Source organism: Mercenaria mercenaria, chromosome 3, assembly GCF_021730395.1.
Source record: "Mercenaria mercenaria strain notata chromosome 3, MADL_Memer_1, whole genome shotgun sequence".
NCBI lineage: Eukaryota > Metazoa > Mollusca > Bivalvia > Venerida > Veneridae > Mercenaria > Mercenaria mercenaria.
The window spans coordinates 19,896,592-20,000,000 of NC_069363.1; the positions used below are offsets into that span (position 1 = coordinate 19,896,592).

Sequence of the window (103,409 nt, forward strand, 5' to 3'; positions counted from 1 at the left end):
CCCTAGTAAATCAGACTTCAAACAATGCAAAGGCCTTGATTATTTAATAAGTCGTTTAATGGGGTAGCACTCTTTCTCAGTGCCTGTATGGCACCAAATAATATGTAGATGTGACTTTATTATTGCTATGTTTTAGTCAAAATGTACATGCATTTTTCATATTTTTATGAAACTTAGGTACGTAACACATTTTAAAATACAATACTTCAATCAATAAAAGCTCTACATAAAACCATCTAAAATCCTAAGTTAAACAACAAACACAAGGTATTGATATATTTGTTTATGGGCTTATCACTATTCAATACAGCAAGCATTCAGTTGCAAAAGACAACTCTTGCAGTTCTTGTTTAACTAACTGGGCATCTTCAGGCCGACATATCTTCATCAAATGAGTCCTAAACAAACTGAGATAATGCGGAATTTTTTTCAAAACTTTCAAGTCATTCTTTATGTCTGTCACTTCTTCGCTGTTAACAGTAGGCTCTGTTGTCACATCACGTGTTTCCCTGCTCATCCATCTGTCATAACTCGATGCTGACTTATTCTTCTCCAGCGTACGATGGAAAGAGTCCTCTGTATGAATAAGTGAACCAGTACCACTGTGGTTATTTTGACAAGTGGAACTCGCTCGAACACCGGGTCTCTCATTATTGTGATTTTGATCATCTCTGCAACTGTGAACATTTTGCTCATTATGCACAACATTAACATCATGTAACTGCAGTTTATCTGACATACACCGACATATGTCGTGTAAGTTTCTCAGTGAGATGTAATGCTTGATGAGTATTGTAACAAGCTGTATATAATGTGTAGTAGATTTTATGTTTGCATAAACACGCTCTCCATCTGCATATATTACTTCCTGGTATAGTACATCACTGGGAACACACGGTATATTGTTGTCTGCTGAACCAGTTGATTCTAAAAAATAAACAGACTTAAGTTCAAAAATATCACTAAAAACACAGAATGTTTCCTTTAGAAATAACTTTTACAGAACAGTATCAATTACATTAAGTCAAAGTTTCAGAAATTTCACAGAACCCCTAAACAGCACCTCTACTACCGGTAATCTAAAATTCTGAGTTATGCTAGTAGTGAAATACACATGCAAAATATGTAAACAACGTTATATACTTACTTTTATGTATTGGCATGCCATTCATTTCTAAAACTGGTTCAATTTTCACAGTTTCAAATCTTAACTGAGTACAACATACATACACTTTTTTACAGAGTATGTTGTAAGTAAATCAGAATATCAGTTCACCTTGTGAGCCAGTCAGTGTTTGGCTATCACTATGTTTTCTTCTGACACGAGTATATGAAGACAACAGGGTGACCATGTCAGGTGTTTCTGCTAAGTCAAGGGGTGTGTAGCTGAAGCAAGTTTGAGCCTCAAGGAGTTTCGGGCCGCCATGTTGGAGTAAGATATGACAAACATCTGGCTTGTTATTGAGGACAGCATCATGGAGTGGTGTAATACCCTCGTAATTGGCAGCCAACAGATCTACCTTCTTACACTGTGTACTACCTAAGAAGTAAACATAAGGTTAGTTTAACCTTTACCCTGCTAAATTTCTGAAATAGACTGGTCTGTCATTCAGTTTGGGCAGTACCATTTATTATTTGAAGGTGTATTCACTGAAAATTTACTGACCAAACAGCAAACAGTGCAAACCATGATCAGCCTGCATGGATGTGCAGACTGATCTTGGTCTGCACTGGTCGTAAAAGCAAAATCACTTGCAGCACGCTGGCTAAAGGTTAAAATGTTGAATATTTCATTATTATATTATGCTCTAAATGAAACGAATATAACTCAAAATAATTTAAATCTGTATGCAGTACAGTGTGAAAACCTATATGGAAGCGGACAAGACCAAAGAATGAAAGGATTATTACCAAGACTTACTTTACCTTTAAGAAAGACATTTTTAACTAACCTTAAAATTGTGTAGTTTAACATATTTAATATGATACACAAAAAGAGATATTTGTTAATTCAAATAATGATAGTGTACTATTACCATTAGTAAAGAAGATATCCATTGTTTTAGATGGTATAAACTTGAGCAGCTCCCTTACACATTCAGTGTTGCCATGGTTACTGGCCTCATGTAGTGGTGTCCAGCCAACATTGTCAGTAGCATTCACATTAATACCTTCATAAAACAAACAAATTCTGTAAATTGGTATCCACTGTCAAATGGGATAAAGGTTTTGCCCATAAAAAAACATTTTTTGCTTTCAAAAAACACTTGAATTTTCAGAATGGATGACAGATTGGAGCCAATGTCTTATTCCTTACTCAAGATACTTAGCTGAAAAGTTTTATGTCTCATTCCTATTCAAAGTTACTTACCAAAAATGATTTTTCTACTTTTAGTAATGTTGTCCTTATCCTTGACCAAATCAATCCAAAAATTCAATTGAATTTTGGTCTCAATGAAAGCTACCTATTATACCTAGATTGGTTGTAACTTTTCATTCCTAACTAAATTATTGATTGAGAACCATTTTTCTATATTTTATAACAATGACCTTGGCCCATACTACCTGGAATACAACAAAAACAAGAGGGCCAAGATGGCCCTAGGTCGCTCACCTGAGAAACACACCATAACACACCATAACAGTGTAAACATCTTTGACCTAATGATTTCATGGAAAAAAATATTCTGACCAATTATCATTAAAATTGGAGCAAAAAATCTTGAGTATAAATAAGTATTTTCTTTGATTTAGATTTCATCAAGGTAATCATTCTGACCAAATTTCATGAAGATCAGTTGAAAAATACAGCCTCTATCGTATACACAAGCTAAATGTTGACAGACAGACAACAGACGACAGACGCCGGACATCGAGCGATCAGAAAAACTGAGGTGAGCAAAAAAACAATCTGTATGAAAGCTACTTACCAGGTTTGGTATACTTATCTATTTCCTCAGTTGTTATTGTTAGAAAACTGTTTTGCAATTTTTAGTTAATATGACCTTGCCCTAAGCAACACAGAATAGAACTAAAATTATGACTTCCATAGAAGCATCTGAAATTCAAAGTTAGGTCTCGATACCTTATTTCTCACTTAAGTTGTTCAGCAAATTTTTCATTTCAAAGAAACAGTGACCTTGACCTCTCTGATTACAATGAAAGAAAATTATGTATGTGCTAAGGCTGGTTGCAATATTCCATAGCAAAAACGGATATATGCCAATTGCAAAGAAATACCCTATATAGTAAACATCAAGTACTAATGGTCATAACTGGTGTGTTTGTATGGCTCTGGAATGACAGAAAAAGAAATAAAACAAGAAATATCGGTAAATATCGGTAAAACCAATGGATGCTCCCTGAAATTTGCATACTAAAAGATCAAAAGCAGAATTTATGGACTGGACACATATAGTTTAAAGGGCAATATCTCACTGAGAACTCATTCCAATGGATAATGAAGAAAATATGTGCTCCTCCTTTTGACAGTGAACCATAAGTGCAGAAAAAACAGTCACAGCAAAATTCCTTCCTTTCTGGTCATCTGCACATCAAGCTTGTTTATCTGTGAAGGTTTGAAGCAAATTAGGCTATACTTGCGGGAGGAGTTGGACACAATATTATGGGTTGGATGGACGTATGTATGCATGGATGGACATATGGACAGCAGAAATGCTTTATTTTTATGAAAGTTTATAACTTTTCTTACCAGGAACCTTCAGAAGTTTTTTCACAGCTGCAACATCATTTCTGATACACGCCACATGAAGTGGTGTCTCTCCTTTATGGTTCTTTTTATTGGCTTTTAGTGTAATCCTGTCAATGTTCTCCTTGTTTATATCAGTATTCTCAGTCAAACAATTTGTCACTGTAGGTGTAGTATGTACTTTATTCATCTGTTTTGGTCTGAAAAAATATGGGGCATCCTTTATATTTGAAACAGGTGACGTATGCAATCAATTTATAAAATGATTTATTTATAAGCTAATACTGCAGAGAAATTTTAAATCATCATTCTTGAATGAGTTTAAAACATAAAAAATTATGAAATCAGCTATATAATATCCATTTAACAATAATTAATAAAGGCCAGGGGGCTGAATATTCAATGAAGAGTCACTTTATCAAATATTATTATTATATGTATTTTCCTATGGAAGATGTTTGAACAATGTGATATACTGCTAAAACTAACAGCGAATAAAAACAAGAGCTGTCGGAGGACAGCAACGCTCGACTATTCAACAGCCTTGTCAATTGAATGAATACAAAAGTCAAAAAAGGGGCATAATTTTGTAAAAATGGGAGAAAGTGTTATGAAACCTTCATAGTGCTTATCAGCTCATAAAGTGAACAAGTGAATAAGTGCGTGAAGTTTCAATCCTTTCCCAAAAGTGGATACTGAAATACCAGCTTACATACAAAAACTTAACCAAAAACTGCTAAGTCGAAAAAGGGGCATAATTTTGAAAAAAATGCAAAGTAGAGTTATGGGACCTACACAGTGCATGTCAGATCATGACAGTAAACAAATGTGTGAAGTTTCAATCCATTCCCATTAGTGGGTACTGAGATACCAGCTTACATACAAAACCTTAACCAAGAATTTCTAAGTCGAAAAAGGGGCATAATTTTGAAAAAAATGCAAAGTAGAGTTATGGGACCTACACAGTGCATGTCAGATCATGACAGTAAACAAGTGTGTGAAGTTTCAATCCATTCCCATTAGTGGGTACTGAGATACCAGCTTACATACAAAACCTTAACCAAGAATTTCTAAGTCGAGAAAGGGGCATAATTTTGTAAAAAAGCAAAACAGAGTTATGGAACCTGTGCAATGTAGGTCAGTTTATCACAGTGAACAAGTGTGTGAAGTTTCAATCCATTCCCACAAGTGGTTACTGTTACCAGCTTACATACAAAACCTTAACCAAGAATTTCTAAGACGAAAAGGGGGCATAATTTTGTCAAAAAGCAAAACAGAGTTATGAAACCTGTGCAATGTAGGTCAGTTTATCACAGTGAATAAGTGTGTGAAGTTTCAATCCATCCCACAAGTGGTTACTGAGATACCAGCTTACATACAAAACCTTAACCAAATCGGGACGCGGACGCGGACGCCGACACATGGGTGAGTCCAATAGCTCTACTATTCTTTGAATAGTCGAGCTAATGAAATAAATGGAGCCATCACAGCCTTAGTTGCTCACCTCACCTTAACCCTACATATAATACAAGACAAACTGTTTCATGAAAGCAACAATGCTGTTAGGTATGACACTAGAATCATAAATATCCAGTTAAAATGTGCTTTCTAGAGTGTTAGTGCTTTTCTCTACTTTGACCTAATGACCTAGATTTTAAGCCAAGGTGTCCGAGTTTCAAAAATGCAACTGACTTCATAAAGACGAACTTTCTTCCAAGATATCATGTAAATCAGGTTGAAAATGTGGCCCCCAGAGTGGTTATAAGGTTTTTGTATATTTTGACTTAATGTCCTAAATTTTGATCCAAGATGACCCAGTTTCAAACTTCACATAGATTGCATAAAGACAAACTTCCCCAGACTTCATTAAAATTGAGTAAAAAGAGTGGTTTCTACAGTGTTGGTTTAAACATATTTTATTAGCGAGATAGTTTACAAAATACATATACAATTAACAGAATTCACAAAAACGCTTAGGATAGGATCGAAAGCCTAAGGCTTATATAGATCTTTTCCTACAGTGTTTGTAAAGTAATCTACAGAAATGTCAATGGTCAATCTTTTAACTAGTTAACCATTCAAACAATGAATTATTGGTTAGCAGATTTAGTAACCTGTAAATTGCATTTTTAAAAATGATTAAAAATTCATTTTCCATAAAAATCAGTCTTTTCGAAAAAAAAACAACAATTTTTTATTGTAACCAATGTGATCCTTCAACTATCAGTCTATTTGACATGGGTTGATTAATTAAATGCCCCAAGGGTGTGAAAGCCGCTAATTTTTTACATAAAGTAATAATGAGTTTGTATTTCTCAATAAATCAGATGTGTGTTGCGCAGATTTCTCGATGAACTCTTGTTTTATAATGAGACAAGCAAGGCTGGAGTAGTCGCCACTATCAAAATTTTAACAGATGATGAGTACATGTCATCCAAATTTCAAGGCTGTATCTTAAACAGGAGGGTCATGATGACCCTGGATCGCTCACCTGAGTAATATGAGCTACATGTTTCAAATGTCAAACTGATCCTAAAATATTAAGAAAGTCAGTAGGTCACATTCATGGTCAATAAAATTTGAAGTTTTAACGATCCGTGTGCAAAAACTGTGTATGTCATCTAAATTTCAAGGCTGTATCTTAAAAAGCAAGAAAGTAGGTCAGCAGGTCAAGGTCACAGTCAAGTGACATCATATTACTTGAGGTCATCAGGTAATTATAATTAAACAGTCTTGGAAATAGAATCAGATAATTTTTTAAATATTTTTTCCTATATAACTCATAGCATAACTAAGTGACCCCAGGGCAGGGCCTCTTTTCACCCTAGGGGTACATTTTGAACAATTTTTGTTGAGGACCATAAGACAATGCTACAAACCAAATATCAAAGGCCTATGTCTTGTGGTTTCAGACAAGAAGATTTTTAAACTTGTTTTCCCTATATAAGTCTATATAAACCATGTGACCCCCGGGGCGGGGCCATATTTGAGCCTAGGGAGATAATTTGAACAATCTTGGTAGAGGACCACTAGATGATGCTACATACCAGACATCAAGGCCCTGGACCCTGTGGTTTTGGACAAGAAGATTTTTAAAGTTTTTCCTTTCAGTTGCCATGGCAACCAGAGTTCTGCACGGAATTCAATTCTTTGAACAATTTTGAAAGGGGTCACCCAAGGATCATTCCTGTGAAGTTTGGTGCAATTCTGCCCAGTGGTTTTCAAGATTTTCTTAGAAAATGTTGACGGACACACGACACACGTCGCATGACGGACATCGAGCAGTCACAAAAGCTCACCATGAGCCTTTGGCTCAGGTGAGCTAAAAACAGAAAGTAGATCAGTGTCAAGGTCACAGTCAAGTGATCCCTAATCGCTTGGGTCATCAGGTAATTATAATTAAACAGTCTGGGAAATATGATCTGATCATTTTTGAAGTATTTTTTCCTATATAACTCATAATTATAACAAGTGACCCAAAGGGCGGGGCCTCTTTTCAAGGGGCATAATTTGAACAAACTTGTTAGAGATCCACCAGGCAATGTTACATACCAAATATCAAATGCCTAGGCCTTGAACTTTCCAACAAGAAGATCTTTAATTTTTTCCCTATATAAGTCTATAGTAAATTTGGTACCCCAGGGCTGAGAAACCCTAGGAAAGGCAACATACTTAATATCAGAAGCCTAGGCCTTGCAGTTTCAGGCAAGAAGATTTTGAAAGTTTTTTTTTCCTATATAAGTCTATGTAAAACATGAGACCCCCCCCCCCCCCGGGGCAGGGCCTCTTTTCACCCCTGGGGCATAATTTGAACAATTTTAGTAGAGGACCACAAGGCAATGCTACATACAAAATATCAAAGGCCTAGGTAATGTGATTTTAGACAAGAAGATTTTTTACTACATAAGTCTATGTAAAACTTGTGACCCCTGGGGCAGGCCTCTTTTCACCCCAGGGGCACAAATTGAACAATCTTGATAGAAGACTATAAGATGATGTCACATACCAAATATCAAGGCTCTATGCCTTGCGGTTTTGGACAAGAAGATTTTTAAAGTTATTCCTTTCGGTTGCCATGGCAACCAGAGTTCTGCATGGAATTAAACTCTTTGTATAATTTTGAAAGGGGACAACCCAAGGATCATTCCTGTGAAGTTTGGTGTAATTCTGCCCAGTGGTTTTCAGGAAGAAGATTTTTTTAGAAAATGTTGACGGACATACGACTGACATTGAGCGGTCATAAAAGCTCACCATGAGCCTTTGGCTCAGGTGAGCTAATAAATATGTATCAGTTTAAATCAAAATTAAGGAGCTAACTTATTAAGAAAAAATAATTTTAACTTTTAAGCATGCCTTCTTAATTGTCTATCATTTTGAATAAAAGGTAGTAACATTTAAGATTTTGTACCCAAATTGATGATACTGTCTGTGGTAAGAACATCCAAAAGTAACAATGAGGTCTGAATATACATACATTATTAGCAGTGATTTATCAATAGAGAAACTGATACAGTAGATTTTGCGGTTAACCAGTCAAAAAAAATAACCCATTACTGAAATCCTTATTTTTTATGATAAGACTTGTAACCTATTTTTTGACCAAAGACTGCCAGGTCATATGAAGAAAAACATTTTGACAGACTTTCATGATGTTCATGCAAAAAATGTGGCCTCTAGTCTATACAAGATTTCACTATGATTTGTCCCAGTGACCTTGTTGTGGGCCCAGATGGCACTGTTTCAAATTATGCCTACATTAGGGTATATGAAGACAAGCATTCTGACTAAGCTTCAAGTATATCATGCAAAAGATGTGGCCTCTGAAGATCTGACCTGGTCACCTAGTTTGTAACCAAAGATGACTCAGTTTTAAACATGACATTGACTCCGAAAAAGCTTACATGTACATTGGATACAAAATGTGGCATGTAGGTGTTAATGACGATATCTATCATTTGACCTTGTGACTCTTTTTTTCGATGGACTTATCGTTGCACCAACACACTTATAGGTGATACAGTGACTCTGCAGCTTTAATGGTGAGGGAAGGTGCCCATGGTGCATTATTTCATCATTGGCAGGAACGTGGGTAGAACCACTGACCTTCCATAAGCCAGCTGGATGGCTTCCTCACATGAGGAAATCAACACCCCGAGTGAGACTCGATCCCACATCGTTGAGGGGCAAAAGATTCGAAGTCAGTGAGCTTAACCACTCAGCCACGGATGCCCCTTAGTTTACTAGATGACCTAGTTACAAACTTGTATTATGGCAAACCAAGTTTTATTGAAGTTTAGACAAAATTGTCATCTCCAGAATTTACAGTTACTATTGATTATAGAAGACAAGCTACTGATGCTGGCCCATCCATGTACACATAATGCTCCCCTGAACCATTGGTAAGCTAAAAGTGTATTCAAATAACCAAATTTTCTGAAACATTTTTTAACAGTAAGATTCTTTTTCAGGTGTTAATCCATTAGAGATTGCTGCTCAAAAATTTACATCTTACAAACTGAAATAAATATCAATTCTGATAACATATGATGTTGTAGCAAACTACTCAATTTTAAGTAATATTAACAGTGACGTGAAAGTGTATCATCAAAATGGTTTCTACCTTTGATATTTAGTTTTCAACTACATTTACTCTAATAAACCCTTAGACATCCATTGTATCTTATCTCTTGATAAAATAAATTGACTGAATGCACAAAAATTTCAGAATCTAAATATTGAATAGGTCATCCATGTTCATAATGGAACAAAACTTTACAAAATAAAAGAATGTTTCAAAGTATGTAGAGTGTACCTGCAAACATTTAAACAATGTTTTAACTACCTAGTTTTAGCTGGTGAATGACAGCCAGGACCTGGTGTTCTTGGTAGCACATCAAACCTTGGCAACAGGTAGAAATATTTGGTCACCTGTAAGACAGTAATAGTTTTTTTTATATATTTCCTCCATGGCAGTTCAAGATTACTGAAGACAACATCTCGCACTGACATGGAAAAAAACAACAAAACAGTAACAACTTTCAAGACAATCACCTGTTTGCTTGTCCATATACTGATTATTGGGTTATTGTCTTTCTGCTACAATTTCAGGAATATAGTTATGGAACATAAACATGTTACACACAAACATTTTCAAGATCTTATGAATTACACATTAAATGCCTTCTCAACACATAACAAAGGTTGACAACAAATCTTGTAACTCATATTAACTTACTGACATTAAAGAAGTCCTCTAAAGAGCTAAAAACAAACAAAGAGCTTATTAACATAAATGATCAACAGCCATGTAGACACAACATCTGTTAATCTTTAGTTGGTGAAATGATGTTAGTGATTTTGTATAATGTACATACAATGAGCAGCAGTGTGAGTTGTCCGGCATCTTGAAGGTACTCCTCTGTGAGGAGAAAGTCGTCATACATGTGCAGAAGTTGTTGACACACTCTGACTCTCAACCAGGGCAGCCGTAATCCCTCAAATATATGCTCCAGTAGTACAGGCTCTCTAACATCTAAATCTGAAAATACATTAAAACATGTAAAAAACAAGAGGACCATGATGGTCCTGAATCGCTCACCTCTTCCCACATGATCCAGTTTTGAGTATGACGTCGTTTTTTCTATTATTTGACATAGTGACCTAGTTTTTGAGCTCATGTGACCCAGTTTTGAACTTGACCTAGATATTATAAAGATAAAAATTCTGACCAATTTTCATGAAGATCCATTGAAAAATATGGTCTCTAGAGAGGTCACAAGGTTTTTCTATTATTTGACCTATTGACCTAGTTTTTTAAGGCACGTGACCCAGTTTCAAACTTGACCTAGATATCATCAAGGTGAACATTCTGACCAATTTTCATGAAGATCCATTCAAGGGTATGGCCTCTAGAGAGGTCACAAGGTTTTTCTATTTCAAGACCTACTGACCTAGTTTTTCATCGCAGTTGACCCAGTTTCAAATTTGACCTAGATATCATCAAGATAAACATTCAGACCAACTTTCATACAGATCCCATGAAAAATATGGCCTCTAGAGAGGTCACAACATTTTTTCATTATTTGACCTACTGACCTACTTTTTGATGGCACGTGACCCACTTTCGAACTTGACTTAGATATCATCAAGGTGAACATTCTGACCAATTTTTATGGAGATCCATTCACAAGTATGGCCTCTAGAGAGGTCATAAGGTTTTTCTATTTTTAGACCTACTGACCTAGTTTTTGACCGCACATGACCCTGTTTGGAATTTGACCTAGATATCATCAAGATAAACATTCATACCAACTTTCATGAAGATCCATTGAAAAATATGGCCTTTACAGAGGTCACAAGGTTTTTCTATTTTTTGACCTACTGACCTAGTTTTTGATGGCACGTGACCCACTTTCAAACTTGACCTAGATATCATCAAGATGAACATTCAGACCAACTTTCATACAGATCCCATGGAAAATATGGCCTCTAATTAGGTCACAAGGTTTTTCTATTATTTGACCTACTGACCTAGTTTTTGATGGCACGTGACCCACTTTCAAACTTGACTTAGATATCATCAAGGTGAACATTCTGACCAATTTTCATGAAGATTTCATGAAATAAATGGCCTCTAGAGAGGTCACAAGGTTTTTCTATTTTCAGACCTACTGACCTAGTTTTTGACCGCACGTGACCCAGTTTCGAACTTGACCTAGATATCATCAAGATGAACATTCAGACCAACTTTCACACAGATCCCATGAAAAATATGGCCTTTAGAGAGGTCACAAGGTTTTTCTATTATTTGACCTACTGACCTAGTTTTTGAAGGCACGTGACCCAGTTTCGAAATTGACCTAGATATCATCAAGGTGAACGTTCTGACCAATTTTCATGAAGATCTTGTGAAATATATGGCCTCTAGAAAGGTCACAAGGTTTTTCTATTTTTAGACCTACTGACCTAGTTTTTGATGGCACATGACCCAGTTTCGAACTTGACCTAGATATCATCAAGATGAACATTCAGACCAACTTTCATACAGATCCCATGAAAAATATGGCCTTTAGAGAGGTCACAAGGTTTTTCTATTATTTGACCTACTGACCTAGTTTTTGAAGGCACGTGACCCAGTTTCGAAACTGACCTAGATATCATCAAGGTGAACGTTCTGACCAACTTTCATGAAGATCTTGTGAAATATATGGCCTCTAGAGAGGTCACAAGGTTTTTCTATTTTTAGACCTACTGACCTAGTTTTTGACCGCACGTGACCCAGTTTCGAACTTGATCTAGATATCATCAATATGAACATTCTGACTAATTTTCATGAAGATCCATTGAAAATTATGGCCTCTAGAGAGGTCACAAGGTTTTTCTATTTTTAGACCTACTGACCTAGTTTTTGACCGCACGTGACCCAGTTTCGAACTTGACCTAGATATCATCAAGATGAACATTCTGACTAATTTTCATGAAGATCCATTTAAAATTATGGCCTCTAGAGAGGTCACAAGGTTTTTCTATTTTTAGACCTACTGACCTAGTTTTTGACGGCACGTTATCCAGTTTCGAACTTGACCTAGATATCATCAAGGTGAACATTCTGACCAACTTTCATAAAGATCCCATGAAAAATGTGACCTCTAGAGTGGTCACAAGCAAAAGTTTACGGACGCATGCACGGACGGACGACGGACACCGCGCGATCACAAAAGCTCACCTTGTCACTTTGTGACAGGTGAGCTAAAAAACCCAAAAAAAATCCCAATCATATAATCTTCTAAAATAGCGCCACCAGCAAAAGAGTGGGGCCATTAAGTTGCTTCAAAAATTAAAATAAGTTGAATTCCCATAGTATTATAGTACACACATACTGAATGGTTTGTTGGTCAATTATCAAACCTAATGCCTTAGGTAAGGTTAGGCAAATAGTTTTAACTACTGACAAGCAAGCCCTCCAATAAGTAATTTTCATGACTATTTCAGGTCATACTGATGCAAGATTTTTATCAAATCTTGTAGGTTGGTTGTAGTTTAGTACTCCTGACAGTTGTTTGTTTGTTTGTTTTGGCCAAACAAAATTTAGGTCATACAGTAAAGCAATTTTCTAGATTTAAAGGAACAGGAAGACCTCAAGTACCCTTTCTGCAAGCCAGTCAACCTTCTGCAAAGTAGCTATGTATGTTGCAATATCAAACAAATTTACATTTTTGACTGGGTTTCAAACCAACAGTTGTAAGGTAACAGGTAAGCCAGAGACCCATCAAGAGGTAAAGGAGTACCAAAATGATTTTCAACTTCTTTTACACAGAGGTTCTGCTGTCAAAAACTGAATGTAATGACAAAAGAAACTAGAATGTCTCTGTACAACACAGGGTGTGCCCCCCAAGAGTATATTTGTCACAAATAAGGGGCAATAATTCAAATGTTTTCAGTCTTAAGGGCGTATAGCCTCAACAGATATTTTATGTAAAGGATTTATTATTCTAGGCCATAACTTTCTGAGCTATGAGCATCACAAACAAACAAGAGCTGTCACTATTAGTGAAGAATGCCCCCGAAGCATGCCGAAGAATGCTACAATATGCCAGAATAGTATAGGTATGAATCATTTTGTGACCTTGACCTTGATCTGAGAAACCTGGTTCATATTGCGACACACCTCAATATGGTTAACATTTCTGTCAAATTATTTTCAAATCACCCTATGAATCTTGAAGTTTTAGCCCAGACAAGAAATAGGCCATGTTAACCTTTAACCACTAACTGACCTTTACCTTACAGCTAGGAGTCTGGGTCTTGTGCATGATGCGTCGTCTCATTATGGAGAACACTAATGACAAGTAATTTCAAAATCCCTTCATTGATGGCAGAATTATGAACCAGACACGAAATAGACCCTATTAACCTTTGACCTCTAAGTGTGACCTTGACCTTAGAGTTAGGGGTCTGGGTCTTTTGCATGATGCGTCGTCTCATTATGGTGAACATTTATGCCAAGTTCTTTCAAAATCCCTTTATGAATGGCTATGCCAACCTTCGGGAGTGGGGGTGGGGTGAATGCCAGGTGTGCAAGGTATATATATGATAAAGACTCATGCCAGGTTTCATCAATTTATATGAAATACTCTTTGAGATAGGCATGTCACAAGGCAAAAATGTGTATTTTTGACTATTTCAGTGGCCATAACTATAGAAATAGGGCGCGGAGCCGGACGGAAAAATAGTAGGTGCACAATTCATATCATGATAAAGACTAATACAAGGTTTCATCAATTTATATGAATTAACTTTTTAGCTTGGCGTGTCACAATTATTTTTTGGCCAGATGGACGGACAGGACCAAGTCTATATGCCCCCTCAACTGAATGGTGGGGGCAAAAAAAGGGAAACAAGAGGGCCATGATGGCCCTATATCGCTCACCTGAGTACCATTGCTCTTAATGATAAGATCAAGTTTTGACATAGATCACATAGGCATACACATAAAATATCATCAGGATAAATATTTTCTTGTAACAGTCCCTTTTGACCTATGGGTCACGTACTAGTCAGGGCCAATCTCCATACCAAGTTTGAGGGTCCTAGGCTCAAATGCTGCATTTTTGTACTAGCATGACTATTCCTTACCCTGAAAGACTTAAACCAGTCAAAAGTTATCTACCCTGATTGTCCGAGTCCATCTGATGGCATAAATGACATTTCAAATCAGTATCTTCATTGGTTACCGAGATACACCCATTTTAATTTGAAACAAAGGGAGGTAATTCGACATAAAATCAGTCCATAGTTATCTACCCTGATTGTCTCAGTCCAACTATTGACAATAATGAAATTTCCAATGAGTCCAATAAATACTTACTGAGACAAGAGTTATCTAATATGACTATTTCTTACCATGGAAGACATAAATAACGTTTCAAACTAATCTCATTAGAAGCTGCTAAGGTGTATTCATTTAGATAAAAAAATTAAGGGCGGTAATTTGTCATAAATTCAGTCAATATGTATCTTCACTGATTGTTCCAGTCCATCTGCTGACATAAATGAAATTTCAGATCAGTATCTTCATTAGTTACGGAGATATACCCATTTTAATTTGAAATAAAGGGAGGTAATTTGACATAAAATCAGTCCATAGTTATCTACCCTGATTGTTTCAGCCCAACTAATGGCAATAATGAAATTTCAAATAAGTCCTACAACTACTTACTGATATAAATCCATTTTGATTACAATCAAGGGAGGTAAACAGATATAAAATAACTCTGGAACCTACGACTGGATCAGACAGATTCGTTATGGAATCCAAGATTTATTGTTGTTGAAGATATTTTGGAAGTTTGTATCAAATCAAACCATAAATGAAGTCTCTATATGGCTGCAAAAGCTGAAATAGCGAATTTTGGACCTTTAAGAGGCCATAACCCTGGAACCCATGATGGAATCTGGCCAGTTTAAGAAAGGAACCACTATCTTGAAGTGATACAAGCTGTGTGCAAGTTTGGTTAAAATAAAATCATAAATGAAGCTGCTATTGTGCAGACAAGGTCAAAATAGCTCATTCTGGTCCTTTCAGGGGCCATAACTCTGGAACCCAATGGAATCTTGCCAGTTCAAGAAAGGAACCGAGATCTTATGGTGACACAAGTTTTGTGCAAGTTTGATTAAATTCAAATCATAAATGAAGCTGCTATTGTGCAGACAAGGTCAAAATAGCTAAAAATAACTCTGGAACCCATGACGGAATCTGGCCAGTTCAAGAAAAGAACCAAGATCTTATGGTGAGACAAGTTGTGTGCAAGTTCGATAAAAATCAAATTATAAACAAGAGCTCGTCGAACACGAAATGCCCCCCTTGATGCATTCAGTAATTGCACAAAACAGAAATTATATGCTCACTGTAAACAAAAGTTCTACCATTCTGGTTTAATCTGACCTTGACCTTTAACATATTAACCTAACAAGAGATTACAGAGTGATCTTGGCGCCATCCACTGAGCCATTTTTGAATGTTCCAAATTTCAAGACTAGCTCAAGGTCAAAATCAAGGTCAAATTTCATTTTGGTACAAAACAATGTGTATGTGGTCCAAATTTGAAAGCTGTGGCTTGAGAAATGTGAAAGGAGGTCACTAGGTCAATTTCAAGGTCAAAGTTCATTTCGGTAGACAGAACTATGCATGTGCTTCAAATCTGGAGGATGTAGCTTGAGAAATGTGAAAGTAGTTAACAGGCAAAAATCAATGTCAAATTTCAATTCAGAACACAAAAATATGCATGCGGTCCAAATTTGAAATGTGAACGTAGGTCACTAGGTCAATCTCAAGATCAAAGTTCATTTCGGTACACAAAACTATGCATGTGGTTCAAATTTGAAGGCTGTAGCTTGAGAAACGTGAAAGTAGGTCACTAGGTCAAAATCAAGGTCAAAATTTATTTCGGAACTCAAAACTATGCAAGTGGTCCAAATCTGAAGCCTGTACCTTCGAAATGTGAAAGTAGGTCACTAGGTCAATCTCAAGATCAAAGTTCATTTCAGTACACAAAACTATGTTTGTGGTTCAAATTTGAAGGCTGCAGCTACAGAAATGTGAAAGTAGGTCACTAGGTCAAAATGAAGGTAAAATTTTATTTCTGAACAAAAAACTATGCATGTGGTCAAAATTTGAAGCCTGTACCTTCAAAAATGTGAAAGTAGGTCACTAGGTCAATAACAAGGTCAAAGTTTTTTTCGGTACACAAACCTTTGCATGTGGTCCAAATTTGAAGGCTGCAGCTACAGAAATGTGAAAGTAGGTCACTAGGTCAAGATCAAGGTCAACTCATGTCAAGGTTCATCTTGCCATTCAAAACTATACATGTGGTCCAAATTTGAATGATGTAAGTTATGGATATGAAGATTCTAAGTTTTTCCCTATATAAGTCTATATGAACCATATGACCCCTGAGGCGGGGCCATATTTGACCCTTGAGGGATACTTTAAACAAACTTGGTAGAGAACCACTAAATGATGCTACATTACAAAATATCAAAGCCATAGTCTTTGTGGTTTGGACAAGAAGATTTTCAAAGTTTTTCCCTATATAAGTCTATGTAAACCATGTGACCCACAGGGCCGAGTAATATTTGACCCTTGGGGAATAATTTGAACAATCTTAGTAGAGGACCACTAGATGATGTCATATACAAAATATCAAAGCCCTAGGCCCTGTGGTTTTGGACAAGAGGTTTTTCAAAGCTTTTTCCTATATAAGTCTATATTAACCATGTGATCCCTGGGGTGGGGCCATATTTGACCCCAGGGAAATAATCTGAACAATGTAAGTAGAGGACCACTAGATTTTGCTACATACCAAATATCAAAACCCTAGGCCCTATGGTTTTGGACAAGAAGATCAGAAATCGTTTAACTGTTCCTGGCCAATGTGACCTTGATCTTTGACCTAATGACCTCAAAATCAATAGGGGTCATCTGCTGGTCATGGCCAACCTAACTATCAATTTTCCTGACACTAGACCCAAGTGTTCTTGAGTTATTGCCTGGAAACCATTTTATTGTTCCTGGTCACTGTGACCTTGACCTTCCACATACTGACCTCAAAATCAATAGGGGTCATCTGCTGGTCATGACCAACATCACTATCAATATTCATGATCCTAGGCCCAGGCGTTCTTGAGTTATCATCCGGAAACCGTTTTACTGTTCAGGGTCACTGTGACCTTGACCTTTAACATACTGATCTCAAAATCAACAGTGGTCATCTGCTGGTCATTACCAACCTCCCTATTAACTTTCATGTTCCTAGGCCCAAGTGTTCTTGAGTTATCATCCGGAAACCTTTCTACTATTCAGGGTCACTGTGACCTTGACCTTTGACATACAGAACTCAAAATCAATGGAGGTCATCAGCTGGCGATGACCAACCTCCCTATCAACTTTCATGATCCTAGGCCCAAGCGTTCTTGAGTTATCATCCAGAAATGGATTGGTCTACATTCCGACCGACCGACCGACCTATCGACCGACATTTGCAAAACAATAAACCCCTCCTTCTTCGAAGGGGGGCATAATAAAGCTGCTATTGTGCAGACAAGGTCAAAATAGCTAATTTTGGCCCTTTCAGGGGCCATAACTCTGGAACCCATAATGGGATCTGGCCAGTTCAAGAAAGGAACCGAGATCTTATGGTGATACAAGTTGTGTGCAAGTTTGGTTAAAATAAAATCATAAATGAAACATCTATCGTGCAGACAAGAAATTGTTGACGGACGGACGGACGACGGATGAAGGGTGACCACAAAAGCTCACCTTGTCACTATGTGACAGGTGAGCTAAAAATGAAGACTTACAAAGTACTAAAAATGTACCAAAGTACCACTGACAATCTTTTTATGTTTACCTGTTAGTTTTCTGGATATTTCATGGATGAATGCAGATGTTTGGACTGCTTGTGATGATTTCATTGTATCAGTATTTGCACACTCAAGAACTCTACAACACTCGGATACCATGGCTATCATCCATAAAAGCCCCTCCAACACCTCCATCTGTAGTTAGAAACCAATCTGACTAAAGTACTTGATCTTCTAAACGAAGATCTGAGAACGACCCATTCACATTAGTCTTCTGTATATTTTGGATTTCCAATATATTGCTATTTTAATTTTCGCAAATTTATTTTTATTTGAACCAATCAGACGACTTGTTTGAATGTCAAAGAGTAAGAAAAATTAGTGGTCAGTCCAAGGTTCGAACCCGGGACCCCTTGCTAACAGAGCAAGTGCCCTACCGACTGAGCTAACCGGCTATCTGACCTCTTACGACATAAGAATTGTAGATATCAAAAACCAAGGCTTTTTTAAGCTTGCAGAATGTTGTAAGTTAGCTTTTGATTGGCTAGCGAAAGGGTCGTCAGAAAGAGGCTATCAATAGCTCGTGTTCAGATCCTAAACGTAGCGTAATAGGATATGTACGTCAGATTGAGTTAGAAACAATCATGTATTCACACACAAAAGTAAATTCTAAAACTAATTTATCCTTCTGTCAAATTATAAAATGACATCCACATAAAATTGAATGGCTAGTATGTTTGGTCATGAGTTCATGAATTTCACTTCTTAAGTTTCAGTGGGAAACTATGGATCCATGCAAGCACACTTAAAAATGATTTTATGGTATTTAGTTTCAGTTAAAATGTGAAGAAAATGAATACAGACTATGTCCAATGAAAGTCACAAGTCCAGCAAACTTTGTTTAAAAGCTGACATCAACTGCATCTACTTTCCTATAGTTTGGTATTTCATAAGGAATATCAACTAAAAAACTATCTTGTTTCAAAATCCGTAGAACTGTCAATGTTTCAAATTGTCTTCAAGTTCAAATATCAAAATGAAACCTGAATCTGAATCAAGGATATTCATAGCTTTCAGGGTTGTGTTGATCCATGATATTGAAACTCAATGAAACCATTAACAACTTTTCATGTACCTTATCTTTCTGAATCAAAACAGACATGGCCTCTTGAAATAGCTGTCAGTGACAAAACTGTGTGAAGTTATGCCACTAATATTCAATTATTTCAAACTCTGTGTCACATTATTTCAATTTGATTACCTGAATAACTGAAAATCTGACATATGGTTTAGTTTGAACATGACAGTTCCCTAACAACTTCTCTATGTTATTAATGTAACTATTAGGACTGGGACGATTGCTCGATTAATCTGATCCAATCCGATTACTTGGTGAAAATGTTTTCAATATTGCAAAACCGCTAATCGCTCTCAAACAATAAACATCTTACAATCCCAGTAAAATGTATATTATTTTATAACATCCTTGACAACATTTTCGCTGAACACACATCAACATAATCAATAATGATTTGCCTATTGTTGATTTATTAACAGAAAAAAACAACACCAAATATGACTTATTAATTATCACACTGCTTGCCAACGACAACTGTTCATAAGTTTCTAATGAAGTCAGCTTGATATGGTCGTCCAGAAAGAAAACAGCATTTTCAATATGGTGGTCGATTAACTGGTTCGATTTGATTTCAGACAAACGATTAACCGGTTTCAAAATTTTGAAACCGTCCCAGCCCTAGTAACTATCTTCAGATTAAGAAAGTTAACAGCACTAAAAAATATGCATGAGAAGGTGGTATGATATCTCAGGGTTTCAATATGTTAAAAGTTCTCTTTCTTTTTATCAGGTAAGGCATGAATCCAGGGAGAGGTATACATAACCCATTATGACTGACATTTAACCTTTCGCATACTAAATTTCTAAAATGGACTTGTCCATCTCTTAATTTGGACAGTACCATTGACTGTTAAAAGGGGTGCTTATAATAAGATCACTAACCGAATGGCGCACAGTGCAGATCTTGATCACAATGCACTATGATAAGCATGATAAAGGTTAAGATCATTCGTGTACCATCTCCATGTGGAAAAGTTGTCTTTGACTTACTGAGAACAGGTAAGTAATGGTACAGTGTACAGGTACACTGGTTAGGTTATCTAACAGGCATACATTTCAGAAGTACTGTTGAAAAACATTACAGTGAAATCATCTTATTTCAAGTGGTATAAATTTGTGGATTTCAACATTTGGAGCTTACATGGATTGGAAAATTGTTTGCAACCATGGAAATAAATAAAAACTTCCCCATAAATCTTGAATTATCACCATATCTAACAAAACAAACAAACAGTATAACCTTACCAAATGTTTTTTCTCTGTATCACAGTGTTTTGTTTGGTAAGACAGTATAATATCTGACATCACATCTACCAAAGCACCACATCTTTTGTTGAACACAATGTGGTAGGATGGACTCCATATTATACGTAGCAGTATGTGTCTGGTATCATAGTCTTCTTGAGAAGTAGCAGTACTTCTGAAAGATGAAAATCTATGACTGTAATGCGTAACTTTTAACACAACTGCATTCATAACAAGAGCTCATAGAACACAAAATGCCCTCCTTGATGCATTCAGTAATTGTACAAGGAACAATTTATGGTCACTGTATACAAAAGTTCTATTGTTCTGGGTCAATGTGACCTTGACCTTTGACCTACTAACCTCAAAATCAATAGGGGTCATCTGCTGGTCATGATCAACCTCCCTATTAAGTTTAATGATCCTAGGCCCAGCATTCTAAAGTAATTGTCTGGAAACAGTTTAACTGTTCCGGGTCACTGTGACCTTGACCACTGACCTCAAAATCAATAGGGGTCATCTGCTGGTCATGAACAACCTCCATATCAACTTTTATGATCCTAGGCCCAAACGTTCTTGAGTTAACATCCGGAAACTGTTTAACTGTTCTGGGTGACTGTGACCTTGACCTTTAACCTACTGACCTTAAAATCAATAGCGGTCATCTGCTGGTTATGACCAACCTGCTTATCAACTTTCATGATCCTAGGCCTAAGCGTTCTTGAGTTATCATCCTATACCGGATTGGTCTACATACTGACCGACCAACAGACGGACGGACAGACCAACCAACATCTGCAAAACAATATACCCCTCCTTCTTTGAAGGGGGCATAAATATGGCCACTGCTGTAGAAATATCAGAAAGTATTTACTAGAAATGCTGAATGTAGTGGTGTAATATCTGTAGAATACACGCTAGTACTTATTGGAAATGCTGAATGTAAAAATGTGCTGTATAATGGCAGAATACATAGAGGATATTTGTTTGTTCTGAGTGAATATGGAATATATCTCAATGAGGTGAGAAAATTTCAAATATTTTCACAAGCGTGTAGCATGAGTGAAAATGTGAAAATTTTCTCACTTTGAGGTGAGATATATTCCATACTCACGAAAAACAAACAAGTTTTCTTTTTATTTTACGCTTAATTACGTCGAGATGTGCATTTTGCAATGAATATTAATCTCAGCACGGGAAACAGACGCATGTAAACAAACATGACGTCAGACATGTTGCAACATTAGAAAGACGCACACAACATGAAGCTCCATTTTATTTTATCTTTTGCTGCATAATGTTATGAAATTCTCATTAAGTAAAATAATTTGAATCGAGAAATATACTATAAAAAAACAAAGTGCGACTACAATTTTCATCATGTTTTAAGCAAATAACTTAAAATTCATACAGATATCAGTGAGTGATATTGATTACATCTCAATGATAAAACACAGTATTTCATCAGTTAGCATAAAATAAAAGATGGTACTTATTGGAAATTCTGAATGTGGTGCTGTACAATGGTAGCATACAAGATAGTACTTACTGGAAATGCTGAATGTTGTGCTGTACAATGGCAGGGTACCAGACAGTTCTTAATGGAAATGCTGAATGTTGTGCTGTACAATGGCAGGGTACCAGACAGTACTTAATGGAAATGCTGAATGTTGTGCTGTACAATGGCAGGGTACCAGACAGTACTTAATGGAAATGCTGAATGTTGTGCTGTACAATGGCAGGGTACCAGACAGTACTTAATGGAAATGCTGAATGTTGTGCTGTACAATAGCAGGGTACCAGACAGTACTTACTTGAAATGCTGAATGTTGTGCTGTACAATGGCAGTGTACCAGACAGTACTTACTGGAAATGCTGAATGTGGTGCTGTACAATGGCAGGGTACAAGACAGTACTTACTGGAAATGCTGAATGTTGTGCTGTACAATGGCAGGGTACCAGATAATACTTACTAGAAATACTGGGGAGCGGTGGTCTAGTGGTTAAGGTGTCGGCCGCTCAATCCAGGGGTCATGGGTTCGAGCCCCACTGGGGTCACGACCATGACTTCTCATATGACACCAGGACTGGTTTTTCCAGGAAGCGGACTCGAGAGTGGTTACAATAAGCTTGAAGCTTCCATCACAGTCGAGCTAAAACAAATTAGTATAAACTAAACTAACTAACTAAACTAACAATGGCAGGGTACCAGACAGTACTTACCGGAAATGCTGAATGTTGTGCTGTACAATGGTAGCGTACAAGGCAGTACTTACTTGAAATGCTGAATGTTGTGCTGTACAATGGCAGTGTACCAGACACATACATGTGATCTCCCGCGCGGGAGGGCCAAAATCCCGATTTTTCACCCTTGCCTCCCGTCTCCCGATAAAAACCATAATTCTCCCGCTTTTCAAAAATTTCCAAGTTCTTTTTTTTTTTTTTCGGGAGGCTCAATGTTTACGTTTTTATCACAAGTGTCGATAATTACCGAGGAATGCCAAACGTGTTTACACAGCTGATCAAAGCGTCATCGGCTATTGTGTATTATACATGTGTGACACGCGTGTACTATCAAGGAAACCGTTGTTTTTCACAGGTGACCTTCGATAATTGTTTTTACAAGGGATTAGATGGTCGATTAGACCATGGATTAAAGACATTAAAGGTTAAAAAGTGAAAGTGATTATCGGATAATTGACTGTAATAAGTTAAAATCAATCCAGTAATGTCGCGTGTTTTTGCAGTTTTGCCGACGTGTGAGGAAGATGAAACAGTGAGTTGTAGCAATTATTTTCAACTTTTGGATAAGAATAGCGGAAAAATGTCTGGAAAATCATTGCTTTCAAAATGCCTAAACGTCCTTGCTCTCCGTCTGGTCCGAAACCAAAGGCACCAAAATACATGACAAAGTTTAATAAGGAATGGAAAACGGATTTTCAGTGGTTGGATGTAAGTCGAAAGGGAAGCGAGTATGGATATTGTGTTCAGTGTAAGACGGATTTTAAAGTGTGTTATGGGGGAAAAAACGATCTTAAGAAACATCAAGACACAGTTTGTCATCAGAAAGTCGTGAACTCTATTCGTGGGACACATAGTGTTAAGGGAATGTTTGAAGGGTGTAAGGTGGATAGTGTGGCACGTGCCGAGATTCTGTTTGCCAATTTTGTTGCTGAACACAATTTGCCATTCCTGGTTGCTGACCATATGTCAGATCTGGTGAAAGTAATGTTCCCGGACAGTGAGATAGCAAAAAAGTTTGCCTGCAAGAGAACAAAGACAACTCACATTATCAATCAAGCTCTTGGTCCACATTTTGACAATAAAGTAACTGATCTGTGCCGTTCCAATAAATTCTCAGTAATGATTGACGAATCAAATGACCAGGGTGATCAGAAGCTTCTGACCATCCTTGTTCGTGTCTATGACCAGGATGTCAAGAAAATATCAACAAAGTTCCTTGGAATACCACGTTGTAACATAGGCACCGCAGACAGTATCTTCAGCACCCTGAACCAGGTGTTCATGTGAGTATTATTTCTTCTAGACATAAAAGTGTTATATACTCTGTATGTGCTTTCAAAATATCTACCGGGGAACAAAATACTAATCTACGCTACATGCGATGCACATATTATGTCTGAAATACACACTTCTTGTACATCATGTAGTTCACCAATAAGTATTGTTGAAAAAGGGCGTTAAACCCAAAACAAACAAACAAACAAATTAATAATCAAAATGTTGTATTAAATCAAAAGGTGCTGCAGAAAATTTAATGTGGTATAAAATATTTGGTATTTTTGGTATAATTTCAGTGACCGGGATATCCCGTGGAAGAACTGTGTTGGGTTCTCGTCTGACAACTGTAATGTGATGGTCGGTAAGAATAACAGTGTTCTATCAAGGGTCAAGGAAGCCAATCCAAATGTCTTCGACATGGGCTGTGTGTGTCATCTGGCTAACATCTGTGTCCAGAAAGCAGTGAAGACCCTAGCTCTACCAGTGGATGATTTACTGACTGAGGTGTTCTACCACTTTCAGAGAAGGTAAATACACCAAAATTAATAACGTAAATTTAACTTACACCAGCTTATTTCTGACAGAAGTGACGGAAAGTTTAATATAAATATTTATAGGTGGGTACAGACATCATGGCTCATATGGTGCTTAAACCACAACCTCTGGTTTGAACAGCAGACACCATACCATATTCAAGTGAATGTTTAGTGGATAAAAAGCTATGGCAAGTTTGAAGAAAGTTCAAATTTTACATACATTGTTTGCAACTATTTCACTTTTCAGTACAAAACGCCAAGAGACCTACAAGGAGTTCCTTGAATTCACCAACACCGATGCATTGAAGATCATCCGTCACTGCCAAACACGATGGCTGTCTCTTGAGAAGTGTGTGTCTCGGCTTCTTCACCAGTGGTCAGCTCTAAAGTCATACTTCACCAGCCATGAAGATGTTGAGAAGTCCGGTAGAGTGAAACGTGTATCAGACTGGCTGAATGATCCCCTGATGTGGCTCTACTACGGGTTCCTGGAGTTTGTGCTCCCCTTCATGAATGAGTTCAACGTTATGTTTCAGGTAAAGCATTTAATAAAACGATGATTACATTAAATCATTAATGATATGATACATGTATATTGTATACATTATAAGTGAGCATTTCATGTGTGAAATTTTGCTAAATATCAATCTTTCTGTTGCAGTTGCCAATCTGTTTGACCGGTTTGTCAGTGGTTCCGTGCATGACAGAAGACGCCTGGTTGAGGAGCATGAGGATTACCTTCTTACTCCTGAGCATGAACTGCCAAAACAAGATCACTTAGAGACGTACTGGGTTTCTGTTGGGGAAATGAAACTTCACACTGGACAGGAGAGGTTTCGTGAACTCAGTAAGATAGCTTTAATTCTCCTGTCGTTACCACACAGCAATGCTGATTCAGAGCGATCCTTCAGCATACTGAGGAAGATCCAGGCTGACAGCAGGAGCAACCTAGCTCAAGAAACAATTCAGAACTTGATGTCCACTAAAATGAACAATCTTTCTATATGTTCCACATTCTGTCCATCTAATGAACTGATTAGGCAGGGAAAGGCAGCTTGTACAGAATACAATCATAAGTGAAGATTATGATACAGGAAAGTGATCTGTATTCAAAAAAGTGATAATGATAATGACAAAAGAAAGTGATATGTATTAAGAAATTTAAAGTGATTTAAAGTGATATTGATACAGGACAGTGACATTGATATGTCAGATATTGTGTTAGTTGTTGTTAAAATATAATAATTGTATTTTGTTGGTATTTTAAAGTAAATATATGTAAAAGTACAATAAAAAATAATGAAACATCTTGGATTTTGTGTCTAAAAATGTGCGCTCGCGCGCTTAAATTATGTCGATAAAAAACCTCCAGTTTTGAGACCCCAACTCCAGCTGAAAAATGACAAACCTCCAGTTTTGGGATTCTGAACTTATCACATGTATGACCAGACAATACTTACTGGAAATGCTGAATGTGGTGCTGTACAATGGCAGGGTACAAGACAGTACTTACTGGAAATGCTGAATGTTGTGCTGTACAATGGCAGGGTACCAGATAATACTTACTAGAAATACTGGGGAGCGGTGGTCTAGTGGTTAAGGTGCCGGCCGCTCAATCCAGGGGTCATGGGTTCGAGCCCCACTGGGGTCACGACCATGACTTCTCATATGACACCAGTACTGGTTTTTCCAGGAAGCGGACTCGAGAGTGGTTACAATAAGCTTGAAGCTTCCATCACAATCGAGCTAAAACAAATTAGTATAAACTAAACTAACTAACTAAACTAACAATGGCAGGGTACCAGACAGTACTTACCGGAAATGCTGAATGTTGTGCTGTACAATGGTAGCGTACAAGGCAGTACTTACTTGAAATGCTGAATGTTGTGCTGTACAATGGCAGGGTACCAGATAGTACTTACTGGAAATGCTGAATGTGGTGCTGTACAATGCTAGGGTACCAGACAGTACTTACTGGAAATACTGAATGTTGTGCTGTACAATGGCAGGATACCAGATAATACTTACTAGAAATACTGAATGTTGTGGCGCAACATCTGTGGAATACAAGATAGTACTTTAATACTGGAATGCTGTGCTGTACAATGGGAGAGTACCAATGAGTACTTACTGGAAATGCTGGATGTTGAACTGTAACAACTGTAGAATAAACTTGAAAAGCAGTCTATTATTTCTTCTAACAATAGCATCATCACTCATTAATATATTACTGCAATGGAAAATAACATCATGAAAAGTCAAACTAAAATCATCATTGTAAGTACATGCTGTAAGGGATTAAACTTTCAAACATGGAGGCTCCTAGAGACAGTGGTGGTGACATGTAGCAGAACAGTGTTAAACTGATGTAGAAAAAATGTCTCGGAGTAGAAAAAGTAACAACTGTTCTACAGGTCTATAAGTGTTTTATATGCTGAAAAATTTAAAGCAGTGAAGACCTAAAAAGGCATTCAATAATGACATGAAGGGAATGTTGAATTGTTCCAATTTATATTAAGATTAATATATCGTAGGCCATGTTCATATCAATGGTAAACTCCTTCAATACTGTAGACTTTTTGGTTACCTGAAGCACTGTTTAATAAAATTCCACTCTGCCCCCACCTGCCAGTCTTCCCCAACTTTACACCCTGCCAGAGCCCGCAGGTACACTTCCTGTAGAGATGCTGTGATTGGTGGATGTAACATCAACATACGTGACAGAATGTTGTATGACATGTTTGCAATAATTTCTTCCTCGGTGGTCTAAATGAAAATCAAATATTTCTTCAATAACCTATTTTATCAAGCATAATGAAATATTTTATGACCTTTGGAAAAAAATTCCAAAGCTGTTAATCAGAATTTTATTTCAAGTACAAGTAAATATAGTGCTGATGGAAAAAATACTTGACTTCATTCCTCAATAAAGCTCAAATACCAGCTAATCTCTGATAAAGCAGAACCTCTTTATCAGTTTGTAAGCTCCTCCTAACCCTTCAACAAGCTGAAGTGGTAGTCTGGAAATGCAGTGTGTTCAACTAGGAACTTATGTTTAAATCTGATGAAACTGTATATCATTTTAAGATACTTAGTCTAGTATTGGCTCCTTCAAGGAATGACTTCAAGCATGGCAAAGGCTTCAGCTTTCTTTAAACTGGTATAAAATAAATTAGTACAACAAGAGCTCCGCCAAGTGGGACAATATATGCTGAAGGGTTATATCAAAGGAGACGGGAGCAAAAATTTGATGCATCATCCATGTTGCAACTTATGGCCAAATGAAAAAAATTATCTCACAAAAAAATCCTTACCAAGTACAGATAATTATGTCAAAATACACCTAAAAATTTGCACTACAGAAAAGTGGTCTCAGAATTTCCCTAAACAAAAAGTTACAAAATAAGCTATTTATAGCAACAATGGGAAGTAATGCTATACAAGAGGGCCTAAGTCGCTCACCTGAGTAACATACAATAACATTGTAAACATGTTTTACCTATTGATTTCATGGAGAAAGATTTTCATTAAGATTGGATCAAAAACATGGCCTCTTGAGTGTAAACAAGCTTATTCTTTGATTTGACCTAGTGACCTAGATTTTGACCCTACATGACCAGGATAAAAACTCATCTGATATTTCATGCACACATTCTGACCATGTTTCATGCACATCAAATGAACAAGTGTTAACAAGCTTTTCATTTAATTTGAACGGGTGACCTAGTTTTTGACCCCATATGACCCAGTTTCGCACTTAGCCTAAAAATTATCAAGATAAACATTCTGACCAAGTTTCATGAAAATAGGGTCATAAATGTGGCCTCAAGAGTGTTAACAACCCTTTCCTTTGATTTGACTGGGTGACCTAGTTTTTGACCCCATATGACCCAGTTTAGAATTTGGCCTAGAAATAATCCAGATACACATTCTGACCAAGTTTCATGAAGACAGGGTTATAAATGTGGCCTCTAGGTTGTTAACAAGCTTTTCCTTTGATCTGATCGGATGACCTAGTCTTATCGTGATTACAAGCAAAAAATAGCAAATTTTGGCCCTTTAAGGGGCCATAACTTTGGAACCAATGATGGGATCTGGCCAGTTTTCGAAAGGAACTGAGATATTATGCCAATTCAAGTTGTGTGCAAGTTTGATTAAAGTTGATTGCAAAATGTGGTCTCTATTGTGTTCACAAGCCAAAAATTGCAAATTTTGGCCCTTTAAGGGCCCATAACTCTTGAACCCATGATGGGATCTGGCCAGTTTTCAAAAGGAACTGAGATATTATGCCAATACAAGTTGTGTGCAAGTTTGATTAAAACTGATTGCAAAATGTGGTCTCTATCGTGTTCACAAGAAATTGTGACTGGACGACAGACGGACGACGGACAAAATGCGATCACAAAAGCTCACCCTGTCACTACGTGACAGATGAGCTAAAAAATGTAAGTTCACAAAAAAGGGATCTGCCAAAAGATATATTTTAAGTTATGCTCTGGACACCAAATACGATGGCCAGATTTCACCTTGCTGTGACCTTGACCTTTGACCTACTACCCTGATTCATGCACTCATCAGCACCTACCTTCATACAAAGTTTGAAATTATTATCTTGAATGGTTAGTAAGTTATGCTCCAGACACAAAATTTAATAGACAAGTTTGACCTTTGAGCTCAATTTGTGACCTTGACCTTAAACCTTTAGACCAGGTTCATGTTCTCTGCACATCGTCTCATCACCTATCAACATCAATACCTTGAATGGTTAATAAGTTATGCTCCAGACACCATGGACAAGAAATATGTAACAGATCTGAACCTTTGAGCTCAATTTCTTGACCTCTGGCTTATAGACCCATTTCTTGGGCTCTGCACATCATTTCATCACCATCTACCTACATGCCAAGTTTGAAGTCAATACCTTGCATGGTTATTTAGTTATGCTCCGTAAACAAAATATGGAAGTTTTGACCTTTTACCTTTTGACCTACAGAGCTGTTTCAAGTGCCATGTACATCGTCTCACTCCATCTACCTATATGCCAAGTTTGAAGTCAATACATTAAATGGTTATAAAGTTATGATCCAGACACAAATTACGATGTGCCATCACATAATATGTCTGTTTTTTCAAAATGAGCGTATAAAAAGCAATATTATATACCCTTCTCAAATGCACTCATTTTATTGGTCGAAATAAGTGCATGTGCGGGTCCGCAAAAAGCGATATTGACCTGCAAAAGTGACAATAACTCTTGTGATATCACTTTTTCCTATATGTATGAAATATGGGCCAGTCAAATGAATGCATTTGAGAAGGGCAAATAATATAACAATTATAGACTTATGTTTCGGTCAGTATGTGTTTTTACGGACCTGTAAAAATGATACTGACCTCGGACTGCGTCCTCGGTCAATATCATTTTTTAAAGGTTCGTAAAAGCACATACTGACCTCAACATAAGTCAATAACTGTATAATAAACAAGCCCATAATCTTTTTTTTTTTAAGATCGGGAGGAAAAAATTTAGTGTAAACTTAACAGCTTAAAATAAGAACATACCAGTAGCACATTTCTCATCAGTTCACTGATAACCCTGGACTGAGGGTAGTACTTGAAGGTGACCTGTGACCCCAAATATTCCAAAGCTTCAAAGGTAAAGCCATCCTCTAGAGTAGCAAGGAATATTTCTGTTGCTGTAGTTGGCATAAACACAGACTCAGGAACATCCTTTATAAAAACAATGTTTCAAATGATAAATTAACAATCTTTAAGGAAATGGTCAGTTTGCTCGAACCTGAACCTTATATCATAACAAAGAAACGAGTCTTTCAAAACCTTACACTCAAAATTTATCATAATCTTTTCCCAATTTTAAGGAAAGTTTGCTGTAAGGATCTTTCATGCTTGCCTGTGTAAGACAGGGTATTCCCTATCCCAAGGACAGGATGGAATGAAGTGCTCAGTGCCTAATCCATGCTATCCCAAGGGTGAAGAAAACAGCTGTCATTCATAGATTGCTTAGGATATTTCCTGGCATAATGTATATAGTTCATGAACCATAATAGTGCTATGACCATGTATAGTCACTTATGTGCATGCTATTTAAGACAAGATTTTCCCCAGGGAAAGACAGGAATGTATACTTTCCCTGCTAGGTAAGCAAGAACATACAATGTACTATCTTAATAAGATAGTGTCATGTTCAATAGATAGTCACTATGGAAACATGCATAGTATTAAGCAGTTGTACCATTTTTAAACTAACAAGATGCTCGAATATAAACAAATTTGAATATTACCAATACTTCTGCAGAAAATAATATAATAAACAATGTATATGATTTATATAAAAAACTTCCACAAGAGTTTAACTGGGAGTTATTGAATTTTTTTATATGGTCTTAATTTTTAACAGAAAAAGATAGAATATTATATACATCTGAAAGCAAGCCTCAACAAGAGCTGTTTGTAAAGCACATATGCCCTGCTCCCTACCCAGCACTTTTCCATGAAGGCCTGTCAGGAGGCAGTTATGTTTTAAATCTTGTAAGATGAGACCCAAACCTTTGATCTAACAAATACAGGCAACCACTTGACCTTTTTAATCTCAAGGTCACTGACCTTGACCTTTGAGACAATAATCCTAAAATCTATTGGGGTTATCTCCTGACCAAAGGCAACCATCCAACAAAATCTGACTATCATAAGCCCGTAAGTGCACAAGATATTGATCAGAAACTATTTTAGTCACTGTGATTTTGACCTTTGACTAACCTAAAAAACATTAGATCTGGTGACCTTAAGCTCTAATTCTGAAGAATTAGTAAGAGCACTGCGGTGAAGAGGAATATATGTCCGAAGTAATGTGCCTATCAAGCTTGAGAATGATAGATCAAAACATTCTAAGTTATTGATGGGAAACTTAACTGCAAACTAACAGACACCATGACTATAACTTTTGACCCACTGACCTTAAGATCAATAGGGGTCATCCACTGCCCATGAACAATGCGCACATAGTATTCAAGAATGATAGCATGGTAAAGAAGGTGAGTGGGAATGAAATTGCTGACTAATGGATAGCTGGGTTACCTGTGTCATCACATATGTCTCAGGCATATTAAAAACAGTAGGCACAAGTTTTCTTTACTTATCAAGCAGATAACATTTTCAGCCCCAATGATCCTTTGACCCTCTAACCTCCAAAACTATAGGGGTTATCTGCTGACAATAGGTAACCATACCACAAAATTTGAAGGCGGTCGGCAAAACAATTCTTCAGTTATTGAGCAGGAAAAAATTTCTGTTTTAAGTTCATAACCTGTGACTTACAGACTGACAACTATAGGGTTCATCTACTGACCACAGGCAACCATCTTAGTAAGTTTGACGACTGCAGACCAAAACATTCTCCAGCTATAGACTGAGTGTCTACTGACTGACTATGAGCAAAACAATATACCCTTTCATCTCCAAAGACGGGGTGGGGAGAGAGGGGTATCATAAACTAGATGCCACCGGGCAACATATCGAGCCCGACAGCTGTCAAAAGGACTAGGAGTTGCACATGACACCCTGTCTCATTGAGGCAAACATTTATGCCAAATAAAAAATGATTGCAAAAAGTTACAATATAAGTTATTTATAGCAACAACAAAGGGAAGTAACTCTTTAAAAAAATCTAAGTCCACACAAAAATCCTTACCAGAAAAGATAGGTCAAAATACACCTTAAAATTGGATGTAACATGCATATTGTACTACAGAAAAGTGGTCTTGATTTTTCCCTACGACCAGTAATAAAAAAGTTACAATATAAGCTATTTATAGTAACAACAAAGGGAAGTAATTCTAGGTTCTTGCACATGACACTTCGTCTCATGATGGTGAACAATTGTGCCAAGTTACATCAAAATCCCTCCATGCATGAAAAAGAAATGCTCCAGAGTCATTCTTGTATCTGACCTTTGACCTCTAAGTGTGACCTTGGCCTTAGACCTAGGGTCCTGGTTCTTGCGCATGACACTCCATCACATGGTTGTGAACATTTGTGCCAAGTTACATCAAAATCCCTCCATGCATGAAGAAGAAATGCTCCGGACAGTCATTATTGAATTTAACCTTTGACCTCCAAGTGTGACCTTGACCTTTGAGATAGGAACCTGCGGTTTGCGCATGACACTCCGTCTCACTGAGGTTAACATTCATGCCAAATATAAACGAGATTGCTTCATGCATGTCAAAGTTATGGTCCAGACAAACAAATCCGGACGGACGCACGCACGCACATACACCAAACAGCCATTTGGACAACTATGTCTTCGCTTCTGCAAGCGGGCTCAACAAAAATGATCTCATATTTCAAGACTTTAGTCATGAACATGGTTTTAATATCAAATATCCTTGCTTGTCATTACAGTACCTCTCTTTCTCTCAGATTTACTATGAACACAGAAGCACACCACTCGCAAATGCCCATCTGTAAAACAAAATATACATAGACTGTAAATCAAACAGGAAGATAGTAGGAGCATTATCTTAAACTTTAGCCAGCTGTCGGCTAGTGGTTTTTGCCTTTGCTACCAGTGCAGACCAAGATCAGTCTGCACTGTTCGCTATTCAGTCAATAATTTTTCAGTGAAATCTCCTTTGAATAAGAAGTTGTACTGCTCAAATTGAATGATGGGCCAGTCCATTTTAGAAATGTAGCAAGGTAAAGGTTCACTAAGCATCTTCATCTACAGAAGGAAAATAAAAGCAAAATTATAAGACAAAAGGCAAAAGCTCCACAATAATTAAGTCAATGTATTCAAAGCTAAAACTTGATCTGCCCAGTCTCATTACACACCAGTGTATCTAAACATAAGCTAACATAAACATAAATGTGAGAATCCTTAATGATGGTGCAAAATTAGAAGTATTAAGGTGTTAAATGTGCTATTAAACTGAAAAGAAATCAGCTGAAACCAAACTAAAATGAGATCTGTAAATCCTCATTTTACACTTATATATACCCTAAAAATGGCACCCTAGACCACTGATGATTTGTTTATGACACTAGACCAGGGCCTACTCTGCCATTCGCCAATGTAGCCAAATGCTACAGATTCAAAGAACTGGCTACAGATTTTTGAAACTGGCTACAAGAATTTTATTAAAATGTGACCAAATTTCTGCAATTCAGCTTCAATTTGGCAATTTTTCTCAAAAGGTGGCTATGACTTTGAGGCCCAGGGGAGGCTCTGCTAGACTAATATGCTCAACAATTTGAAACTCAACTCATTTTTTACCCAACACACAAAGAAATTTCTCAGCCAAACAACCCAGGTAATAGAAAGCATTATAACAAACCTTTCTTCTTTTGATATCTGTTAACACTTGTGTAAGTAAAGAATCATTATCAGGTTTTCTCTTCCGACCACTGGCTGTACAACTGTTCTCTGTAAGCCATAAAATAATTATACAAATCTCAATACTTACTGAGCTCATTTCACTGAATTTTTTCAAGGTGGCAAACCAAAATGACATTTGGGCATCATACACAAAGTGAATTCGCCCGACTCTGGTTGCATTTTTGCTTATAATTTCCTTATTGCTTGACTGATTTAATAAGATGTAAAAACAAGTGCTATTCTCAGCACAAAACATCTGTCAAACATTCTCAATACTTTTCTCAAACACTTCTCCCAATTTTTTTCATGTAACAAATGAGCAACTAACATACTGTAACCTCAGTGCAAAAAGTGGGTAACTGCATTGACTTAAAGAAGGCCATAATTATATACTTTTGCGCTAAGGTGACGATACATACTAGGATCTGGCATAAGTGTTTAAAGAAAGTATTGAGAAAGTGTGGCAGGAAAGCACTCCACTTCCTGTCTTTAACACTTTTTCATCTTATCAAAACCTAATGAGTACTAATTTTTTTACCTTAATCAAGATATTTGTTCTTTGTGTACAATACTGAAAAGTCACTTGGGTTGGTAGCCCAGTTATCTAAATTAGACAAAAACATACTGCAAAATCATTTAATTTCGTGGGCATGAAATTTCATGGTTTTTGTCAAAATGGCAATTCCGTGGGGATATGAATTCGTGGATTTCAAATTTTGAACATAAAATGAATGGGAATTTTACTTGTTCGTGGGATTAAATTTCGTGGATTGACTCAACCACGAAATCTGTGAAAATTAGTCCCCCACGAATATTATTGATTTCACAGTACAAAAAAACATACTTTACTAGTTCTTTTGCACATACAAGAAACCTAATTCCTCAATGCAGAAGTTGTTTTAACCTTGACCTTTCAAAGCATTATGCTACAATAAAATTTCAGCTAATAAAAATAGTAGTGTGCTTGATTTTTTTTTATGGACCGATTTGAAAAAATAGACATCAAGCAAGCTGTAATAACGGAAGTCTACACTTAACAAAACTTCTACTGACCCCTTCATATCTTAGACAATATTTTACATGTTGCTATTAAATCATGAAATATTTTATGCTTGATATTGCCCACAGATACAGAATAGTATGTTGTAAACAACATATTACAATCACATGATGTTTATGTATCATTTTATTTATTTTACTAATCAAACCCAATTTTAAAAATTCACACAAATAGCTTAAAATGTCTAAAATTAAGAAACAACAAAACTTTTTCATTACTAGGCTTGAAAAAAAGACAGGAACAAAACTAGACCTATCAGGCTATCACTGAAGGTGATGAATGTACCCCCCGCACGCACTGACAAAGTACATTGCAATTTGACGCACACAAGACTGCATAATTATGTGGACTGTAAATATAAAGACTCTATTTATATAGTATAGTAACAAAAAACAAAGTCCCATAACACTGCAGAATATTTATGTAAAAGAACGTAACACGCACCATGCACAAGCAGGGTTAGTACTGATCACTTGTGTGAAGTTTCATTAAATTGTGTGCAAGGGTTCGGGACATTAGGCGCGCACAATATTGCATATACAGACTGTATGTATATAGTATATTAACAAAAAACAAAGTCCCATAACTGTGCAGAATTTTTTTCTGAAAGAACCTAACATGCACCATGCATAACTAGGGTTACTACTGATCACTTGTGTTAAGTTTCATTAAATTGTGTGCATGGGTTCAGGAGATTATGTGTGCACAAGATTGCATATGCAGACTGTATGTATATAGTATAGTAACAAAAATCAAAGTCCCGTCACTGCTATTTTTTTTTTCTGAAAGAACCTAACGTGCATCATGCAGAACTACTGTTGTTACTGATCACTTGTGTGAAGTTTCATTAAATTGTGTCAAGGGGATGAGGAGAGTTGGTGCGCACAAGATTGTGTCTATGTATATAGTATAGTAACAAAAAACAAAGTCCCATAACTCTGCAAAAAAAAATTCTGAAAGAACCTAACATGCATCATGCACAACTACTGTTGTTACTGATCACTTTTGTGAGTTTCATTAAATTGTGTCAAGGGGATGAGGAGAGTTGGTGCGCACAAGATTGCATATGCAGACAGTATGTATATAGTATAGTAACAAAAATCAAAGTCCCATAACTCTGCAAATTTTTTTCCCGAAAGAACCTAACATGCACAACTACAGTTGTTACTGAACACCTGTGTGAAGTTTCATTAAATTGTGTCAAGGGAATGACGAGAGTTGGTGCGCACAAGATTGTGTCTATGTATATAGTATAGTAACAAAAAACAAAGTCCCATAACTCTGCAAAAAAAATTCTGAAAGAACCTAACATGCATCATGCACAACTACTGTTGTTAGTGATCACTTTTGTGAAGTTTCATTAAATTGTGTCAAGGGGATGATGAGAGTTGGTGCGCACAATATTGCATATGCAGACTGTATGTATATGGTATAGTAACAAAAATCAATGTCCCGTAACTATGCAATTTTTTTTCCTGAAAGAACCTAACATGCACCATGCACAACTACAGTTGTTACTGAACACTTGTGTGAAGTTTCATTAAATTGTGTCAAGGGGATGAGGAGTGTTGGTGCGCACAAGATTGTGGCTACGGACGCACGGTCGGATGGACAGACAGACAACCTGAAACCAGTATACACCCCCTTACAACTTTGTTGTCGGGGGGTACAATAACTTCTTCATCCTGTCATATCTTGGGAAAAAAACTTAAAGGAAAAGGAATGCCTGACAATTAAGTTAATTTGTTATGAAAGCTATCGTCAAGCATTTCATAACGCTGAAAGAAATTTTTTAATCGGACCACAATTGAAAATGATATGGCAGTTTAAAATTTAAGAAAATGGCTGATCATGGAGGCAGCCATTTTAGTGTGTTTATGACGTCATTTATACACGGCTGAATTCTATATTTAGCAAATAACAGTTTATAAATAGATTAGTTTCCTATGTTTCTTGATTGTAAGATGTAAAACATGGTAACTTCTGTCATTATAGCTGGAAAAAGAAATTATTTTACAGAAATAAGTTAATGCAGTTAAAATATGTACCTGGAAATTTGATAAATCCGCCATTTCATTTTTTGTTGCCATGGAAACAAAATAGCCACCATTCTGATCAAATTTAAATGCTCATAGCTTACTCAATTTTTAGCAGGTTTTGAAAATTCTTTCACTTTTTAAATGATTTATAAATATCATCAGTGAAAAGTCAATATCTACACCTCTGTATAGTTATAAATGACATTTGCTTATTCTATAAAAAGATTACTTTTATGTGTACGTTTGTATATTTTTAATGACTTTTGAAAAATTGGTCGGGAATGATATGATGTCAATACACAACTTGGTCTTACTGAAATTCTTAAATGTTATTAACACAACATATTTCTAACTCTGTATGAAACTTCATAAATGAACTATTAGAACTAAGAAAGATATTGCCAGATAATACCCGGTAATCATGGCGGTGTTGAAAATTTCGATAATTATATATTCACACCTATTCCTTACAGCAAACAGCCTCACACTTACCTGTTTTATTCCAGAAAATGAAAAATATTTTCTTTAAATGAAATGCCTAAAAACTGCCATAATGAAAAGGACCATGATGAAAAAAGGCTATGTATATTTATTGGATTTCAGTTTTAGAAAAATGTTATAAACCAAAAAATAAGGACTGTTGGGTGTTATATATTCAGTCTCAAGAATGCTTTGACCTTGACCTTTGACCTTCTGACCAGCAACAGAAATTACATCAATCATAGACAATCATGCTACTGTTGAAATACGTAGGTTCGGGGGTGAGGGATTATACTCCATTGATGAAATAACACTTCAATTCCAGTTTTCAATGTTAGTTTATTATGAGATTTTGTCTAAGATGGAAATAAAGTCATCAAAATAATAATTCTCTCATTCCTCTGGTCTAAAGTCACTTATAATTATAACTGTAAAATATTTCATTTCTTGTTTCTATGATCTGTCATTTTCAAAGTCCGAGCATAAAGTAAAGAATCCCCTCCCAAGTTCTGAACTACTAAGTTTATATACAAAAGTATGTACCCTCCCATATTTGGAGTGTATCATAGTGATGAAAGACAAAGATTACCCCTAATATTTATGAGGATAACCGTTGACTGATGGTACCATCCCAAATATGGAGCCACCTCTAACTCTAACAAATCAGACATGTTTACGATGGTACATGATGACAACATACCCTGATAAAATGATACACACTCCAGTCCCAAGCAATTTATGAGGATAACTGATGAATGACAACTCAAGTAGCAGAAGCCAAAGTTTCTCATCAGTAGAATCAATTAATAAATCAGCTTTAATAAGACTGCTAAATTTACAACACTACTCAGTTTGTTGACATCAGGCCAACTTTCTCAGTCCTATGCTTTTTGCATTACCCATTTTATTTACAGAAAAAGCTGTCAGTATTCAAGTCACTGTGATTTTGACATTATGACCCATAAAAACGACAGAGGTCATCTAATGTTCAAAGGCAATCACCTCATGAAGTTTGGAAAGTGTAGTCACAAGCTTTCTCCAATAATTATTTTCAGTCAGAAGGTCAGTTTGACCTTGACCTGACAGTGATATGTCAAAGCATTGCCCAGTCATAGATCAAGAGTGATCTTCATTAACTAAAATGAACTTACAATCCCCAAAAACATGATTTGAGCTGCCCCATGAGAAAACCAACATAGTGGCTTTGCGACCAGCATGGATCCAGACCAGCCTGTGCATCTGCGCAGTCGGGTCAGGATCCATGCTGTTCGCTTTCAAAGCCTACTGCAATTAGAGAAACCATTAGCAAACAGCATAGATCCTGACCAGAGTGCGTGGATGCGCAGGCTGGTCTGGATCCATGCTGGTCGCAAACGCACTATGTTGGTTTTCTCATGGCACGGCTCATTTATCCAGAGACAACAGGTAATCATCCAACAAAGTTATACTAATGCAGGCTTTAACATTCTCCACTTATTGCTACGAGGCTTTTTTTTTCTGTCTCAAGGTCACTGTGACCTTCAAAATTGGCCACAAAAACAACAAGGGTCATCTTTTATGCTCAAGTGTTCTCTAGTTACTGACTTGAAAACAAAGTGTCAACTAAAGTATGGATGGACAGATGAAGGGGCAAAATAATATACCCCTCTTCTTTAAAGGGAGCATTGTAATAAATATATCCACCTTACTTACCCACTGTCATTCCACTGTAACTTGTACTCTCCATATCTGTTGTTGTAGCCATTTGTACAGATCCTGGTTGCTTTTCTGTTATAGTCTGCTTTCTCTTTGAAGGTGATACTAGTATGGTAGTAAAGTCATGTATGTTAGGAGATTTCTCTGGACTTCTTATCAACAGATTTTCTTCATTTTTAGTTGGAGTTGATCTCGTGACTCTTTTCCTGTCAGATGGTCCACTAATTAAAGCATCAACTAAAATAAAGAGATGCTGGTACTAAACACCTAAGAAATATGAACACATACAACCACATTTCAGAAAAATTCAATCTTTGAAGAAAATGTTATGACTTTAGAAACCCAGTTTATATATTTATAACAGCTCACTCTGTCTCTATCAGGAGATCTTCTCTCACTGATGATAATATACAACAATATTTTCCAGTAGGAAGTTTGAGGAAACTTTATGTAGAAGAATATATATCAACTAAAGTTCAGTGTGTAAATCTGAACTGCTTCTTAAATTTCTCAGGGTCGACTTAAACAACTTAGATTATTATAGTTTTCATGGTTTAGAAGGCAAGACAAGGCAAGGCAATTATTATACTACATTATTTAATTAAGAGTTAGGAGTTCAGTTTCTGAACCTATTAACTAAATGAAGCTATTGTTCCTTCTATCATTATGTAGCTAACTATTTTAATTAGCTACTGCCTCAATAGCTCAATGGTACAGTACCCATTTTCAGTGAGGGAGATTAGGTTCAATTCAATGCTGTGTCACACTAAAGATGTGAAAAATGCAAAACATTCATAACAAGGCAGTCTGAAAGACAGCTAAATCCCCCACCAATGCTATGGATAGTGAAAGGGTAAACCTTTGACCTTTAGCTGTGACCTTGACCTTGGACTGACATGGCTGACTCATGAATTCTGCACAACGTCTTGATGAGGCGATCATTTGACCAAAGTTTCATGAAAATCCTTTGTGGAGTTTAGGAGATACAGAGTTCAAACCTTTGACTTTGAGTTGTGACCTTGACCTTGACCTTGAGTTGACATGGCTGACTCATGAGTTCTTGATGCGGTGATCATTTGACCCAAGTTTTATAAAAATCCTTCAAGGGGTTTAGAAGATACAGTGTGTACACAAAATGAAAGGCTGAAACCTTTCACCCTAAGCTGTGACCTTGACCTTGAGCCGGCATGGCTGACTCATAAGTTCTGCACATCGTTTTGATGAGGTGATCATCTGACCAAAGTTTTATAAAATTCCTTCAAGGAGTTTAGGAGATATAGAGTGGACAAAAAATGAAAGGCTAAAACCTTTGACCTTGAGTTTTGACCTTAACCTTGAGCCGGCATGGCTGATTCATGAGTTCTGCACATCGCCTTGATGAGGTGATCATTTGACCCAAGTTTCATATGAATCCTTCAAGGGAATTAGGAGATGCAGAGCAGACACAAAATGGAAGACTCAAACCTTTGACCTTTAGTTGTGACCTTAACCTTGAGCCAGCATGGCTGATTCATGAGTTCTGCACATCACCTTGATGAGGTGATCATTTGACCCAAGTTTCATATGAATCCTTCAAGGGAATTAGGAGATGCAGAGCAGACACAAAATGGAAGACTCAAACCTTTGACCTTCAGTTGTGACCTTGACCTTGAGCCAGCATGGCTGACTCATAAGTTCTGCACATTGCCTTGATGAGGTGATGATTTGACCCAAGTTTGATGAAAATCCTTCAAGGGTTTGTGAGATATAGAGTGGACACAAAATGGAAGGCTCAAACCTTTATCCTAAGTTATGACCTTGACCTCGAGCATGAAAATACTTTTTGAGTGAGGCACATAATTAGGTGAAAATGTACATTTTTTTACTATTTCAGGGGCCATAACTCTAGAAATAGGGGGTGGACCCAGATGAAAAATAGGAGGTGCGCAAGTTCATATCATGATAAAGATTCATGCAAGGTTTCATCAATTTATATCAAATACTTTTTGAGCTAGGCGTGTCACAAGGTGAAAATGTGCATTTTTGACTATTTCAGGGGCCATAACTCTAGAAATAGGGGGCAGACCGAAAAATAGGAGGTGTGCAAGTTCATATATTTGAGACTCATGCAAGGTTTCATGAATCTATATCAAATACTTTTTGAGCTAGGCGTGTCACACGGTGAAAATGTGCATTTTTGACTATTTCAGGGGCCATAACTCTAAAATTAGGGGGCAGAGCCAGATGTAAACAAGAGCACCGCCTTGCGGGTGCTGACGCTCATCTGATTTTTTTTGTGTAATAGAAATATTGTCCTACCCATGATTTTCTAAGTCTAAAAAGGGCCATCATTCTTGCAAAAAGCAGGATAGAGTTATGTTTCTTGATGTACAGTGTCCACTTATGATGGTGAAAAACTGTTGCAAGTTTTAAAGCAATAGCTTTAATAGTTCATGAGAAAAGTTGACTTAAACATAATACTCAACCAAGAAAATGATTTTCTAAGTCCAAAAGGGGCAATAATTATTGCAAAAAGCAGGATGGAGTTATGTTGCTTGCTGTACAGGGTCAGCTTATGATGGTGAACAAGTGTTGCAAGTTTCAAAGCAATAGCTTTGATAGTGTTGCAAGTTTCAAAGCAATAGCTTTGATAGTTTAAGAGAAAAAGTTGACCTAAACATAAAACTTAACCAAGAAATCTGATATTTTCTAAGTCAAAAAGGGGCCATAAATCTTGCAAAAAGCAGGACGGAGTTATGTTTCTTGCTATACAGGGTCAACTTATGATGGTAAACAAGTGTTGCAAGTTTTAAAGCAATAGCTTTGATAGTTTAGGATAAAAGCTGACCTAAACATAAAACTTAACCAAGAAAACTGATTTTCTAAGTCCAAAAGGGGCAATAAATCTTGCAAAAAGCAAGATGGAGTTATGATTCTTGACGTACAGGGTCTGCTTATGATGGTGAACAAGTATTCCAAGTTTCAAAGCAATAGCTTTGATAGTTTAGGAGAAAAGTTGACCTAAACATAAAACTTAACCAAGAAATCTGATATTTTCTAAGTACAAAAGGGGCCATAAATCTTGCAAAAAGACAGATGGAGTTATGTTTCTTGCTATACAGGGTCAGCTTATGATGGTGAACAAGTATTCCAAGTTTCAAAGCAATAGCTTTGATAGTTTAGGAGAAAAGCTGACCTAAACATAAAACTTAACCAGGCAACGCCGACGCAGACGCCGACGCCGACAACCGCTCAAGTGATGACAATAACTCATCATTTTTTTTCAAAAAATCAGATGAGCTAAAAATAGAAGGTGCGCAAGTTCATATCATGATAAAGACTCATGCAAGGTTTCATTAATTTATATCGAATACTTTTTGAGCTAGGGGTGTCCCGAACTTCGGACGGCAAATCTATATGCCCCCACCACTCATGTGTGGGGGTGGGGGGGGGGTGCAAAAAGAAGCATAATTTGGACAAAATAGAAGGTAAGAGCTATGATGCTTAAGACATGTGTGAAGTTTGAAAATATCTGGCTAAGCAGTTGCTTACTAGCAAAACTTTAACCAAAATTTCTAAGTTAAAAAGGTGCTTTATTTTGCCAAAATAAAAGCTAGTTATGTAACTTGTTCTGTGAGGTCATCTCATGATGCAGAAGACAAGTCTTACTTAGGAAGCATCTGGCCTGATAGTTTTTGAGAAACATGCTTACATGCAAACCTTTTGTAATGTGAACGAGGACAAAAGGGTGAAAACAAAAGCTCTACTATTTGAACAAGGAGCTGCGTTTTCAAAATGCAAAATCACGCCCTGCATGTATGACAAAAGGTGTTGTTTCATGAGGTTTTAGGTTTAAAAGTGAAGATCATATGAAGGTCAAGGTCATTTATATATCAGGGATATAAATTAACACTCGCCCAGTGCGACCACATTTGAAGCTGGTCGAGTCAATTTTCCAAAATAGTCGCCCAGTCGGCAAATGGCTTTGGATTCTCCTATTAATGTCAATATTCTGGGTTTTTCCGAGACTGTCTTATTAATATGCACTACGTCACTTAAATCGGCCAATCAAAATTACCGATATATAGTACGACCAATCGGAATACGCGGATCATTTACTCCATCACTAACAATGGCTGTGCCCATAGAAATACAGCACTAGAAAGTAGAGGTTTACTGAAGGTTGTTAAAGAGCTTAGAACGGCCGGTCGCAGCGACGAAAGGAAATATTATCAGGATTATTTAAAGACCTAAAGGCTAATGAGGACTTTTAATGAAAAATGGGCTGTTAACAGACCGCGGCTGCATAGAACACCGACCGCAACATGGTTTGTACTTTTTGTACAATTATTAATTTCGTAATTGCGAGTGACCTGTAACTCGACAATGTAACAAAATACTAGAATTCAGATGTCCATAAGCGTGCAGCCTCTATCAAAATGCCCATAAACAACCCAAATCCTCTAGTGCTTCAAAAATCATTCAAACTTTAAGTGTGTCTGTGTCTGAGAGGCTGTGTCCTATATTTAGAACATGTCATGCACTGGTTGATTACAACTTTCCTTTTCAGTGTGAGTTTGAGGAGTGTTCTGTAATTATATTAAGAAATTGATGTATTTTGGCAGGAAGCAAATTACAAGACTTATTATTAAGTATGTCAATCTAAACTGCTGTTAGTACATTTTCCCGCTAATAATAGCTGGGCCTCTAAATTTTAGGCTGGGCCCCTAGAATTTGCCTGTAATGAGCCCAGTTGGCTAATAGGTTCTGAGTGTTAATTTATATCCCTGTCTATATATGTTAACTTGTAGGTCTTGCCACAAGGTTTGCTGAGTGTATGAACTAAATTGGGTCATTCATGTGGGCTGCAGGACAAAAAATGCTGTTTATTAAGGTTATAGTCATTCATATAGAGGTCATATGAGGGTCAATGTCGTTTATATATAGGTCAGTTTGTAGGTCTTACCGCAAGGATTGTTGAGTGGGAGTATGAACTAAATCCGGTCATTACTGTAGGTTGTAGGATATCTGGTTACAGGTGTATGGATGATCAAGGTTATCTATATATAGGTCAGTTTGTAGGTTTTGCCACAAAGTTTTTTAAGAGTGTGACTATGAAATAAATTGGGTCATTTATGTGTCCTGTAGGTTGTAAGGAAATCTGGAATGTATGGATGGATGAAGGCCAAAGTTATCTATATGTATGAACTAAACTGGGTCATTTATGTGGGCTGTAGGACCAAAAATGCTGTTTATTAAGGTTTAAGCTAAAGGTCATATGAGGGTCAAGGTCATTCATATGTCAGTTTGAAGGTTTTGCCGCAATGATTGTTGAGTGCAAGTATGAACAAGAAATACATTCTGCATGCCCACGGGCAGAATGTCGAGCCAGCCAGCACCTTTGGCCTCTAAGTGTGACCTTGACCTTAGACCTAGGGATGTGGTTCTTGCGCAAGACACTCCATCTCATAATGGTGAACATTCATGCCAAGTTACATCAAAATCCCACCATGTATGAAAAAAAAAATGCTCAGACAAACTTCAATTGACCTTTGACCTCCAACTGTGACCTTGACCTTTGAGATAGGAACATGGGGTTTGTGCATGACACTCCTTCTCATTGAGGTTAACATTCATGCCAAATATAAACAAGATTGGTCCATGTATGTCAAAGTTATGGTCCGGACAAACTTCAATTTGACCATTGACCTCCAACTGTGACCTTGAACTTTGAGATAGGAACATGGGGTTTGCGCATGACATGCCTTCTCATTAAGGTAAACATTCATGCCAAATTTAAACAAGATTAGACCATGCATGTCAAAGTTATAGTCTGGACAAAATCGGACAGATGCGCGCACGCACATACACTGACCCGCCAAAAGTGACGACTATATCGAGCTCACCGCAAGCAGGCTCAACAACAACATCGGGGGCATAAAAAAATTCAAACGGTTAAGCTTAAATGCTTTTAGAATAAATATACCTGGAAAATCAAATATCAAGTGCCAAGTAAAACCAAACTTACATTTCTCTTGACAACATTTAGATGCAGTATTCAATATATTACACAAATAAAGCAAGTTCCTAAGGGATAAATCTGTGTTCCATTTCACATGCTGCATATTACCTTCTCCAGTATCTGCTGATTTTCTTTTCCTGTCACCTTTACTGTCTACAGATAGGTTCTGTTTTAAGGTGGACGTTTTCATTCCCTTCTCATTTTTCTTATTTTTTGACTTCTCCATTTTGTTCAACTGTTGTTTATTCTTAAACTGATCCAATTTGTTCTCATTTTCTTTTTGTCCAGTCTGGTCCACTTTGTTCTCAATATGTTTATTTCCAGACTGGTCTACACTGTTTTCTCCTGAACTTTCTGAGCCCTTTTTATCTCCTTGAGCTGTCTTCCTTTTCATATTCCTTTCCTCCTCAGCAAAACTTGATTTTTTGTTCACTGTACTAGCTAACTGATTTAAAATTTCAGATTTATTCAGCGGAGTAGATTTAGTTACTTTTGATGATGTCGAGGCTGGACTGCATATGGTATCAGATTTGTTCATGCGGTCATCTTGTTCCTTTTTGACAGGTTCAATACGTTTGAAGAATTTGGTTATAGGAGACATATTCAGACTTGCTTGCAGAAAGCGTTTCTCTGTAACAAATGAAGAAAATCAGCTAATGTCAAACCTATACAAATTACAGTATTTTTATAAAAAATATAAAGAACAGAACAAATTAGAATTATATTGGTATAAGTTTTCTAATTGAGGGTTATTCAAAATATAGGTAATATTACACTAGTATGTTGAACTGGGCATTTTTATGAGTAGGTTCTGCTACATTTCCACAAGAGCCAAAATAATGTAATACAAAATCAACCCACTAGTTATATTTTCTTTATATTAGTATGTTTGTACAAAAAGTAGTTCTTCAAACCAACAGACTAGTAGGGTAAACAGATTAAAGTACCTTGGTACAAAAAGTAGCCCATCAAACCAACAGACTAGGGTAAACAGATTAAAGTACCATGGTACAAAAAGTAGTCCGTCAAACCAACAGACTAGGGTTAAAAGATTAAAGTACCTTGGTACAAAAAGTAGTCCATCAAACCAACAGACTAGGGTTAACAGATTCAGAAACAAGAGGGCCAAGATGGCCCCAGGTCACTCACCTGAGAAACACACCATAACAGTGTTAACATGTTTCACCTAGTGATTTCATGGAAACAAATATTCTGATGAATTTTCATTAAAATTGGAGCAAAAATCTTGAGTGTAAACAAGTATTTTTTTATCTGATCTAGTGTTTGACCCCAGATGACCCATATTCAGTCTTGACCTAGATTTCATCAAGGCTATCATTCTGACCAAATTTCGACCAAATTTCATGAAGATCAATTGAAAAATACAGCCTCTATCGCATACACAAGGTTTTTCTTTGATTTGACCTAGTGACCTAGTTTATGATCCCAGATTACCCATATTCGAACCTGACCTAGACTTCATCAAGGCAACCATCCTGACTAAATTTTATGAAAATCCAGTTTAAAATGCAGTCCCTATTGCATACACAAGGTCTTTCCTTGATTTGACCTAGTGACCTAGTTTTTTACCCCAGATGACCCATTTTCGAACTTGACCTATATTTCATCAAAGCTATCACTCTGACAAAATTTCATGAAGATCAGTTGAAAAATACAGCCTCTATCGCATACACAAGGTTTTTCTTTGATTTGAACTAGTGACCTAGTTTTTGATCCCAGATGACCCGTATTTGACCTTGACCTAGATTTCATCAAGGCTATCATTCTGACTAAGTTTTATGAATATCCAGTGTAAAATGCAGCCCCTATTGCATACACGAGTTTTTCTTTAATTTGACCAGGTGACCTAGCTTTTGATACCAGATGACACACATTCAAACTTGACCTAGATTTCATCCAGACAAACATTCTGATTAAATTTCATGAAGATACGGTGTAAAATGCAGTCCCTATTGCATACACAAACTTTTTCTTTGATATGACCGATTGACCTACTTTTTGACCCCAGCTGACCTATTTTCGAACTTGGCCTAGATTTAATCAAGGTTATCATTCTGACCAAAATTCATGAGGATCAATTGAAAAATACAGTCTCTACCACATACACAAGGTTTTTCTTTGATTTGAGCTAGTGACCTAGTTTTTGATCCCAGATGACCCATTTTCGAACTTGGCCTAGATTTCATCAAGGTAATCATTCTGATCAAAATTCATGAAGATCAATTGAAAAATACAGCCTCTATCGCATACACAAGGTTTTTCTTTGATTTGACCTAGTGACCTAGTTTTTGACCCCAGATGACCCATTTTGAACTTGGCCTAGATTTCATCAAGGTAATCATTCTGACAAAATTACATGAAAATCAGTTGAAAATACAGCCTCTATCGCATACACAAGCTAAATGTTGACAGAAAGACGACAGACAGACATCGGACATCGAGCGATCACTAAAACTCACCTGCTCAGGTGAGCTAAAAACAGTTGATGATGATACAAGCATCATGTTTGCAACTGCTATTTGAAAGTATGACATTAAAGTAGACCATCAAATGGACTTATTAGGGTTATACAGGTTTAGAAAACACTGAGTCAATGGTGATAGAAGATGTTGTATCAACTTCATTGATAAAAGTCTGGCTTTTTTTAACAGAAAATGTATATGCAGGTAATAAATACTGCAATCAGGGAGAGAGTTTCTAAAAAAGCTGTTAGCTTCCTACTCAATCCTATATGTTGATATATGTAACATTGTAACAAATGCAATTATGTTGAATAAATATTGTTTAAACCAAATACTGCGATCCCTGCTGTAAATTCAGTCTTAATCATAAATCTATGATAAAACGTATATCAGACAATTGCCTTCTAGCTGTTCCAATAGCATAAGCAATTTAGTATTTATAATCCGACTGCATTGCTTAGCAACAAAAAAGAAAATGCACACAGTTTCTGATATTCTTGAAAGTTAACACGATGTTATCACACAAATATGGAAATCAACATGTCATATTCAACTGTAGTTATCAAAAATAAATAATGAAATTTTGGTGATTTAAGCATTGTAATATGTTTAATGCAATAAAATGATATTGTATTGTGTTGATTTCCAGGGCCCACACTGGGCTGAAAAAAGTTGGAGCCACCTTTTTTCTCGGGAACGGTAGGGAGGGTGCTGGAGAGGTTTCCCTTCCCGCGGCGCGTTGAAAATTTTTGTTACTTCCCATAAGCAAATGGTGATATTCTAGCTATATAGGGGGACTTTTGAATGAAAGTGGGTATACCTCTAAAGCAAGTTTTGTATTTTAAAATGTTGTTGGATGTTTGAAGCAACCTGTCTGAAACATTTTTCCATTACAGCTTCTTTTTGTTGTGGGCCTACTACATGTATGTAAATGCATGGCCCGGGGGCTGTGTTTTTGGTGCTCTCTGCTTCCCAGAAATCTACCCTGATACAGGATTACATTTCAAATCCATTCCTAACTTTTAAAGACATTCAAAAAACTTGGCAAACACCTTTACTAATTACTTACTAAGATCACAGACACGGGTCCAATGTATTTTTTTTTTTTTTGATTAATATGAAAAAACAACCTTTTTTCACAGAAATATGCTTTCTATATGTTAGTTAAATGAAAAAAAAAATGACAAAAATCCGGTCACAGTGTCATGTATAATTTTGTGACCGGATTTGTTGTCATCATTTTTTTTTCATTTGACTAACATATAAAAAGTATATTTGTGTGAAAAAAAAAGGATTTTTATATTAAACAAAAAATACATTGGACCCGTGCCTGTGACTAACATACTGACGGTGGCGACAACGTTAAAAAATTCACCAAACCATTCATTATTTTGCCGATTTATTTATTAATTATTTGATCCATGGAAATTAAAGGCATCAATCATTTAATCTGCCGTAATGACAACAAAACAAAAAGATTATTTTAACCCGATAATCGGTTGCTAATTGATTGCAAATTGCATCTTCTCGCGTGTCAAGATGTTTATCACACATTGTTATATGTAAAGTAAACGCAGACTGGGTAATACTATCCCGAAATAAGTTAATTTTATAAGGTAAAATTATCGGAACCAGTCAACTCTTTTTTAACATAATTTCTTGGAGGTTACGATTTAGAACGTCTGAAACAAAATGGCGGTCCAAATTACGAACATTTTTTCATTTTCGCCACTCGAGATTTTTCTTCGCCACTTTCATCGCAGATTCGCCAAATGGCTCGAGTGGCGAACGACAGCGTGGGCCCTGATTTCTAGTTTCTCGCTACAACAGACGGAGACAACTACAGCCATGCATTTAGAAAAATATTGTTTGTTTCCATTTAGCGTCTGTCAAGACATTAGCATTCAGCATTCATTCTACTGGTACTGGGTGCGACTTTTACTATTATACAATTATTGACTCTTGAGCCATTGGATATGATGTAATATTGCCTTCTTCTGGTGAATATCACATCATATTCATTGGCTCAAGAGTCAATAACTGTTTTATTATATGGGGTCAGGTTTATGAACACTTGTAAAATATTCCAAATTTCACAGAAAACAATATGAAACTTCCCTTCTGAATGTGAGTTGCTACCTCCCTTTAAATGGAACTTATCAAAAAATGCTACTTACTGGTGATTGGTGTTTTAGCTGGTGTACTTGTAACAGTTAATTCTGCACTCATACTGTCCAACAAGTTCCGTTTAACTGATGACACAGGCTTCACACTAGGACAAATGTTCCTAACACTGTTTAAACTTTTGTCAGCAGTTACTTCCTCTTCAATTTTTACCTCAGGTTGAACCGCTGTCCTAGTTCCAGGAATCAAGCTTTTCCAAGCTGGAGATTTTTTCACAAAGTTTCTTTTTAATTTTCTGATTTTACCTTTATTTGAACTTTCAGCTGGTTCTAACTTCTGTGTTTTTTCTGTATCAATCGGGTCAATGCTAATTAATTCAATAGTTTCATCAGAACTGTCAGTTAAATCAATGAATTCCTCATGTGGAAGATCAATAGTCACAGTTTTTGCTGCAGCATCAGGTCCAGGGGATTCAGTTTTTACATCATTTGAATGTGATAGACCTGGTTGTTCTACATTCACAACTTTATCAGTAATATCATTAACTAACTTTGATACTGGTGTCTCCTTAGAGAATGACCTCTGAGACTGTACAGGATGAGCAGGTAATTGATCCAATACTGATGTAGATGTTTTTGACCTTTCCTGATCTGAAGCTAGACTGCTACATGGAGTACTCACAGACATTGGTGAAGAAGGTCCTGAGGAAACAGGTGTAAAGTCTGAAAATAAAAGTGTGAAAAACATGACCTTTAAACCGTCTATAAACCTACAAGTAATTACTTGATCTAGTTTGAATTTGATTTAAAGTGTAAAGTACTAGTACATAGAGAATGAGCCACTGTTATGTATGTTTTACATAAATACAAGTTGCGCATTTGGAGCCTTACTCAATCATAATGGTTTGTCATACTATCCCCTCTATACTTTGCTAGTGCTTTTAAACATTAACTTCGGTTCAAGTAAAGTAAACACACAAGAAAGCAATAAAATCTGTCTAATAAATTTAGAAGACAAAATAACATACCAGATGTACTTGATGGCCCTGCTTTTTGAGGGGAGAGGTACACTGATCTCTGGGAGTCCATGAGGAATGAATCTTGACTTAACGGCTCTGCTGCTTGACTTGACGGTAACTCCTCCATACTGTCCACATGAACAAGGTAGTCCATAGGATCTGGCTGGGGATCCTGCAATATACAGTGGGTTTCTTTATCTAAGGTTTTTACCAGTGTTGGTATTCCCTATTCATTTCCAAAACAAATACAACCCAACTTTATATAGCCTTGAGAATTTCTATTAAATTTAAGAATCAATTTGAAAACATGTTACAACAAAATTGATGGGTTCAAAGAATTTTGTTGTTTATAACTGAGGTTTGTTTAACAAACAGCTCATTATGAACTGAAAGGTATTGGAACTTGGAGGGCCACTGTGGCAGAGTGCTTAAGATCACTGACTTGGAGGGCCACTGTGGCGGAGTGCTTAAGATCACTGACTTGGAGGGGCCACTGTGGCGGAGTGCTTAAGATCACTGACTTGGAGGGCCACTGTGGCCGAGTGCTTAAGATCACTGACTTGGAGGGCCACTGTGGCGGAGTGCTTAAGATCACTGACTTGGAGGGCCACTGTGGCGGAATGCTTAAGATCACTGACTTGGAGGGCCACTGTGGCGGAGTGCTTAAGATCACTGACTTGGAGGGCCACTGTGGCGGAGTGCTTAAGATCACTGACTTGGAGGGCCACTGTGGCGGAGTGCTTAAGATCACTGACTGTGAGGGCCACTGTGGCGGAGTGCTTAAGATCACTGACTTGGAGGGCCACTGTGGCGGAGTGCTTAAGATCACTGACTTGGAATCACTTGCCCCTCACTGTTGTGGGCTCAAAACCTCACTTGGAGTGTAGAAGTCTTCCATGCGAGGAGGCCATCCAGTTAGCGCGCAGATGGTTGGTCTGCTAGTGTCTTAATCAATGCTAAAAAGAGCACCATTGGCCTCTCCTCCTGAAAAGCTGGAAAATTACCGTATGATCAATAATTGTGTTAGTGTGATGTTTGACACAGCCAAACAAAGAATCTAACACACAATTTGAAATACAAGTTAGTGTAAAGACAATACATAACATGTAGTCTTAAGGGGGTGGGGTTAGAAGTGTGGAATGGGGAAGAGATTATATAACAGATAATAAGAAACCATAAAAAATATATCCTTTAACTAAGCATACAAAATGTACAAAAAATTTAAAACTCTATGGGGAGTGGGGGTAGGGGTAAAGAGGGTCTGCTGTGAGGTTGGATGCATGGAGGCATGGAGGATGGAAGTGGGGGAGGGTAAGGTATGTAGGAATCTGAGAAACAATATGAAATGTCAGTAAAAAATAAATATTTTCTTTCTTTTTTGAGGTAGGGGTGAATAGAGGGATGTAATGTGTGTGAAGTTGGGGGACTGGGGTAGAGCATAGAATGCCATAAAACTATAACCAACATAATTACAAAATCTTACCCCAGTGACAGTGACCTTTGAGATACCTGACCCTAAAACAAAAGATGTTGGTTCCTAACCAAGATCAATCCTTATGTGAGGTTTGATGATTATAGAACCTGTAGTTAAGAAGAGATATTGAATATGAGAAGTTTGCCACGAATTTTAACCAGTACTATCACAATATCTCACCCGTGACTTTCATCTAGGATACCTGACCAAAAAGCTACCAGATGTAAGCCCCTTACCCAGACCAACTCTTATGTAAAGTTTGATGATAATATAGGTAGTAGTTATATAGAATATTATCAAGAATATTAAGAATAAATAGTAAAATTGTGTTATGCAACAGCTCTCCTTATTCTTCGAATAGTCAAGCTAAAAGTGTGAACTGTAGACAAAGGGCACCATATCATCCATTTACACTAATGGCTCACCCTGAACCTCTGGTTCAGACGAGCTAAACTTTAAAACCATGGTTTCTTACTTTGATTAGAAAATCTCCAATGAATTCTGGTTTGATACACAAAACACCATAGTCAATAAGATGTATGACAGACTTCATGTTATTTTCACTGACAAAAATATATCCAATAGTGTCAGCCACCTTCCCAGGGTTCCGTACTGGTATTCTAAGATTAAACACTTCAGCTCCTCCAGATATCAACAACCTAGTAAAGTATAGATATGTATAGTAAATAAAAAGCTAACTTGGACAAAGTTTAACAGGCTCAATTAATGGCTCAATTACACTTTAACGAAATGTATCCTCTAATATTGTGTTAGTATGATGGAGGTAAACTAGTGTATGATACAACTAAGTACGACACCTTTGTAAAACATCAAAGCATCTCATGCTGGCTCAATACTTACAGAACAAAGCTGTAAACTGAGAGGAAGCAAGTTTGATCCCCAGGTGAAGCAATGCTCTCTGTCAAGATTTTATAGAAAGAAATATGTCAGAAGTGATTCTTCCTCAACCTTTCATTCATGTGCAGAAGTTGTCAGTTACTTGTGACAACAATGTCAGTTTTGGTACAGACTTCTGGAACACTGGTCAGATAAAACTGACTGCCATTACGTAATAACTAAAATACTGTTGAAAACATTTTCTTAAACTTGCAACAAAACAAGAGCTGTCTCCATAGGATGACATATGCCCCCGATGGCACTTTGAATGAGTAGTTATGGCCGATGTTAGAGTTTAGGACCTTTGACCTACGGAGCTGGGTCTTGCACGCGACACGTCGTCTTACTGTGTCACACATTCATGCGTAGTTATTTTAAAATCCATGCATGAATGACAAAGATATGGACCGGACACGCCCATCAATGCACTATCATGAAAAATGACCTTTAACGTCTAAGTGTGACCTTGACTTTTGAGCTACGGACCTGGGTCTTGCGCGCGACACGTCGTCTTACTGTGGTACACATTCATGCCAAGTTATTTGAAAATCTATCCATCGATGACAAAGATATGGACCGGACACTCCCATCAATGCACTATCCTTTAATGTCTAAGTGTGACCTTGACCTTTGAGCTACGGACCTGGGTCTTGCGCGTGACACATCGTCTTCCTGTGGTACACATTCATGCCAAGTTATTTGAAAATCCATCCATCGATGACAAAGATATGGACCGGACACGCCCATCAATGCACTATCCTTTAATGTCTAAGTGTGACCTTGACCTTTGAGCTACGGACCTGGGTCTTGCGCGCGACACGTCATCTTACTGTGGTACACATTCATGCCAAGTTATTTGAAAATCCATCCATCTATGACAAAGATATGGACCGGACACGAAAATTGCGGACAGACTGACAGACCGACAGACGGACAGACAGTTCAAAAACTATATGCCTCCCTTCGGGGGCATAAAAATAAATCTCCCAGACAACATAGGATCAATGCCTATTAGGACTGAAAGTTTTTGATAGTCTCTACCATACCTCATCTCCCATTCCTAACAGACAACAGATATAAAGCAGTTAGACCTTTCCATACAAAAAAACTTTTGTTGAACAAGATACAAATAGACTTGGCTGTACATAGGTATAAAGTTGGTAAGATCTGATACATGAAACAGAATACTTTATATTCCCTAGTAATAAATTATGATTACTTTCCCTACCAGTAAGCATTAGTCCATGTTTATTTACCTTCTCAGCTGACTACATTTTAATATTTTGTTTCATTATATCATCTTGACATTTTATCCTATTAACACTATACCTTTTGATAACCTTTGATTTTTTAGCACCTGCTATCACAGCCACTTTCCAACCAGTAAATGCTGCAGACACGTCACCCAACAGAAACCTCCAACGCCTGGCTGCCAGCGCAAGGGACATGTCAACTGAAATATTTAAAAACTTCCAAAAAAAATTCGTAATGTTCTTAAAATGTTCAGTGTTTCTTTATGTATTGTCCTTTGACACACATTCTATAACATGATAACACGACAGCACAGGACAACAGGACACCAGATCCGACAACGTGACACTTTAACGAAATTGTTGTCGTTTTGGAGTAAGTATTTTCAATTTTGTCTTTACTCAATGTGAATTAATGAAAACCAGATTCCTACCAAGTTTCGATGGCAGAAAAAGGCATCTAAAGGAATGTTTTCTGAATTAAAAAGACCACCAAATAATCGCACATCCAGCTAATCCACAGCCAGATTTTCATTGTTTTGGATATTGAACTGAGGATTTTTTCTCATTGTCTGCTAAATATCCCGGTGAAATATCCATTACTTTCGAAAATACGATGCGTTAAAGTCGGATGGGTAGACCAAAAATGTTCTGTCTGGCACCACATGATTCGCAGGGAAGGTTCTTACTGACACCAAGTTTTGATGAAAAGATGTTCTGTCAGACACCACCATTTGATCATACGTTTCCTTGCCTTTATTTCGCTCGGTTTACAGTATTTTATCGAATTTATGTGTGTTTTTGGGTATAACAGGTTGTTAAATTCATTTTTCTAATAAGGGTTTAGGTTATAATGTAGCCATTCACCGTATTTTGGTCAAAAATGTGCCTTCAAGGCTTGGTGTAGTTGAAAGAAGTACCCATAAATTTTTTTAAAATAATTTTTAGCACTTTGGTGCTTATTTTATTCGCAGAATATATTTTCAATAAAATAAGACAGGTTTCATGTTCAATTTCCCGTGTATATGGCAAATGATGAAAGAAAACTAATGTAGGGTCAATTGAGGTGTTCCGATTGAGTAAGGTCATGAGACATAGGAAAAACATAATTGCCGGTTATATAGGTATATACACTTAACAAAAGTTATAGCTATACCCTATAGTGTTCAGTCTTTTTAATTCCCGTTTTCAGGTCAAAACACTTACACAATAATGACAACAGACTCTCAACTAAATTTGTCCGAATACATATGAAACACAAAAAAATATGTTATGAAAAGAACCGATCACTTCCAAATAAAATAAATAATTATAAATATTCATAATAAATATTCAACTGGCATAGGAGTAATATTTTTAAAAAATCATCAGAGTTTAAAACTGTACTTATACGCAACTTTTGTTCACATCATGTTAGACTCATGCAAGGTTTCATCAATTACATCAAATACTTTTTGAGTTAGGTGCATCAAAACATGAAGCTGTACATTTTTTACTATTTCAGTCCAATTTTAAATTATCAAATTCATACATATAAGAGACTTTACAAGTATGGGACACGTCACAGGTTTATAGGGTTATCGTTCTATGGTGTGATACATATGTGCGGATGTTGATGATTGGCCCTTAGTATAAATGTTATTTTAGATCAACAATTAACATCATCTCTTTATTACATGCAACTGTTTACTCATGCAGTAACTGGATTTTCAAAATGTACTAAAATTTATATCACATCTTCAAAACTGTCAATAACAATTCATAGTACAGTAAATAGCCTAATGTTAAAAGGAAATTGAAAAAAATTGTAATTTATCATTAAAGAATGGCTAAACAAATATATAAAACTTCCTGTTTCATTCTAACAGTGAAAAGGCTATTACAGATAACATTATTTTTCATTGGCCTGTTTTCTACCAAACTGACTTAAACGAGTTGTGAAGCTAGATATTCTATATGAAGTAAATACCTTGATATTTCTGTGTTATATGGTCATCACACCATTCGTATTGTTCCTCATCCAGCCAGCTGCCAGCTAGGTACGAGTCCTGCACATAGTCTGGGTGTAACACCCACGTCCCTGTGGCACATGCTCCGAGGAACTTCTCACTACGTGACAGTCTGCCACATACAACGTGAGTACACATGGCCTTGAAGTCCTACAATATAAGTGCTCAACTTATGTCATATATAACATTGTTTAAAGTCCCATTTACAGCTAGATATAATATTGTACAGCTACTTTGTTTTATTGTTGTACTTGTGACTGAAGAAACAAGGATGGTGCTATAGTTTACTACTGTTGAATAATCAAAGGGCAGTAACTCAGTGAAAGGTCATCCAACAAGAACTGGGAGATAATATGCTAATCTCTTCTTGAAAGTAAAGCTTCCTGAGACTTTTTACTGAATTTAAACAAAATGAAATTTATCCTTTCATACAAGTACTTTGGTATGAACAGAGCCAACTGAATATGAGACCGGAGGTAATAAGTATACCCAGTGTAATGTCATTAAACGACAATCATATTCAAACTCAGCCTTCCTATGATAGTGTCCTCTCTGATAGCAGCATGCATACATACTTAGTTCTCTGCCAAGGCTGTATACATACATATATTATGACTGCAGTATTAGTTTAGAATTAAATATAATCTAACAATCTTGTGTTTCTTTAATATGTACTTAAACCAGGAACAATACACCCAGGATATTTTTTATATCTGATGCATGATTCACAGGCTATGGTGGCATAATTTGCAGAACAGGTACAGACAAATAGATGCTTAATCAAGTGCACTGAATTATTGACCAAAACATTCCATGAAAACATCTTTTTTTTATTTGGCAAAAATTTATACTAGTAAATCAGAGAACCATCCCATTTTGAAAAAAATAGCACCAGCAATTTCAAAGCCCTGTACAGTATTTTGGGTTACTGTAATAAGCTCAGACATTAATACTAAATATATAAAAAATAATCCAAACCTCTAAATCAAAGTACTTTCCACCAAGTAAGTGTATTTTTCTAGCAAGGCCTTTCCTTACGCTGTCACCGACTCCAGACAGCAGAAAAACCTTCACAGAACCAATCCGTGTTCTCAGAGTTGCCATGGCTGTTTAACTACAAGTGCTCTCTGCCATCTGTAAACAAAGAACATTTAATAGGTACTTAGTTATAAACAGTTACTTTAATTATTTAGTGATTTTTGTTTGCTATTTTACAGCTAATTATATAGGCAGTATCCCCTAGCCCAAAGTAACTATATTTTCCCTTTGTTATATTTTCCTCTGAAGGATGTCATATTTTCCCCTTGTATCAAAAAAAAAAACAAAAACATTTTGTAATATACACACTAGAGTGATTAACTTTACGAAAGTTAGAGCTTACATATTTTTCAACCCATCATCCCTACTTCAAATATGCTGAAAATTTAGGACTCTCCGCTGATAATTAAGTCATGCTAACTGTCTTAACTTCTCATCAGCTGGAAAAGTTCAAAAGTCTGGATTTTCCCCTTTTCTAGCAGGGCTACAGAAAACCAAAGTTTATTCTGAGAAATAAAAAAAATCACTAAAATTTCTTGATATTACAAATCATTTTTAAGTTTAAAATACATGCCTGCTTGTCTTTGTCATGCAGTAACTTGGTAAATGAGCTGCGCAATGAGAAAACCTAGTGGCTTTGCGACCAGCATGGATCCAGACCAGCCTGCGTATACGTGAAGTCTGGTCAGGATCCATGCTGTTCACTTTCAAAGCCTATTGCAACTAGAACTGTCACAGGAGTGACTTATACCCCCACCATACTGTCTTGTCACAGAAGAATGGCAACCATAAGAAATTTTAACAAGAGATCACAGAGTGATCTTGGCGCCCACCAATGTGCCATTTTTGAGTGTTCCAAATTTCAAGACTTACTGACTAGCTCAAGGTCAAATTTCATTTTCGTACACAACACTGTGCATGTGGTCCAAATTCGAAAGCTGTAGCTTGAGAAATTTATGTGAAAGTAGGTCACTAGATCAATCTTAAGGTCAAAGTTTAATTCGGTATACAAAACTATGCAAGTGGTCCAAATTTGAAGGCTTTGCTTGAGAAATGTGTAAGTAGGTCACTAGGTCAAAATCAAGGGTCAAATTTCACTTCAGAACACAAATCTATGCATGTGGTCCAAATCTGAAGCCTGTACCTTCAAAAATGTGAAAGTAGGTCACTAGGTCAATGTCAAGGTCAAAGTTTGTTTCAGTACACAATCCTATGCATGTGGTCTAAATTTGAAGCCTGTAGCTACAGAAATGTGAAAGTAGGTCACTAGGTCAATCTTAAGGTCAAAGTTCATTTCAGTATACAAAACTATGCATGTGGTCCAAATTTGAAGCCTGTACCTTCAAAAATGTGAAAGTAGGTCACTAGGTCAATGTAAAGGTCAAAGTTTGTTTCGGTACATAAAACCATGCATGTGGTCCAAATTTGAAGGCTGTAGCTTGAGAAATGAGAAAGTAGGTCACTGCGTCAAAATCAAGGTCAAATTTCATTTCAGAACACAAAACATGCATGTGGTCCAAATTTGAAGAATGTACCTTCAAAAATGTGAAAGTAGGTCACTAGGTCAAAATCAATGTCAAATTTCATTTTGAAACACAGAACTATGCATATGGTCCAAATTTGATACCTGTACCTTCAAAAATGTTAAAGTAGGTCACTAGGTCAAATCAAGGTCAAAGTTTTTTCAAGTGCACAAAACTATGCATGTGGTCCAAATTTGAAGGCTGTAGCAACAGAAATGTGAAAGTAGGTCACTAGGTCAAAATCAAGGTCAACTCATGTCAAGGTTCATCTTGCCACTCAAAAATATACATGTGGTCCAAATTTGAATGTTGTAGTTATTGACAAGAAGATTTTAAAAGCTTTTCCCTATATAAATCTATATGAACCATGTGACCCCCAGGGCGGGGCCATATTTGACCCTCGGGGGATAATTTGAACAAACTTGGTAGAGAACCACTAGATGATGCTACATTACAAGTATCAAAGCCCTAGGCTTTGTGGTTTGGACAAGAAGATTTTCAAAGTTTTTCCCTATATAAGTCTATGTAAACCATATGACCCCCAGGGTGGGGCCATATTTGACCCTAGGGGTATAATTTGAATAATCTTAGTTGAAAACCACTAGATGATGTCACATACAAAATATCAAAGCCCTAGGCCCTGTGGTTTTGGACAAGAGGTTTTTCAAAGTTTTTCCCTATATAAGTCTATATAAACCATGTGACCCCCAGGGTGGCGTCATATTTGACCCTAGGGGTATAATTTGAACAATCTTAGTTGAAGACCATTAGATGATGTCACATACAAAATATCAAAGCCCTAGGCCCTGTGGTTTTGGACAAGAGGTTTTTCAAAGTTTTTCCCTATTTAAGTCTATATATACCATGTGACCCCCAGAGCGGGGCCATATTTGACCCCAGAGAAATAATTTGAATCATCTTGCTAGAGGACCACTAGATAATGCTTCATACCAAATATCAAAGCCCTAGGCTCTGTGGTTCTGGACAAGATGGTTTTCAAAGTTTTTCCCTATATAAATCTATGTAAATTATAGAAATAAACAAAGGGCCATAACTCACTCATAAATTGTTGAACCAGTCTGATTTTCAGGGGGACACAACTAGGGTACCAATACATCATTCTGACAAAGTTTGGTCAAAATCCCCCCAGTAGTTTCTGAGGAGATGCGATAACGAGAAATTGTTAACGGACGGACGGACACACGGACGGAATGACGGACGGACGGACCACGGACGCTGAGTGATTTTAATAGCCCACCATCTGATGATGGTGGGCTAAAAAAAATTAGAATTATATAAACTTGTCTTTCGAGTACTTCATCTTGGGCTTCCACAGCACATATAAGTAATACTAGTATATGTGCCCAGGATGAGGGATGAGGTAAATATAAAAATCTCTATTAGAGAAACACTAAAAATGAATAAAAAAAAATAATTTTATACCGGAGACACACGTTACCACAGAAAAATGTCTTTACTTTTTAACTAGGACTAATAATAAAAAAGTTAGAAAAATACCTAAAATATTGAAAATCTAAAAATAGAATTTCTAAAAATAGACTAATTCTTGGAATTTAAGGGGAAGTAACTCAGTACAAAAGTTAAAAAAAAAGGTTACTTCCCTTTGATTCTAGGCCAATCAGAATGATATGTAATGAAAATGCATCAAAATTAACCTTAAATTCTAAGTAAAAGGGGGCATAATTCATGAAAAATTGGTGTCAGAGTTATGCACCTTGTGTCACATGATGTGGGTGATGAGGTGGAACATCTATTTTAAGTCTGAATCAATTCCATTTAGTAATAACTGAGATATAGTGAAAATGCATCAAAATTAACCTTTAATTCTAAGTAAAAGGGGGCATAATTCATGAAAAATTGTTTGTTTTGTTTTTGGTTTAACGCCGTTTTTCAACAGTATTTCAGTCATGAAACGGCGGGCAGTTAACCTAACCAGTATTCCTGGATTCTATACCAGTACAAACTTGTCCTCCGCAAGTAACTGCCAACTTCCCCACATGAATCAGAGGTGGAGGACTAATGATTTCAGACACAATGTCTCATGAAAAATTGGTGTCAGAGTTATGCATCTTGTGTCAAATGATGCTGGTGATAAGGTGGAACATCCATTTTAAGTCTGAATCAAATCCATTTAGTAATAACTGAGATATAGTGAAGATACATCAAAATTAACCTTAGATTTTAAGTAAAAGGGGGCATAATTCATGAAAAGTTGGTGCCAGAGTTATACACCTTGTGTCACATGATGTGGGTGATAAGGTGGAACATCTATTTTAAGTTTGAATCAAATCCATTTAGTAGTAACTGAGATAATAGATTTCGTGACGGGACGGGACGGGACGCGACAAAACTGTCCCCTTTATCCCCCCCTCAAACATGTTTGGTTGGGGTATAATTAGAGAAACTGTTAGTAAACAGTATGGATCCTGCACGAATGTGCAGGCTGGTCTGGATCCATGCTGGTCGCAAACGTACTACATTGGTTTTCTCATGGTGTGGCTCATATGTATCCCTAAACAATCTATTTCCAACCACCACCTATATTTGACTGTCTAAGACTTTGCATGATAAAAATCTTTACTAGCCAAATTTAATAAGTTAGAAACCTGTTCTCCCTCAGTTTTAGTACTTGGAAGCTTATATAAATTCCTTTTATGTAGCAGTCCCACATTTTCAGTTTTACACTGATTTCTTTTTTTGAAAATAATGCAACTACCTGTGCCCATGAAATTGGGAAAATAACAAGAATGTTTATTTTGATTATTAACTGTTAATAGTTTGCTTTTTTCTAGTAATTCTGTACTCCTGATGTCTTACCACTTTAAAACATTACTTGATAGGTCCCAGGGTACTAGACAACTTTTGGGGATAGGTACCCATACCCTCAGGAAGGGTAATTTTTCATCTACAAAAAGGGGAAGCTTTTAGCCATATATACTTTATTACTTTTCACACTTATTATTACTGTTTTCAATCATTTCTAACTAATGTTACTATATTGCAGCAGTAACCTTCCTTAGAGGCACTATAATACATTTGTATATCTTGAAAGAGAGTTCATATCTAGTTGTGTCAAAAAACTTATTATCAAGGGAATTTTCTTCTGAGAAAGGGGAAAAAATATATTATTCTATGAGAGGAATGGGGCCCATATTTGGCCCTAAAAACGGCCAAACAAGTGCCCTGTAGGTCACAGTTTGTGGTAGTGGTGCCAATCTAATAACAAGAGCACCACCTTGTGGGTGCAGAGTTTGCAGACGCTCCTCTGATTTTTTATCTCTGTATAATAGAAATATTGTCCAACTTGTGTGTTTTTATGATATTTTCTAAGTCCAATAAATTATTCTTGTAAACTGGTACTTGCTGTGAAGAGTCAGCTTTTAATAGCAAATAACTGCTCCAAGTTTTAAAGCAATAGCTTTGTCCGTTAAAGTGAAAAGATCACCTAAACACAAAATTTAACCAAGAAATCTGACATTTTCCAAGTCCAAAGGGGCCATAATTCTTGCAAAAAGCAGGATGGAGTTATGTTTCTTGCTGTGCAGAATCAGCTTTTGATGGTGAACAAGTGTTACAAGTTTTTAAGCAATAGCTCTGATAGTTTAGGAGAAAAGCTAACCTAAACATAAAACTTAACCAGGCAATGCTGACGCCAATCAAGTGATGACAATAACTCATCATTTTTTAAAAGTAAATCAGATGAGCTAACAAGAGCTGTCGGAGGACAGCAACGCTCGACTATTCAACAGCCTTGTCAACTGAATGAATACAAAAGTAGAAAAAGGGGCATAATTTTGTGAAAATGCAACCAGTGTTATGGAACCTGCACAGTGCTTATCAGCTCATGACAGTAGACAAGTGTGTGAAGTTTCAATCCATTCCCATTAGTGGATACTGAGATACCAGCTTACATATAAGAATTTAACCAAAAACTGCCAAGTTGAAAAAAGGGCATGATTTTGTAAAAATGCGAAGTAGAGTTATTGAACCTTTGCACTGCATGTCATATCATGACAGTGAACATGCGTGTGAAGTTTCAATCCATTCCCCTTAGTGGAAACTGAATGGATACTGAGAAACCAGCTTACATACAAAAGCTTAACCAACAAGAGCTGTCAGTTGACAGTGCGCTCGACTATTCTCAGTGCTTGATAGTATAATATAAGCTATGAGTAAAACTTTAACATTACAATAAGCATATTCTAAGTCAAAAAGGTGCCATAATTCAGTCAAAATGCTTGATAGAGTTTTCTGCTCCTGTTTACAGACTGGGGTCATGATGGTAAACAAGTATGCAAAATATGAAAGCAGTATCTCAATGGACTTTGAAAATATTTGGGATGGTACGCAAATTTTAACATTACAATAAGCATATTCTAAGTCGAAAAGGGCCCATAATTCAGTCAAAATGCTTGATAGAGTTGTCTGCTCCTGTTTACAGACTGGGGTCATGATGGTAAACAAGTATGCAAAATATGAAAGCAGTATCTCAATGGACTTTGAAAATATTTGGGATGGTACGCAAATTTTAACATTACAATAAGCATATTCTAAGTCGAAAAGGGCCCATAATTCAGTCAAAATGCTTGATAGAGTTGTCTGCTCCTGTTTACAGAATGGGGTCATGATGGTAAACAAGTACAGTCGACATCGTACTTGCGACCACCTCTATTAAGCGATTTTTGTATTAAACGACCGGTCAAAATCCCTCCCAAACGTTTTCAGTATATAAATTCATTCCATTAAACGGCATTTTTATTAAACGACTAGCGACCACATTAATGTAGTCCCGACAGGTAAAATATTCGACAAAAGTATCTATTAAGCGACCTGGTACCAAATTCCCGCCAGGCATTTCTTCACCTGTGTAATTAGCGAGTACGTTTTGCACCTACCTAAATGCAATTAACTTTTGTAACATTCGAACTGACGAACAATCCAGCTATAATATTCACAGTTTGTGAAATATATATACATATATATATGTTCATAATAAATACAGTTAAATTAACAGTTAAAATAACTGTTCTCTTCACCTGACTGAAATTCATTAAGAGACCATTCCATTAAGAGACCACTTTTTAGCAGTCCCTTGGGCGGTCTCTTAATACAATGTCGACTGTATGCCAAATATGAAAGCAATATAACACTAAGGTGAGTAGGATAGCTCCCCTATTCTTCGAATAGTCGAGTTAAAAACTGCTAAGTCGAAAAAGGGGCATAATTTTGACAAAATGCAAAGTAGAGTTATGGGACCTGCACAGCGCATGTCATATCATGACAGTGAACAAGTGTGTGAAGTTTCAATCAATTCCCATTAGTGGATACTGAAATACCAGCTTACATATTGAGCTTAACCAAAAACTGCCAAGTCGAAAAAGGGGCATAATTTTGACAAAATGCAAAGTAGAGTTATGGGACCTGCACAGTGCATGTCACATTATGACAGTGAACAAGTGTGTGAAGTTTCAATCCATTCCCATTAAAGGATACTGAAATACCAGCTTACAGACAAAACCTTAACAAAAAATTTCTAAGTCGAACAAGAGCTGTCGGAGGAAAGCAACGCTCGACTATTCAACAGCCTTGTCAATTGAATGAATACAAACGTCGAAAAAGGGGCATAATTTTGTAAAAATGGGAGAAAGAGTTATGGAACCTTCATAGTGCTTATCAGCTCATAAAGTGAACAAGTGCGTGAAGTTTCAATCCTTTCCCATAAGTGGATACTGAGATACCAGCTTACATACAAAAACTTAACCAAAAACTGCTAAGTCGAAAAAGGGGCATAATTTTGAAAAAAATGCAAAGCAGAGTTATGGGACCTACACAGTGCATGTCATATCATGACAGTGAACAAGTGTGTGAAGTTTCAATCCATTCCCACAAGTGGTTACTGAGATACCAGCTTACATACAAAACCTTAACCAACAATTTCTAAGTCGAAAAGGAGGCATAATTTTGTCAAAAAGCAAAACAGAGTTATGGAACCTGTGCAATGTAAGTCAGTTTATCACAGTGAACAAGTGTGTGAAGTTTCAATCCATTCCCACAAGTGGTTACTGAGATACCAGCTTACATACAAAACCTTAACCAAGAATTTCTAAGTCGAAAAAGGGGCATAATTTTGTAAAAATGCAAAATAGAGTTATGAAACCTGTGCAATGTAGGTCAGTTTATCACAGTGAATAAGTGTGTGAAGTTTCAATCCATTCCCACAAGTGGTTACTGAGATACCAGCTTACATACAAAACCTTAACCAAATCAGGACGTGGACGCGGACGCCTACGCCGACGCATGGGTAAGTCCAATAGCTCTACTATTCTTTGAATAGTCGAACTAAAAAGGGGCAAAATTTTGTCATTTTATCACAGTGAATAAGAGTGTGAAGTTTAAATCCATTCCCACAAGTGGTTACTGAGATACCAGCTTACATACAAAAACTTAACCAAATCGGGACGTGGACGCCGACACACAGGGGAGTCCAATAGCTCTACTATTCTATGAATAGTCGAGCTAAAAACTAATCATGACAACTTTGATTTTTTTATAATGTGGCTATTTAAAGTGTTAGTTTTCTTTGTTTCTGGCCACTGAATTTGTCAATCAATTTCTCTAGATCCTCATCTGTGGTGTCTGTTAAGGTGGCATAATCCTCATAGTGGCATCCAGATGACCCTGGGTAAGTTTGCTGTTTTTCTTCTTGGTGTGGATAATTGCCATCAGATAGAAACTTCTCTCAACAACTGCAGCTAAGGAAGGCATTATCATGAATAAGTACAGTAACCACATGGTACAAGGGAAGCAGTCTCTACAAGGATGAAAACAAACGTCGGAGTCCTCTAGACAATAATACTGCTATGCACATTTCACTCATGAAGCATCTACATATATATTGATAAAATTGATAAAGCATGAGAACACCAGTAACCAATCGAAAAAATGCATGGTGGATGAACAGGTTTTATTGATAACCCTAAATGTAGCGAGGTTACTGGTGTGCGCATGCCATTTATAGTGCAAAATACTGCCTGTCAGTTACGCAACACAGATTTTGCGAATTTCAATTGAAATAAAAAGTCAATAAGAGGGGGAAAATATGAATTATCTGTGGGAAAATATGACAAGTTTTTGGGGAAAATGGAGGTTTTTATACAAGAGGAAACTGCTGACATTTGGCACCAAAAATAGCCGAAAAAAAATCACTGATTTTGTTCATTTTTTTTTGAGCATTCTGAAATATTTGGAGTGTCACAAGCTTAGTAGAACTGATTGAAGAGACAAAGTAGATAACCATGGTGTCTCATAATATAATTGTTTGAAACTCTTCATCCCTTAAAATCAAGTTCACCATCAGTCAGAAACATCCAAAATCTACAACTACTGAACACCTTGTCAAAATCAGCAAGTATTTAATGTATTTACAATTACTTGGAATATTTGTTTATAAATATTACTGTCAAAATAACCAGAGAAATGTGAATGCGCAAACTGCTGTATTGTGAAGGCACCTGTGGCTTTCTAAACTATACGTGCTTCAAACTTGGCAAGCTGACATCCAAGAAGAAGTAACTAAAACTTAAACTATCAGCAGAAATTTTTGATGCAGAAATAAACTTTGATATTTCGTTAATATAATGACCCGTTCTCTTTATCTCATGAGATTTTCATCTGCTGTCAAGTTATTCACACTGTATCGATTGTGGTTGATGGCTTTTGTTATTGTATCAATTTATTGTCCACAAATGAATGGTTACCATTTGGGGCGTGTAATCTTTATAAGTGTATATCACAAAACACACTAGGTTTTTGAAAAGTTTGACAAACGTTATATAAATTTGGGAAAATAAAAATGAGCATATTGAGATATTTTAACAAGAGGACCATGATGGTCCTGAATCGCTCACCTTGATATTATCAAAATAAAAATTCTGACCAATTTTCATGAAGATCCATTGAAAAATATGGTCTCTAGAGAGGTCACAAGGTTTTTCTATTATTTGACCTATTGACCTAGTTTCCAAAGGTACATGACCTGTTTTCAACTTTACCTAGATATCACGGTGAACATTCTCACTAATTTTCATGAAGATCTCATGAAAAATATGGCCTCTAGAGAGGTCACAAGGTTTTTCTATTTTTATACCTACTGGCCTAGTTTTTGACCGCACGTGACCCAGTTTCGAAACTGACCTAGATATCATCAAGGTGAACATTCAGATCAATTTTCATGAAGATCCATTGAAAAATATGGCCTCTAGAGAGGTCAAAAGGTTTTTCTAATTTTAGACCTACTGACCTAGTTTTTGACCGCAGTTGACCCAGTTTCAAACCTGACCTAGATATCATCAAGATGAACATTCAGACGAACTTTCATACAGATCCCATGAAAAATATGGCCTCTAGAGAGGTCACAAGGTTTTTTTATTATTTGACCTACTGACCTAGTTTTTTAAGGCATGTGACCCAGTTTCAGTCTTGACCTAGATATCATCAAGGTGAACATTCTGACCAATTTTCATGAAGATCCATTCAAGGGTATGGCCTCTAGAAAGGTCACAAGGTTTTTCTATTTCAAGACTACTGACCTTGTTTTGATCGCAGTTGACCCAGTTTCAAATTTGACCTATATATCATCAAGATAAACATTCAGACCAACTTTCATACAGATCCCATGAAAAATATGGCCTCTAGAGAGGTCACAACATTTTTTCATTATTTGACCTACTGACCTACTTTTGACGGCATGAGACCCACTTTCCAACTTGACCTAGATATCATCAAGATGAACATTCTGACCAATTTTTATGGAGATCCATTCACAAGTATGGCCTCTAGAGAGGTCACAAGGTTTTTCTATTTTTAAACCTACTGACCTAGTTTTTGACCGCACATGACCCTGTTTCGAACTTGACCTAGACATCATCAAGATGAACATTCTGACCAACTTTCATACAGATCCCATGAAAAATATGGCCTCTAGAGAGGTCACAACGTTTTTCTATTATTTGACCTACTGACCTAGTTTTTGATGGCATGTGACCCACTTTCAAACTTGACCTAGATATCATCAAGATGAACATTCTGACCAACTTTCATACAGATCCCATGAAAAATATGGCCTCTAGAGAGGTCACAAGGTTTTTCTATTATTTGACCTACTGACCTAGTTTTTGATGGCACTTGACCCATTTTCGAACTTGACCTAGATATCATCAAGGTGAACATTCTGACCAGTTTTCATGAAGATCTCATGAAATATATGGCCTCTAGAGAGGTCACAAGGTTTTCCTATTATTTGACCTACTGACCTAGTTTTTGTCCGCATGTGACCCAGTTTCAAACTTGACCTAGATATCATCAAGATGAACATTCAGACCAACTTTCATACAGATCCCATGAAAAATATGGCCTCTAGAGAGGTCACAAGGTTTTTCTATTATTTGACCTACTGACCTAGTTTTTGATGGCACATGACCCAGTTTCGAACTTGACCTAGATATCATCAAGGTGAACCTTTTGACCAATTTTCATGAAGATCTTGTGAAATATATGGCCTCTAGAGAGGTCACAAGGTTTTTCTATTTTTAGACCTACTGACCTAGTTTTTGATTGCACGTGACCCAGTTTCGAATTTGACCTAGATATCATCAAGGTGAACATTCTGACCAACTTTCATAAAGATCCATGAAAAATGTGGCCTTTAGAGAAGTCACAAGGTTTTTCTATTATTTGACCTACTGACCTAGTTTTTGAAGGCATGTGACCCAGTTTCGAACTTGACCTAGATATCATCAAGGTGAACGTTCTGACCAATTTTCATGAAGATCTTGTGAAATATATGGCCTCTAGAGAGGTCACAAGGTTTTTCTATTTTTAGACCTACTGACCTAGTTTTTGATGGCACATGACCCAGTTTCGAACTTGACCTAGATATCATCAAGGTGAACATGCTGACCAATTTTCATGAAGATCTTGTGAAATATATGGCCTCTAGAGAGGTCACAAGGTTTTTCTATTTTTAGACCTACTGACCTAGTTTTTAAAGGCACGTGACCCAGTTTCGAACTTGACCTAGATATCATCAAGATGAACATTCTGACCAACTTTCATAAAGATCCCATGAAAAATGTGACCTCTAGAGAGGTCACAAGCAAAAGTTTACGGACGGACGGACGGACGGACGACGGACACAGCGCGATCACAAAAGCTCACCTTGTCACTTTGTGACAGGTGAGCTAAAAAGAAGGACATGATTCCGACCTAGATAATGCCACCAAGATATAACTGACGAGAACGATATGCATTTGAGTCATTAATTATGACGTAGTAAATGCGTTAGCTATTTCCCAAGTGCAAAAGTTACTTCCTGTTTATGCAATCCGCAAAAAATAATTCCTGCTTTTCTCGAAGGTTGCAGAAATAAACAAGAGGACCATGATGGTCCTGAATCGCTCACCTTTTCCCACATGACCCAGTTTTGAATATGACGTTGTTTTTTCTATTATTTGACATAGTGACCTAGTTTTGAGCTCATGTGATCCAGTTTTGAACTTGACCTAGATATTATCAAGATAAAAATTCTGACCAATTTTCATGAAGATCCATTGAAAAATATGGCCTCTAGAGAGGTCACAAGGTTTTTCTATTATTTGACCTATTGACCTAGTTTTCGAAGGTACGTGACGTTTTGAACTTTACCTAGATATTATCAAGGTAAACAGTCTCACTAATTTTCATGAAGATCTCATGAAAAATATGGCCTCTAGAGAGGTCACAAGGTTTTTCTATTTTTATACCTACTGGCCTAGTTTTTGATCACATGTGACCCAGTTTCGAAACTGACCTAGATATCATCAAGGTGAACATTCAGAACAATTTTCATGAAGATCCATTGAAAAATATGGCCTCTAGAGAGGTCAAAATATTTTAATAATTTTAGACCTACTGACCTAGTTTTTGACCGCAGCTGACCCAGTTTCAAACTTGACCTAGATATCATCAAGATGAACATTCAGACCAACTTTCATACAGATCCCATGAAAAATATGGCCTCTAGAGAGGTCGCAAGGTCTTTTTATTATTTGATGTACTGACCTAGTTTTTTAAGGCACGAGACCCAGTTTCAAACTTGACCTAGATATCATCAAGGTGAACATTCTGACCAATTTTCATGAAGATCCATTCAAGGGTATGGCCTCTAGAGAGGTCACAACGTTTTTTCATTATTTGACCTACTGACCTACTTTTTGATGGCACGTGACCCAGTTTCGAACTTGACCTAGATATCATCAAGATGAACATTCTGACCAATTTTTATGGAGATCCATTCACAAGTATGGCCTCTAGAGAGGTCACAAGGTTTTTCTATTTTTAGACCTACTGACCTAGTTTTTGACTGCACATGACCCTGTTTCGAACTTGACCTAGATATCATCAAGATGAACATTCAGACCAATTTTCATACAGATCCCATGAAAAATATGACCTTTAGAGAGGTCACAAGGTTTTTCTATTATTTGACCTACTGACCTAGTTTTTGATGGCACATGACCCACTTTCGAACTTGACCTAGATATCAAGATGAACATTCAGACCAACTTTCATACAGATCCCATGAAAAATATGGCCTCTAGAGAGGTCACAAGGTTTTTCTATTATTTGACCTACTGACCTAGTTTTTGAAGGCACGTCCCCCACTTTCGAACTTGACCTAGATATAATCAAGGTAAACATTCTGACTAACTTTCATGAAGATCTCATGAAATATATGGCCTCTAGAGAGGTCACAAGGTTTTTCTATTTTTAGACCTACTGACCTAGCTTTTGAACGCACGTGACCCAGTTTCGAACTTGACCTAGATATCATCAAGATGAACATTCACACCAACTTTCATACAGATCCCAAGAAAAATATGGCCTTTAGAGAGGTCACAAGGTTTTTCTATTATTTGACCTACTGACCTAGTTTTTGATGGCACGTGACCCTGTTTCGAACTTGACCTAGATATCATCAATGTGAACGTTCTGACCAATTTTCATGAAGAAATTTTGAAATATATGGCCTCTAGAGAGGTCACAAGGTTTTTCTATTTTTAGACCTACTGACCTAGTTTTTGACCGCACGTGACCCACTTTCGCACTTGACCTAGATATCATCAAGGTGAACATTCAGACCAATTTTCATGAAGATCTTGTAAAATATATAGCCTCTAGAGAGGTCACAAGGTTTTACTATTTTTAGACCTACTGACCTAGTTTTTGACTGCACATGACCCTGTTTCGAACTTGACCTAGATATCATCAAGATGAACATTCAGACCAATTTTCATACAGATCCCATGAAAAATATGACCTTTAGAGAGGTCACAAGGTTTTTCTATTATTTGACCTACTGACCTAGTTTTTGATGGCACATGACCCACTTTCGAACTTGACCTAGATATCAAGATGAACATTCAGACCAACTTTCATACAGATCCCATGAAAAATATGGCCTCTAGAGAGGTCACAAGGTTTTTCTATTATTTGACCTACTGACCTAGTTTTTGAAGGCACGTCCCCCACTTTCGAACTTGACCTAGATATCATCAAGATGAACATTCACACCAACTTTCATACAGATCCCAAGAAAAATATGGCCTTTAGAGAGGTCACAAGGTTTTTCTATTATTTGACCTACTGACCTAGTTTTTGATGGCACGTGACCCTGTTTCGAACTTGACCTAGATATCATCAATGTGAACGTTCTGACCAATTTTCATGAAGAAATTTTGAAATATATGGCCTCTAGAGAGGTCACAAGGTTTTTCTATTTTTAGACCTACTGACCTAGTTTTTGACCGCACGTGACCCACTTTCGAACTTGACCTAGATATCATCAAGGTGAACATTCAGACCAATTTTCATGAAGATCTTGTAAAATATATAGCCTCTAGAGAGGTCACAAGGTTTTACTATTTTTAGACCTACTGACCTAGTTTTTGAAGGCACGTGACCCAGTTTCGAACTTGACCTAGATATCATCAAGGTGAACATTCTGACCAATTTTCATAAAGATCCCACAAAAAATGTGATCTCTAGAGTGGTCACAAGCAAAAGTTTACAGACGGACGGACGACGGACGCTGCGTGATCACAAAAGCTCACCTTGCCACTATGTGACAGGTGAGCTAAAAAAAATACCGCAGAAATAAACTAGGCCCTTTTTAGGACAAAACTGCAGAATATTTTGCCCGCAGAATTTACCTGCTATAGGGTACCTGTAAAATTAAAGTAGTGATTTACTGTTATTTTCTGTAAAACATTCAAATAAAGGGTTCAGATATGCATAAAACCACTTTTGGCAACTCACCAGAAAAGCAACAGCTGAAGTTTGTTTTGATGTGCAGATTATGACATATTTACATAGATGAATAAAATAGTGCCAAAAACTGTTTTTTTTTAAAAGCCAAGGTTATCTCGCTAAACAGAAACAATCAAAACAATTAAATGGGATAATTTCTGTAACATCTCTTGATTCCATCTGAAAATAAGTGAACTTTCTACAAAATTACACACACAAATACTGTTTATGAAATGATTAATATGTTACTGGGAATAAAACAACCCATGAGAATATGAGAAAACAGCATACTAAAATGGTAATTTTTAAAACATGCTGAATTTGTAAGCATACCGGTATTCAATGTTTGAGATATGTGCTGTTTGTTTTAAAAGACAAAAAATTTTTGGCTGATACTTGGCATGAGCAAAGAACGGGGAGGGAGGGAAGGGAGGAGGGGCTTGACCTCAAAGTGTCTGTGTTTTTCACGCTGTGAAATTAGGTCATTTTCTTTGCAGGTAGCGATCACAAGTGATTCCTATTCTTTTTGATAAATGGCACACACTATAATTTATATTGTTATAAAGATCTACTTTTAAGAAAAACAATGGTGAAAAAAAACATTTGTTTATAGCTTTATCTGTTAAAAAGTTATAATGAGTTAAACCTGGTGACTGTCAGCAATTCATCTGTCAAAAGTAGGACAAACCTTATTCGTAAAACTGAAGAATATTAATTTTGTCAAGGGAAGTAATTTGTTTAGAAACAAGTGCGCATATTGGGGTAACTTTCAGGGAAGTTCTACAGGATAGAGACATGTACAGCTCTAAAGATAGTATCAACTGAAAGAGAGTCTAAAGCCAGACATAGTTAAAAACTGTTTTTATTGGTTTTAAATTCATGTGACTTTCACTCCATCCAACAGAGCACACCTGCTTGGGATACCGGGAGGTAATTTTGAGTGAATTATTTAAATCGGCAGCTTGCAGCAAAAAAGGGGGGCAGATGTTGTGATTTAGTTGCATGAATTAAAGTTGAAATATGAGTTCTGTACTTTGCCATGTCAAGCCGAATATGCAGGTCACAAGATATGACAACTTAAATTTCACCTTTTTTCGCCACTTGCTTCTAGATGGAAATTTATTTATTTATAACAAAATCAAAAGTTATCCCCTTTGCATATGTTGCAATATGCTTGAGCACATTGTAGTCAGCAACATCATGCAGCACTTCAACAAGCACCAAATCCTGACTGACTGCCAGCATGGTTTCAGGAGGCAGCAAAGCTGTTACACAGCTTCTGACTTTGGTGGATGAGCTCATCAAATCTCTAGACAAAGGAAATCAGCACAACCTCGCAGTTCTAGATTTTTCCAACGCCTTCGACTGGGTACCACACAGGCGTCTCCAAGCCAAACTTAACCATTACGGGATCAGAGGGAAGACACTGACATGGATCCAGGCCTTTTTATCAGGCAGAGCACAATGTGTGATCGTTGGTGGTGCATCATCCGAGCCGGTACCCATAACTAGCAGCGTCCCTCAGGGAAGTGTCATCGGCCCCATTCTCTTTCTTGCTTTCATCAACGACTTACCCCTACACATGTTATCCAAGTCATGACTCTTTGCCGATGACTGTGTGGTATACCGCGAGATCAACACTGAAGCCAACTGCAAAAACACTCCAGCTAGACCTACATAACCTTGCGGGCTGGGAGAAACGGTGAGGCATGTCCTTCCACCCTGAAAAATGCAGTGTCCTGCAAGTACACTGAAATAGGTCCCCTGTCATGTTTGACTACACTCTCAAAGGCCATAAACTCAACTCTGAGACAGGCACTAAGTACCTGGGAGTACACCGATGCAGAACCTCTCTTGGAACACCCACATTGACAAGATCACCAAGAAGGGGAACAGTACCCTGGATTTTCTCCATCAGAACCTCAGGATTAGTAATGAGGAAGCTAATACCACAACCTACATCTTACTTGTGCGTCCAAACCTAGTGTACTGTTCCACCGTATGGAAGTGCTACACTACGGACCAGACCAGAAAGTTGGAGATGGTGCAGAGGAAGGCGGCATGCTATGTCAATAAGAGGCACCACAATACCAGTAGTGTCACCACCATGCTGGACCACTTATAATGGAATTCGCTGGAGTCCCAAAGAATTAAAGCTCAGCTTACCATGCTATGCTATACTGGATTGTCAACGACCTGGTCGACATCCCAGCCCAACAGCATTTTACTCCAGCTTGAAGCTGCACCAGATCTACAAACAGCAGAAAATACAGGCAGCCATCACCATCTACATCATACTATAGGAACTCCTTCTTTCCATGGACCATCACCATATGGAACACCCTACCATTGGCGACCACTAGAGATGGGACATTGGTTGGAAAACTCCAACCGATTATCGGTTGGAATCGGTTAGCAAACCGATGCAATGTATCGGAAAAATAATCGGTTGAATGTTATCTATTTTCATACTTGTTTATTCAGATAGTCATGTCTTTAAAGTGACTGTTTTACTTAAAATTCATATGCTCTTTTGAAAAATAAAGAACTACCATTAATCAGATCTGTTAAAGCTGGTTCATGGTAAACAGAAACTTGTTTAGTAATGACTAATTAGTTGCAAACAGGGAAACAACAATAAATTGCAATCTGGTTTACATACATGTATCATAGACTCATAGCTGTCATTTGTGACAGTTGACTGGCATACCTGTACCTGGAACATATCTAGCATATAGCAAGGAAGTACAGATATTTCAGTCTTTCTCCGGCTGACAAAAATAGTGATTGTAGAAAATCATTAAATGAATTCAGTTATTTTTCGGTAATATTAATATTTTCATACAATGGTTACCATAGCCTGACTCTACTGAGTAGCACCATGTTCCAACTACTTGTTGCTATGGCATATAACAATGCCATGAAGCTTGGTAAAACAAGAGCACCGCCTTGCGGGTGCTGACCCTCATCTGATTTTTTTTGTGTAATAGAAATATTGTCCTACCCATGATTTTCTAAGTCTAAAAAGGGCCATCATTCTTGCAAAAAGCAGGATAGAGTTATGTTTCTTGATGTACAGTGTCCACTTATGATGGTGAAAAACTGTTGCAAGTTTTAAAGCAATAGCTTTGATAGTTTATGACAAAAGTTGACTTAAACATAATACTCAACCAAGAAAATGATTTTCTAAGTCCAAAAGGGGCAATAATTATTGCAAAAATCAGGATGGAGTTACACTGCTTGCTGTACAGGGTCAGCTTATGATGGTGAACAAGTGTTGCAAGTTTCAAAGCAATAGCTTTGATAGTTTAAGAGAAAAAGTTGACCTAAACATAAAACTTAACCAAGAAATCTGATATTTTCTAAGTCCAAAAGGGGCCCATAAATCTTGCAAAAAGCAGGATGGAGTTATGTTTCTTGCTGTACAGGGTCAACTTATGATGGTGAACAAGTGTTGCAAGTTTTAAAGCAATAGCTTTGATAGTTTAGGATAAAAGCTGACTAAACATAAAACTTAACCAAGAAAACTGATTTTCTAAGTCCAAAAGGGGCAATAAATCTTGCAAAAAGCAAGATGGAGTTATGTTTCTTGCTGTACAGGGTCAGCTTATGATAGTGAACAAGTATTCCAAGTTTCAAAGCAATAGCTTTGACAGTTTGGGAGAAAAGTTGACCTAAACATAAAACTTAACCAAGAAATCTGATATTTTCTAAGTACAAAAGGGGCCATAAATCTTTTAAAAAGCAAGATGGAGTTATGTTTCTTGCTATACAGGGTCAGCTTATGATGGTGAACAAGTATTCCAAGTTTCAAAGCAATAGCTTTGATAGTTTAGGAGAAAAGCTGACCTAAACATAAAACTTAACCAGGCAACGCCGACGCAGACGCCGACGCCGACGCCGACAACCGCTCAAGTGATGACAATAACTCATCATTTTTTTTCAAAAAATCAGATGAGCTAAAAATGATCAGATAAAAATCAGAGTTTAATCTGTTTCCATATGTACACTGGTCAGCAATACTGGGTAAACAGAATTTTGGCAGAAAAAAAATTATGACAACTGCAACTGAAACACCAAAGTTCTTCCTATTGAAATTATGTCATGCACACGGAAATTTGACTGCATTAGTGTCCAGTTTCAACAGATAAATTCCCTCGGGCATACCGTTGTGAAATACGAAAATTCATCAAAGTTTCGCTAATTTTTTTGGCCCCACTTTTTTTGACGCTTTGGATGCCGCCATGTTAACAGCTGATCCTAACTGTAAGATGTTAAACCATTTTCATTGGATAACTGAAACGAAATACTAACGTTTGATTGTCGGCATACTTCTGTTTTATCCGTTATGCATGCAGGTAGTCCATATTTTGGATATTTCTAAGGTAAACATAAATTCTCACGCACCGTATTTCCCTTCGGAAACCTTCGTTCATACCCGTGTAGATTCGTACCCGCTATCGACTCTGAGAAAACATAATCGATTATCGGAATCGGTTGGACTTTTCTAGCTGTCAATCAATTATATCCGCTAATCGGCCCATCACTAGCGACCACTGACGCCCCTGACTAGGTATCCTTCAAGCAGGGTTACCATCACTGAAGTTCTAAGTAGGACCATCCCAGCTACAAGTACATCCTGATGATCCCTGGAGCTGTGCCAGCCGCAGCCACCGTAACTGGAAAGACTTGGGTTAAAGGGGCAAAAACGTAACTGCGTAACACTTTTTCTACTTCTCCCTATTACCTATCCCACTCTTCTAACTATCTATTAGGGCCTCCTCTGGGTTTTTCATACCTGTCGCCAATTTTTTTGCCAATTTGAAAAAGTTGGAGCCACTTTAGAGCCATTTTTGAGCCAAAGTTCTGAGCCACTTTTATTTCTCTTAGTTGGCTGTCATAGTGTGCATAGAGAAATAAAATATTGTAAGTAATTTCATTAGGAATAATAACAAGTTTTGAAGGTGCATTAGTTTATTGTAGAAGTAATTTTTTATTTTTATAGCTCTTTGGTCAGAATTACCAATTTTTCAGGACTCATTTATTTTCGGAAAGGAAATTTGGTTTTTTTTTCTATTCTAAAAGGTCGAGTTGAACACTTGTCTAATGATTTTTAAGAAGCATGGTAGCAAGTGATATCTTCCAGCTTCTGAACATTTCAAAGAAATTAACCCAGGTCCAGGATACAAATTGAGGTCGATGTGTTTTTGTTTTCGGATCCATCGTTAAAATCTTTTATGAAAACTGAAGAATTACAAAATTATCTTGCAAAAACTAACAAATTAAAGGTATCTTTCGTACTTATTTAAAATTCGTCAGTCATACAACTGCATGCCACAAACATGTCGATCTTTTTTTTTTTTTTGTAAAAAATCGCAACACATAAAGTACACCGTAATCGGCGTTAATTTTGGTGAATTCTCGGCAGAGGTCAAACATACAAGCTGGCAGATGTTTTGATTACTGGTTAATCATCAATTCACACATTATTACGCAATTATCTTCTCAAAGTGTCAACCAACTTCAATAGTCGAATTGTCAACACCGCCTAGACTGGTTATCGATTTTATTCACTACCAGCGTCTAGGTAAACACGTGTATCGGGAACCAATTATTGGGCCGCTTATATCACTACGGAAAAAACAAATGCCGAGGAAAAAAAACTATGCGCCACTTATTTTTCTTACCTTCGCCAGTTCGCAAAATTTAGCGCCAAAGTCTTAAAATCATCGCAAATGGCGACATTGGCGATCGACAGTGGAGGCCCTGATCTATCCTTTCCATCTTCCCTCTTGACCAAACCACCCGTTGCGTGATAGTCAAGTGTAACTGAGCTGATGTACCCTGTAGATGCTTTGGGACCCCTTTCTTTTTCAGAAAACACCTTTCGTCATTAAGTTATATCCATATTTAGGCACAAATAACCAGCACACATTTTGTGCATGTGACTATTATGCATTCATGGTTTTCATTTGAACATGATGACAGTGCGAAATTCAAACCTGTTTTAGTTTCTTTTTAAAATGAACAAGTGAATGAAGTATTGCCATGCAATACAAAGTCCCCTACTGGAAGGCACCTAATTTTCTCTACTGCAGTATAACATAATGAACTGATATCTGTCAATGATGTATAAACAATATTGTACTACATATACAATATGTTATAACAACACACTTGGATTAAAATGTGCATATATAAAAACCCACAGTTGTTTTAATATTGAATTTTTTTGGCTGATTATAAAAATGTTATCATGTAAGTTATTTATAGTAACAACAAAGGGAAATTAATCTTTAAAAAAAAAAAAAAAAAAAAAAAAAAAATCTATATAATATAATATAATATATAGAGACAGGTCAAAATACACCTAAAAATTGGATGTAACATGCATGCTGTACCACAGAAAAGTGGTCTCGATTTTTCTCTACCGCCAGTAATAAAAAAGTTACAATAAAATCTATTTATAGTAACAACAAAGGGACGTAATTCTAAAAACAAGGGTGCCTCATGGTGGTGAACATTTGATCCAAGTTACATCAAATCCATCCATGCATGAAGAAGAAATGTTCTGTACAAAGTCATTCTTGAATTTGACCTTTGACCTCTAAATATGACCTTGACCTTAGACCTAGGGACCTGGTTCTTGCGCATGACATGTTGTCTCATCCAGGGGAATATTTGTGCCAACTGATATCTAAATCCTGCTTTGCATGACAAGGTTACAGACCAGACAGGAAAAAAATCCTCTTGAATTTTGATCTCAAAGTGTGACCTTGACCTTTAAGCTAGGGTACTGGGTGTTGCGCATGACACGTCGTCTCATCATGGGAAACATTTATGTCAAGTAATATTGTAATCCCTTGATGGATGACAGAGTTCTAGAAACGGACAGGGAAAAAACCTTATTGACTTTGACCTCCAATTGTGACCTTGACTTTGAGCTAAGGGTCTGGGCTTTGTGCAGGACATGTTGTCTCATCATGGGGAACATTTGTGCCAAGTAATATTAAAATCCCTTCATGGATGGCAGAGTTATGGATGGGACAGGAAAAAAAACTCTGTTGACCTTTGACCCCAATTGTGACCTTGACCTTTGAGCTAGGGGTCCGGGATTTGCGCATGACACATCGTCTATCATGGGGAACATTGTGCTAAGTGATATTAAAATCCCTTAATGAATGTCAGAGTTATGGACCGGACACGAAACAGACCCTGTTCATGCTATGTTAACATTTGACTGCTAAGTGTGACCCTTGACCTTTGAGCTAGGGGTCTGAAAGTTGTGCATGACACATCGTCTTATTATGAGGTACATTTGTGCAAGTAATATTAAAATCCCTTCATAGATGGGAGAGTTATGGACCGGACAGGAAAAAAGCCTTGTTGACCTTTGACCTCCAATTGTGACCTTGACCTTTAAGCTAGGGGTCCAGGTTTTGCGCATGACACGTCGTCTCCTCATGGGGAACATTTGTGCCAAGTAATATTAAAATCTCTTCATGAATGGGAGAGTTATGGACCGGACAGGAAAAAAGTCCTGTTGACCTTTGACCTCCAACTGTGACCTTGACCTTTGAGCTAGGGGTCCGGGATTTGCGCATGACACATCATCTCATCATGGGGAACATTTGTGCCAAGTAAAACTAAAATCCCTTCAAGGATGGGAGAGTTGTGGACCGGACAGGAAAAAAGCCCTGTTGACCTTTGACCTCCAATTGTGACCTTGACCTTTGAGCTAGGGGTTGGGTTTTGCGCCTGACACGTCGTCTCACCATGGGGAACATTTGTGCCAAGTAATATTAAAATCCCTTCATGGATGACAGAGTTATGAACCGGACACGAAATTGCGGACGGACGGACGGACAGAATGACGGAAAAGTGCATTCCTATAGTCCCCGAAACTGGTTTTCAACCAGTAGGGGACTAATAAAAACAGGATTGTTCATTTAAAAAGACATATTTTAAGCACATAAACTGGGTCTGTCTGTTAACAATGGCGACAGATCATAAACTGGTAAAGTCAGACTTCTGGAAAGTCACCGGTCCAATAGACATGACCGGAAAATTTTGATCCGGTCCGCGGTTTGATAATCCGGATTCGGTCCGACTGACCAGCATTTATTGTACCCCGAGAACTGCAACATCTTGGACAACATATCAAAATGGCATCACTTACATATTATGCCGGGGAAGAACCGGGAAAGAAACGTAAATTAACGCCCAACAATCGTAGTGAAAGGAAACAAATGTATGAAAATAAAAGGGTTGACCGAACATTTAACGAAAAATGGACTAAAAATGTTCACACCTGGCTTGAATATGAATTATGATGGAGAAAAGCAACATATGTGGTACACTGACATTTTCTTCGATCCGGCATATTTTTTTTGGTCCGGCAGATTTTTAGGCATTGCTGGACCAAATGTCCGGCCATTTTTTCCAACTTTTCTGAAGTCTGAAAGTATAGATCACTTGAGCTACTTATCCAGAGTAGGTATCCTAGAGTAATCGTTTTTCGCGCACCTTAAGTCTGTTCCACCTATTATGTTTACCTCGTTTCTGAATTATCAGTATCGATAAATTCGTCCAAAAAACATATTTATATACCATACATCAATATCTCTAGACCTTTTTTTCATTTTTTCAATAAAGTGTATTTTAAAGATATAATCTTGGATTTTTCTTTTTTCCCCATAGGCCGTAATGCTATATGACGTTACGTCGACTTTCGAATATGGCGGCGTCCGTAGCGCAACAAACTAGGGGTCAACTCAAAATTAAAACGCCCGAGTTAATATTTGAAAATACTGTGTTTGTTATCGTATTATGCTAATTCTTGGGGAATTCATGTCAGGCCACCTCAACATGAATAAATAAATAAATAAATAAGAAAATAGAAAGAAACAAACACAAAAATCAATGGCATTCTAAAAACAAATGTGCGTGCGAGCGTCTCGATATTTTAATAACACATGGGTATTCTTCTTATATTATGTTTTCTGTTGTTAGACCGGAAAATTATAATATAACTTGACTTCTGTGGATGTGACCTAGATAGATATTACCTCCCGGAAGTATTTTTATGGATTTAATTAATAAAAGTGGAAACTAAACTTCGCAGTCCGTCAGGATATTCCCTTTCAATCACGTCACATTAATCTGAACGGACAGGACAAGGAAAAAAATGTTTTAAACATAAAATGGTTAGATGTCTACTACTCGAAATATTTGCGTTGAAAAACGTTCATAGTTACAAAAACTATCTTGACCGTTTAGAAATAGAAATATTGGGTTTTCCTAAATAATTTTGTTAACATTTCTGTATTTTTTAGTTATATTTAGGACCCAGATCTAATTTATAAAGAAATATCAGTTTATGTAAATGTTCCACTGAAAGGCCAAATTTTTATATTAGACCAGTGACGGAAAACATACAGAAAAGTAATAACGTAAACAAATATTTTCTTTAAGACTCCATATTTATGTTGCATGTAAACTCCTTTAGTCACCACTGTGGATAAAAAATGTAGAAAGGACAATGGCCTCTTTTTCAAAGGTAACAATTTAACGTTTTACTGACAGGGTGTAAAATTCCACTCGCCCGCTCGCATTGGCGAGTTAAAGTCTGAGTAGGACGAGTGGACCTCGCTGTATACTCGACCGATCGAGCCAAAATTCAGAAATTACAACTCCAAAACCTCAACAAACTTTGAGATGGTTCAGTCGCTACCTGGATTGACTGGAATTTATTGCGGTTTTTATTAAGTTTTAAATGAATCTTTGTACATGTATTTTTTTACCAACAATTTAAAAGTTTTTTTTGTCAAACAATAATGTAAATTCCTTGAGGGCAAATAGGTCACAGAGGTAGGATATCCGCTATAGTAACTATCGTTTGAGACACTTACCTTTTATACGGGATATAGCACATTCGCTTTTGATAACAAATTAAAGAAGAAACTTTTATTGATTTCTATTCTCAGCAATTTTAAAGGTGGTTAATCAGATTTTGGTCAACTTTCAGATTTTTTAAAACTTTACCAACTGATAATTTACACTTATTTGTGTTTATCAAGTTCTTAGTACACATCAGATTTCACTGGAAGAATTTTTAAACTATGATTTTCCTATCCTGGTTGCCCAACCAACATACATTGCCTAAGGAATGTTATGAATATAAGCACTACTGTATTAGAGTTGTAAAGATTTGCATTGACAAGAACATATCTTGCAAAATTAATTAGAAATGCAAGTTTATAAAATTATTATTACCTCCCTTTGTCTATCTTGGTTGCGCAACCCAGATAGATTTAAAATAAATCAATTCCAAAGCTACACTTTGTTTCAAAACTTGCCTTTTGTTTCAGATAGTTGTAATATTCCAATATATATCAAATGCAAATGTAAAACTAGAAATTATATTGAAATTAAAAGAAATATTCCACGTTTTAAACACTTTTGTATTAAAGGGAGATAATTACAAAATTTCTTAAGAAGTAATAAATCATACATTTCCAATAGGTATCTAACTTTATGTAATGGGTCTTTTCGTTCCTTAAATAAATCTCTAACAGAATATATAAATACTGAAAAATGTCAGAAAATGTTCCTCAAAATTAATGTGATTGACTACCTTTAAGAACCGATGCGGTACGATCAGACAGTGATGTGTCACATGGCGCGAAAAAACATGACGTAATGCCATGACAATCTCGAGCAAAAATACCGCTTTGATCTCCACTTCAGATGTCAAGATACTGACACACTTCTTTTAGCTCTTTGAGGGGGTGTAAATTGATCATGAAAACAAGGTCAATTACTTAGTTTATCAACTGAATAATTACCGATAATCTTTAACGTTTTTTCTTCATCTCTTTCAACACGGGTGGATGGACGATGGTTATTGTGTCCAAATTTTTTAGACACTTTTCAAAATAAATATTTTTCGGGAAATAATACTATTGTACATAATACTCCTTTCATAAAAGTGACAGTATTAAAAGTGTCAATTATTAGGGCGAGTGGCTGTTCACTAAGGGCGAGTATATATTACTGGCTATTAGTCCTGCAGGGCGATTGGTGTGAAAAATTTTTTACACCCCTGAATTTAGTCTAAATTCTTATATAAATGCTCTCTCAAATGGGCTTTTTCTGTTAATTCTAGGAAAAAAAACTCTTGTTTTAATTAAAAGTGCGGGAAACGACGGGGAGGTAAGATGGGGGGGGGGGGGGGGGGCAAAATACATGCTGTACACCGGGTGTCCTTCAGGTCCCGCTGCTCCTACGCCTATGTTACACTTTTTGCTTATCATTTTGATCATTCTATCATATTTTCTTCGATCGCGCGCCTCGTCACGTGCCGAATGTTACACGTGTGAGCACCGACCGAAAAGAAAAGAATTATCAATCTGTCTCCGTGGACCTTATTAACAAGACTTTGTGCCAGAGACAATAATTAATCTGTGCTCGTTAAATCCAGAAAAAAATCTGAAGTTACGTAACACTTGCGACGATTGCGCTCATACCTTTGTGGAATTTAAAAGCATACTCCAGACTGCAAATTCAACAGGAATATAGGATATATAAAAATAATGATTAGAAACAAAAAGAAAATATCAAACCTTTGTTAAAAAAACCCTGACTGGAGTAATGTAAGACTAAAGCAAAACTTTAACGGAAAGAAAACAAGTTTCAGCTCGCATTAGCGTTAATTATTCATGAATGATTTGAAAATAGTTTGTAAATGTTTAAATCTGTTTCTGGACATCGTAGCTCAGATGGACAATAAAAGTTGATAAATGATAGTTCGGGGATATTTTTTTATAATTGAAATCGGCGGTTATGTATAACAATATTTTACGTTCTATGACTGCTCTCTGGACTTTTTACCAGTTATTTAAGTCAAATGTAAATCTGGCATAATAAAGATAATAATAATAGTTTAATAAAAAAAGAGAATGGGTTCACGATCCGATTTCGCTTTTAAAAAAGGAGATGCTTCCATATAAACAGCAACATTATAAAAAAAATAAAACAGATAGGTTGACGAAATGATAAAGAATTAATCATTGTTTAAATAGATCTATAAATTTCAAAAAGTAAAATATGATTATAGCATGACACACGTCAAGATTTCTATCTTCTATCGGCTGATTGTACACCTATGTAAATTTTCCCTTGTTCGCCTCATATAAATCTGCATAGTGCCAGCAATACTACGTCATTTATCTCATACGTCATAAGTTTCTTTCAAAGAAAAAGAAGCATACACAACCGGGACTCGATAGGGTGAATATTGTGTTCATTGTGAAAGAAATTGGATATGTGGCGGACTGTAAATACTTCATTAAGGATGCTAAAATACAGGTTATCTTTGAACCATGCGTTTGGAAATGATGTTAAATTGAACAAGTCATCGTTTCAAGGGCATGGTGCGATTGATGCCTGAATTTCATCGATGTGTAAAAGAGCTTACAATGTTGTTTACAACTGATTCATTGAGGATTGGATAGAGCTATTGAAGACTTGGAAGAATTTTGGAGTGTTTACAACTTTGATAGGTTAAAAGTGAGTCAATTTACATTTTTTCTAGATCTAAATAACATGTTTTTAAACACAAAATTTCATTTCACTCATGCATTCACTTGTAGGGAATTGTGAACGAAATGAGTTTTGAGTCGCTCCCGATAAAATTCACGAGAATTTTCCCGCAATACTTCAAATTTAGAGAGCAAACTCCAATGGCGACAAGAAATTACAATGGGAGACTGCCGTTGAAAATATAAATTTGTCATTTATTTGGATATTTGGCAAAGCAGAAAAAAAGCGTTAAATTTCTCGAGGGTGACTTTTTTTTAGTTTATCAAACCATGTTTACTTTGCCGGTAAGTGTCGTAGTTTTGTCATATGACTCCAAAGTTGGGGTAAACCTTTGGAATGGAACAGACTTTAACGATTTGTGATCGATTTTCTAATGAATAAAATGTATTCTAGGAATAGAAACTGAAAGTAGGACATTTTCTTAACTTTTACCATCTAATTTTGATATGGAGTGCCTTTGACAACCGTTTAGCATGTCACAGTACAAAAAATATGTATTTAAAGATATCATATAATTACAACAGACTGATCAGCTATGAGATTTTCCGGAAAAATCACAATTTGTACCTGATAACAATTCCACACCAAATATCATATTTGGTTATTAATAAAACCCGGCCCGGCCCGGCCCGGACCAAACCACGGAAATAGCCGATTCCGATTGTACGGAAACCACCGGAAACTTACGGACGGAAGGCTAATATAATTACGAATGAATGGTGATACCGTCATCTTAATCAAGGCAAATTTATGAGTATTTTATTTCATTATTACAAAAGTAGAAGCAAAGTATTTAATATTGATGATACGTATGTTTGATGAAGTATTGCACTTAACATAAGCAAAGACCTAAAATAACAAGATATTTGAATCACACTCAATCAAAGAAGTAATACGTTCGGCAGTCACGGCGATGTGTCATTTTGTGTACCGGACAGGCACGATATAGCAGTTTGCAGGAATACTTTCAACAGAACTTGACAGGCTAGTTAATGGAAAGTCGTTATTTCACACCTAAAGATGTGACACTATGTTGTGTAGTACGACGAAGGGGTCTATAACGTGCACTCGAAGTATTTATAAAATTTGTTTGCCCGACCAAGATAGCGTTTTAGCATATTAAGTATTAATTTAATAGAAATATCTTGCCTTAGGGAACATATAAATATAAACACTCTTATATTTAGTTTGTCAAAGATTTGCATTGATAAGTACACATTTTGCGAAAATTAACTAGAAATGTAAGTTTATGAAATTATTATTATACTCCTTTTGCCTATCTCGGTTGCGCAACCAAGACAGATCGAAAATAGATGAACTTCGAAGCTATGCGCTGTTTTCATACTTGCCATTTGTTTCAGGTTGTTGAGGTATTCAAATCTGAATATAAAACTATAAATTATATCTAAAGCTAAAAAAATAGTCCACTTTTTACATTTTTTCATATTAAAGGGAGGCAATTACAAAATTTCATAAAAAGTGTCAAAGTAAACATTTCCAGAAGAGGTTTAACTCTGTGTAATAGGTCTTTGTTCCTGAAATACAAGAAAACTGAAAAAAATATCATAAAATGTTGCTAAAATGATAAATCATATGATTTAGCTTTAAACAAAAACGGGTGATATGTATCATGATACCTGGAGTTACAGTAAATTGTAGAAATGAATAAACTGGAGTATAAAATATGAAAGAGCGGTCGCAAAGTTTCGACCCGGACCCCCTCCCCCTCGAAACATGCCCGCTCAGCGCTCAGTCTGTTTAAAACAAAACAATAAAAAAATCCCGGTAAATATCTAATATGGATAAATTAGAGGGTAGTGATAGCAATGAACTTTCGTGTTTTAACAATTTACTGCTAACGTTATTTTTATTTTTAGATTATTTATTTTTTTATTTCTCTTTCTTTTATATTTGAAATAATACTTGCATATCTTTTTAACACAGAATTAAAAAAAAAACCCGGTCTGGTCGGACTACGAACTTTTTCAGCTTATGCTTATACAACTATCCACACGATGGTAACTTTTTTGTTTGTAAAATGGATTACAAATGTGGGCAATTCAAATGTTAAATTATTATACCCATCACAATGTCCAATGCAATTTTCCCACTAGTTTAACTTGAATAATATATCATATTTACAAGTGTTTTTATATCTCGTGCGCAAAATCGTTATTTTCAACTTCTGCGCAACTAATCATATTATACAATAATTGCCTTTTGGTGAGGTCGAAATGAGCCGCGCCATGTGAAAACCAACATCCGCACAGTCTGGTCAGGATCCATGCTGTTTGCTAACGGTTTCTCTAATCGCAATAGACAATGTTGGTTTTCTCATGGCGTGGCTCATATGTGGAATTATCGGTCTGATAAAAGCAATATCAACCTCGGGCGAATTTATCGACTTGATATCGGTATACAGGTCGATAAATCCACATATCGATCACACATAAAAGGCGACAATTGTTTTATTATTAAATCCAGCCTACTCATAAGTATAAACATTAGATACAAATGTCTGCAGCCTTAGGTCATCTTTGAAATTCGTAGTTAATTGTATACGACGTCGCATTGTTTAAACGTAATAACGTGTGGGCGTCACAGCTGGAGGTCAATATGTGTGTTTGACTCCGCCTTCGAGAAAATACTCTCCGACTTTTTATCGTTGAACATTTGACTGCATCTAGAACAAGAGCTGTCGGAGGACAGCAACGCTCGACTATTCAACAGCCTTGTCAATTGAATGAATACAAGTTGAAAAAGGGGCATAATTTTGTAAAATGCAAAGTAGAGGTATTGAACCTCTGTACTGCATGTCATATCATGACAGTGAACAAGTGTGTGAAGTTTCAATCCTTTCCAATTTGTGGATACTGAGATACCAGCTTACATACAAAAACTTAACAAAAAAGTGCTAAGTCAAAGGGGCATAATTTTGTAAAAATGCCAAGTAGAGTTATGGGACCTTCACAGTGCATGTTAGATCATGACAGTGAACAAGTGTGTGAAGTTTCAATCCATTCCAATTAGTGGATACTGAGATATCAGATTACATACAAAAATTTAACCAAAAACTGCTAAGTCGAAAAAGGGGCATAATTTTGAAAAAAAAGAGAGTAGAGTTATGGGACTTGCTTAGTGAATGTCAAATCATGATAGTGAACAAGTATGTGAAGTTTCAATCCATTCCCATTAGTAACTACTGAGATACCAGCTTACATACAAAACCTTAACCAAAAATTTCTAAGTCGAAAAAAGGGGCATAATTTTGTAAAAAAGCAAAATAGAGTTATGGAACCTGTGCAATGTAGATCAGTTCATCACAGTGAATAAGTGTGTGAAGTTTCAATCCATCCCCACAAGTGGTTACTGAGTTACCAGCTTACATACAAAACCTTAACCAAAAATTTCTAAGTTGAAAAAGGGGCATAATTTTGTAAAAAAGCAAAATAGAGTTATGGAACCTGTGCAATGTAAGTCAGTTTGTCACAGTCAATAAGTGTGTGAAGTTTCAATCCATTCCCACAAGTGGTTACTGAGATACCAGCTTACATACAAAACCTTAACCAAAATCGGGACGCGGACGCGGACGCAGACGCCGACGCCGACGCCGACGCCGACGCATGGGCGAGTGCAATAGCTCACTATTCTATGAATAGTCGAGCTAAAAATGGAAAGGACTATAAATATTGATTTAATGATAAAAATAATTATTCTTATATCCCATGCGCAACAACGCTATTTTGTTTTTCTGCGCATGCGATATTACATTTTCATGTCCCCCTATGAGAGATCGATACTTTCGTACTGATTACAAGATTAAATTACTTTATCTTGTGTTCATAGATGTGTAAACCCGGCCTATTTTTCTTTTCTGCTTTTGAATGATTTGTTCTACATGCAACATTTTGAAAACAATTTTTTATCAAATATTAATCTGAAACTATCACCATCGGATTGGAAATTAACTAACTACTAACTACTAAGAAAATGAGTGCTCTCATTATATGTTCCGTAGTTATCGCCGTTTTTCGAATGTTACTGCTGCTGATTTTGTTGAAGTATGCCCATAAATACAGCGATATGTAACCTCAAGACTATACTTATCAAAAAGTCTTTTTATACAGCAAAGTCGCGACAATCTAAATGCTTACTAGTAAAGCCTCCTTAATTATGTCTTCATTATTTGGTAAGTAATAACTTTTTTAACGTTAAATAAACCATTTCATTTATTTTCCGGTATAATAGAATAAATAATGTATTCCTGAGAGGGTGATCCCTCGAAATAACTCTATCCGTGACTAATATTTTTCAATGCGACAATTGTAAGTTACTGTAGAGAAAGAGTTTAGTATTCAAAATGTAAATGTATAATAAAATGTTGACGAAAATGGGCTTAAAATCCTAAAAAGCCACAACAGGAAATAATTCTTCCCGGCTAATTCTGACTTTTAAGTTGGTCGGGACTTTGATATGCACAGTCAAAATTTTTTCTAGCACTGCAGCATGAAAATGAACCTGGTAGTCATTTTATAATTTTATTTCATTCAAAAACATTTCAGGAACATTTTCAGAAAATAAAAGATACATACTGAGCGGCGAACGATCAGTAAAATGTTTAATAAGAAGTACTATATTATGTTTTTCATTACGCCGCTTTTGTGTGTACATGTATTCAGGTATACACCTCGTAACAATAAAGATCGGAAAGAAATCGAAAATGGCTAACAAAATAAGAATATAATTAAAATGAAATTTATGCTGTTGTAAACTTTTTTTTGGTGATTAACTTATTTTTCCCTCAGATACAAGCATTTGTATATGTAAAAATTGAGGGTACAATACCTGCGCGTGAAAATAGGGTAGGAGAAAATTAAGACAATACCGCGAAAACGAAGGAGACCCCATCTTTCGCTCATATTACAATTCAATTTTTTTTATCATAATTGTATTTGTTAAAAAAAAAACGCTCTACTTAGCCATTCCATTTGAAAACATATAGGTTTCAATGGGCCTGTTACACCAAATGAAACATAATTACCGTTTGGATATATTGGACAACTCCAAAAATAAATTAATCTCCGTAAAAACAGAAACGTCACAACTATTATATATTTAGGGTTGAGGGCTAAAATGTGATTTCTCGACGCGATTTGCGTAAGAAGTACGAATTTTACCTTTTCAATACAATGTTTTATCGGGTGATTTGTTTGTTTTGGGTTTAACGCCGTTTTTCAACAGTATTTCAGTCATGTAACGGCGGGCAGTTAACCTTTCAAGTGTTCCTGGATTCTGTACCAGTACAGACCTGTTCTCCGCAAGTAACTGCCAACTTCCCCACTCGAATTATCAGTGGTGGAGGACTAATGATTTCAGACACAATGTCGTTTATCAAATAGTCACGTAGAACATACGCCCCGCCCGAGGATCCCTCTTACCTACTGAGCTAAGCGGGCGGGCCCTTTTATCGGGTGAAGATCAACTTTTACTATTATTTAAACAAGTTATGAAGGATACAACTTGTTTTTTGGAAAAACCCGCTCATTACACTTTCTTTACCGTAAAGTTGAAAACATGTGTAAGGTTAAAACTTTTCTGAGATGCTTTATGGATTTGGCCACACATGGGCAGTTTAACAAACCATTTTAGCTGGAGAATTACACTCAGATCCCTCGTAAAAAACTGCAAACTATCGTGCAATTACTCTGTATATAAAAAAGGAGCAACATTTTAATTTGCATAATTACAATAGGTTTGGTTCTACCAAGAAAACTCACAAAACGTAGGGTCTCAGAATGCGACAGCATTAAAGCTGCTCAATATAGATCCAAGTACAGTTCACTTCCGGTGTGGTCACGTGACTTATAGTAAAGTAAGCAATGTTAGAGTAAATCGTCTGCAGTACACTGTGATACTGATAAATTTACAAAAAATATTAATGAAGAAATTTGTCAGATTTGAAGAAACAACATCCATACAAAGTTTTATTTTGCTTTTTTCCAGACTTATTTGTAAATTATGATTAGCGGGCTCAAACGATTCTTCTGTTGTTATGTATCAAAAATGCTGAGCACTAGCAAACTGACTGAAAGGGCATTCTGTATACAATAATATATCAAATCAACCTAAATAAATTGCTAAGTTTTACAAGATATGTCTAACCATTGAAGTTTAATCTTGAAGCGTCTAAATGCATAATCTGAAAGTATAGAGCATTGGTAAATATCAAAACGAACCTTAACAAGTTACTTGGTCTTTTTCACGAAACAGTGTGAATCGTTCTATATATTGAGTGCAGTTAAATGGTAATTTTGTTCCCATTTAAAAGATTTCTTTTTTCGCGTCGAGTTTTGGTTCACCAACTAATGTCAAATACACTCGATGACCGCTTCCTGGAAACTAACCAGTACTCACACCGAAAAAAAGGACTGCTGGAGTCACGGTCAAAATCCCTGACAGGATTCAACCCCGCGACCTCCGGATTACGAGACATCTGTACAAAAATGAAAAAAGGTAAAATTTGTATCTCGATTCTACTCTATATAGTTTTGAACTAATTTGAATATAACTTAAGTTAGTCAGTTTATTCAGAGATTACTTGCAAACTTGAAAAAAAAAATGTTAAAACATCATAGCAACCTGCCGAATACGAAATCGGTTATCGAAAGTGCAAAGACTATGCCACAAACTGCAATGTACCACAATATATTCAATTTGTGACTTTCATCGTACATCAATTCAGTCGACAAAGTTCCAGAGATACTCAGAATATTGCGTGAACAAACCTATCTCAGTATGTTTCTATATATTTATACAGGAATATTTTGAAAATGGGGTACCGTGTGTAAAACTTTTCAATATTCAACGCTGCATTCTTCGTGCGTAATCGGTATCCCGACCTATCCTAAAATTTTTACATGACCCCAGGAGGGTCTAATACGTATCAGTTGTTCCAGATGACCCTAAATGTTTTATGGTCTTTGAGATTTTTTAAAAACTTTTTAATAAAAAGTTTTAAAAAACTGCTCATTCTATTCTTTAAAAAAGTGTCAGTGATATTAGAAATTATTCGTATTCATTTTTTTTAACATAAAAATAATTTCCGTAAAGTCTCATTGAACAAAAAAGTATTAAAAAATCTGCCTATTTACTACCTATTTTTAGGCATGTTACCGGACACAAAGAATTATTTAGGCTTTAGAAATGCACAGGTGAAAAAAAATTCTTTGAGGCCCGAGAGGAATTTCTTTCTTCGAAAGATAACAACTTTTTGGACATACGTGATTATAAAATAGTATATAATGATAACGATACAAAATTTCGGGAAATAATTAGAAGGCTCGTCAAAACAACGCTATATATATAATGTTTAACGACTTCCTGTGCACAAGTTTACAAATTATATTAAGACGTTTTTGCAACCAGAAACACGCAGTCTTAACCCATTCATCAAAGAAGTTCCTCGCGGGCATGATAAAGTTCAGTGTTTTTTTACTAAATTCTAAATATGTAAGTTGATATCGACACGATATCATTCGTAATTATATTAGCCTTCCGTCCGTAAGTTTCTGTAATAATGAAATAAAATACTCATAAATTTGCCTTGATTAAGATGACGGTATCACCATTCATTCGTAATTATATTAGCCTTCCGTCCGTAAGTTTCCGGTGGTTTCCGTACAATCGGAATCGGCTATTTCCGTGGTTTGGTCCGGGCCGGGCCGGGCCGGGTTTTATTAATAACCTCATATTTAGATATTTCTTACTCTGATATCTTGATACTGTAGGCCTACTGAACAGAAATTCCGATTCATTACTGTAAAGTAGTAATAGCTGTACAATTCTGATTAAAAACTACAGATTCTAATTGCCTAATAAAATCAAACTTGTTACATTCAATTCCCGCTTACTAAAAATGTTGTTGTTGTTGTTCCAGTTCAGTCTACATTTTGACCCGGAAGTAAAGCAACAAAATGTCGAAGATAAATAATTTAGAAGCCTTATTTAGATACATTATACATGGCGTTATCTTGAATTTAACGTGCGTTTGATAACTTTGGTCTCTATCTTCCGTAACCGTCGAACCCCTTGCGGGGACGTAGACGTTTTGCGCGTCAAAATGATAAGAGAAAGAATATACTGTACTGTAGTGATAAAAATTTAGAGTGGAAGAAACTAAAAAATAACTTTGGTGAAATAAAAAGGTTAAAACTTGAGTCAGCAGGATAACTAGGGCGAGACATGTCCAAGGCTGCAAACTGCGGCACTGAACTGCTCTAGGGTAGGAAGGTGGGCGACACTGGTGGGTAGTTGGTTCCAATGGTACACAGTTCTCGGAAAAAAAAAGAGAACTTGTAATAGTCAGTGGTTGCAGTAATTAACCTATAACTTAGGGAATGGCCATAGCGGACACATCAGGTCATTGGGGTAAGGTAATCTACGATTGGGATAGCAACCAGATCATGATGAATCTTATAGAAGAGTGATAACCTAGAATCTATACGCCTTAAATCCAGTCGACGAAGGTTTAGGGAGTGTAGCATATCTGTTACACTGGAAGTACGGCAGTAGTCAGTCTTGATCCAACGGGCGGCTCTCCTTTGGACGCTTTCAATTTGGTCTATCTGGGTTTGGGTGTGGGGCGACCATACCTCGGAGGCATATTCAAGCTGGGGTCGGACTAGAGTTTGGTAAGCAATGGTCTTAATGGGTTGGGATTTGACCTTAATATTTCTTCTTAAGAACCCTAGGGTTTGGTTAGCTTTTTTGGTTGACCTATTTATGTGATTGTCCCATGATAGGTCATTTGAGATATCCACGCCTATGTATTTAGCTGAGCTGACCGATTCAAGTTGGACTCCATGTAGGTAATACTGGGTAGGGATAGGATGTTTCCTTCTAGTGGCGTGGATCACTTGACACTTGGAGGGGTTGAACTCCATATCCCACTCCAACTCCCACTTTTCTAGAAGTTTTAGGTCATTTTGGAGAGTGACAGATTGGTCTGCAGATGACAATATTAGATATATTGCCGTGTCATCTGCAAACAGACGGACTTTGGAACTAATGTTTTGTGGGAGGTCATTTATGTAAGCTATGAAGAGCAGGGGACCAAGTACAGACCCCTGCGGGACACCTGATGATACTGGGATGGCATCAGAGGTAGTGCCATTTAATACTACTGATTGGATCCTATTATCTAAAAAGCCTTTGAACCATCTTAGTGTGTTACCTCTGACTCCATATTCATGCATTTTTAGTAGGACTTTCTCATGGCTAACCTTGTCGAAAGCCTTACTAAAATCTAGAAGTATAAGATCTACTTGTTTCTTATTGTAGACTGAGGTGACCAGATCATTTACTAACATAACTAACTGAGTAACGCATGACCTTTTTTCCCTAAAACCATGCTGTAGGTCATACAGAACACCATGGTTGGTGAAGTGCTTAACAATTGATGATGAAACAATGTGTTCAAGAACTTTGCATAGGACACATGTTAATGAAATTGGCCTATAATTTACTGGATTTGACCTATCACCTTTTTAAAAATGGGGGCAACATATGCAGATTTCCACTGGAATGGAAGTGAACCTTCCAGGGATTTCTGGAATATGACCTCAAGGATGGGAGATAGTTCTACAGAGAGTGTTTTAAGTGTTATAGGCTTGATTTTGTCAGGACCACTGGCCTTATGGGGGTTCAGGTTGCTGAGAAGTTTCTCAATACCATTTGTACCTATCCTAATATCTGGCATAGTAGGGACTGAATTTCCATCTGGGGTTAGTTTCATTTTACTGAGCGAGGCGAGGTTTAGTGGTGATTTGGGACTAAAAACAGACTGAAACTGTTTGTTCAGTACTGTTGCCTTAGCTTGATCATCCAGATGGAGTTTATTTTCATACTTAAGGGGAGGGATAGAGGAAGATTCCTGTCTCGAGTGTTTAATGAGCGAGTACAGTTTCTTAGTATTTGGTTTATTTGGGAGTGAGGCATCAGTGTTATTCAGGTTTAGGATGTGCTCAAGATACTGGCTATAAGCCTCTTTGACCTTTTTCCGCACTAGATGCTTTAAGTCTAGAAATTTCTTTCGATCAGAAGATGAGCTAGTTTTCTTAACCTTTTTAAAAGCTCTGTTCCTCCTTCTGATTAGTTTTTTAATGTCCTGATTGACCAATGGAAGGTGATCTCTTATAGTTGACTGTTTGGAAGGAATCCATTTTTCTGTAAGGTTGTTTAGGGTATTTGAGAAATTGCGAAAGAACATAGATATAAATAATATGAAATTAGGCGCTGCCTATCTGACGGGAAAACCTAGTCATACAGAACCTTTTTTCTGCATTTGTTTTTCTTTTTGATATTTTCCAGTTTTGACAGTAAGCCTATCTTCTATCTTCCGTAACCGTCGAACCCCTTGCGGGGACGTTGACGTTTTGCGCGTCAAAATCATAAAGAGAAAGAATATAGTGATAAAAAATTAGAGTGGAAGAAACTAAAAAAAAAATTTTTGGTGAAATAAAAAGGTTAAAAAACTTGAGTTAGCAGGATAGCTAGGGCGAGACATGTTAAAGGCTGCAAACTGCGGCACTGAACTGCTCTAGGGTAGGGAGGTGGACGACACTGGGGGGAAGTTGGTTCCAATGGTACACAGTTCTCGGAAAATAAGAGAACTTGTAATAGTCAGTGGTTGCAGTAATTAACCTATAACTTATGGAATGGCCATAGCGGACACATCGGGTCATTGGGGTAAGGTAATCTACGATTGGGATAGCAACCAGATCATGATGAATCTTATAGAAGAGTGATAACCTAGAATCTATACGCCTTAAATCCAGTCGACGAAGGTTTAGGGGGTGTAGCATATCTGTCTGACGGTTTTGCTCTTCAGTCTTTTGATATGAAAATTATGAACAAATGCAAATGTTTTAAAATGTTTTATCAAATCAGTTCTTCATATATGTCAAGACTAGACTGACAACGGAAAAATTGTTCGCTGCACAGAATCTAGTCCCAACATGCACCAGAGGCCACTATAGTCCAGTATACTGGTACTGGTTTCCCAGTAGTTTCCGGTCCGAAATCGCTATTTTTTGTCAGTAACTTTCAAACAAAACATAGAAAAAAAACCATAAAATTTCACAGAAAACAGCTAGGTTCTTCGTTAACACCATGCAGAACTCGTATTACAGTTGCGTTTATAACAGAAATGTAGGTGAGGCCTCAAAGGGGGCAATTAATTTCATAAATATCTCAGTTAGTTCGAGTAGTTTTCCGGACCTTCGATTGTAACAGTTGTAACCTTTCTCTAAAAGCAAACATTTCCGATTTCGTTATATGTACATGTACTCAAAATTAAAACATAATTCTAAGGCGTGATGATGATTTGAAAAGTATATATCAAGAATTTAACAAATACTAGATTTATAATAGGCTCATTAATTACAGCTACGTCTAACTACGTTTGAATGACGTTTGCAACGTCACGCCAAAAATGACGGAACGTATTGAGCGGACTGGTAATATTACAAAAAAGAAATTAAGAACTTTTGATATAATCAACAACTTAAAAAAAAAAGAACACGACCGGTCTCAAAATTGGTACTAAAACGCCCTGATCACTCGAGCATGGACACAGCTGTTAAACAGTTAATTGATAGAAGGTATCGTAGGTGAATTCCTGTCTATTTTGGTTCCTATTTTTAATTGATGATTTAATGCCATAGTATAGTAAATTTCTGACTTTCATTGTTTTATTTTATTTGATTCTACTATCGGAATGTTTTTACTGTATCGTCTGTAAATGGAAGCATTAAGTGACTGATGTTTACATTCAAGGGGCCTCAATTTCTGCGCATGCGCACTGTAACTGGAATTCCCCTGCAGTTGACAATCTCTTGTGGAAACATTACATCGAAGTAAGTTAAAACAACCGGGATATTCAAATAATAAATAAGTACGGTAAAGCCAGGTTTTCGCTGCTAGGTAAAGGCAACAAAGGTCTAGACGGCGTAAAGTCTATACAGCACGAAATATAAAAGGTCCGAAAAACTACTTAGGTCCGGAAACTACTGGGAAACCAGTACAGTCGGCGCTATGGGCTCCAACGGTGCTATGGGGCTTTGCTGTCAATTCGATTATCTAATACAATTTTCTGAATCCGGGAATGCAAAGTTTCTTTTCAGCTCATGTACATGTAACAAATAGTTTTAAAAAAATAAACATTAATCCTGTGTAAAGTCACGTTCAACCTCAGCGCATTTAGATGATGTGGGTGCAACATCAAGTTAGACGTGACAGTATTCATACTTTATAGCAAACTTTGAAAAATTCTTTTAAAACTTATCTTTTTAAATATATGTAGCCGGTTAAAAAGCTCTTATGAGCTTATGTTGTATAGTTGTATCCTCTTGCCGACTTTAAAAAAAGCTTATTTATTTACTTACTAAATAGAAAATGGACATCACAATTAATAGGAAACCAGTGTGAAATTAGTTGCTATCTAAAAGGTTCTCTTGATAAACCAACAGGTCCCCATAAAAATAAAAGAATAAATTAATGGCAATACCTGATCAGCACTATATATTACTTAAGATTGTTAACTGTTAGCACGCTTTATTTATGAAATAAAGTTAATTCATACTTATGTGTATTTGATAAGAAACATTGATAAATAAAATAAACGATAACCACAAGAATTAATAAAAACAAGTAGATCTAGACTGCAGGAAGCTTGCATACATCTCCCACGTACGCTCTATGTTAGAGTATGAATCTACCATCTGGGACTCATATCTTGGGAAGGACTTGAACACCATCGAACGAATACAACGACAAGTGGCACGCTTCATCAAGAAGGACTACAGATCCCGCGACGAGGGCTGTGTCACCAAGATGCTCCAGGAGCTACAACTCCCAGTATTACAGCAACGGCGAAAGTACAACAGACTGACGCTGCTGTTCAAGATAGTGGAGGATATGGTGCCGACAATAGACACCTGTGACTACTTAGATCAGCTAAGACCTCGACGTAAAATCAAACCTGTGAAATATAAAGACTGTGTGACCAAAACCATTCTTGAAAACCAGGTTACAAACAATTCAGAATGTTTTGAAGCTGATAATGCGAGCAGTGATCAATATAAAAACTCTTTCTTTGTAAGAACAGTGGTGGACTGGAATCATCTGAAAGAGAGCACTGTATGTGCCGGATCCGTCGAGGCATTCAAGAGTACCATTCAGGCTCACGATTAGAGCGCCCCCGCCCCTCCCCCGCCGAAGTTATACACTAGTATTGGTTTCTACTTCGTAACCTGCAGATACAGATACAGAGTATGATGTTGCCTTTATACTTTCTGCCATGTTGTTATTTCTTTATTTGATATGAAAATGCTACTGTCATGTCAAGCATAATTCTGCCATGTTATTTTAGCAACAAAAAATGCAAAGAAAATAAGGAAAATAGCTCTACAGGGCAAAGATCTGAGGACTATGAGAATCCACCATTATACATTTCCTATTTACAGTAGTGTCTGTATGCCTATTTACAGTAGTGTCTGTTTGCCTATGATAGAACTGACTTAATTATTTCGAAAATGGGTTTCTATCATATGTGTATACTACACTTTAGAAGGTTTTAATTTAGGACAGACTGTTTTTAAATACTTATTACAATTATACAAATTATGGCACGGAGATGAACAACCCGTTTAAATAGTTATGTCTCAAAGCCAGATAAAATATAGAATGGCAGGAAAATTAAGAATAAAGTCTTAAAACTTTTATCTTAATGTGGTGCTTTAATTACGCCAAGTATCCAACAAACTTTAGAAACATATATTTTCAAATATGGCCCATTTTCTGTACAGTTTGCAAGGAACCTATATATTGTAAGAATTACTTACAATCTCATATACATGACGATGAAGAGGAGACAGCCAACTTCCCCACATAAATCAGAGGTGGGGACTAACGATATAAGTGTAATAATGTTGGTGGATATAAAGGAGACACAACTGTTTTCTAAGCTTTAATCTATAGGAATGAATATTCTATGTACAACAAACATACAAGTAAGAGAGTGGTCAGTGGGCGGTGCTTATCAGTAGACCTGATAGCTGTGATTCGCCAGTGGACTAGCCTATAATGTAACATCTCCCTTCTTCATAAAAAATGAAACACATCAAACAGTTAATTAGCTCCAGCAACTGTCAGTTCAAAGCAATAAAAGTCTCATGAAAGCTCAGCCTTCTGCTAGAAATTGATTAATGTATTCCAGGTAGACTATCAAGTTACATGTACAGTTCTGTTCCATTCGAATGTTTATCACTTCACGGCTCATTTACAATCAAAGATCTCTGTCTGTTTCAAAGCTGTAAGATCATCACTCTAATAATATAGCTCTAAGTAATCAACTATACATTGATTCTAAATAAGAATGTAAATTTGCCCTCATTTTGTGTCTCAGACAAGTATAGGATAATCTGACTGGTATATTTGGGTCTATTGGGTTTTGTTATGCAAAGCTACAATACATCTAAGCAGACAAACACTTACTTTGTACTTTTGATGTCAATATTAGGTGAGATATTCCATTTATCAAAACAAAATAATGGAAATGTTCATGTCGCCACTTCAAAGTATTCAATTTGTCTGTGTGTAAATAACAGGGAAAACTTATTTCCGGTGCTATTTAGTGTTTTTTTTGTATTTAGCATTGTCAGAGTAGGAATAAAAATATCACCAGAGAAATACTTCATGTATATCTTGTTTAATAAAATCGTAAACACGTTGTCTCCAAAATGGCTGCAAGATACGTTACATGGAAATCTCAGTACAAAAATATAATTAAGAACGATCTATTATGCCTCCAATAGTGATTTCCGAACTAATGAATCAATTTCCTACCCCGAATTGATATCATATACATCCACCAATAACACCTGATCTTTTTAAAATGGGTCAAATATTGAAATCGACAATGCTACTTTAACTCATGCAAGATACGTTACCTGTAAAAGCAGTTAAAGCTTTGGAATGAAGCAGAATGGTCAAGATTTAAAAGTATTGCTGACTCGCTGTTCACATAATATTTAACAGAAACTTAATTTTAAACAATATGAAGTTAATTTTCTTTCATAAAACCTTAATCAACTTTAATCCTCGCAAGATACGTTACTGCAAGATACGATACAGTCTAGCAAGCACTTAGACACAACATATATTTTATGATGTAATCGCATCGATTTTTGACAGTACTAAAAACATGATTCAGTGTGTCAATAACTTCGTAATTTTGGAAGCCATTTTACCATTGTTTTGTGTCTGTATACTGCTCTCTGCATCATCTGAAATCGGGGTAAGTCAATTTTATATCTAAATAATGATATTATTTTGCAGATTTTATTACACCAACTGTTGTTTATGTCTTTATGAAACTGTTTTACTACGACAAACAACAATTTCAGAAATCGAAATGAAATGCCTGTGCCATTTGGACGTGCAGTTATGGTAACGTTTCTTACACAGACAGTAACGTATCTTGCTGTTTCGAAATATTGTCCTTACATCATAGTTAAATCGTAAAAATAACATTTCCATGGCAGGAAAACTTTTCTTTAACAATGGTTGAGGTATCTTACGCACAACTTATTTTAAACAAAATGGTTTGTCCAAGTATCGTGTCCATTTTAACATAGGCATTTCATGCATCATGTAGATATAGTCAGTTCTTAAATGAACAGCTGATGTTTTGAAGAAATGTCTACCATTTTTCCTTATATAAGAGGAACATGTCGCAGATGTGTATTTGCACTAGCACAATGAGCATGTATTTCTAGTTAAAGTGTTTGATTTTTTACCCAATGCTAACAATTGGACTATATGTGTAGTGGTAACGTATCTTGCTGATAGAACGACTGAAATCATACAATCGTATCTTTATATATATCACATTTTTGCGCACTGGACAAACAACAACAGCACGATAGCAACAATACAAATACAACATGTATAATGATAATTATAACCATCATCATCATCATCATCATCATTATAATAATACTTACTATATTCGTAATATAGATCTAATAATAATAATAATTGTAATAATAATAATAATTCATAATTAATACTATTATTATGATTTGTATTTTTATAATAATGATTAATACTGATGATAAATATTAAAGATAATGATAATTATTTTTATGCGTGGAAGGTTTACCGGATCTACGGTAACAAACGTGAAGGTGATACTTCCGAGAAAGGTATATCCCTTTTTAGTTGTAAATGACCATAGAAACAATTGCAAACATACTGAAATCAGATTTAGGCACCAAGACTCGAAGTATTTTATATTTGGTAAGAATAACTATTTTTATTTTTATGATATACCTCTTCTTACTCAATCAATTTCCTGAAACAAAAAGTGTCAAAAGTCACGAAAGTACTTGTTGTTAAAAATCACAATTATTATGCTGCAAACTGTATAGACCTAAAAAAGTGGCAGCTGATCCGGATCTGTATTATTTACTGCTCAATAATCATGTCTTCGCAAACTGACACACATCAATTTGTCTTTGTCTGTGTTTTCAATAAAATCGCGATGTCATTTGGGGCTGCAACTTACAACGGGAAGTGATACTTGGCCAAAGTGATGGATACCGATGAAGAGGAGACACACATTAGTTTTATGAAACTAAATCATGAGATGGTTTTTTTGTACAAATTTTGTAGACGAATTTTGGGTTTCCTTTGCTGATATTCTAGTCACCGCAAACGAACACAAGCCAGCTGAAAATTTTGAGATTTCATTTCTCCTAGACAAAAATAAAACAATAATGTTATTGTAAACAAGTTGCTGACCGCAACTAGAGTATGCAAGATACGTTACCAATGACTTTCTCTGTGTTCCAGTATATCTGCGATCTGAGTATATATAAGTAATTAGAGTTCCGGTATATAACATCTGCTTTGTAGTTTATCAGATGTTGAGATATAACTGTTTTTGACTTCTCAGTAGAATGTTTGAATACAAGACAAGATACGTTACATTTGGTATCTTTAGTTTAGAATTAATTCTTGTTCCAGTTGAGCTTATTTGTGTTAAAATTATCAATAAACTGTAGCCTACTGGTTTTATTATGACATAATTTTGGTGTTTAAAGTTCAGTTGATGTCAGAAATTTAGCTTATGCTGAACTGTTAAGTCAGTAATAAATTTAACTGTAGATATGTTTACTGTTTTGAAATAATATCTACAAGAAACGTCTGTAAATTTTTTTCAGTAAAAGCAAAGTTTAAATCAGTACCTATGGGTAAAGAAAATATTATACCAATATGAATGATAAGATATAGTACTCTGTAAATAGGTACCATTCCTTTTATATGTACATAAAACATACCCAAGTAGTTCAGTAACGTATCTTACATGCTAAAAACACTAATTAAATTCAGATTAAATTTTCTTAAACACTATTTCTGATCAGGATCAACGGCAACTAGATTCATATTACTGATAGTTTCAAGAACACATTAAGTGCACATATACGTAAAAGCAAAGAAATTATTTTTTTGGTGCCAAGCAGTTGTTATTTTGTCATTCTTATGTAGAATTAATGTATATTTCATTTACTTATCTTGAGCATCATTCATTATATCACCAATATATACATATACACATACATTGCGAGCTATTTCATCACCTTATAACTGTAAATATTAATTATCATATTGATCAAAAAGATAACCTTTGAGGTGGTTTGATACTACGACCTGATCTTGTTCTATAAGTGGCTGGACTGGCCTGGGGCGGATCAGTTACTGTTGTTTGTGGGGATTGTGTTTTTTGCGGAGATTGCTGTGTAGATTGTTCCAGCGAGGGTGGGGTAGAATATTGAGCTTGAGGCATGTAAGACTCAATTTGTTTGGAACTCTCTGTAGAATTATTTGTGTTGTGTGTTGTTTGTAAAGGGAAAGGTGCTGTGCATAGTTCATGATCTGTGAATGGCTGTTCGTTTGACTTCAGAAGATGCTGCCTATTTCTTCTATAGCTGCCACCATTTTCAGTTGTGACAATATATGACCTATCATGTACTTTTTTCTCAACTATGGCAGGTAGCCATTGTTTTCCTTGTCGGAGCCTTACACCTTCTCCAATTTCTAATGGTTTGAGCTTGTTTGTGGACATATCATAGTAACCCTTTGAGATTTGTTTTGATCTCTGTAGGTTGCCTTTGATCATTTGTTGGTCAGGCACATTGGGATTTAGTTTCTCAGAAATTACAGGAAGTGTTGACCTGAGCTGTCTGCTCATTAATAACTGAGCTGGCGATTTACCACATGCCAGTGGGGAATTGCGGTACTCTAAAAGTGAAAGATATGGGTCCTTTCCAGCTTGTTTTGCTTTTGTAAAGAGTGCCTTGATTGTTTTCACAGTGATTTCTGC

At 36.5% G+C, this 103,409-nt stretch overlaps 1 protein-coding gene across 4 annotated transcripts; it reads right to left on the reverse strand.

Annotated features, from left to right (window-relative positions):
* Nucleotides 1-268: 268 nt before the first annotated feature.
* On the reverse strand, nt 269-92,915 carry LOC123525321 (uncharacterized). Of its 4 annotated transcripts, XM_045304274.2 has the most exons (23): nt 92,710-92,894; nt 85,532-85,555; nt 57,414-57,569; nt 56,396-56,585; nt 54,506-54,629; nt 52,755-52,938; nt 50,815-50,977; nt 49,841-50,509; nt 45,289-45,810; nt 39,177-39,416; nt 33,865-33,953; nt 32,936-32,992; nt 30,074-30,241; nt 27,099-27,277; nt 26,643-26,741; nt 20,454-20,628; nt 18,118-18,265; nt 10,084-10,247; nt 9,552-9,637; nt 3,713-3,909; nt 2,037-2,171; nt 1,277-1,540; nt 269-927 (listed from the first exon to the last, which is right to left on the reverse strand). In XM_045304274.2, exons 3-23 carry the CDS (start codon nt 57,537-57,539, stop codon nt 302-304), a joined length of 4,605 nt encoding a protein of 1,534 aa, XP_045160209.2. In that variant the 5' UTR covers nt 57,540-57,569; nt 85,532-85,555; nt 92,710-92,894; the 3' UTR covers nt 269-301. The 4 variants fall into 4 exon arrangements, with proteins under 4 accessions (XP_045160209.2, XP_045160211.2, XP_045160210.2 ...); XM_045304276.2 differs by lacking the exon at nt 85,532-85,555 and having other exon boundaries at nt 92,875-92,915; XM_045304275.2 differs by lacking the exon at nt 85,532-85,555 and having other exon boundaries at nt 92,731-92,894.
* Between the last annotated feature and the right edge of the window lie 10,494 nt (nt 92,916-103,409).

What these genes read in the sequence shown, in the direction of transcription:
- LOC123525321 (XM_045304276.2), bottom strand. Translation starts at nt 57,539, where the DNA reads ATGGCAACTCTGAGAACACGGATTGGTTCTGTGAAGGTTTTTCTGCTG. An exon ending in TATAACACAGAAATATCAAG is followed by an intron (nt 54,630 to 56,395) that starts GTATTTACTTCA and finishes TAAATATTTCAG; the next exon opens with TTGACATGTCCCTTGCGCTG. An exon ending in AAAACTTCTGAAGGTTCCTG is followed by an intron (nt 2,172 to 3,712) that starts GTAAGAAAAGTT and finishes TGTTTTATGAAG; the next exon opens with GTATTAATGTGAATGCTACT.